At 37.3% G+C, this 141,935-nt stretch overlaps 3 protein-coding genes and 3 long non-coding RNA genes across 14 annotated transcripts in view; 4 read left to right on the top strand and 2 right to left on the bottom strand.

The window, feature by feature from the left end:
• The window catches only part of LOC106093883 (G1/S-specific cyclin-E), a 46,133-nt gene extending 22,559 nt beyond the window's left edge, over positions 1–23,574 (top strand). For 3 of the 5 annotated variants that reach the window (XM_013261048.2, XM_013261049.2, XM_059364611.1), the window contains exons 3-6: positions 6,095–6,473; positions 16,931–18,330; positions 20,843–21,068; positions 21,158–23,574. In XM_013261048.2, coding sequence (XP_013116502.2) covers positions 6,095–6,473; positions 16,931–18,330; positions 20,843–21,068; positions 21,158–21,361 — 2,209 coding nt within the window. In that variant the 3' untranslated portion in view covers positions 21,362–23,574. Of the gene's footprint in view, positions 1–5,907; positions 5,973–6,094; positions 6,474–14,278; positions 14,368–16,930; positions 18,331–20,842; positions 21,069–21,157 lie in introns of those variants that run through there. The other 2 variants (XM_013261051.2, XM_013261050.2) reach the window with 2 other exon arrangements.
• LOC106093884 (uncharacterized) lies at positions 4,308–4,982 on the top strand. The gene is made up of 2 exons (XR_001222417.2): positions 4,308–4,563; positions 4,645–4,982. It is a non-coding gene; the product is annotated as an uncharacterized LOC106093884 (long non-coding RNA).
• Positions 4,467–4,993, bottom strand: LOC131995706 (uncharacterized). Its single transcript, XR_009397562.1, has 2 exons — positions 4,731–4,993; positions 4,467–4,661 (listed from the first exon to the last, which is right to left on the bottom strand). It is a non-coding gene; the product is annotated as an uncharacterized LOC131995706 (long non-coding RNA).
• A 13,306-nt stretch (positions 23,575–36,880) lies between the features above and the next one.
• LOC106093887 (exosome RNA helicase MTR4) lies at positions 36,881–40,459 on the top strand. The gene is made up of 3 exons (XM_013261052.2): positions 36,881–37,175; positions 37,234–38,126; positions 38,190–40,459. Exons 1-3 carry the CDS (start codon positions 37,054–37,056, stop codon positions 40,259–40,261), a joined length of 3,087 nt encoding a protein of 1,028 aa, XP_013116506.2. The 5' UTR covers positions 36,881–37,053; the 3' UTR covers positions 40,262–40,459.
• Positions 40,460–65,295: 24,836 nt separating this feature from the next.
• LOC106090684 (neuroligin-like protein glit-1) lies at positions 65,296–113,654 on the bottom strand. Of its 5 annotated transcripts, none has more exons than XM_059364607.1 (7): positions 113,580–113,654; positions 83,846–84,230; positions 83,541–83,673; positions 74,324–74,755; positions 73,045–74,264; positions 72,661–72,972; positions 65,296–66,356 (listed from the first exon to the last, which is right to left on the bottom strand). In XM_059364607.1, the coding sequence occupies exons 2-7, from the start codon at positions 84,190–84,192 to the stop codon at positions 65,687–65,689; spliced, it is 3,114 nt and encodes a 1,037-aa protein (XP_059220590.1). In that variant the 5' UTR covers positions 84,193–84,230; positions 113,580–113,654; the 3' UTR covers positions 65,296–65,686. The 5 variants fall into 5 exon arrangements, with proteins under 5 accessions (XP_059220590.1, XP_059220587.1, XP_059220588.1 ...); XM_059364604.1 differs by having other exon boundaries at positions 113,256–113,624; XM_059364605.1 differs by having other exon boundaries at positions 113,502–113,624.
• On the top strand, positions 104,407–122,335 carry LOC106090685 (uncharacterized). Its single transcript, XR_001221874.2, has 3 exons — positions 104,407–104,517; positions 122,008–122,107; positions 122,180–122,335. It is a non-coding gene; the product is annotated as an uncharacterized LOC106090685 (long non-coding RNA).
• The last annotated feature ends 19,600 nt before the right edge of the window (positions 122,336–141,935 follow it).

Genomic DNA, 141,935 nt, shown 5'->3' with positions numbered 1-141,935 from the left:
TCAAAGGTAAAAAAACATCTTAAATGATTGTTATCTTATAGTTGGTAGGTTCTTTTAATTGTAATTGACGTTATGCTTGGCCAACATTTTCCTGGCAGCCACTTCTGTTTCCTAGTTCGCTAGTAGTCAACAGATAATCTATATATTGTTTCCTTTTCATTTTAAACGCCCATTGCCATTGTGGTTGACGAAATCTATATTGAAAAAACGTCCTTTTTATGTCCCTGTAAGTGCGTGTGGTGTATTATGTATGTTGACTGCATAGAAACTATCCCTTAGAGTCAACGAATTTTTCGTTGGTTCCCATAACGTAGCCAACATATGTTTGTTTTTCCAAATATTATTATTTTGCAAATGTAATTTGGTATTAAATTTTGAAAAGAACAACAAAACATCGTTATTTCTCTATATGAATTTTCGAATTAGAGTCATGTAATTTTGGAGAAATTCTTTTATGGTTTGTACAAAGGAAATAATTACTCTAAGCCGAGAATGAAAAATGACAAATTCCTATGTATGTATACTTTGATGGTAATCACTTTGTGTGTAACCAAACATGCCTTTACACACATTTGTCTTAACACTATCCGAAATGCCAGGAATAGCTAACGTATTTGGTTCTGCTGTACTGTCCTCACACTATGTGTAATGCACCCCCTCCTTTTGGCATTTGTTTTAGCGTAAATTCGTCCAAAGTGACAGTCATTTGTCCTCACTTGTGGGTATGTCCTTTTGATTATTTCATCAGAAGGACAATATGTCATATGTGACAACTAACTTTGCTTTTGTGCCGCGTGCAATCCTTCCGAGATGTAGCTATTCACATTATTAACCAACTGCTGACCAATTTTGGTTGTTATGTGCATGTTTTCGCCAATGTCATCAGAATATACCTTTGATACTGCATTTATGCATTATCATCGTAATTATGGTTATCAAACTAATTGAAGGTAATATTGTGGCTAAACTCCCCCTCTCACCATTCCATTGTTTAAGTATATGACACATTGTAGTACCAAACGAATGGGGTAATGAGGCATTTCCATCTCTGGTGGAATGAAAATTTCACATGCCACAATGTACAAAATTGGTAAGGAATAAATATAAGTGGCGGATCATTTATATATGTGACCATCGAGCCAAAATCAAATAAAAAATCGGTTACACTTTAGTTTTCTAGTTTTTAGTTTTCTATTGAACACATCGAAATTCCAATATTTCTTTTTGGTTGCCTATTATTTCTTATGACATTCCCAAGATTGTTCTTTTCTTTTGTTTGGTCATTCACAGTTCAATGATCAAACTGCCTATATTTAATTTTCTTATTTTCACTTTCATTGTTGGAACATCCATTTCTTAATTCAAGAAATTTAGTTGGAAAGGTTTTTCTCTTCCTGTTGCATCAACATCATGACGGCCATATATCCTAATAATAAATGAGTTAAAATGATGACTTTGCAATTCGGAAAAAAAGATTACTCAAATCCTACACGAAGATTGATGTCAAATGTTGAAAAGTGCATCCCTCCTTCAAATGAAAATATCTTTATGTAGTTTTTTACCTCAAATACACGCACACACACACACACATGGGTATCGTCAATGAGAAAGCATGGATTTTGTTTTATTTCGGAGGGACTAAAAAGGGACTAAACTTTGGATGCATGCAATGCTTTAAATATTTTTATGCAGTAAAATATGCATATATTGAGAAATTAATATACTAATTCATTACGAATCATAATAATTTCCATTTTGAATGTAGCATATGTTGGCATATCATTTCCTTTTCATCCTTTTCTCTTACTCTCTTTGCCTTGGTCAAAAAAATGCACATTTGTCTATGAATATACCATTAGCGGGGAACAGCGGGGATACTTCTCTCACGTCAATGAGTCCTGACCAAGTTTTAAGCTCAATGAACCCCCTTTTTATTGCACCGTTCGCACGGTCTGTCGTAAAGCTCCACTTCACTCCACTGAGAAGGGAAGTTTTACATTGGTAAATACCATACAAATGGCGCCAGCCTTAGTGAGGCAATAACCACCGCTGAAAAAACTTTTTTTAGCTCTCGCCAGAATTTTTTCCCGGCGTTCAAGGCAGGAGTCTGAGACGAGCAAGGTATATATCCCAATGAAACACAAAACACGAATTATCGATAAATAATTTAAATAAAGAACAAAAAATACTCGAGCTTGAATTTAAAAACTATAAAAATAAAAATTCTATAGAAATAACATTTTATTTTTTTATGTAAAAAATGTTCTCCACAAAAATATCAATAAAATCTTTGTGTTTAGAAAATTTTTATTAAAATTTGGTTTTTAAAAAGGCATTTCTTTTTTAAATTGCGTTAAAATTTTGTTAATAAAAAGTTCATTGAAATTTTGTTTAAAAAAAACGTTGAAATTTTGCGTGTGGAAAAAATTTAATTAAAATTTTATGTTTGGAAAAATTTTCATTGACATTTTATGCTTTCGAAATTTTGTTTTTGGAATAATTTTATTAAAATCTTGTATCAGTGTAGAATTTCGACCAAAATCCGTTCATATTTTAGGAGTCATAGAGAAAATAGTTGTGGACAATTTTGAGAAGATCGGTTGATAAATGCGCTTGCAAAGGCTCTAGATGTGAAAATCGGGCGACACATATACATGGGAGCTATATCTAAATCTGAACCGATTTCTTTGAAATTCACTAATGACCAGAGGAGTCATAAGAGAAACCTTCGTGCCTGATTTCGTGAGGTTGACAACTGACGATACTATTGCAGCATTAGTCCAAATCGAACGAACATAAATGTTTATGGGAGCTATATCCAAATCTGAACAGACGCATATAGCTAACTGGAATCAGAAACTGATTCTGAGTCGATCGAGTTAAGTTAAGGGTCGAGTTAAGGGTCTATCCCTCCTCATTGTACGACAGTAGTGGTGTAGGGTATAGAAATATTAACAACATGCACCTGTTTTCTAAAAAAGCTCAGTTTTCGAACAGTTAAGAAGTCCGTACTCAGAAACGTAGTACAAAACATTTTTCAAGTATTTTAAAATTTAATTAAATACCCATTTGCAACGGCAAACGACCTACATCAATAAGAAGTATCTATGAAAAGCTTCATGCGGATAGCCTCAATCTGTTGAACATTCACGAATGGGAAGAAAAATACCCAAGAATAGAACTGTCTTAGAAAAATTCTGGCTCATGTTAAGAAAGAGGTAATCTAATAAAAATTGGATTAGCGTAAAGTGGATAAATACAACTATTAAAAAAAATGTTTCCCATCATATTAGGTCATGTTTTGGGAGAAAATTAGCTTGTCGAAAGTCGGCAACTTTGTATATCCAAAAAAAATCTAATATGAAATGTTCTCAAAATTCTCAGGAGATATCTAAAACCGTTTCACAGCATTGTTGCATTTGATGGTTTCTATATAAAAAAAAAGAAAAAAAAAGGCGATAGACCTACTACTTTTGAAAGCAGATGCGGTTTTATGTCAGTCATTAAAATTCACCTTTTTTCGCTAAAAGGTCATAAAACATTAGGAAAATGATTGTTTTGTTGGAAAAACATAGTGGCTTGGGAAATGCAATTATTTTTTTAATTTTTCTTAAAAATGTTGCTCGACTCGGCAGCCCTGGTTCTGGTTCATAGATTAGTTGGTATGCCAACAGAGCATGTATGGGTCCAAATCCCATTGCTGCAAAAGTTTTTAATCATATCCATGTTCTTTTGCGATGGAGAGCATGTTAACCAGTGTTGCTACTACAGAAAAAAATTTCCGTTTAGTCGGAAAAACTCAAAAACTCGACCACATCCGAACCTAGCCCACACAAAATTTGTAACATTCATGATTTCTAAATTATTATGGATTTTCATTTATGAGATATATATTATGAAATATTTTGAATTTTGAGATATTTATGTTCCAGATTTTGCAAATATCGAATAAGGGTACTATGGCGATAAGCCCTAGTCGTGGTCATAAATGAATACATGCATGTGCGATTCAAGTTTAAGCGCAATGACAAGGGGTCTCCTTTTTATAACCGATTCCGAGCGGCATGCCTCAATGCTATATCTTTTTGGGGAGACATTTTTACATGGGATGGTGCTTCACAAATGTAGCCAGCAAGTTTTCGCCAGGATACATGCTAGTCTATGGGCTACGGTAGCCTCCATTGTTTTCATATGTACTAAAATTTCGAGAATTCAAAGCGAGAAAACAAACATACTGTTGTTTTACATTTATAGGTCGATAATGGACGGCAACCCAACTTCAGTTGTAGTCGAGTTGCAATCTATAATCGAACCATACCACATGTATCGGCTAAACAAACGATTGTGTAAAAAGTGCCAAAAATGATATTAGTTAATAATTTTTTGGTATAAATACATTCATACCGACGAAAGTTAGAAGATACCTATTACACCTGATAGATATTTAAAAAATTCCATTCCAACTCTAAAATACATACAATTTTAATATGTGTTACACAAAAATATATCAAACAAAAGTTAAAGAGGTTTGCCGACAATTCTAGTCATTCAATTTGTAGAGGGGTAAGCATTTGAAGTTATTAATTTCAAAAATTTTCCTATAAACCGTAATATTAAATAACGCCTTTTGTTTTCAATTTCCAGGAATTTCCTAACACATCCTTGGGGAAAAAGAAAAAATTATGAGAAATAAAATAGAAGAAATTTCACTTTCTTGACTCGTCACACACCATCGAGTGATTGGGATCATGAAATAACAAGGCGCCTTTACATAGCTATCAATGGATTGTTACAAATTCTTTATTTATGATACAGATCCTTCGAGAAGCGTCTTTGTGTGTGAAACCGAAATACAGGATTTCAAAAATTGTTTGTGTTTCTTTGGGTTTTTGCTTTTCATTGATAAGGAATTGTTTAAATTTCTCTTGTGAAAATCCCCGACCACAGTTGTCATTTATCTATACTAAAGGCAAAGGCAATGATTCGATGTGTTTTTTTTCGGAGATTTCCACAGAAATTCCAATTTCATACACTAGGTTATCAGACAAAAAACAAATATTGTATGTATGTACACTACAAGGGTTGCAATTTTGGGAACAAATTCAAGAATTACTAAACTTCTTGTTATCAAATTAGTACCTGATTTAACATATTTGGTTTCTTTACCATCTTTGATTATATGATTTAGAAGGCATTTTTTACCCTTCATTTTGGGTATATAGTTCAATGATTTTTGGTATAGCTTTTCGCTCAAAATTCGAGTAAAAATCTTTAAACTCAATTTGGAAATGCATGTCGTATGGTTTGTTTTTTTTTTTTTTTTTTTTTTTTTGGCAATATCCTTCCCCTTAAAGGATATTCAATGTAAGTGAAATGAAAATAACAAAATCAGTTTGCTGGCGTATACAACCGTTCTTCCGCCTTCTTTCTAATATAAATGAACAGAAAAACGTTATGCCCTTTGCTTTTTTAGTTTTTTTAATTCTTAGTGCTAAGGGTTACATGCGGTAGGTATGAGATTATGGGTTTGTCTTTAAATCTGTACCCTTTTTTATTTTTTGTGCAATCTTGTAAGAAGCCTTTTGTTTTCTCTTTTCGCAGTTATCGAATGCACAACTAAAGGAAATTCGTTACACCTTTCTCTTTTTGCTAAACCTAAATTCAAGTGTTGCTTCTATGAAAATAAAGAAATGCAAATTTCAGTGCAATTTATTCAGACATTGAATTACTTCATTTGTAAAAAAATGTGCGTTTCGCTCTTGAGAAATCACAATTGATTTTCATATGCATCATTACCGGAATAGGGAAATAATAAGAGACAAGGGGTTTGCAATAAAAGCAACATAATATTCGTGTGTGTTGTCTTGGCGTACGCCTCTTCCTACTCATTAGGAAGGACTACAAGCAGAGAATTTTCTTATTAACACTCATGCGTGCGTACATCTATCGACCTGCCCCTATGAAATATGCGTGTAATGTATCAATTTTCCTTTCACATCAACCTTTTTGTTTTGGCAATTGGATCTTGTTCTTTTACTTTGGTTTTTAAATTCAATATCAATTCATATTTTGTTTTTGCTTTCTTTTATTTCAGTCGCAGCAACAGCAGTACCAGCAGCCAACATAGTAACAGCAGTCACAAATCACATGCCTCGTCGAGTAATAACGGTGCCTCCTACAATTTAGAATACTGTACATCGTCCTCATCGCTATCACCTTTTGCCACAAATACATCATCGATTGGTGCTGCCTCATGTCCATCATCATCTGCAAAGACCATTGTGAATGTGGCTATGGAGGATTTATTCCTTTCCATCACCAACAGTAATAGCTCGGCCTCGCACATCTCAGCCTCATCGTCCTGTTCGCCCAGGACATTGATAACGGTTTCTAAACTCTCGTCATCTAGTCATAATAATAATAGTAACAATGCAAAACGTAAACGTCGCTCGTCCGCAAGTCTAGATGATCGGGTAAGTAAAGAACCTTACTTTATATTATTCGGTAACATGCCCTCGACCCGTGAACCAAGTATGGCAACATTATTTAGAATTGCTGCCCCTTAAGAAAAGTTGTTTTGATTTTTAGTAACGGACTTCCACAAAATGAAATTTTTCATTACATTTTTCAAGTAACGGTTTTAAAGCAGTACAGTCAAGTTTTTTTTCGTGTGCTCCCCATTAGAGGATGTGCTTGCATTTTGTTTTTAAAAATATGCAAAAAGAAGAACAGGCGAACCTCAATTTCAACATTAGCATAAATTTATAACCATCCCATAACGCGTTCCTGTAGCTTAAACAACCAAGGACATATGCTTCCTTCAGGACACAAATGTGCGTTACTATTTCTCAAATACTCAAAACAATGTCTTCGTCCCCTTTCTGTATCTTTGCCGTACAACAACAATAGCTTTAGCAGTAATGGAAGAAGAAGACATGCAATTTCTCAAACTAGAAACTAAACAAATGTCGTTACCATGAATATATAATTAGATAGTGGTCCCAAAACTTTCTTGCGCCGTGTAAGGAAGCACTCGCGGAGACTACCATCATCAGATCCTCACATTCTTTGTGTCGTATTCCAATGAGGGACATTCATTTTTCTATTTCGTTTATTGGAGGCCGGGGTTTTTTGCTTAGACCAAGATCTTAACACGCGAGATAACACCATATTATTAAAATAATCGTCTTCCTTTTCAACCTTATATTCTCTCAGAGACAAAATGTGTCATTTTATCCTCATTTTATGACCACCTTAGTTATCTACAGCCAATAACCATTTGTTCTGACTGACGACTAACTTCCCTATTGTGTTGTTGTCGTTGGTGGCACGTTCGTTAAATTTACATAAACCTGTTAGTGATCGCCAGTTGTACGACTTTGTTGTCATCGTCCTCCTTCTTTCCCATCTTACAAGAAAGTCAACTAAATGTAGTTTAGTATTTCACATATAAAATAACCTAATTGTTTTCTATTTTTCCCTAAAAAAACCCATCCCCTTTTCTCGTAGACTATCCTTGTGCTGAACTTTTTATAACGACTGTTATTTCTTTTTTATGTTGGCTTTCTTATTATTTGCCAAGGGACGGCATGTGTAACGTCTGTTAAGGAGGCTAGTAAAAATAAAATAAAAAGAAACCAACCCTCTCTTGGATATAAGCGCTCTAGTACTCATTGCGGCTGCTTGTATTTTTCGTACATCAAGGTGTGCAGGCATGCGTAACTATTCCTTGTTGTAGCTGCTGCTGCTGTTTACATTCGAATGTCCTTCTCGGCGAAATTGCATCACATAAACCAAATACAAACTCCATACAGATGTACAAACACATGGGCAAACATTTTGCCCAATAGTCCTTTCACATATGCGGTGGCACCCCATTGCTCGTACGAATCGTTTATGCGAAGGTATCTCATAAAAAGAGTGACGATATGCCCAAAATTCATGCATGGGCATGCAAGAGCAATTGGAGAAATACGCTTACATGTAATGTGTTGTGGTATGTCTATTTTGAAAAGGTTTTTGGTTTTTCCCCAAGGATAAAAATATTTGCTTAATAAAAGGTTTCGGTTTGCTCAATCATAACTAAGAGCTAAACACGTTTCACATATGCTGTTTGCCAAATCTGATTTTCATTTTAAACGAAGTATAGGATACAAATTACAAGGAAATTACTTCGTATGGGACACACCATTGCCACCCATTATTACCTTTTATATTATTATTTGTTTAACAAAATTCGAAATATTCATATTCTCGGTTCGTGCAGCTAGCTTATCCCACCATTATAATACACATATTGAAAACAATGTCTTAAAGATCCTAAGCCCTGAGAATATTTATGTACACTGTTTTCAATTTCATATCACATTGATATTAATCTTATGATTTAAGTTTACAATTCAGTTAATATAAGATATTTTATTTAAAAAAAAAAAAGAAAACTATTCATGACCAAACTAAAATTTGATACGATAGCAGGAGTATCAAGCAGAAAGTCATAAATAACCATACAAATCGGGTATTCCCCTAATTCGGCCTTTTGCTGTTTGGCTGCCACATATGCAGTTTATGCTTGATGTTGTCAAAGATATACACACATGGAGAATTCCGTGGCAACTCTCTCTTTTTTCTTTGATTTTATTTAACTTACTGACCTTCGAATTTTTGAGCTAATCAAACTTAAAGAATTTTTTTTCAAAAACGCCAGATCTCTGAGATGGGTGCACCGATTTAAGTGATATTTTGTATGCCACCTTATGGTACCCCAAAAACACGAAATTGGTATACAATTTTGTATAGGAGCTAAATATATGACAACGTTAGTACAGTTTAACGTATCAATATACAACGGTTGCGTTGGCTAGGCCATGTTGTCAGAATGAAGGAAGAAGCTCCAGCGAAGAAGTCTTTTGAAGGCAATCACGATGGTACACGCAAATCGGGTCGATCAGCTCTCTAGAGTCTCAAGAAGTGAAATCTGGACATCGATATATATGGGAGCTATATCAGGGTGTGGGCTAATTTGAACCATAACTGGCATAGTTCGTAAAAGTCATAACAAAACGCCATGTTCAAAATTTGTGCCTAATCGGTTAGTAAAAGAATATGTGCTTTCGACAGACGCACGGACTTTTCTGGGGGTGCTTAGCCTAGCCTCCAGAGGTGCTAAACTAATCGAACAACAATTGCGGTTTCCAGGGGCTCAAGATGTCAAATCTGGAGGTTGGTGTATATGGGAGCTATATCAGGTTATAGCCCGACTTATACTGTACTTAGCACAGTCGAATCTTTGTCGCCAATCGGAAGGTCCGCCGATTTGGACCGTATTTGGCATAGTTATTGGAAGTGGTAACATACAAGTGCGTGCCAAATTTCAGCCGAATTGGACAACAATTGCGGTTTCCAGAGCTCAAGTTGTCAAATTATATGTTTGCTATTGGGTTGCCCAAAAAGTAATTGCAGATTTTTCATATAGTCGGCGTTGACAAATTTTTTCACAGCTTGTGACTCTGTAATTGCATTCTTTCTTCTGTCAGTTATCAGCTGTTACTTTTAGCTTGCTTTAGAAAAAAAGTATATTTGATTAAAGTTCATTCTAAGTTTTATTAAAAATGCATTTACTTTCTTTTAAAAAATCCGCAATTACTTTTTGGGCAACCCAATATATAAGGTTATAAATCGATTTGGCACGATTGTTGGAATTCACTTAATTTCTCAAAAAATTAATTTCTCGAAGGAGCCCCTTATCCAAATCTGAACCGATGTGGCCTATTTGCAATTCCCAAGGACTTACATCAATAAGAAGAACATTTCAAGATTTTATCTTAATTGGTTCGATTGCTATCATGTAGTAGAATATTATTGATATTCTGCTAAATGATATTCTAAATAGATTTTCTATCTCCGTTTCCAAATATATATGTATATATATATATATATATATATATATATATATATATATATATATATATATATATATATATATATATATATATATATATATATATATATATATATATATATATATATATATTACAACTTTTATCTTTTAAAGTCTTTAGAATTTGACAAAATGTAGCAAGAACAACAACATTGGCAGCACGATAAAACGGCAGTTGCAATAAATTTGAACAAACATTTAAAAGAAAATGTAAAGAAGAGTCAGTGGTTATTAAAGGGAACACGCCGTTCATCGGTAATCATTTATTTACACCTGGAGTCTTCAAAGAAATTTTCAAACAAAAGAATTCAGTAATGCTTGCCGCCGCTGTCGCTATTATTATGCTCAGAGTATCTTGAAATACTGGCGACAAAATTCAATTCAAGCCAACCCACCACCACAAATGGATTTGTGTTTTGTTGTTCATAGCAATCAAAATTGAAAGGTGTCCTGACTTGCGACGCTTATGCAACATCACATATACACACACTCGCACACAAAACCTTATCACTTCAAGAAATTGCATTGTGCTACCAGAAAGGACTCAAACAATAATCCCTAAAAGTCTAAGCAATACTTTCTTTGATTTGGTCCTTCTTAGAGACAGGCGCTTTCTCAGGACATAAGAAGAAAGCAACAAAAATGTGAGGATTCACAGCATTAGTCGGTCGTATAGCTAGCTGTACTATTATTTGTTTACAATGTACAAGGGAATATCGATCATCTGCTGCGCCCGTTTTTCTTTCTTGCGAAGGCATTTCGAAAAAATTGTATTGACCAAATGATAAGGATAATAATAAAGTCAATGAATGTCTAGCAAGATATTGCTCAATGTCTTCCTTAAAATGCTATAAAATGATGCACATATCAATTTAGTATGTTCTCAAAGTAAACGTTAGTTAAATTAGTTCGGCCCTTTTAAAACATTCTTAGTCGTTATTTTAAACATATGTTCGAATGATCATAGATTGCTCTATTTGCTCTTAATAGAGCGTCAAATGTATGTAGATCTAAAATTTCAAAAGAAACAGCCGTCCAATTTTAAGTCGATCACCAAAAGGCTTTATTAAATATGCTCTGAAGGATAATTGCAAAATCTTTTCAAATATGCCGGCAGGCATAATATGTCTTATATTTGTATGTATCCATCTTGCTAGCTGTAGTTGTAGTTTTAAGGAAGAGAAAAGACGATGAAAAGTAATGGCCTTCACCGCCATTGTGAAACTGGGTATGATAATTTTTTGGAAGGAAGGAGAAGGAGGAGTTGTGGCCTTTTTTTGTAAATTGCGATCGGCTTGATTCTCTTTCGATTAGTTAAGTTTGCCTGTTTGTCCATATTTTGCTGCAATCAAGAGACAAGTTGCATTTGTTGAACCCATATGGACTCCCAGGGCTATTGCAGCATATTTTACGTCTAAACATATGTGCAAAAATTTCATATGTGACCCAGGCACATTTCATTACACAGTGACCGTCGAACCATTGACCCCCGCATTACGATATCAACAACTGGGGCTCTTCGAGATTTATACATAACTCGCATATAGTTCTTCTACGCTACAGTTGGAACCCTGACGAAAACATCAACAGTAATTCAAAACAGTACACAAATGGGCTTCTTTATTGATCTGAAACTTAAAACGAACCACATACATTGATGTTCCTTAAAGAGATGTTCTTGAGAAATATTGCATTTTTTATACCCTACACACCTTCTGTGGTACAGGGTATTATAACTTAGTGCATTTGTTTGTAACGCCCAAAAGGAAGAGAGATAGACCCATTGATAAGTATACCGATCGACTCTGAATCACTTTCTGATTCGATTTAGCTATGACTATGGTCATTTGTTAACCGACTCTCTTGAAATTTGGTAGGAAAGATTTTCTCTTGACTCTCAAATTTGCTGGTGAATTTCATAGAAATCGGTTTAGATTTAGATATAGCTCTAACATATATTTATCGCTCGATTTTCACTCCTAAGTCCACTGCAAGCGCATTTATTGACCAATCTTCCCAAAGTTTTGTACAACGTTTTCCTTGACGACTTCCACAATATACATAAAGTTTGGTCGAACTCGATTCAGATTTAGATATAGCTCCCATGTATATGTTCGCCCGATTTTGAGAAATATTGCAATAGAGTGCTCATTGCAATAAAGTGCTCACCTGAAAACATCCGCCGAGGTCCCTCAAAATTGGTTAGATATAGCTTCCACTTTGTAGCTATAGCGTAGGTGTAGGATATTATAAAGCCGGCACCTTCCGACTTTTTGCCTTTCCTTACTGGTTTTCTAAAATAAACGTTTTTGTAACTCTCAATATAAAGTTGCGATCTTTGCGATCTACCGCTTGCAAGTTTCCATACATTACAACCTCTGTTCATACATTGAGGTATGTGACTGTCAAAAAGTCTCAGATATGAGAAACCATAAAATGTAAACTTTTTGATTTACAACTTTCTCCAAATGTCCCTACTTGTAGTACATGTGACCATTGGTCAAAAAGTTCAGCTGCTGTTTGGTATTTACCTTACGACAATATTTTCTACTTGAACTTTTTCACTTTTACTATAGCCAATGTCGTGAAGGGCTTATAATGATTTATGCGCCTTAATTGTTCTATCAATTCTTGCTACACATTTTATTTGGTCCAGCAGGACATCTGTTTCATTACTAGATTGTAAAATTGAACAATTTACTATGAAAATCAAATGGATACTTTATCATGTTTACGACTTTTTAATTTTAATGAACTGTGACATTTCCCAGAAAAAGGCGGTAAGCTGCTGTTCGAGAAAAAAAAATCACACAGCCAATGTCATGCATGCATGGTACGATCGAAAAGACAAGACGATGCACATATTCTTTCTCCGTTTTGTGCTGTTAATTTTCTATGCTTTCTTTAAAAGTCTATCAAGGAAGCCAGCAATGCAAACACAAGATTAGGCTTTTGCACAGCTTCGACTCCCTTTAATTGTTTTATTTGTTAGAAGAGGGGTGTGTGTCTTTGTGGCAGATAATTTTTTGGACAATTTGTTGAGCAGTCTTGCTTGCATTGAAAAATCCTCAAGTTTTTAGGGTGTTTTCATAAGAAATTGCAAACTAAAGAGTGAGAAGAATTTTTAATAAAGATTTATGTGACTCGTATATTATGATTTTCCTACGGCGGTGATGATTTTTTCATAGTTGACCTTGCATTAGCCACTATCTCTTTTCAATGCTGCTTGGCCATCGAACGAAGCCTTCATAAAATGTATTTTAAAAGATACATGTCAAACCATGCCTCTCATGTCTGCTAGGTAACAGGACTTGCAGTGATTGCAGTGGTTTTCTTAGTTTTCAAAGTCCTTTGCTTCCTATACCTGGGTGGTTGTGACACACCAAAAAGACAGACAGACATCTTTTAAGTTGTTTGCTGAGTTGCCCTAAGGATAATTGATCTTTTCTCTTCTATTCTTCTATAACATTTAAAAGACCCTTTTTGTGTGAAAAGAACTGCATATGTATATGTATGTATTTTTGCATTTTGTCTCAAATTATAATAGAAACGGATCTTGAGGATTGTTGGTTTCTTCCTTACGATTCCTTTTTGCCTGAACCTTCGTTCACAGTTCACACTGTCTGTCGTCCGCGCTTAAGGGTGGATTTGTATATTTTTCTTTTACTTCTTCTGTGTAAGAACAAACATACACATACACACACAGTCACAAGGAATTTGGATCCTTTTAACCACTTATGTATGAACGACCATAGTCGGCAGTAGTGTCTGCGACAGCCGAATTAAGTCTGCTTTAAAACTACCCTCATATATTCGTTACTTTTTGAGGATGCGCCGCAGTTGCACAGCCGTTTGAGCTCAGTTTCACAAGGAAAGTCAATGCGTCAACACGCACGCTCAAACGCATTAGATAAAGATAAAACATTACAAATAGATCTCAAGAAGCAAACATTCCTCTACAAAGTGATGTGAAGAAACATATGATGAAATTTAAGTCACAAGGATCGAAGGCCATTTATGCATAACATACCTAAATACAAATACCAAAGATAATCTTATGTAAAACCAAAGAGAACTATATGTTATTTAAAAAAGTGCAATATTTATTAAAACAAATTTAAAATATCACAAAAACAAAACCCCACGTGAAATAAAAATTAATTTTTGAGATTTCAACGAAGAACTGCAGTGTTGAATTGTAAGTGGAGTGATCTAAAGCAAGATAAGCAAAAACCGGATATTTTTGTTTTACAATTAAAATTGGAAAAACTCCCAAGTTTTAACATTCGTTAAGTGATTCTTCTGTTATTGTTGTTACTGTTATTGTTGCTGCCGCTGTTGTTGTTGTTTTTTAACCCCCTATTTGGAAGCAATCCAAAATATATGTTATTATGAAGTGCGAGCGCAAGAGAAAAGTCATTGAAATGGTAAAGAAAAACTTCGCCCTTTTTTGTTTCTATACACCAAAATGTTTTTTTCTTTCATTAAGAAAGTCTGTTTCTAACCTCCATTTATAGTGCATTTGTATTTGTATTCCTTTGAATGTTTTCATTTCTTTTCTTTGATGCACAAGTATTCTAGTAATTTGTAGAGTATCTTGCATATTTTTTTACTTATTTAAATCAAATTAGGTATTAGCTAATGTATCATTTTTGACAAAGAATATGTATGTTCTTAAATTCCGATACATAAGACTTCGTCGAGGAAAAAAAATCCGCCGAAGCCGACTGTGTATAGTGGACTACATCAATTGATGTAACTACGACTTCGTTGCGATTGGCTAGGAATCAAAGCTACATCTGTATATAGATTTCATAAATATCAAATGATTGTTTTTATTTCTTCGACCTTTTTATTATATCAAAAATTTGTGTACTTGTACAGTTTTACAATATAACTATTTTAGCTGTGATATTTGCATGTTTTTTATATAAAAATGTATGTCTATTTGTAGAAAATATACCCCAAGAGTATGTAGTTGCTATGTATCGGGAAATAAAGGATGATTAATTACACATAAAGATCTCGAGCCTAAATGAATTTTTAATGAATTTGTTACTAATTGTGAGATACCGAGTCATATTTTTTGACTATTGGTCAAAATTATACCTACAAAAGCAAAATTAGGTTTCCGATCCTATATAATTGTAGGGTGATCCGCGAGAAAGAAGACACAACCACTTCCTCTGAGTAATGAAGTTCGGCGTCTCAAGTCTTAATAAAATGGAAAACTGGTTACTTGAGATGTGCACGAGAATTCACTCGATATTCACGAACGCTTACACTTGCCCTTTTTCTCGTGAGCCCGTTATTCCCTCTTAAGTCGTGGTTTTCTATGTAGTTTTCTCGTGAGTCGTGATTTGTACGTAAGAGGTGAATCGTGTTTTTCTACGTAAAAGGTGAATCGTGATTTTTTCGTCTTTTTCTTTAAATATGTAATGGGGGAAAATATCGCGAAAAGCGAATATAGTACTAGCCTTTAATCAATCGTGATTTTCTTGTTCTTGTTGTTAATCGTAGTTTTCTCGTGATTTTCTAGTGAGTCAGAGATTTTCTCGTGAGCCGTTATTTCCTTGTTAGTCATAATTTTTCGCTTGAGTCTTGATTTTCCCGTGAGTCATAATTTTTTTCGTGAGTCATAATTTTTCTCGTGAGTGTCGAAAAAATTGTATTCGTCACGCACGATCATCTTATTGTATTTGGCTATCGCTTACAAATCACGTTACAAACGCGTGACACGACAACTTACATGACCATTCGCATACAACTGTGGCAACTAAAAACGAATAGCAGACGAACATATACTTTATAAGAGTTTTATTATGCAAATCTGAACCGGTTTTGATTAAATCTGTCACATTAAGTGCGAAATGTTATTAAAATAGGGCTATTATTGTGGCTGCAAATGCAACGACCACATCCATACAAGAACGGGGAGGACACGATTTGCTATTACAGTCATAATAATTTGATTATTTGTTTCACATACAGCAAGATTACAGTAATCTTATAATTGTAGTGTGCGAAGTACAATCAATGTTCACATAAAATTAAAAAAATAATTAAAAATTGTCAAAAATTCATTAAAAAAGGGCAAACACACAGGGTATATATGTAGGAGTTATATGAAGAAATTCTTGGTTTTCTCGTGAGTCGTGATTTTCTAGTTAGCCTTGATTTCTACGTGTCAGGTGATTCTTAATTTTCTCGTAAGTCGTGATCTTCCCGTTAATCGTGATTTTCTTTTTAGTCTTAGTTTTCTCTTAGGTGTTGATTTTCTAGAGATTCCTAATTTTCCCGTGAGTCGTGAATCTTGATTAGTGTTGTGGGCACTCACACACGTAGAAATTGTATTTGTCACACACGACAACTAACAATGACCATTCGCATTCAATTGTGACAGCTGCAACCGAATAACAGACGATACATATGCTATATAAGAGGTTTATTATCTAAATCTGAACCGGTTTTGATGAAATCTGGCACATTAAGTGCTAAATGTCTTTAAAATAGGGCTATAATTGTGACTGCAAATGCAAATTTGCCCACGAACATTCCATTAAAGGACAGGGGACACACGAATGAAATCGAGGCTACTACAGTCATAATGCTACACACAGAGTATATATGTAGGAGCTTTATGAAGAAATTTTCCAAATATTTTGAAACATTGCAACTACCCACAATTTCTAGTAGTTGCACCTGTATTCTACCTATCAATAGAATAGCTCTCCCTGGGGATCAATGCACAATATCCTGCGTCACATTAGTGGTGTAGGCTATTGACATCTATGAAGAAATTAATAATGCCAAATTAAAGTTTATCATTGCAAAGAAACGACTTGATTTCGATTTATTGTAATAAAGTATTAGTTTGGCTAAAGTATTTTTATTATTTTTTTTTTCTTTCTAAACTATTTTCGTATTCCGTATAGTTTATAGTTTTAATTTAATTCTAATATTTTTTTATTTGTCCTCTCTTTGCATTAGGATCCAGAATTGGGTTTTGAACCTTCAGCCAAGCGTCAACAACGATTACCTTCATTGTATCAAAGCGATGCTGGGTCAGTTGTTTCCTCAGTATATCCTTCACCTGTTGACGAGACTTTAGTAAATGAAATCGATACACGCAGTTCTTCTGAATGTTTATCAACGGCCACAGACTATGAAGTAACACATGATGATATACCCGATAGTCCCAGCAGCTTAAGACCTGATATAGATGAAACACATGAGGATCTACACAACCGGAGCCATAGCGAAGAGCATGATGGTGATGGACATGAAGATGAAGGCGATGATGAGGAGGACGACGATGAAGAGGATCATATCACCGATGATGATGATGTGCACGATATTATTTCAAATTGTTCCACAGCCTCAAGAAAGACGACCCAAATCTACAATCCAGTTGGATCCGGCGTAACTGTTTGTGTGGAAGAAAGCGTCCATCATGGTGAACGAACCCCCGGGCATCGGTTATCTACCTCAAAGTCTCAGTCATCCTCCTCATCTGCAGCAGGGGAAACATCATCCCATCAGCAGCCTAAGGTCAAATCTTTCGATGACTATCTCTCCACCAACTATGATTGTATGACACCTGCCGCCGATCCCGAACCACAAAGACTTTGCCCCTTGCCAGCTTTGTCCTGGGCAAATGCACAAGATGTGTGGCAGTTAATGTGCAAGAAAGACGAACAAGCCTCATGTCTGAGAAATCCTTCCATGTTGGATTATCATCCCGGCTTACAGCCACGAATGCGGGCCATTCTTCTTGACTGGCTGATTGAGGTGTGCGAAGTGTATAAACTACATAGGGAGACTTACTATTTAGCTGTTGATTATTTAGATCGTTACTTGAGCGCCCAGAAAAATGTGCAAAAAACTCACCTGCAATTGATAGGCATTACTTGCCTTTTTGTTGCTGCAAAAGTAGAGGAAATATACCCCCCGAAAATCGGTGAATTCGCTTATGTTACCGATGGTGCCTGCCAGGAATCGGATATATTGCAACATGAAATTTTATTGTTGCAAGCTTTAGAATGGAATATTAGTCCTGTTACAGCTATTGGCTGGCTGGGCGTCTATATGCAATTGAATGTCAATAATCGTACACCCGCCTCGTTCCAAACTTCACAAAGAAGAAACAAACGGCAGCCAAGTACAACAGCACCTACATCATCTTCCTCCACGTCCTGCTATTCAATTGATATTCTCAATAGATTCGTGCGATCACCAGAAGTTGACGATGCATTTATTTATCCACAATTCTCGGGATTGGAATTTGTACAAACGGCCCAATTGTTGGATTTGTGTTCACTAGACGTGGGTGTTGGAAATTTTCCCTATTCGGTGATTGCAGCATCAGCAATTTCGCATACGTTCAATAGGTAAGTTAGAAGGGGCTACACATTAACTTAACCATTTAGCCAGAGGTCTTTGCCCCAGAAAAGTCATTCAAATTCGTATTCTTAAGCTCAAAACTAGGTGGGTGCGCCCTATAAGATAAATTTCCCATCAAATTTCGTCATTTCGTTTGTAGCACCTCCAAATATTTATCTTCGACTCTACAAAGAATACATATTTTCAATCGTCTGAATGTTCTAAGTCAATAGGTAGTCGAAATCACGAAACCGTCGCATATTGTACAACTTTTTACCTGATGATCTGAGCTGTAAAAAATATTCTAGATATTTGAAGAGGAGGACATGGGCTATATCTTTAATGCAGGGTGTTAAAGTGGACCACTTTTCACTTCTCCAACCTTCGATGGGCTATAACTTTTATTATACTGAACCGGTTTTCATGATTTCGAACTCTGAAGAAAGAGTTTGACGAGATCTAAAAATACTTGCATAGAGCGTGTGTCGAATGGTGAGAAAAAAATTTCATTTTGCTGTGCCAATCGACCATTTTTTCTAACACTGACAAATTTTGACGTTTGTAAAAAATCAAAAATAAAAAAAATATGCGCCACATAATAATACAGGAAAAAGCCAGAAAATAATAATTATTTGCGTAATGAATATTTTTCAAAAATATTTTCCATTACTGCTGACAGTTGTATTGCAAATGCAAACGTTGCAATATGGAGATATTTACATGAAAATGATGAACGAAACTCATGCCAGGCAAACAAACTATTAATGCCGACATAGAAAAATCATTAAACAGCGGCGCCATCTACAAAACAAACACAAAACGGTACTTTTGTCCATTATTCTTAAAAACAACCTTTTAGAATTCCGTTTCCAATGACAATAAACAATGATTTTACTTATTTTATGCCAAATAAGTCGTTTAAATTTAGTGAAGTCTGCGCACAATGTAGGCGGCTAAGCTATGCCGCACGCAAGTTGGTGACCAAAATTTGGATACCGATGGCAGTTAACCCGATGGATTCCTTCATTGGCAAGGGCTGCCGCCTCAGTGTACAACACACAACAGCAACAACCAAAACGCAAATGACTTTACAATTACTGACATAGGACCTTGCTTGTTGAAACGTCAAAATTTGCTGTGCTGTCAAAAATCTTACTAGCCCCTGGGCTACTCAAAAATTATTCACCACACTTAACGTCATATTTTTGCTATCCCTACAACTTTGCTACCATTCGACACACAGCCATAATGCACCATGCCTTGGTTCTTTCAGCGTTTTCCTAATAACTCCGTCAATTTTTAAGCTATTACTAAATTGTGAAGTTGCGCCAGTATATATATGGACAAAATAAGAAAAGAATCATGGCGAAATCTAGCGTTTTAAATATAGCATCGCTGTCAATTTGAAAATTGTCAAAAATTTGGAAAATTTTTCAAAAAAAAAAAGAACTCCTATTTGCATTAAGTTATCTTCGGCGATCAAAGCGTTATCCTTGCTTTCCATTTTCATAAGGCGGAGGTATTAAGACAAGTTTTAAATGCCAATTTGACTTGTTTCGGCATCAAACCACCTCATTATCTCAAGAACAGTATGGCCAATTTTTTTTACTAAATTTCAAAAGTTTCTCATTTGGAAAAAAAGTTCCATGGGCATTTTTTACTCTCAGTTTAGGCTTGAAATAAAATTAAAGGTGTTTCCTGCCATATCTTAGCCATAAATGAGGCTGTGGCAGCCAAAATACTGAAAAAAGTAAATTTTCAAGTAGTGCTATTTTCACTGTTAAATACTAAACTGTTTTGCATTACTTTTTCTACAAAACAATCAAAGAAACAAAAAATTAACTCTTTTTCTATCCGATTTGAAGTAACCGGCAACATAAACGTCTTTTTTCCTTTTCTGAAGACATAATTTCAAAGAAACTTTTCCCTAAGACAAAATGTTGATCAATTTTTCTGTAAAGACAGAATTTCAATAACAATTTTTTCTAAAGTCAAAGCTTCAATCAAATTCTTTCTGAACAAATGCAATAAAATTTTTTTAAAGACAATATTTCAATGAATTTTTTTCATAAGACAATATTTCAATGAAATTTTTTCTAGAGACGAGATTTTAATGAAAATTTTCTTAAGACAAAATTTCAATGACAATTTGCTTTGCATATAGATTGGGCACATTCAGAAGACCTGGGGCGGCATAGACAGGTGAAGGGGTTAGCACGAGATAGGACAATGTTCAAATGATTTGTTTAGGGCATATGCTCGTTTAGGATCGAACAGCCAAAAACTACTACAATATAATTCTGTTTTACTGTTTTGTTACAATTTGTTCTTTTATTTTTTAACTATACATTTTACATTTTGTTGTTCTTTCGCATTTTTTTTTTTTTTTTTTTTTGAACTTATCCCAATTGTTTATGTGTTTTTTACCTTCATTTTATTATTTTATGTGTAATTTGTTTTAATAAATAAACATTTTTATTTTCGCTTTGCTTCGTTTATTAATAATTATTTTCTTTACAGGGAAACTGCGCTACGTTGTTCAGGTCTCGAATGGAATACCATTCAGCCTTGTGCAAGATGGATGCAACCTTTCTTTGAGGTGATTTCCGAAGAATCACATAATTTACATTTATTGGAACAAAATGAGCAAATCAGTACCAAATTTGGTTTGGGTCATATATGCCCGAATATTGTAACGGATGAATCACACATTATACAAACACATACCACAACAATGACAATGTTTGTAAGTATTTCATTGCATACAATACAATTAGATTTTTTTCCATAGAGAAAGCCTGGTATTAATTTGTTAAATGTCTCATGGGGTTGTAGGATCGTGCCTGCCTTTTACAGGAACAACTATTGGCTATGGCTAGTAAAATCAAACAGGAAGCCTCTCCTGCCACTGGCTTGATGTGTCCCGATGGCTTGCTAACACCACCAGCATCTAGTCGCAAATCTTTGGATTGCATTGTTGAAGAGCTACACCACTTACACAGCGTAATCGTAAATGAGAACCGAGACGGCAGTAAATGAGCTTTGCTAAAGGGAATAATGAAGACAAGCCTCAAAACACAAAGCGGAAGAAAGGTATAAGACTTCATTGAAGATGGTTTTTAAAAGACCTTAATTTCACTTGAAATACACTACTTCCATTTATGTGGCGATAGGGGGCTAAAGCCCTGTAGTAGTCGGTACATGAAAAACAAAAAATAAACGCCCAACATCATATGTTAAGTAAATCTAATTTATTATTAACTTATTTTTTAATATGCGCAAAAATCCAAGTCCCACAAAAAGTAATTAATTGTTTTCTATTAGCTAAGTTTAGTCAAATAATCACTTAATTTAAATTTATTTTTAATGTAAAAAATTCAAAAAATAGAAAACTCTCATATACAACAACTAATCCCCTTGTCTCAAACGCATACACCATACCTCTATTCCATATGCATTATTTCATAAGGTTGTAGATAAAAATCCATAAAATAATCCACCATTACCGTTAATTAGCATTTACATTGAACTTACATTTATGTTGTTACATAGGTGCTTGATACAATAACAAACTCTTCTAGTGGAGAAGACCTATGGTACCTATGGAGGTGCAGGGAAAATGTAGAAAACTTCGTTTATGACTTACCATTGCCACATATGAATCTATTTAACATTTTCAATTTGGAAGTTAAGACTTCTTCATTTGAAATAAACAAAACAAAACAAAAAAGTTTCGATGCCAATGCAATTTCGGTTTACTATTCGGGTTACAGCGTCAATATTCAAAATCTTTTTGAGTCTGATATCGAATCAAGATATTATTTTTTTAAAGTCTTTTTAGTGGCTCAGTTCATCATGGCAAGCGAGTAGCAAATGGCTGTCGTTTCTACATTTTTCTTGTGCTGAATCCGATTTCATCATATTCTCCACAAACTTCTAGCAGGCTTTTAAGAAATTTAGTTAAGAAAACAGTAGCCATTATAAACGATTGATTACAATAACAAAAACGTTCTTTTTTCCAACTTTTAATAAAATTTTTCATTTTAATCACTGTAATTAGACAAAATTTCATTCAAAATGTATTTACATTCACTAGACCTAAGAAAAACAAAACAACAAATTTTTGTGCTCTTAAACACTTTTGGAGGTTCTTTGAAATTTTTCACGTCTTGTGCCAAACAAATTTTCATTTAATATTATGATTGTTTTGAAATTTGAATTTTTTAGTTGAATTTTATAAGCAAATATTTTTTAACCATTATGATCTTAACTCGACTAACAACTACATTTGTCATATTTCATCGGTTAGGTTCTTAAAAACTAAAACACTAACTTAAATTTATAAGTTGAGGGCAAAAGAGATCACCCAGGACTAATACCACTAACTTTTGTCATTCATACCATGCTCTTTTTTGTTTTATTTCTATTTTTTTATGTATTTACACATTTTCCATTACTAACAACTACTAATTGCATAGAAGCTCCAATTGTAATTGGAATCATTTTGCAGATGAATGGAAAGTTATGAAAATCCTAACGATTTGGAGAAACGCCGAACTTTTAAACCAAATGACATTCCTTTGATTATTTCTCCAATGATCTCAAACGCTTTCCATTCCCAAAAATGATTCTTATCAAGTTGGTGCTTCTATGTCATATTTACCATTTGCATTTTTTAGTTCTTATTTTCGTATACAAATCGAGCAGCAAGACACAAGAATTAATTAAGTGTACAAAATTACATGTAATAGCCTGTTTCAGGGAAAAAATGTATATACAGTTTTTTTTTTTTTTCAAATGACTATAATAAAAAGAATACAACAACAACAAAGCGGCATTCATATTTCTCTACACAATAATTTTATACTACTTGGCCATAATTTGCACAGCAAATTCTAAGTCTTAATCTTTTACTAAATGACCGCGAAACCGACCCACGAAAAATTCAAAATTATAATTAATTATACAAAAAAAGTATGCAAAACTGAACGCAAAATGTCTTAAAACGTCCACCTTTTTCTTTTGTAACATAGCATTAACCTGTTTTAAGGTTAAAAAAAATAATAATAATAAAATTAAGAAAATCAAACAAAAAAAAACTTAACGCTTGAATTTTTTATTTAAAAATACGCCTGGTTAATGCATGTCTTATATTCACTCTACTTAAAAAGGAACAGAAAGGTCACGCTTCCTATTGTCAGGTTTATTAAATCCTAATGTATGTACATATATATATATATAGAGTACTAATTATTCTATCATTGGTTCTAGTTCTACGTTAAAAAGCATGTAAATTTTCTCTTACGTTTAATTAATTTTAAGTTAAAACATAAACAAAATCTTAGAATTAAGCGAAAAAATCCATTTAACAGTAGGTTTGCACAATTTTGTTCAATTTTACTCTGAAAAGTTGCGGAAGTGATTGATGAATTTAATATATATTTTTTTTAAGTTTTACGTTCCTGAACTATATTTGACTTTAGGTTATTCCAATTTCTTCTGAGTTTAGTTATAATTTTTTAGTGTGAATGCAAGGAAATCATAATATTTTACAATATTTAATTTAGATTTACATTATTTTTAAGTTTAAAATTAATGAAAACCCATATTTAAAAAGAACTCAAATTACGCTTTTGCATTAAAATGTATAATAAAAAAAAATGTATGTATAAAACATATTTTAATAACAAATCATCAAAAATCCTTTCTATTATTTCGATATCATCTAAAAGGCCTCGAAACGCAGTCTGTTGGATATCAGTTCGTTAGGATATTCCTTCAGGTTAATTTGTGCATGTTTATTTTATTATCATCCTGAAGTTGGTCTGTCTCTATGTTATGGCTGGGCTCAAATTCCGAAGAGAACATCAGAAATAAATTTTCAGCAGCGGTTATCTCCTCCTAGTGTTTCTCTACTCTCTACTAAACTGATGTCCTCAATGCAAACGCAGTTGTGCATTTGAATTTGGAAGGAGATTTGCTGCAAATCTCTTCAAATAAGTAGATTTGCTCACATTGAAAATGTATGGGAAACCTCGTTGCAAAACACGAGATTTCCGAAATCTCGCCGCAAATCTAGATTTGGTCCAAGTGAAAACATGGCATAAACTTGTATCGCACAGCACTCATTGATATGATATGCATTTGTGCTAATGTTTGGTATTTTCATTTTGAATTTTTATGTTACTAGAGGTGTGCTCGTGAGTGATGCGTGGTGTCATGCGTGAGTCACGTGATTCGTAAGTGAGTTCTAAATCCAAAAAGGAGATAGTGCGGGACTCAAGGTGGGTTAATGACGGTGGTCTCACGCGAACCGCTGAAAACAGCCGTCCAGTTTGACGGAAGACGTCAGATCTGCCTTTACACAAATTATATGGTGCAATCCGCCAGTTATTTATTTGTTTGTATCTCCAGCACATCAAGACAATAGTCTAATTCTCGCATCCGCTATCGAGCGAGTTTTTGTTCGAAGATTAATTAATAACGGATTCAAATTGGATCATGGCTTACGATCGTGATTTGTCAAAAAGATATCGATTTCAGGGAAGAAAAATCGAAACGCCGATTTGCCATCTCAAAGGTAAACAAAGCGAATGCTGGTTGTATTTTATTCGCGTTTTTACGGACGGCTCTAAAACAAGCTGCGCATTTTGGATACCTAATCTGGATATTGAAGCCAGCTTCTCACTCCATCCGGAGAGCCCGATATTTTCGGCAGAAGCTGTGACTGTCATAGAGGCTTTACTTTTCATTGGTGTAAATGATGTGGGCAAATACCTTATAATATCTGACAGTAAAGGCCGGTACTGTATTCGGGTTTCGCGTTGAAAATCTATATAAAAAAAAAACAAACGGAAAAATTTGCCGAAATGTGTTCGTTTCGTCATAACTCGTTTTTTCATCTAGGGAAAATTAACAACTCAACCAATCTGTACGAAATAATAAGGTTTGTGAAAGAATGTGTTGCACTTTTGGTTTTGCAATTACAACAACAATATTTGGATAAAAGTGGAAGATGTTGGCTGACAAAGGTTTTTGGAAAGTTGTGCTTATTAAACGACTTTCGGAAAATTTTCCGTAAAAAAAAACGTAGTACCAGCCTTAAGTCGGTAATATAAGCAATCGAGAAATATAGCCACAATAAAACACACCCACACATTATAAGGATCAAATATGAAGTGACCAAACTCAAAGAGAGCTAATACACAATTCAGTTTTTATCGGTATCCGGACATTCGGATATTGATGGCAATACGCACGCTGACCTCATAGCCGTAAATCACAACGATGTCGGAATTTACCCCCCAAAGCCCCACAATGTCCCATAATAAAAGGAGGGCAATAGAGACTTGGCAGGCAAAATGGGATTCAAGCATAAACGAACGCCATCTCTATTCTCGATCACCTATTGTAAATACAACGCCTTGGTTTCACAACAGACGTTTAACCCGCAATATTATCATGATGGTCTGTAGACTTCGTTTTAGCCACATAATGACGAGACAGCACTTACACAAAGTAAGCAGACCCTGATAAGCCATGGTATTGGAGGACGAACCATCATTGACATTCTCAGGAGAGACAACGACAAGGTCTATGTTCGCCTATACAAATTTTATATCGATAACAACATTTTGATATGAACATATAAGTTCACACAACTAGCATACCCCATAAGAGTGACAGTATAGACTTAGTGTCACATGTCACTTTTTATACACCCCACCGCCAGCAGACATATGGTGGTGGTTTTGACACATACGTCAACATGAAGAAGAAGAATGCTGGTTATTAAAATAGTTATTACTACTAAACAATTAAGAGCGTGCTAAGTTCGGCCGGGCCGAATATTATATACCCTCCACCATTGATCGCATTTGTCGAGTTCTATGCGCGGTATCTCTTTTTAGACAAACAGAATATTGAATAAGAACTGTTATGCTATTGGAGCTATATTAAGTTATAGTCCGATTCGGACCATAAATGAATGCTGAACATTGTAGAAATCTTTGTGTAATATTTCAGTTCATTTGGATAAGAATATCGATTTGTAGGGGCTCAAGAAGCAACATCGGGAGATAGGTTTATATGGGAGATGTATCAAGCCATTGATCGATTCAGACCATATTAGACACGCATGTTGAAGGTCATGTGAGAAGCCGTTGCATAAAATTTCAAAATCGGACGAGAATTGCGCCCTCTAGAGGCTCAAGAAGTCAAGACCCAAGATCGGTTTATATGGCAGTTATATCAAAACATGGACCGATGTAAACCATACTTAGCGTAGTTGTTGGAAGTGATACCAAAACACTACGTGCAAAATTTCAATAAAATCGGATAAGATCGATTTAAAATGACATGACGATCAAGAATATATAAACTTTATGGGGTCTTAGACGCATATTTCGAGGTGTTACAAACAGAATGACGAAATTAGTATACCCTCATCCTATGGTAGAGGGTAAAAAAATAAATAAAGCACGTTCTAAACAATATGCAATTGTTTTTTAACGATATGTTACTGTTTTTACACTATAAATTGCTGTGTTATGTGAAAGAGAAAGTCAACGATGCTTGTTTGGTGTTTGTTTTTCCGGTCAGGCACAAGGAGAACAACAGCCAAAATACAATTGGATAAAGTCAGAACCTTTTCAATTTGGTGAAAATAGGGTTCTAAATTTTTTATATCTGAAGGGGGAGTGGGCCCTCCCCCTTATCACAATTTTCAGAAACGCCAGATCTCAGAGATGGGTGGTGCGATAATAAAAATTTGGTATCCAAATTTCGGATGGGGTACCTAGGGGGGGGGCACCCCCAAAACCTACCAAATATATTTATACACCAATCACGACAATATGGGACTCAAATGAAAGGTATTTAAGATTAGAAAACGTATCTGGTATCCAATTGTCGGACCAAGTGTTTGGGGTCCACCCCTTCCCCAAAACAACCCCCAAACAGGACTTATTTACTGATATGGGACATAAAAAAAGTGTTTGAGTGTACAATACGAATCTGATATCCAGATGTGGGACCAAGTGTTTGGGGGGCCGCTCATCCCCGGGAACGTCCCCCAAAGAAGACAAATTTACGGTCATAGCAATATGGAGCTCAAATGAAAGGTCTTTGGAAGTAAAGCGCGAATCTGTATCTATAGGGCCACCCCACCCCCATAACACCTCCCAAATAGGAAGTTTTTGATGACCATTGCAATATGAGGCTCAAATAAGAGGTATTTTAGAGTAGAACACGAATCTGATATATATTTTTCCAAAGCCAAGTCAATGAGTGGCCGCCCCATCCCCCAAAACACTCCCCAAACCGGACATGTTTGCCAACTGTGGAAAAATGGAGCTCAAATGACCCTTCATTTGGGAGTAGACCATGATGTGATTTCAACATTCGGGACCAACTGTCTAGGGCATGTGCCACCACCATAAGAACCCCCAAGACAGCAGTGGAGCTCGATATTCATAGTTTTTAGGACCCATACCCCAAACCGAACATATTTGCAGGCTTTTTAAATAAGGGGTTTAAGTGAATGGTATTTGGGTTAGAAAACGAAGTTGATATCCAATGTTGAGGCCAATGGCAATATGGGGTTCAAATATATATAAAAAAGAATAGAGCACGTTGCTAATATATTTTCAGGGCCCCTGAATCGGGCATAATTACCGACCACGTCAATGTGGGGCTTAAATGAGAGGAATTGGGGGGTAGAGCAAGAATTGATACCCACTTTCGGGACCAATTTTCTGGGGGTCTACCCCTTTCCCAAATACACCACAAACAGCAATTTTTTGGGAGTATTTACGAATTTGGTATCCAAATGTAGGACCATGTATTTAAGGCATCACTCCTTCTCTAAAACACCCCACAAAGGGTAAAAATGACCATGCAAATATGTGGCTCAAATGAAAGATATTTGAGATCAGAAAACGAATATGATAGCCATGTGTTTGGGGGACGCCTCATCCTGTAAACTCTTCTCAATAATATGGCACGATGCTGTTATTATTTCAGGGCCAAGGGTCTAGGGGACCACCTCACCCCCGGAAAACACACCTAAATCAGACACCATGAGAATATCGGTCTGAAATAAAGTATTTTAAGAAAAGTGTACCCCATACATCCAAATTTAAATTCGTAGACCAATAAAGATCATAAGGGATTCAGATAAAGGCACTTATATTGTTAAACTGTTTGTCAAGCGATATACTATTTTCGTAGCATGGTATTTCACTAAAAGATTTTTAATTATCGAAAAAAATATTCCAAGGAAAATTTTGTTCCATGTAAAGTAAAAGAAGGCGCAGCTGAGCTGGCCCCGTCCAGCTAGTATATTATAATTATTGTTTTATTTTATGAAATAAATACTTTGATGTCTTAGTTTTAGAACAATTTCTTGAAAATAGATAAAAATTTGTTATTTACAATAGGTTAAGTGCTGCGGGTAAAAACTCGCACATTTCAGTTCGAAGTTTCGAGTAGAATTAATTGATAACGGATGCCATAATCCAAAAAATGAGAAACTCGATCGTAATAAGTCGATTAAAATGCGAGAATTAGGCCCCAGGATTAAAACTACAATTACATATCCGGTTGAATATAGGGAGCAAAAAGTGTGATTAACGTACAAATATAGGATCGCTCCAATGACATATAGTGCCAATAAAAAATTGTCTTTTAGAAACCAGACACTTCCTCCTAAAATGTATAATACTCCTTCCCCTATTGGATCTCGTGAACCAAAGTCTGCCAAAAAGATATTTCGGATTGCCTTTGATAATAGTCATGTGAAGAAATTGTAAGGCTCTAATCTTACGAAGAGAGTCAAAAAAGTAACCATAAAGGGATCTGGAGAACTGTTTAATATTCCGTCTCCTCCTTAAACCATTTAAAAACGTGTTATGTTGTCAACACTACGTTCAATTTACGGCGACTCAACGAATGGCAATTAGCAAACAGTTCGCAACCGTACCATAAACCTGGCACCAAGTAAGGGGTTGATTATGGATAGCAACCCAACTTCAGTTACGTTGACAACGGTAAAATTTGTAATAAAAATTTCCATTTCTTTTTTGAATTGCATACTTTTTTTAGAATTTACTAAGTAGCTGACTGTTCAAAACACTGATATTAACTGTACTTGACAAAAATTTTCAACTTTATACTAATTTTTATATCAGGGTTTTATCTCTTGGCAACGCAACTGCAGTTGAGTTGCAATCCACCTTGCCAACAGACAACAAATGTCCAGTGGAGTATTATGGAGGTTATGGCTAAGGCATGAAATTTCGAATAGGTTTATCCAACGACTGCGTTTATATGATTTGACCAGCTAAGAGACTTGTCGAAAATTACACCCAGATTCTTGAGTCGAGCTCTACTTTCTGGTTGTCGACAAGTATATCGATGTCTCGCAGTGAATAATTTCTATTTCTACGTATAATCAAACGCTTTGATTTAAGTGGATCCAGAAGTAGGCCATTTTCCCTATCCCATTCGCATACGCAAGTGAAGCCACTATTTAGTTCCTGTACACGTTGAATTACGCTGTCAAATGGGCAGCTCAAATAGACCTGCACGTCATCTTCATACATGTGTACTTGGCTGTTGCGGAATTGATCAGGAAGGTCATTCGCGTATAGAGAAAAAATGAGTGGGCCTATAGTAGACCCCTGGGGGACCTCTTTTTCAACCGCCATCGGTTCAGATATAGCACTTCCTAGGTATACGGACTGTGATCTGTTTGGGAGGTAGGACAATATAGGTTTCCTTGTAGTTGTGGTAAAATTGAAGAAACGACGAAGTTTGAAACATAGATTCCCGTGGTCGACCGTGTCAAAGGCCTTGGAATTATCGAGTAGAACAAGGAATCATACCTTGTTCTCATCAATCTCACACCATATAGACACAGAGACCTCAATAAGAGCCGTATTACAACTAGAGCCAGCACGGAAACATGATTGCATGTCATAAAGTAGGGATTCTCTGTGAAGGTACTCAATCATTTGTCTGTGCACGATTTTCTCAATACCTTGGAAAGAAAACACAAAATTCCAAATTCGATTTCGGTACCGGTACAATTTTAGCGTGCTTCTAGGAAGTGGGATACGTACTAGAAGTAATGATCGTATTAAAGAGATAGGTAATAGACGAGGTTGGTTCAGGACCAATAGCATTAGACGTGACTCTAGTAAAACAATTCAAAACTTCCTCATTAGCTAGGCAACGGAATTCAAAAACACCATCACCAACTAAATCCTTTAATGTCTCTGCAGTATATCCATAAAAGGAAAGGTCAGTATCTAGAGAAGGTATATTGATAAACGTTCTATTTAGATCATCAGCATCACCATGCCAATTTCCGGAAGCCTTACATTTACCTAAACCAATATCACTTATTACCTTCCACCAAACAGACCTAAATTCAGCATGAAAGTAATTTGATTTCGCAGAGGTAATTCGGGTATTCACCGTTCTTCTAGCAGAACGAAACTCCTCGTACAGCTCTGGTGACTTAAATCTCTTCCATCTGGAGTAAGTGATATCTCATACCTTAATTGACGAGTCAAACCACGATAGGTACCATTTCATTATATGATAATAGTAAATTTCCTGAGAGAAATTCAACTTGTTGATCAACAGAAGTAAGACCATGAATTTGATCCCAGTAAATTTCGAGAAAACTGTTCTCCAAAACAGTGTAATTTAAATTTTGTAGTCGCGAAACGAAAGTTCTTGTTACTCATCATGTACCTTGAATTTATAGGCAAGAAAAATTAAGGCATGCTTTGAAAAACAGGAGCAGGCCGTTATTTATATTGTTGACAAAAAAGAGATCGAAAAGAGTGTTTACAGTGGAAGAGAAGTGAGTAGGATTAGTATTATTAGTAACATTTAAGCCAAGTGATAACATGTTATTCATTAACGTTTGATCAACGAGGATATTAGAGTTAAAATCCCCTGTAATGGTTATCTCATGATAACCCAAAGTCACAGTCTCCAAAATGTCATATAAACCAATAAGATCTATAGGGTTGTTGGGTCTGTAAACACAACCAATAAGCACCTTCACATTACGAATGTTAAACTCAATGAACATCCCCAGTGCCTGAATCCAATCGTATCTTTGCATTAAGATTAGTTCTAGCGAAAATTGCTCCGCCTCCTCCACGACGTTCCCGATTCGATCTGAAAAGCGAGTATCCCCGTAGGCAGACTAAGCTATCAGGAATGGAAGATTTGGGTCGAATTACGGCATACGTGAACGAGTAAAATGTTCGAAATCTCTCTAATGTGAATTATATTTTTCTTTATTGAACGAGAATTTTTGAAATTTAGGAACGCGAATGTTTTAATTGGTCATGATTCATAAAAAATGTAAAAATAGAATGTGTATAAAAATTGTATAACATCCACTAAATACGAGATGTAATTGCATTCGATACGAAAGCGCACTCGATCACGTATGCGAAATTTCGCCTCCAGGCGTCTGAAATGCACATAATTTTAAACTCATCAATTTTGTTCACCAAACTTTGCGAATTAATGTTACAAATACTCACGCCTTTACGTTGCTTGGCCAAAATACGGACTAAGGTCATTGGAGCCTCTATTTCTACTATCATTGGCAATGTTTAAATAAAGTATAGAAGCATAAACAATGTACTCAGTTTGAAATATTGTACTAAAGCCGTTTAAAGTTAAGACCTTAAGTAATGATCATAGATGTAGAGTTATATACATAACTCTACATGCTGATTTTTAATCGTATATACATAGATTAAAAATCAGAAAGAGATAAATATCATATTTTGTTTAAGAAACAGGAAAAAGTGGAGTGATATTCTCGTCATATGGAGGTTGCATCTAGTTCTGGGGTTCCAGCGGTGACTCTTCTCTTGCATTTCGAAATATATCAAGAATATTAAGATGGTACACACAAATAGGTTTATTGCAATTAGCAGATTTAATGTACACGAGGCCACGAAATGTGTAATCCGCTTATATGTTTGATTGTATATTTATATTTAATTTAAATGAAAATTAATTGAACATTTTGGGAAAAACCCCCGGAGGTGTTTTTTGTTTCTAAGGAGTGATCTTGGACCCAAACATAAACTTCTAATCCGTGTTCCAGGAGTTTCGCACATGTAAACCATGTTGCATCGAAATCAGAAGTTTTAATATAACGTTTGAATATTTTCAATTGATCAAATTAAAAAATTATTTGGATATTTCGAAAATTTCAATAATTTTTTTAATTGGATCAATTAAAGAATTAATAGAAAATGTCAAAAAACTCAACAATTTTTTAATTGGATTAATTTAAAAATTAATTGGAAATTTCAAAAAACGTCAATAATTTTTTAAGCTTTTAATTGAAACTTTTTTCTATCACCTTTTTCAAAAACTATGATTGATCAATTAATGTCGTGATTGAAAACGATTTTTATTTTTTCTGTGTATTGAACTGTTCTGTTTGTAATGGTATTAACAAACGAGTGGTAAGGAATATTACGGTTTGCTCGTATCTTTGCATAGCCTGTAGTTTTTGCAAGTTGGTTGATAATTCAATAAAAATATATTCCGTTTTTTCTGCCTCGATCGATTTGAAGATAACTTTGTATGGGAAGTTTTTCTTAACATATGGTGCTACTCCACATCTTAGTGAGCAACGATCATTCCTAAACACCTTGTATCCCAAGGCGGATTTATAAAGGTGGTCTCACACGAACAGCTGTTAACAGCCGCCCAGGTTTGACGGTATTAAAATGACAGATTTTTGTTTGCATTCTCTGTGTTTTTATCTTCTTTCTCGCATATTCTCTGCTCACGTAAGCACACGTATATACACACGATCACAAATTTCTTTGTGTATGTTGTCAAAAAAAAACCCCCCGGCGACACGGGATAACTATGAGCACCACACAGCCTTGAACTGTGAACTCCGAATTGTGTGGTGTGCATCGTTATCACGGGAAGCTTTGCTGAAAGCTACCGGGCGCGTCCACAGGTTGCGGATGGTGGAAAGCTCCGGAAACTATGAGAACTACAAAGGAATAGTAAAAACGTTGACGACCCACGCAAACGAAAAGAGGATCATGATTTACGGATCTGCAAAGGGGATGTCTGCACTCTTTATAGAGAAGGTGCAGCATACGCGTTGGCGGATGTATTAGAGAAGTACAAGGCAGGTATAACCGCCTTAAAGCTGGTACTACGTTCTTTTTTACGGAAAAAATTCCGAAAATCGCTCTTTCCGTGGTTTGACAAGATTGATTTTTTGGCCAAAATGTTGTCATTTACATATAAAAAAATAATATGGAATCAAACAATTTATCAGGTGCTTACGAACATGTGTACACACAAATGTGAGTGTATGGGTCGTACTGAAATTCTTTTATGTTTTTGTAATTTCAACCAAAACTCACCCCTTCGTAATAAATATATATTAAAACACAAAACGATTTAAAAAGAGACAAATTCAGTATTTATTTGTAAAAATAATTACATTTTGTAGTATTTACACCGTTTAAGTTAAATAAGCACAACTTTCCACAAGCCTTTGTCAGCATCTTCCACTTTTATCCTAATATTGTTGTTGTAATTGCAAACAATTATTTCGTACAGATTGATTGAGTTGCATGTTGTAAAAGAAATATTTATTTTTCTTTCGAGTATATTTACTTATATTAAAAAAAAATACTTTCTTATTTATGCATCCACAAACACTTTATTTTTTCCCAACCAGAGTAAATACATGTGAGCAACATCACTAACAAACACCCAGTTACAATTAGAAGTTTGACGATCGCGTTTATTTTACGTAAGAAAATGACTTGTTGCACGACGACTGTGGTTGTGCTCTCAATGGGCGTCCCGAAATGTAAATTTTCCTTAGATGAAAAAACAAGTTATGACGAAACGAACACATTTCGGCACATTTTTCCGTTAATTTTTTTTATATGGAGTTTCTACGCGAGAATCGAAGATAGTACTGGCCTTTACAGAAAGTGCGATGGACTGGGAATGGCGTCAATACAACACCAAACGGTGACGAATATATACTATATACTATACTACAGCTGCCATAACACGAGGCATGAATTTGGCTGTGGATTTGTGGTTAGTCGGAGACTGAAACACCTTGTGTCCAGCTTTACTCCGGTGGATGAGAGGCTAGCTACAATCCGCATAAAAGCCAAATTCATCAACATCAGCCTTATTTGTGCCCATGCCCCGATGGAAGACAAAGACGAGCAGACAAAGGATATTTTCTACGAGCGCCTAGAGAGAGAATATGATCGCTGCCCTGCCCATGATATTAAAATCGTTCTGGGAGATTTTAATGCGAAGATGAGGAAGGAAAACATTTTTGGTCCAACAGTCCGAAACTTTAGCCTCCACGAGATAACGTATAGTAATGTGTTGAGGTTGATTGATTTCGCCGCGGCAAACAACATGGTAGTTAGTAGCACCAAATTTCAACATAAACACAACACATGGCTGTCACCCTATCAAAATACGAGGAACCAAATTGATCAGATTGTGATAGATGGAAGGCATTCATCCAGCGTGTTATATGTACGATCGATGCGTGGAGCGAATATAGATTCGGATCATTACCTTGTTGCAGCAAAGGTTCGCACCCGTTTGAACATGGCGAGGAAAGTACGATCTGACACTGCACAGAAGCTGGACATTGAAAAGCTGCAAACACAACAAATGGCAGCGGCATACTCCACTCGACTGACCCAACTGCTTGATGAAAGCACTCCTTGTTCCGATGATATAATGGCGCAGTGGCAAACTATTGCCCACTCCATGGAAAATGCCGCGAAATCCGTACTTGGGTACCGGAAGCCACCGCCAAAAAAACCCATGGTACGACCAAGAGTGTCGAGATGCTACTGAAGCCAAAAATGCGGCATATAGAGCAACCCTGCAATCTGTAGCAACGCGCCAGATGAAGGAGAGGTATCGGGAGAAAAGGAGAGAGGAGAAACGTCTTTTCCGCAGAAAGAAAAAGGAAATGGAAAGACGTGAGTATGAGCGAATTGAGATGTACAGGAGTCAGAATGAAGTCCAGAAATTCTACCAAAGAATAAAACATCAAACCGATGGCTTCGGTGCAGGCGGATGTGCTTCTGCAGAGACAAAGAAGGAAATCTGGAAACTGACACAGATAGTGTGCTGAGGATATGGGAATAACGTTTTACCCAACTGCTAGTGTCCAACGTTGGCGGCGAAGAGGATACCGCAGAACCAATCCCTGATGATGGTATAGAATGTTTACCTCCTAGTCAGAATGAGGTCCAAGTAGCAGTGAGCCGAATAAAGAACAACAAGACAGCAGGAGCTGACAGGTTACCCTCTGAACTATTTAAGACCGGAGGCGACACGCTGATAAGACGTATGCATCAGCCTCCCCATCGCATACAAGATAATCTCTAGCGTACTGTGTGAAAGATTAAAACCTAAAGTCAATGAGATAATTGGGCCCTATCAATGAGGCTTTAGATCTGGTAAATCCACCCTGGACCAGATATTCACACTGCGCCAAATCCTGGAAAAGACCCGAGAAGGGCAAAACGTCTACCATCTTGATGGCAAGATGGTGGATTGCACCATTGTGGTTGTTGTACAAATGAGACCACCTTTCATTGTTTCCCCATACTTGTATCCTAGAATCTGGTAGGGATTTATTAAACCTGGTTTTGCAAACTCCAGACATTTCGAAACTATTCCTGAGCTTTGGGCATTTATATGACAAATATTTAGCCACTTTCTCTGCTTAGAAAGAATCCGAATCGTGTTGTCCGCACCGTTAATGCTAACTAAATCACAGCAAGCATATATACCCAAATTTGACCTGTTAAGCATGGTATTGACTTACAAAAATCTTTTCAAATAAGGTCTTAATTGCTTTAATTATTTTTCATATAGAAATTCGATATTTTTTATGATTGGTAAATAAGGCATACATTGATCATATTTTTTAATTGTACAAATGGCGCCATTCAATTTATCAGCTGCTTACGTACATTTTTACACACAAATATGTTGTGCAATTTCAACCCCTTCAAAATTTATAAATAATGAAACACAAAACTATTTAAAAAGAAAAGAATTAAGCTTTTATCTGTAAAAATAATAAGATTTATTAGTATTTTCGTTGGTATTAGTTAAATAAGCACAAATTTCCAAAAACCTTTGCAAATAGTTTTGTGTTTCATTATTTGTTAATTTCGAAGGGGTGGGGTTTGGTTGAAATTGCAACAACATATATGAATTGAGTGCGGCCCACACACTTACATTTGGTTGTAAACATGTACGTAAGCAGCTGATAAATTGGTTGGTGCCATATGAATTTTTATATGTAAATGGCAACATTTTTGCCAACAAAAATCAAATGTGGTAACCTTGTCAAACCACCGAAAGAACGATTTAGGGAAATGTTGCTCCAAAAACAAAACGTAGTACCAGCCTTTACTCTTCGACTTTTTTGACTTTTATTTTTTTCGACTTCAAAGTCGATTATTCGACCTTTTTAATCAGTGAAAGTCGACTTCGACTTTTTTACACAAAAGTCGATTAATCGATTAGTCGAAAGACGACTTTTAGAACCCTAGCGTGGTTTGGATTTTGTTAAATTCTTGCGAATAGAAATAATTTAGTAATTTTCACGAATAAGAAACAGAATATTTAAGCTGTCGACAGCTATGGCCGATGTGGACGATTTGTTTAATTGTTTTAATGACGAAGACGGAGGTGAATCTTTGGAGCCACCGGTAGCTATACCGGATAAACCCATAGTTGATCAGGATGATGAGAATATGGAGACGTAAGTTTCGAATAATGCTTTAATAAGGTTCGCCGAAGTAAAATGTGTTTTTTTGCAGACATAAAACTGCCGAAAAGCGTCCTCTGGCCCCAATAGATGTCGAAGGAGAGGCTGAAAGCAGCAAGCGGTCTAAAACGACCGAATCAATTTTGGATGACATTTGTGTAGATGCCTTACGATCACGGATTGCTGTACATGTGATTAAATCTCCAGAATCATGTACCCATGAAGTGGCTGTTTATCCAGGCCAAGATTATGTACCCTTGCAGCCATTTAGTGGAACTCCGGCGAAGGAGTATCCTTTTGTTTTGGATCCCTTTCAAAAAGAAGCAATTCTCTGTATAGACAATCAACAGAGCGTATTAGTATCAGCCCATACATCGGCTGGTAAGACTGTAGTTGCCGAATACGCGATTGCCAAGTCACTGAACTGCAAACAACGTGTTATTTACACCACCCCCATTAAGGCTTTATCCAACCAAAAATATCGAGAATTTAGTGAGGAATTCAAAGATGTAGGATTGGTCACGGGTGATGTTACTATCAATCCCTCAGCTTCTTGTCTCATCATGACTACGGAAATTTTACGTAATATGCTATATCGCGGCAGTGAGATTATGCGTGAAGTCGGTTGGGTGGTGTTTGATGAGATTCATTACATGCGCGATAAGGAACGTGGTGTTGTATGGGAAGAAACCTTAATACTGCTGCCGGATAATGTACGTTATGTCTTTCTTTCGGCTACTATACCTAACGCCAGGCAATTTGCTGAGTGGGTATGTCACTTGCATAAACAACCGTGCCATGTTGTTTACACTGACTACCGCCCTACACCCCTGCAACATTATATTTTTCCAGCTGGCGGTGATGGAATACATTTAATTGTAGATGAGAAGGGACAGTTTAAAGAAGATAATTTTAATACTGCCATGGCAGTATTGCAAAATGCCGGTAAGGTGTTGTGAATTATATCTTCAAAAGAGAATTTATTTCTTAATAATTGACGTATTTTAGGTGAAGCTGCAAAGGGTGACCAAAAGGGAAGAAAGGGAGGCATAAAAGGTGTCAATTCCGGACAATCAAACATATTCAAAATAGTAAAAATGATAATGGAACGAAATTTTGCTCCCGTCATCATCTTCTCGTTCAGTAAAAAGGATTGCGAGGTGTATGCTTTGCAAATGGCCAAATTGGATTTTAATACGGCCGAGGAGAAAAAACTCGTCGATGAAGTGTTCAACAATGCTCTAGATGTCTTGTCCGAGGAAGATCGTCAACTGCCGCAAGTTGAAAATGTTCTGCCACTGTTAAGACGTGGTATTGGCATACATCATGGCGGTCTGTTGCCTATTCTTAAGGAAATTATAGAAATTCTCTTTGGTGAAGGTCTACTTAAAGCCTTATTTGCAACGGAAACCTTTGCCATGGGCCTCAATATGCCGGCCAGGACGGTACTCTTCACTGCCCCGAGAAAATTCGATGGCAAAGATTTTCGGTGGATTTCCTCCGGAGAATACATTCAAATGGCTGGACGCGCCGGTCGCCGAGGTCTGGACGACAAAGGTATTGTTATATTGATGATTGACGAAAAGGTGTCACCAGCTGTAGGTCGGGGGATTGTCCAAGGAAAAGCGGATCCCATCAATTCTGCTTTTCATTTAACCTATAATATGGTTTTAAATTTGCTGCGAGTTGATGAAATTAATCCGGAGTATATGTTAGAGCGGTCATTCTTCCAGTTCCAAAACCAATCATCTATTCCCGAGCTTTATAAGGAGGTACAAGATAAGCAGCTGGAGTTGGAAAAATTCAAAATAAATGAAGAGCATAGTGTGGCCTCCTATCATCACATTCGCGATCAGCTTGACTCTTTGGGCAGGCAGTTTCGCATATGGATTACAAAACCTGAATATTTAGTGCCGTACCTTCAGCCCGGACGACTTGTCAAAGTGAAAAATGATACCGAGGAATACGATTGGGGGATTGTAGTGAACTTTAAGAAGCAAACAAGCAAAACAAAAAATCCGTTGCAAGCAGAAACTTTAGTAATTGTTGATGTTCTACTGCATGTATCTGAAGAGTCCTCCAAATCCGACGAACCGAAGCCTTGCAAATCCGGTCAAAAGGGAAACATGGAAGTAGTGCCAGTTGTCCATAAACTTCTGTCACAAATTTCTTCCTTGAGGGTATATTATCCCAATGACTTAAGACCTGCCGATAACCGACGAAGTGTTTTGAAAACAATCAAAGAGGTGAAAAAACGTTTCCCCAAAGGACCACCGCTCTTAAATCCTATTACAGAAATGCACATTACAGATCCAGAATTTAAAAACATTGTTGATTCCATAGCCAAATTTGAAGAGCGTTTATTTGCTCATCCATTGCACAGTTCCCCAGAATTGGAACGCATCTATGCACGCTATATGGAAAAACTGAAGGTAATGGAACAACTGAAAATCGCTAAAAATAAACTGAAGGAAGCCCGTAGTCTGCTGCAGATGGACGAATTGAAGCATCGAAAACGTATACTTCGAAGAATGGAATATTGTACGGCTCAAGATGTAATCGAATTCAAAGGACGTGTTGCTTGCGAACTAAGTTCGGCAGATGAGCTGTTGATGACAGAAATGATTTTCAATGGCGTCTTTAATGATTTGACAACAGCTCAATCTGTATCTTTGCTGTCATGTTTTGTTTGTGACGAAAAATCGTCGGAAAATCCCACATCTGCAGAAGAACTATCGGGACCTTTGCGTTCCATGCAGGAGTTGGCTCGGCGCATAGCAAAAATTTCCAATGAGTGTAAATTAGAATTGGACGAAGAGTCATATGTTGATAAATTTAAGCCCTTTCTAATGGATGTTGTACTTGCCTGGTGTAAAGGTACCTCATTTCTTAACGTTTGCAAAATGACTGATATTTTCGAAGGCTCCATTATACGTTGCATGCGACGCCTTGAAGAACTTTTACGTCAAATGTGTCAAGCAGCCAAAACAATTGGTAATACTGATTTGGAAAATAAGTTTTCAGAAGGAATACGTTTGCTTAAGAGGGATATTGTTTTCGCTGCATCCTTGTATCTATAGGACAAAACACTTTTTAAATGAAACGTAATAAACCTTGAAAAGGAATTATAATTTTATATACTTTTAATATTAAAGCAAACTTCTGTTTATGTCATTATACAATAAGTAATTGTACGTTTTATATGAAAATACATTTTATTTCAAATCAAATGAAATATCATTAGTTTTCAAAAATATAACATGTGAGTTAATCTAAAACATTTGTTTCTTTACAAGCGACAACTTCAAGTCTCAAACGGGTCTTCCATTCAAAATTAACATTATGAATGCCAACTATTAAAGTTATCAATTGGAATGAAACAGGGACACAGTGGTGGAAAAACCAATAGGGACAACAGTTACTAAGAATAATATTGCACAAAAAGTGTAAGGGTACGTTCAGATTAATCAAATATTTGATGCATATTGTTTTGCTATTTTTGCCCAAAATATGTCAAATTCGTATATTCTTGATTGGTATTCACATTATGCTGTGTCTATATTGACTCGTTTTGCTTATGTCGTTTTGAAAAACATCTCAACCGTTCCCATCAGTTGAGATGTTTTGGAAATTTCACTTTTTCACAATCCGACATAAATGTTATGATGCACTATTGTTAAAATTTATTTCTTACTGCATCTGTAAAATTTTGTTTATATATATATATATATATATATATATATATATATATATATATATATACTTTATTTTTTTTTGGAAAAAATTCGATTTTGACATTATTTAGGCCTGTGTTTATTTAGCGCAATTTATCCATTTATTTGGGCTCACATGGTTTGAATGACTCGTTTTTGTGGCATTTTAAATTTTAAAGGAAAAACGGGTCGTTTTCAGAGCATTATAAAGGATCGTTTGCTTGGGGTCTGAACATAGTATTAGACACATTTTGTTTGTCGAAAAACAAATCAAAGAGAGTTAACCATTAGATCAAAAGCCTTTTTATTTGCCCTATATTCGATTGGATGTGAAATTTGTTTCCTTGTTTGATGTCACAAAAACTTTGTAAGATAAAACATGGAAACACAAATTCTACATGCAATCGAATGTAGGGCAAATAAAAAGACTTTTTGGGTCTAATGGCTAACGCTATTTAATTTGTTTTTGGACCAACAAAATGTGTCAAATGAATGTGTTTATTAAACAAGAATGTACAAATTTGACATATTTTGGGCAAATATAACAAGATGGATCAAATATTTGATTAATCTGAACGTACCTTATGAAAACTTGTTCACTTCTGTATAAGGCTGAACCTGAATATTAGCTCACATGTTGAGATTTGAACGGTGTACTTAATTTTGATATTATTGTATATCTCATATAATTCATGGAAACAAATGGTGCCTCTTATTCACCTGCTTTAATGCAGTATTCATTTCGTAAATTAAAGTATTAGCACCTCAAAATGGTTCGCGGAGTTCACAAAATAAAGAAAAAAACATATAAAATTCATTAGGAAAGTTTCAAATCTTTGTGTTTTTATGCCCCTGAGGTTTTTAATAAGTTTTAGGTTACATGATTGCGATATGCTGTCTAAACTCTGTACAGAAAGCTCTTGAACTAGAATTAAGCTTGCCTGGAAGAGTGCTTTAACTCATTAACTTACATGAAATGTCACTTAGGAGGCACCTTTTCCTCGCCAAATGGAAGCATTTCATTCCCTAAGATATCGTTGTTACCCACAACACACATTTTGTCCCTAATCTAGAATATGGACTGCTGACCAGTTACAGAAAACACCCTCCAATTGTCAATGAGATGCCACCATGTTTCACAGCCTACTAAGCCCGGCACCGGATAGCTGTAAGCACCACACAGGATGGAACATTGAGGTCCGATCTATGTGGTGTTCATTGCTGTCACGAGAAGCTTAGCTGTGAGCTACCGGGTGCCTCCATAGGTTGCGGATAGTGGAATGCACCATACGGAGTAGTTGCAACGGCAATTGCGGACAATCAGCGGTATCCAGTGGAGAGTCTCAATGAGAGCCTGGGTTGCACCGGCTCTTGCCAAATACTGAGTGCCTATGATGCTCAATATGACAAGGCAAGTTATTGGCGCCTTTAAAAAACCAATGGCCGCCATGTTCAGAAAAAAGGGCAGACAGTGTGGATACACATTAAACCAAAATTCTAAGAGAAAAAGGAAATGTGAAGCAAAGCAATAGGGAGAACAACACATAGCATGAAGTGTCTATATCCCATGGCGGCCGGTTGTACGTTCCGGATTGATATTTCATATCATATCCTTATGTGCGATCGTCATATGTGAAGTGAAAAGTGTTCAATATACTCTGTTATTTCTTCAAGGAAAACTGAATACGAGCAACGGCTGCAAATCGTTGACATTTTTATCCATTTTAGTTCCTGCTCTTTGGCCAATGCCGTCATACAATGAGGCTCATTTCTGGCTAAATTGATAAGAAAACGAGCAACGCTGTCGCATGTAGGGTGTAAAACAGCCACATGGCGTACAAGGGTAACTGACTGAGCCAGAAAAAAAGGCAGTTTGGAGTGGTTTTTGGGCTGGTGCAATCATCGGTCAATATTTCTTCAAAGACGGCCAGGAAGAAAGGTTATCTTCAACGGCGAACGAAATCGAGCCATGACACGCGAATTTTTTCCTCCTTTGGTTGAGCTTGATTTAGTTGACATGTGATTCCAACAATATGGTGCCACATGCCCCACAGCTCATAAAACAATATGGAAGGAAGGATTTGGTGATAAGTTTATGTCTTGAGTTGTTTTCAAAAAGTAAATGGCAATTTTCAATTTATCAATTCCAGTAAAAATTTTGAATACATGATTTAAGATTGAGTGTTTTACTAGATTAAAAAAAAAACTACGTTTGAACAATCACCCTATATTATATTAGTACCATTCCAAAATAGCCTATAGGAACCATATAAGAAATCTTTCTGAGCAGACTACAAACCGAGGCCATTATGAAGTTTGGCCCCATGAAAAAACAAAATAAAAATATGTCGCAAATAGGAATGGCAGTCTGCCATCAGACTCACTTAGACGTTTTCGTCCATTGTGATACCATTGGAACAGAAGAATGAAGATGTCTTCTGGTTTCTACCGTTGAGCCATCCAGATCGCTTTAAAAAGCCAAATAACTTGTGAATGTTCACATTTGCTAAATCAGACAGGTTCTCAAAGAAATGAGAACCTAAAGTGGAACTCCTTCTGACCGCTAGTGCGGGACACACACACATTAGGCGTTCTATAGTCTCGTCTTCTTCGATGTCCTCGAAGCTTCTGCAAAAGTCGTTGCTGACAACCTTAAGTTTGTTAGCATGTTTTCCGATTAGACAGTGACCTGTCATGACGGACACATAGACTGTAGACCTCTTCAAGTCTAGATTAGGCTACATATTTTTGACATGCTCACAGCTACCTCTTTGTGACCATCTATCATTCGTTGTCCATCGGGCTTGGTCCAGAAAAACTTAGCTTACATGTCGCTAGAAGCATACCCACAGATTCCAATTTCCTTGGAATGTGTAGGGTAGTTCCTAGTCTCACAAGCTCGCCCGCATTACAATTCACTGGGATATCTCTGTGGCCCGGCACTCAGAACAGGTGAATTTTGAACTGTTAAGCCATCTCGTTGAGAGATCTGCGACAGTCGAGGGCTGTTTACGTGTGTAGAAATCTTTTCGGTATGACCAGTTCTAGAATTTTAGAGTACACCCTAAGCCCATCTGGTCGTTTAGTTTGGAACCATCCGTATAGAAGTCAATGCAACTTCTGTTAACAGGGATATCGTGGTTCCAATCGGTTCTATCAGGAACAGTCAAAAAGCGGCTCAGGTCGGTTGTAATCCACATTGCCTGGAACTTCGGAATTACTTGTGTCTTGCATCTTTTAGTAAGTAAGTTATTAATAAACTTTCTTACGGTAGAGTTGATGCCTGGAAATTCCAACTCCTTCAAAATTGAGGTCGGTTTTACATTATTGAAAGCATATTCAATGTCAAGAAATGCTGCAATTGTATATTCCTTGGCCTCTACTCTATGCACGCTGCTGACGCGATCGACAGGCGATCTCCAGGGATCTTTGCCCTAAGATTTGTTTCTATTAACCTCTCAAGATTCTTCAGCATAAAGGATGACAGACTAATAGGACGAAAAACTTTCGTCTTCGTGTGGTAGGGTTTTCCTGCTTTCGGAATAAAAATGACCTTCATGTCCCTCCATCCCACAGGTATATATGACATTCTGATACAAGCAGAGTATATATCCTTGAGCCAGGGAACCAGTCTATCAGACACAACTTGTAATTCAACCTGTGATATATCATCAGCGATATATCATTATTATCATATTATATATCAACGAGTAGTTATATTGTTTCCTCACTAGGCATTGTCCATACATTCTCTGACTTCTGAATATACCGCAATAGGTCTGGATGACAGAATCTTCCTTAGTCTAGAGGCCTCAGATGTATCCTCCACGGAGCTACAGAATTCTATCCAGGATTTGTTCTTAACCTTTATCAGCTCACCCTTTTATTTTCTTAGATCATCCTTATAGATGTCCCAATCGCAGTTTCCACTTAATTTTCTGGTCTACAAGGGATAGACGTGCAGAATTTGTGCCGAAATTTATGCCAATGCTTCTTCCTTCTGTTTAGCCGAGGGACCACTTCTACAGTATTTTCTCCAAGGCTGAAACTAAAAAAACGATAATCAGAGAAACTGTGGTCATCCAACACATCCCAGTCACATATTCTTCCAATTATATCTTCCGATACAAAGGTAATATCTAGTACCTCCTGCCTGTTCATGGTAATAACAGTCGGTTTATCCCCTTTATTACAAATCGCCAGATTTCAACTTAAGCAGCTCACCCCTTTCATTGATATCCGAACTTCCCCATATCTGGTGATGTGAACTAGCATCACTACAATGAGGCTCTTTTTCCCAACAGAAGCGGCTTCAACTAGCGACTTAAGGTTTGAAAGCGGCATCTCTGAATCGTGTGCCATATATTGGGAAGCCAGCTAGTAACGAGACTTGTTTATTTTAAGGCTGGCTACAACTAAATCTTCAGTGCTTATCGACGTAAGAAGAAAAACATTTAGACTACCCTTTGCAAGAATACAGGCTCTATGTCTCTCATTCCCCGTACCCTTGGGTAGTAGAAATCCCGGAATTCTTTGTCCGCGAACCATTCCTCCACACTCCCATGGTTCCTGGATAAGAACCACGTCAAATCCCCCTGCCATCAGGAGGACCTTTAGTGCCGCCGAAGCGGCCTTACAATGGTGGAGATTTATCTTAGAAACCGGACCATAGTCAGGATTCAGCACTTCCGCCACTGTTGCATTAGGCTCGTCTCCTGATTCCGCGAAGAGTTCATCCTCACAAGATTCGTTAGATCTTGTCATGATGAGCTTCCGTACGCATCCAGGGGCAGGAGGGAAAGCAGTAAAACCACTCCTCCTCAGGAGACACTTAGGTGCTTCACTAGCTGTTGGTATGGAAGTACTTTTTGAGTTCCGTCCTTCCCCGCTGCCGCTCACTTTGAGCCCAATCCAACCGGATGACCTACTCACATAGGGCTTGTCGGGTCCCATTTCGATTCTTTCCCCTCCTGTCTCATTTGTGGCTGGGGGATTTTCAGTCTTCTGCAATCCGCCAAACTTTAGCGATGTGTCGATAGTTCCTCAGGCAAGTGTTCAGCAACGACTGCTGAGTCATCTCCTGATTCCCCTTGTTGAATCCGTAGTATACAACTCCCTAGACTTTTTGAGGACAGCCGGAGGTCAGCCTAATCCAATTTACCAATCTTTCAGTTGGTGGTTGAAAGATTGGGATTACATTCCCTTTCAAGTATCGATTCAGGATCTGAGGGAATCCTTGTTATCCAAGCATGCGCCATTGGACGAGGAGGAAATCTTCCTTCTTGACTAAATCTTGTGCTGCACCTCCCCAGATCTCACCAAACTTTTTTAGCGCACAACGATACATTTCAATTGCGGCAGTTAGTCTGTATCGGCCCCAATACCAGCCTGCATCGTCACAAACTGGTGAAAGGTTCTTGGACCCATCTTACTATTGTTTGCTCTAGTTCTTTTAGGTATGGGATGCCCTCAAGGTGACCGCAGCCTTTCGGCTGACTGCGGTGCAGTTTCCGAATCTAGACGTGCAGTGTAGCCTGTGCAGCGAATCCCGGAGTCCAATTTAGGGAGTCTCTCTCCCTATTAGTGAGAGTCTTAAAATCATTCGCACCAAGCCTCTCAATAAACCTGAGAGCGATGCGTCTTCTATTATTCGAACTTCTTAAAGAGCGTGTTGGTTTGCCGGGGAAGGCCGATGGCCTAGGCAAATTGTAGGCATGCGAGGAAAGAATAGCTTCGACCTTGTCGTTAAGTCTCGAACAATGTGTCTTCGTCAAAAGCCCCTGTCGGCAAGTGGAGCCTGGAGCATCCGCTCCACCAGTCGATGTTTCAGTAGCAGACAACATGCTACGGCCTGATACCACCACCGCAGCTGTTGGGTCTTTGGAGTCCATTCTAAGCCTACTCCCGGGTTCTAGATCTGCCGCTTCACTGGAAATAGACGCAGATCATCAACCTCCTAATGGATACCTGTATCGTAGCTATGCTTGAGTGACTTCTTCCAAAAATAATAATCTATTACGAGTTACAGAAAAATTCTTGCGGTGCGAAATAACAAAACGCCCACTCCATGGTTCAAACAACAACAACAACAAAAACAAGAAAACTATTGGGGAAAATTGTTGCGTCTTTGAGGCCTTTTTTATGCCTCGCATCGAAGGATGGGGTATATTCATTTTGTCATTCCGTTTGCAACACATCGAAATATCCATTTCCGACCCTATAAAGTATATATTCTTGATCAGCGTAAACATCTAAGACGATCTAGCCATGTCCGTCCGTCTGTCTGTTGAAATCACGCTAGTCTCTAAAAATAGATACATTGAGCTGAAACTTTGCACAGATTCTTTTTTTGTCCATAAGCAGGTTAGGTTCGAAGATGGGCTTTATCGGACCATATCTTCATAAAGCCCCCATATAGACCCATCCGCCGATTTAGGGTCTTAGGCCCATAAAAGTCACATATATTATCCAATTTGGTTGAAATTTGGGACAGCTCTTCGACATTCTTCTTCAATTTGGCTCAGATCGGGCCAAATTTGGATATAGCTGCCATATAGATCGATCTCTCTTTTTAAGGTTTTTGGGCCATAAAAGGCACATTTATCGTTCAATTTCGCCGAACTTTGGGACAGTGAGTTGTGTTAGGCTCTTCGATATTTTTTCGAAACTTGGCCCAAATCGGTCCAGATTTGGATATAGCTGCCATATAGGCCGATATCTCGATTTAAAGTTTTGGCCCCATAAAAGACGCATTTATAATCCGATTTCATTGAAATTTGGGACAGTGATTTGTGGTTGGCTTTTCGACATCCGTGTCGTATATGGTTCAGATCGGTTTAATTTTAGCGAATACAAGGCAAAATTAACGGAGAAGCCACAAAATTACACCCATACTTGGGCCGACATAACAGCAGCATGTACGGAGGCGGCCACCTCTATTATAGACATTGCTCTCAAAAACCATAGACAATTAGAGCGATGTCGCGGTTTCTTCAATTCCGAAGGATCAGCTACCGAGGACGTAAGCTCCGACCTTCTTTATCCCCCTATGCACTGAAACCCACGAAGGGATATTTCTACGGCCCCACCCAACTGCGGAGAAAAAGAGGCCGTTCTGGTCTCACTCAAGAACGGCGTATTAGCTGGGCCTGATAATATACCTCCTGAACTGTTGCGGCATGGGGCATACCCCATATCTCAAGCGATCACATCAGGAAAGCCTGGGATACAAACGCTGTCCCCACGGAATTGAAGAAAGCGATCATGTTGTAGCCACATTGCATGTGGAGGTGGTGATCCTCGTCAAGCTCCTGTAGATGAGCAAGCTCGTTGCGGTTCAAAGGACCCCTCGCCACGCTATGGTGGCGATTGGTTATTTAAAGACGCCAATAACTCGCCTTGTCATTTCGAGCATCATAGGCACTCAGTATTTGTGGAAGGGACGGTGCCGCCCGACCACTAAGACTCTCTGCTCGATACGATATGATTGTCCGCAACTGCCGTTGTAGCTACTCCGAGCATTCCACTTCTTCTGCATTGTATTTCGCCTCCACTTAACAGCATTTTGAGGAAGGAACAGCCAGGTTTTCGGCCAGGACGTTCTTGTGCCGAATAAATACGCATTTTTTGCGCATAATCATTGAACAGTCTGCAGAACATAATACACACCTATACCTTTTATTTATCGACTTCGAGCGTGCTATTGACACAGCGAAGGACATCCCTGAAAAATTGCGACTCTAATTAGGGAGTTGTATAGGAATGGTGAACTTTTTATCCGTTTCATAGGAAAAGAGAGCGGACATTTCGGGATCGACAAAGTAGTGAAGAAGGGTTGCATCCTATCACCGACTATATTTTAATTTTATTAGATTCCGTATTAGAAACATCTAATGCTGAAGCACTCTATGGCTTACTCTATGGTATTAATGACTTCCTCGCAGACATCGATTACGCGGATGATATATGCCTGACTGAATGAAAATGCTGCCAAAGTAGGCCTGAGGATAAACATAGCAAAGACCAAATTGATGAGAATAGGCACATCAATGGTGCCACCACTCACTATAAACGACCATATCATTGAAGACGTTGACAACTTCTCCTTTCTAGGCAGCAAAATAACAAAGAAGCGAGGATCAGAGGCAGACATACGCGTACGTATCAACAAGGCTAGAAGCGCCTTTTTAAAACTCCACAAAGTTTGGAGATGCAGTGACATCCCACATAATACAAAAGCCAGAATTTTCCACAGTAGTGTGAAATCTATTCTATTATAGGGTTGCACAACTTTGAACTTGACACAAACTACTACCCGTAAAGTCCAAGTTTTCATAAAGCGCTGTCTACGACAAATACTTAGACTTTTCTTGGCAAACCGTATTTCAAATAAGAACAAACACTTCCCCTGTCGATGTAGAAATCCGGAAGAGAAAGTGGACTCGGTTGGGTCATATCCTACACCGACCACGCGATGATATAGCGAGAAATGTCCTAGACTGGAACCCGCAAGGAGAGTGAGGGAGGGGACGCCCGAATTCTTAAATCTTTCCTCCAAATCGCTTATACTTTTTTCTTTGAAATTGTATTTGTTTTGACGCGACTAAGCAAGAAAGAAGACAACACTTTGTGAAGTTAGGCAGTGTGGTGTATAGCCTCAGCTAAACGTGTATAGGCAAATGATCATACCAGGGTATATCTTGCACGAGAAGGCTTGCTACATAATCTAAGAAATTGCTAGAGACTGCACAATGTGCAGAGCCCATAGGTTAATAACAGATTGGCCTATAGTATTCATAAAGGTGAAATTACCTTCTTTATCGCCCTTTGTCTGCCCATTTAGAATAAATAGACAAGAGTCACTACGGCTCGTGACATCGAGGAATACATGTGCGATCTCACGTACCCTATGCAGTTGGGGCACTAAGCCAGTAACGCGTACCCGGAACACTGTAAGGATTACTCTGCGAAACAAAAGAATAGTAAAAACGGACTCCCCTAGCGTTAAAGAACCACGATCTGCGTATCGGTACCTAGAATGCCCGGACTTTTTATAATGAAGGCACAATACATGCGGACGTATTGGAAAAGTTCAAGGCAGATATTACTGCCTTACAGGAAGTGCGATGGTCCCGGAATGGCTATAGCTGCAATGACGCGATGCATGTATTAGGCTGTGGATTTGTGGTTAGTCGGAGACTGAAACACCTTGTCTCCAGCTTTACTCCGGTGGATGAGAGGCTAGCCATAATCCGCATAAAAGCCAAATTTTTCAACATCAGCCTTATTTGTGCCCATGCCCCGACGGAAGATAAAGACGAGCAGACCTAGGATATTTTCTACGAGCGCCTAGAGAGAGAATATGAGCACTGCCTCGCCCATGATATTAAAATTGATCTAGTAGATTTTAGAGAAGATAGGAAAATATTTGTTGTGCAACAGTAGGAAAAGCCTCCACGAAAAAACGTTCGATTATGGTTTGAGGCAGAGGTTAGCATGTCCACTTTTGACGCTGAACGCCTGGGTTCGAATCCTGGCGAGAACATCAGAAACATTTTCAGCGGTGGTTATCCACTCCTAATGCTGGCAACATTTGGGAGGAACTATGCCATTTGAAAAAACATGGTATGGTAGCCAAACATCGCCCTAAGGAGGTGTCGCACTGCGTCACGTCGTTCGGACTCGGCTATTAAAAGGAGGCCCCTAATCATTGAATTTAAACTTGAATCGGACAGCATTCATTGATATGTGAGATGTTTGCCCCTGGTTCTTAATGGAATGTTAATGGGAAATTTGCATTGTACGTGGTTGTCTCCAGATTAAGAGGTAGGGAACCAAATTGATCACGTTGTGATAGATGAAAGGCATTCATCCGACGTGTTAGATGTACGATCGATCCGAGGAGTGAACATAGATTTGGATCATTACATTGTTGCAACAAACGTTTGCACTCGTTTATGAATGGGAGAAAAGTATGATCTGAAACTGCACGGAAGCTGGACATTGAAAAGCTGCAACCACCACAGGTGCCAACGGCATACTCTACTTTACCTATCCAACTGTTTGATGAAAGCACTCCTTGTCCCAATAATATAACGACGCAGTGGCAATCAATTGGAAATCCATGGAAAATGTCCCGAAATCCATACTTTGGTTCCAGAAGCTTCCCCCAAGAAACCCATTTTACGATTAAGAGTGTCGAAATGCTACAGAAGTCAAGAATGCGGCATATAGAGCAACCCTGCAATCAGTAACAAAGCGCCATATAAAGGATTATCCCTGATGATGGTTTAGTATGTTTACCTCCTAGTCAGAATGAGGTCCAAGTAGCAGTGACTCGACTGAAGAACAACAAGCCAGCAGGAACCGATGGATTGCCCGCAGAACTATTTAAAACCGCTTCCAACACGCTGATAACGCCTATGCATCCGCTCGTCTGCCCGATGTGGCTAGAAAAAAACGCATACCCGATGATTGCAATCTCAGCATATTATGTCCCATACCCTAGAAAGCAGACAAGTCGGAATGTGCCAACTACAGAGGAATAAGTCTCCATTACCATCTTTTCGTTGTCTACGTGTTCAAGAGCCCTATACGTTAAAAGAAATTTCAAGCCTTGTCTGAGTTTGGTATCCCTGGAAAATTAATAAGACTGCAGGATGACACTTGCTGATATACATTTCCAATTAAGAACAGGAAAGAAGATTATACGAGATGCAGAAGTGAATAAATAGATATCATGGGTCGGTCATCGGATGTTGTAACTGCAGCCTTTGAATCGAAAGAGAATCAGTGCAAATGGATCTGGCAGTAAATGGAGGTAAGACAAAATGGATGATATCAACTCCCACAAAGCCTTGTACACTCGAGCAGATAAAGAAAATGGAGAAAGTTGGCAACCACCGCCGTAACTGTAATCAAATAAAGCGAAGAATACTTCTGACAAACAGATGCTACTTTGGATAAAACAAGCACACTGAAAAAAAGTTTGTCCTAATTCTAAAGATTCGAGTCAAAGGTTAGCAAACTTAATTTGAAGATGATCAAATTCCAAATTTTTGTAGAAACATTCACTTTAGTAAAATATATTTTCCTTCTATTTCTGATCAAAATTTCAAATGGATGGTCATGTCCGTTAGTAATTGAGAAATTTAATGTAAAAATAACATCTTTATTTAAAAGTTTTGGTTCTTTGGCTCGTTTTCATTGCTAAAATCCTACGAATTAGGAAAAATTTTAAATTTTGGGCCAATTTTTTTTTTCAGTGCAGTTAAGAAACTAAGTCACCTCTCGACAGACGAAGATTGCACTATTCAAGACACTGATGTTACTCAGAGAACTGCATGAGACCCAAAATTTGGGACTTCATAGCCACTTTGGCCAAAGCAATTGTCTGTATCGTATGCCACATAAAAACAAAGTTAGCTAGAAACACACCCACAAATACGATAGAGTGAGAGATGCGCGAAGGTTTTAGTAATCGGTAAGTGGATGTGATTTCTAATTTGGTCGACGTACATCGTGAGTTGTTTGCAAATGAACACCATTCAGATGAGTGCCATATGAAGCTAAAACAAGAAGAGCAATAAGACACCGAATTTTTGTTGAGCGGCATAGATATACACCGTTGTTTTTTTGCACTTGATTTTTTATTTTTGGACCAGAATTACTTTCATTAGTGACGTACGTGCAGCCTGTATCCGTCTTTCCAATTATTGCTCAAAATGTTGACCGATTAAATATGGTATTGACTTATACACATTTTTCAAACAAGGTGTTTATTGCTTTAATAATTTTGACATAGAAATTTGATTTTCTTTTATATCGCGGCAAGTGATTGTTAAACAAGGCATACGTTGAACATTTTTTTCAAATGTACGAGTTAAATTGTTATTTGATAGTATAAATTGTGCACTGAACAAGGTTATATTGTATACCCTTTCACTCATATCCATAGCGAAAAGAAGTGAGAATGACAAAAAGAAGTGAAATAGACAAAAAAAAAAAAAAAAAAATCAAGAAAAAAGTGTAGCTTTTTTATCTCTCCATAAAGTATAATTTATTTAATTATTATTGCAAAATAAAGTAAACATTTATTGTGAAAAACGTTACGCTGAAATAGTGAAAAATGGAAAACATTTGGATGTGATCAAAGAGAACACGGAAAAAAGGGTATCGTATTATGTAGTAAAAAATTTACCCAACAGTGGGATCAAAATTGTATTACGCTCTATGAAAATTTTCTCTCTTGTAATGAAATTTTGCTAAACTACGTTAAAATATCCTATTTTTAAAGAAATTGCTAATAGTTCGTATACTAAAAATGAGTATGGAAATTTCCTAATCCAGTTCAAAAATCTTAAATTCTCGTTTAAAAATACTTGCGAAAGGGAAAATTACATCCTAAGTTGTAATCTGTGACATAGCAAAAAAAATTTGGTATAGAGAAAATTTTTATTGATTTCTTGTAGAAGATATACTCCCTTACAAAATAATCAGCATGTTTTGTTATGATTTTTATACCCACCACCGACGGATGGGGGTATATTCATTTTGTCATTCCGTTTGCAACACATCGAAATATCCATTTCCGACCCTATAAAGTATATATATTCTTGATCAGCGTAAAAATCTAAGACGATCTAGACATGTGTGTCCGTCTGTCTGTTGAAATCACGCTACAGTCTTAAAAAATAGAGATATCGAGCTGAAATTTTGCACAGAGTCTTTTTTTGTCCATAAGCAGGTTAAGTTCGAAGATGAGCTATATCGGACTATATCTTGATATAGCCCCCATATAGACCGATCCGCCGATTTAGGGTCTATGACACATAAAAGCCACATTTATTATCCGATTTTGCTGAAATTTGGGACAGTGAGTTGTGTTAGGCCCTTCGACATCCTTCGTCAATTTGGCCCAGATCGTTTCAGATTTGGATATAGCTGCCATATAGACCGATCCTCAGATTTAGGGTCTTAGGCCCATAAAAGCCACATTTGTTATCCGATTTTGTTCAAATTTGGGACAGTGAGTTGTGTTAGGCCCTTCGACATCCTTCTTAAATTTGGCTCAGATCGGTTCAGATTTGCATATAGCTGCCATATAGACCGATCCTCCGATTTAGGGTCTTACGCCCACAAAAGCCACATTTATTATCCGATTTTACTGAAATTTGAGACAGTGAGTTGTGTTAGGCCCCTCGACACCATTTATCAATTTGGACCAGATCGGTTTAGATTTGGATATAGCTGCCATATAGACCGATCCTCCGATTTAGGGTCTCAGGCCCATAAAAGCCACATTTATTATCCGATTTTGCTGAAATTTGGGACAGTGAGTTACGTTAGGCTCCTCGACATCCTTCGTCAATTTGGCCCAGATCGGTTCAGATTTGGATATAGCTGCAATATAGACCGATCTCTCGATTTAAGGTTTTTGCCCATAAAAGGCGCATTTAATATCCGATGTCGCCGAAATTTGGGACAGTGAATTATATTTGGCCCTTCGTCAATTTGGCTCAGATCGGTCCAGTTCGGGATATAGCTGTCATATAGACCGATCCTCCGATTTAGGGCCTTAGGCCCATAAAAGGCGCATTTATTGTCCGATGTCGCCGAAATTTGGAACATAGAGTTAGGTTAAACCCCTTGACATAGTTCTGCATTATGGCACAGATCGGTCAAGATTTGGATATAGCTGCCATATAAACCGATCTCTCGGTTTTAGGTTTTGGGGCCAGAAAAAGCGCATTTATTGTCCGATGTCGCCGCAATTTGGGAGAGTGAGTTGTGTTGGGCCCTTCGACATCCTTCTTCAATTTCACTTATATCGATCAAGATTTGGATATAGCTGCCATATAGACCGATATCTCGATTTAAAGTTTTGGCCTCAAAAAAGACGCATTTACAATCCGATTTAACTGAAATTTGACACATTGACTTATGTTAGGCTTTTCGACATCCATGTTGTATATGGTTCAGATCGGTTTATTTTTAGATATAGCTACTAAAAAGACCAATATTTTGTTATACATAGTTGAACAATGTCTTGAACTTATTAGTATTTGGTCCAAATCGGATCATATTTCGACATAACTGCAATATGACATAAGGTATGCAATTTGCACTGGATTTTGATGATAGGTATTTTACATATATACCCGAGGTGGTGGGTATGCAAAGTTCGGCCCGGCCGAACTTAACGCCTTTTTACTTGTTTTTTCATAAATTTTCATTCACGAAACTAATTAATTTTTTTTTAGAATTTTCTTACACACATTAAAAGCATAATTCATTTGTGTGTCAATTGTTTATGATTAAATTCGTATTTTTCATAAATGGTGTTGGCAAATAATGGTGATCACAATAATCCTAATCCAAATTTTTTAACAGAATTTCAGCTAAGTAGATGACAACTTCTTGTCAAAAAATTGTATATTTCTTTGAATGTGTATGTGTGGATATGTTTTGTCTGCCCTTGTATGTGTTGGTATATTTCGACAGCGGCCGCAGTTCATGTTTTTTCGTTAAAATTTTATTTCAGGCAAATGTGAGAGTTAATATGAGCGTGTGTGTGTGATCGTTCGGTTTTTTTTTTGTGTTTTTGTTGTTGGACAATCGTGTGTGTATAGTGGTGTGTCGATCAGCAGTCCAAACGTCTATCATGATATTGTCTTCAAACACATCTTTAAGACAATTTGATTTTTGTCACCGATATGGCATTTTTGCTGACATGTCTTGCATAACATCTGTTATAAAAAATTATAGTCGACAAATTCACTAACAGTGTCCACAAAAAAGAAAGCAAAGCTTTTTTTCATTCTCTCTCTCGTACAAAATTTAGCAGACCGTATCGCATAAACCGTGACCTGACAAAAAATTTTGTTTTTTATAGATCAAGAAGATATCTTTTTCATAACTGTCCAAATAACAAAACAAAGAAGAATGCAATGGAACGTGACCAATTCATTTGAGTATCAACGTGAAATAAACTTAAAAACCATATGGAATGAATATGAATTAATCAATAACAATTTTGTGGATCTTGTCCTCTTTTTTTAAATCAATGACAAACTTGCGGAAATTTAGGAATATTGGCTAGATGTTATAGATGGATGCAAAAAAAAAAAAAAAAAACAATAAATGGTTCTTTTGTGAAAAGTGTGACTATATAACCAATTAAAGATGTGGAAGGAAAATGAATATATTGTTGTAGCAGTCTGCTTTGGGTGAATAATTCGAAAAAAAAAATAATTATTTTACTAACAAGTAGCATTTAATTTTTAGACAAATTTACAGATCGGACTGGAGCATAAACATAGTTTTCATAACGCCTTTTATTAAAAAACTTCCAACTTTTTTAAAGATTTCTGTCATTTCTGGTAAATCCTACTAAACTATTTTTTTTTATTTATATATGTATTAAAATCACACAAATATAAGCCTAATAGTATAGAACATATAATCATCAGGCTATCATCTAATAATTTTTATTATTTTATAGGTACTTCAATAAGTTATTTTTATATCCTCCACTATAGGATAGGGGGTTTACTAGTTTCCATATTCCACTTGTAACATCTCGAAATATGCGTCTAAGACCTCACAAAATATATATATTCTTAATCGTCATGATAATTTAATTCGATCTAACCACGTCCGTCCGTCTGTCCGTCCTTCCGTCTTTTGGAAGCACTTTAACTTTCGAAGGAGTAAAGCTAGAAGTTTTGCACAAAAGTAATCGTAAAAATTTGTAATTTGCACTGTAAAACACGTACTTAATACCCACCTTGAGTAAGGAAATGTGTTAAAATAATACTAGTCGGCAGACTTTTGTCTAAGAAAGCAAGTTTTATATTACATCTATGTTTCATTGTAGGTCGGTTGGAATTATAAATGAGTCAAATCGGTCAATGTTTTGATATAGCTGCCATATAAACCGATCGTGGGTCTTGACTTCTTGAACATCTAGAGGGCGCAATTCTTATCCGATTTGGATGACATTTTCCACGTAGGGTTTTTTATCACTTCCAACAACTGTGCTAAGTATGGTTAGAATCGGTTCATAACCTGATATAGCTGACATCAGGGACGTAGACAAGATTTTTTTTTTTTTTTGGGGGGGGGGGTTTTCACCCCTCTTTTTTTCAAAATCGAAAATTCCCAAAATTCGTCTGTTACTGTGAAATTGATAAAGATACCTTTAATTTTTTTGAAAATTGTGGTCGCTATTTGGTGCAGCAACTGACCCATCCGCGGCAACAGTTGGTCATAAAGTCAGAGCTGAATTTTGCACTAATTGCCAACACACTATTAATCGGCCCATCCTTATCTTTCAAAGCCTTCAAAGTTTGGTTGTCTTGGCGAATATCTTAGTTTTAAAGTGAAAGTTTCGGCAAATCAGCTTAACTATTTTGATGAAATTTTTTTATTTGCGATAATAATTTTTGCTCTCAACTAGTCTTATGATTTCAAAGGGTTATTGTTTGGTATATTGGTTTTAAATGACGGCATATTGGTTTTAAATGACTTTTACTTCCATAAAATGTTATGCAAACCAATTGAAAACATTAAGCAACTATAATAGTTACATATTTCGAAAAATAAATTATAACGCATTTTTACGAAGTAATATTTACATTCTGCTTTAGTGATGTCGCTAATTTATTCATCGAACTTAATTAAAATCGATCGAAAGTCCGTTTTTGATGGAAAAGATGTCCGGGAAAAATTGCATCCAACCATTGTCGTATATGCTTATAATTTCCATCAAGTCCAAGTGTTGGAACGTAAAATTTATATGTTATTGCAGTTGTAAACTTTTTCTTTCTTTGCCCACTTATTGATGTCAAATGACCCAGCAGCGAACATAAATGTAATATAAAACTTGCTCTCTTAGACAAAAGTCTGCCGACTAGTATCATTTTAACACATTTCCTTACTCAAGGTGGGTATTAAGTTCGTGTTTTGCAGTGAAAATTACAAATTTTTACGATTACTTTTGGCAGATAATAGATTTTGAAGCAAAAATACGTTCTGATTTCAATCATTAGGGCATTCCCATTATTTATGATAAAATTCTAATAAAAGTGTTGGGTTATCAATGATATTTTCATAGTTTTTCAAAAAAGTATTTGTGAAGCACATGGGTATTTAACTGTGAAATTCGAACTTAATACTCACCTTTTTGTGAATACGCAATTTGACATGACACATAAGGAAATCATTATTCGCAAAATCTTTTCATCGTAAAAAATCTAGAATTCAAAAAGCAAATTTTAAATAATATTTCCCTGTGCTCAAAGCTACCCGTTAACGCCAACAGAAATTACGAATCTCTACTAGACTTTTCGTCCCTTAATCGCCATGAGCCCCGAATCAATTGTCTTAAATACTGTATTGTGAATTATGGAATTCCAAGAAAAAACGAAATGATTTTATCTGAAATAATTATTTTAAAAGTAAAGTAATCTGGGTGATTATTTCGGTGTTTTAAAATTGTGTTTCCGAGACCTTAAAATTTTTCATTTCATTGCCGATGAAATAAAAATAATTTATAGGTTAATATTGCTTATTATTCTTTGGTTTTGCAGACTAATAAACACAATATTTAATATTAAGATATTTTTTAAATATTTTTTTTTTTGCCGCACCGATTTTATATAAGTGAGCTCTAAGTCCTATGTGTGCCGTCCTTCTTGCTTCCTTTCAGTAATTGCCTTGTCTTTTCACGATCTGGATCCCTCCATAGGAGTTTCGCCGTCCTGACGACCGTTTCGCTGTTCCACAATGTTGAATGAGCATTCGTCGTCCACTCCCTTAACTCGGACTGCGTCGACCTTAAAAGGCTTCGGATTAACCAAGTTTATTGACGGCAGTCCTCTGGCCTTCACCGCCAAATCGTGTGCCTTTTTCATTTCCCCTTACTCCGTTATGGCCCGGTACCCAAACGATGGGGATTTTCCCATCCTCAGAGAAGACGTTAATTTCCTTCGTTCGTGAACTTACCGCCCTGGTTGTTATTGCCCTTATGGCAATTTTACTGTCGGTAAAGACGTTCACACTCGACGTCCTCGCTTTAGCACCACACCACTTCACGTCAATCCAAGGCTGTGCCGATGGCAGCAGTGCCTAGCACTCCACTTCAAGGTTCATCTCAGGTATTCGATTGGAAAATTTTTCCCTTCCTTCCAGGTTTCCTATCGTCGCCTCGATTATACCGCGTAGTATGAGCTGCTCCCATCCTCAATCCATTCTCCCATCGCCTTAAGTATCATAGCCGCAGTGGCTGCCTCACACTTAATCTGTATGTCAATGGGTCGCATATCTAGAATAGTCTCCAGTCCTCTAGTGGGGGTGGTCCTCATCGCTTCGCCTATGTCAAGACGGTCTAATCACGCTCCTGTAGAGCCAGTGTACTATCCTCGGATTCAGGCCCATTTCGAGCCTACGGCCCGTCTACATAGTGCCCAACATCTGTGAGCCTTCTCAGTATGCTCCTGAATGTGACACTTCCAATTCAGTTTCCTGTCCAAGATCACACCTAAGTATTTGACCTTGTATCTGACAAGGTCAAAATCGTCTTATTGAGGAAACGTGGTGCGCTAAATCGTGAACAGGCATATTTCAGTCTTCTCTGGGTTAACATTGAGACCTCTGGGTCTAGCCCAGTCAATGCCATATGAAAGACCCTTTCGGCCCTTCTGCATAGCTCGTTCGAATCCTTACCCCTTACAAGTATTATAACATCGTCTGCGTAGCAGACGGGTTTAAATCCCTCCTCAGTCAGCATCCGTAATAGGTCATTTATGGTGGTCACCCATAGGAGTGGCGATAAAATGCCCCTCTGTGGCGTGCCCTGTGCCACTTTCTCCCTTATATTTATGACATGGGACACGCGATTTATCCACCTGTTCCTTAGCATATGGTTTATCCAGTCTCTAAGGACCGGGTCCACCCGGTACTGGTCTAAGGATTGGATCAGTGTCGGTCCGCACATTGTTAAAAGCCCCCTCGATGTCAATGCATACCGCCAGTGCGTACGTTTTGGCATCGAAGTATTTTTCTATTTTATGCACAATGGCGTGCAGGGCAGTCTCCACCGACCTTCCCTTGACATAGACATGCAGTTTGTATTTGAGCAGTTCGCTGGATGTCATACCCTTTATCTTGGTGCCCACAATACGTTCCGTGGTTTTGAGTAGAAAGGACTTAAGGCTTATGGGTCTGTAGGCCTTTGGTGTCGCATAACTTGCCTTGCCGGGCTTGGCTATAAACACCACCCTTGCCTCCTGCCAGACTTTCGGAGTATATGCAAGTCCTAGGTACGCTGTGAAAATTTTGGCCAGATGAGGCGCCAGATAGTCTGCCTCTTTCTGTAGCAACGCCAGATATATTCCATCAGGTCCGGGTGACTTAAATGGTTTGAAGCTCCTCAAGGATTCCTTCACCATAAATTCCGTTATTCTAAACCTTCGATCAACGTCATTATTCCAAGATTCTGGTTTCTACGTGAGTCCCTTCATATCCCGTGGAAAATGGGGTTTCAACAAAAGCCTCAACATGTCCTCCGTTGTCTCTGCTCTCATTCCCATGTTGTCTATTAAAGTTTCAGTTTGGACATGGGTTTTTGAGAGAAACGTTTTTATCTTGGCGGCGTCATTAACGCTATCGACCTGTTCGCCGCTCTGGTAATCTTATTGTATTCCTTGAGCCGTGTGTAATACACATCCCAATAAACTTCCACTTTTTTACGACATGCTCTGTTCAAAAGTCGGCGGACCTCTTTCCCAATATTGGGAATCTCCCCTGTCATCCAGGGTCTTTCTTGGGCTGATTTCCTTTCCCGAAGAGGACAACTATCTTCGAAGGACCCCACTAGTGCAGTCATAATCCTGTTGATATTTTCGTCAATGTCTTCTATGCTTGGACAATCTAAATTATCTTGCCCAAGTCTTCTTCTGAGTAGTCTTCCGAATTTTGTCCAGTTGGTCTTCAACGTATTCCGGAAGCTTGTCGGATTCGGCGCTGGCCGTGCTATTCTAAACCTAATGTAGCAATGGTCAGAGAAACAGTGTTCCATGGAGACCGTCCAATTCTGAACCTCATCGATTAGATTTTTCGAACATATTGTCACATCTAATAACTCCTCCCTAATCCTATTAACAAAGGTAGCGGTGTTACCAGTATTAAGTGTTATTAGTTCGTTCGTATTCAAGAACTCTCTCTGCCAGGGCTTGGCCCCGCTTATTTGTTGGTACTACCCCACGAAATGTGGTGAGAGTTCGCATCGCACCCTATTAGTACCTCATTTCCTGTCTGTATTGCTTTCCTCACCAGCCGTTGCTGCTCCGACGTGGATGGCGGTGTCGGAGAAACGAAAGGCAGATAAAGTGATGCCAGGTATACTCCACAGTCTCCCTGTCTCACCACTGTTGCATCCAATCTGTCACCGCACTGCCTGATGTCATTGTTTTAGGTTCTTTGCCTAGTCTAGTCTTCCAACTTTTTATAAAGTCGGTAATGGTTCTATCGTCAGGTCCCTGTTTGTTAAGCTTTATTGGGTTTCCATTCCCTGTACTGCCTGATGTTTCAAAACTAGGGTCTTTGCCTATCATAGCCTCTGGCTACGTCCCTGGCTGCCTTATAAACCAATCTTAGGTCTTGATTTCTTGAGGTTCCAATAAATAGGCTGATTATGGTTAAAATCGGTTCATAGCTTGATATAGCTGCTATATAAATCGATCTTGGCTGAAATTTTGCATGAGGTGATCTGTTATCACTTCCAATAACTGTTCTTAGCATAGTTAAAATCGGTACATAAGCTGATATAGCTGCCATATAACTGACTATAACTTGATATATCTGCAATAGCATAACAATTCTTACAGACCAATTCTGAAAACTCCCTGGGAACAAACTCCCAGGGAATTAATTTCACAATTTTTTATCCTAACTCCCTTTCATTTGTTTGGGGTAATTTTTCCCAAGTTTTATCGCCTCATTCTCCCTTTTATATCGATTCAGAATGGCTACTTTTTTCCCTGGGAGAGATTTCCCTTTTTTGAAGTTTGTTTAGAATAAGGGAACTGGGAGTAGGGAATAAACTCCCAGGGAATTTTATTCAGCATAGGGCTGTTATTCATTGTTCTTTGTTTGCCAAAAAAGAGATACTGCGCAAAGAACTCGACAAATTCGGAAAATCGTAACTCCGGTTAATATATGGGTGATTTTTTAAGAGCTATAGAAAATTTTTTCAAAGGAAAAAAATACAAAAATTCTGCGCCTCAACTGGTCTATTCAATCAATTCTTCAATGTTGGCACTGGAAGTCAATTGAAGCGGGTTTGTCTGTATAGGCATGAGCTTTAACACAGCCCCACAAAATCTAAGATCTAGGCGGCTCTCAATAAGTCCATTGTTACGCGTGCTGTGTGGCTGCTTATTTTCGTACCCATTGAGGCAAAAAAGAGCCTCGTCGCTTCGTCGAAAAAACGTGCGATGTACTTTCTTAACAGAGCACGCATTTTGATAATAAAATTCAATAATTTGCAACAGTTGTTCGTTTGTGCCGACGATTCATGGTTAAATTATAGGCCAAACTGAAGATGTTTGACAGTGAAACAAAACACGAAACGTGTGTGAGCCTTTTAAACCAGTGATAATATATGTGGATCTAGATTTCGTGGACCTGTACTGTAGGCAAAATGATGTCATTGATATTTATTGCGACTCATTTTAAATATATATAAAAATTAATTTGTTTATAATAATCTCTACTGGAGAGGTTCATAATGAAAACGAAAATTTTTCTTCTTTTTTTTCCGAAGCCCGATCATTAAATAAAGCATAGATTTGTATTTTTAAGCAATATATTTCATGTTTTATATGCAATTTAATTCAATGAAATAAAAAGTTTTTTATTCGTGTAAAAAATATAAATTATTTATTTTTATTACAGCAGTAAAAAAGTTGGGCAAATTTCAAATAATTAGTTAAATTGTATTTTGAGCTTATCGAAAATTCAAATTGCAAAATTGTTAATCAATAACACAAATGTATAGGAGCGATTTCAGCAAATGTTGTAATTGAATGTTATATTTTCTTAATTGAACATAGTTTTTAATTTTTTCTGTGCACAACTTCGAGATAGTCAGCAACTTTATGTACCTCGACACTGCCGTAACAGAAACGATTGACACCAATTTTGAAATAAAGCGAATAATAATGCTAGCAAACAGATGCTACTTTGGATTAGTCTTCGCGCTAGACGAAGATTACACTATACAAGACACTGATACTAACAGTGTTGTTAGATGGTTCCGTGGCATGGGTACTTGTGAAAGTAGACGTGGCAGTGCTTCGGGTGTTTGAGAGAAAGACTCTTCGTAAAATGTATGGACCAGTTTGCATTGATAGAGAGTATTGGCGTCGTATGAACCACGATCTGCATGAGCTGTATGACGACGTTAGCATAGTTAAACGTATCAAAATACATGGCTTACGTAGTCTAGGTCAACTTGTCAGAATGAATGAAGATGCTCCAGCTAAGAAGTCTCTTGAAGGCGATCACTGTGGTAAACACAAACCAGGATAACCAAGCGCCCGATGGAAATATCAAGTGGTGAAAGACATCTTGAAACTTAGTGTCAGAGATTAGATAGAAGGAGCGCAGACGATCAAGGAACGCTGTTAAAAGTTCGGCTAATGGGACAAAGGTTTGGAGCCCGCTGAGAAGCCATATTCATAAATTTCCTGCTTATTTTGTTGCAAATCACCAATTCTTGCGTTTATATCTCCAATCAGGATGGGGGGTTTTACTCGAGTTCATTCATACACCTGTTTAGATTATTAATTCATTTTCTCAGTTTGCAGCTCTGAATATAGAGCGGCATTAGCGTTGTTCTTGGCTCCAATTTAATTTAATGCTTATTTGTTCACAATGGGATATATATGAATAGTTTAGACCGGTCTGCTCAAGAATTTTTACAAACAAATTTCTCAGGTTGCAAGCGTTGTTTGAAGAAGTTTATTCCAATATTTTTCTGTGCAAACTTAAAGCGTATTTAGATATTCCTAATTAACTTTGGCACATCGGCGACTTCTATTAAAGCCGTTTCAATAAAAAAGTTAATTGGACCGATTTTATTTTTCCATGTAGTCTTTTTACATTGACTATTTGCGTAATTTTCTAATTAAATTTTGCGGACGACTTCAAGCTGTTCTGCTCTATCCGGTAAAGTAATCGACAAAGCTGAAAAACAATGTAAAATTTTCGTAGAACTACGTGAACACTCCAGGTTAGGACAGAAAACAATGAGAGTTGATAGTACAAAATCAATGAATTTTTTACATCGCAGTTGTAAACATTGGATGATTTATTAAGCGGTCGATGAATGCTAATTTACGCAGGTTTGAGTTTAAATAAGGACAGTAAAAATGTTTTGCATGACGCTAACTTAATATAAGGTGCAAATGTATAAAACGATAGTTAAAAAACTTAATAATGCTTTCACGCATAAATTTACACGACATTTATATATACATTCAAGGATGATAGTTGACATACATATAAAGGACTCGTGGTCACACATGAACAGATGAAAAACATATATATTGGACGGATTTCACTGATACGATAGATAATGTATAAAATTATCTTTGACAAATATACAAAATATTAAGTAAAACTTAGTTTAATATATAAAAATGCGGGAAAGTTTATTATTGGCTTTATAAAATATAATTGAAAAAAAAAAAAAAAATATATATATATATATATGTATATATGGACAATAAAACTATACATATATACAATTAAAATTAAGCATACGGCTACAAGTAGTTTTGTAATATTAAAACTTATAACAATTACTTAAGTTAAATTGGAATGTGTTTTGATATGGATTTGTATTCGTGGGGTTGTTGCCATTTAACATATTTAAAAGTTCTCAATTTTTAAAAAGAACTAAAAAAAAATAAAACATTTTTGTATACATTTTTACAATAAACGATCGCAAAAAACTATTTACTACTCTTAATCGCTATATGTATATTGTCATTATATATTAATGTACATAAATGTCGGGCATGAATATTTTCTTTAAATTACATTAAATAAAAAACTATTCAATTCGGCACATAGCACAGTGGCTCAGAAACGATTTGGCCAGAAAATGGTTTCATTGGCTTATGATAAATAAATTATTTCACTTTAAAATATAATTTTTAGTTTTTACTTGTACTGATATCCAAATACAAAATTTATTGATAACTTTTTCTATCCCATCTCATGGCAATGATCGTTGTGAAAGTCGACTTAAATCTGTATCATTAAAATAGAATGTGATGAGAGTGATACAAATGCAACAGTCAAAGGTACGAAGTTTCCATCTCTCCAACATTTATTAATTTTCGTTTCAATTCTGAAATTAATTTTTTTTTCTTATATTTAAGGCACAAATGAATGGATTCGTTAAAAAATTAATTTAATTATACAAATTTTAAATTTTATCGAAATATTTGTTTGTTTTAATTTTTGCCGTAAATTTTTGAATATTTAGTTCTTATAAAGAAGTCGTTTTGAGCCAATGAGCCTGGCCAATCAAATCCTAATACTATTGATTATCGATGTTTAGTTTGATTAAAACAATGCCTTGATGATTAAGTAATTGTTTAAATAAACTATTTTCGATATTTGACATACAGGATAACTCTCTAAATGTAACAGTAACATAAGCAATATCTTAAATGGGGGATATTGCTTGTGCTATTGTAATATTTAGAGAGCAGTTTCTTATACTGATGTTTGCGGTATTCCCTCTATAACCTGGGTACGCGATTGGGATTTTGACAAGCCAATCAAGGGCTGAACACTGACTCCCGAGCTTAGGGTTGCTGTAGTTGTTGTTGTTCGAGCACTTGGGGTTGGTGTAGTACTGCGGCTTATGACGGCCGGTTTTGTGGAGGGCTTTGTTACATAATCTGTTGGCATGGGTGTTGATGACAATGGAACGGGTTCACGTTGTTGCAATAGACGTTTCTCCTCCATCGATTTGGGGTGATTCAAAGAGGCTACAGCTGCACCGTTTGCTATAACACGTGCAGATTGCGGCGCCGAAATTGTTTCGCTACGTGGTGGACGTGAGTATGTGGGCAGTGTTCCACCTCCGTTCGATTCCTTTAGAGATATGGCCGACTTTAAGGATGACTGACTACCGCCTGTTTTTTGAGTTGTAGCTAATGAGCTAGGCGATCTTATCGATGTGGTGTCAGTAAGAGCTTTGCTAGCTAACGTTTTTGAAGATGGAGAATCCCGATATTCGTAGAGATTATCACGGGACCTTATCACTTGATGATTTGCTGCTAAATTTGTGTTATCAACACCTGTTGTGCGGGATTCGTGATCGTATTCGGTACCATCGGGATTGATGAAAATATCTTCGTCATAATAACGATCGGATTGTCTAAACAATTAAAAAAAAATCAATGGAGTATCATTTACATTTCGTTTCTTTGTAATGTAATGTAATGTTAATGTTAGTTCATATGTAATAGTGCACTTTGTGTTGTTGTTTGCACAAACAAGATGGCACTGTAAAAATGTGTCCATCCATTTCGGTGGCAAAGCCTAATAACGGCTAGTTTAAATCAACTCTCTTGGTTTTTGTTCTTAAACTTTTTCTATCGTCAAAGTTGTTTACTACTGGACTACAAATTCTACTACAAGCAGAATTTCCCATCAGATTTTGTAGCAGAAACGGGGTGAATATCACTGCAAACATACTTGCATTTGCGGGGCACCGTTCAAATCTAATCAATGCAAACAACATGTAGAACAAGCAAAAGCGTGCTATGTTCGGTCGGCTTGAATCTTATATCTCTACAATACCCTCTACAATAAATCGCATTAATCAAGTTCCTTACCCGGTATCTCTTTATAGGAAAACAAAGGAAATGTATAAGAATTGCTATACTATTGGAGCTATATTAGCTTATGAACCGAATCAGACCATATTTGGCAAGTATGTTAGGTTTGAGTAAAGTAACAGTCTGCCATCAGACTCATTTAGACGTTTTCGTCCATTGTGATACCACAGGCACATGAGAAGGAAGATCCCTTCTAGTTCCTACCGTTGAACCTTCGGATCGCTTTAAAAAGTCCAAAAACTTGCGAATGTTCACATCCGCTAAATCAGACAAGTTCTCAAAGAAATGAGAACGCACACAATGACTGAGACGTCTGTTCTAGTGAGTGACAGCAAAGCGGTAGACCTCTTCTAGAGTCTAAATTTGGCCACACACTTTTGGAATGTTCACAGGAAGAAAGTCTCCTTGTCTCCATTGATCAAGTCTTCGTGGTAACTTTGGCTAAGACTAAAGGCATGTCGTACTACGGGGCCATGGCTGTCTTTTTCAAGATTGGGAAGACAAGCATAGGCAAATATCCCCATATTAAGCCATCAGGTGGCGCAGAGGCGGGACACTTGATAACGTCTAACGGACTGGGGGCCGACGACGAGGCAATCACCGACTCTCTCAATATTGGGAAGACTAGGATAACCAAAGATCCTAATACTAAAACATAGGACAGTGCAGGGGAGAGACACCCAACACAGCCTAAAGACCAGGGACACGACGAGGGAACCATCAACGACTTTCTCGAGATTAGAAAGACTAGGATGGATAAAAATCCTAATGCTGAAACATCAGGCATTGCAGTGACAGAGAACTCAATGCCGCCTAACGCACAGGGAGCAGACGATGAGACCATGACCTACTCCCCAAGAAGCCCATGTACTCAAGATTTGGAAGACTAGTGTAGGCAAAGATCCTAATATCAGAACATCAGGCAGTGCAGGGACGGTAGGCTTAATACATCCTAACGACCATTACCGAATTTCTCAAGATTCGGAAGACTAGGATAGGCAAAGGTCCTAATATTAAAATATCAGGCAGTGTAGTGACGGGAAACTCAATGCTGCTTAAAGAACGGGGAACAGACAATTAGACCATAACCACTCCAAACATGCCCAACTAATGGAGGGCCAATGATTGAAGTCATCCATATAAACCTCCACCGGGGCGAGGGAGCTACTCACACTCGGATGGAGAAAATCAGCAAGGGCGAGATTCATATTGCCTTAATTCAGGAGCTATGAACCAACCGGAACAAAGCTTCTGGACTGAACCATACAACTAACGATTATTCTATGCATACACTGGTACTCGACCGAGAACCTGCGTTATTTGACACAAAAATTTAAATTGTGTATTTTTTCCAGAGTTGTCAACGTCGGATGCAACAGTGATGAGACAGGGAGACGGTGGAGCATACCTGGCATCACTTTATCTGCCTTTCGCAGATCCGAGCGATCACGGAAAGCGTGAGGTGGAGTGGTACGATTGTGAACATCTTCACGGACAGTAAAGCGGCCATAAGGGCAATAATAATCAGGGCGGTAAAGTCACGAACAGTCTTGCAGTGTAGAGATTTAGCGCCTTCTCTGACGATGGCACAATCCGCATTGTTTGGTTGCCGGGCCATGAAGGGGTAAGGAGAAATGAAAGGGCAGACGATTTGGCCCTGAATGTCAGAGGACTGCCATCAATAAATTTGGGTAATCCGAAGCCTTTCGGGTTAATCCAGTCCGAGTTAAGTGCTTGGGCGTCGAACGACAAGCAGAGGACGAGGCTATTACTGAAAGGAAGTAAGAAGGAGGTCAGTATAGCTTTTGCTATCATAACGGGACATATAGGACTACGAGCTCACTTGTGCAAAATCGGTGTGGCAAGCAATAGCATGTGTAGGGCATGAGCGGAAGATGATGAGACGTTGAATCATTGCTCATGTCATTGCACGGCTTTCGCGGCTCAAAGACACCGATACCTACGTGGGGACACAAAACGTAAACAAACAAGGATTTTGTAAGAAGCACCGAACTTCTAACTAAGATTTTCATTTTTAAGCCGATTTTTGGCTTAGGTGTATGTCCATAGTGGCATGGGCGGATTAATATTCGAGCCCTCTTTTCAACCTAACCTTCTCGATATGACCAGTTGTTGTTCTTCAGAGTACATCCCAAAGTCCATCTGGTTGTCTAGTTTAGAACAATCCGTGTAGAAGTCTATGTAACTTCTATTAACAGGGTATCGTAGTTCCAATCGGTTCTTTTAGCAATAGTGGTACAGAATTTTTTATGCCTGGAACTTCGGATATTGTATCAAGGATAACATAGTATCCGTAGGCGCCACTTGACCAAAGAGAAAACTCCCTTAGCCTCGCAGCAGTCGTCGGATCAATTTTTCGCGCCACAATGTTTGGAGGCCTTAGGTGCAGCGTTAAATTCAGTGCATCAGATGGTGTCGTCCTCAGTGCGGTTGTGATGCACAAACAACCCATCCTTTGGATCCGGTTGAGTATTGAACAGTGGGTGGACTTTTTAAGCGCCGTCCACCAGACCACAACACCATATAGCATTATAGGTCTGACAACTGCAGTATATACCCATGACACGCGGTTGAAACCCTGAACTTTTGCCCTTTTTAAAATATTAGATTAGTTTAACTTCTCTAATAGGTAGTATTTGTGCCAAATTTCAAGAGCCTATCTTTACTTCATCGAAAGTTAGCGTGCTTTCCACAGACTGACGGACATGGCTAGATCGACTTAAAATGTTATGATGATCAAGAATATATATTCTTTGTGGGGACTTAGACGAATATTTCTATGTGTTACAAGCGGAAGGCGAAGTTAGTATAACCCCATCCTATGGTGGAGGGTATAAAAGCACAAATGATTTTGCGATGCATGAAGCAAACGAGCGACGCCCGAGTTTAAATTGCTATAAATATGATGAGTTATTGCAAAAACGAGGTAAACATCGTAGTTTACTTTTTATAATAAAAAAGGTTAAGAAAATATTTAAAACTGATACAAATTAGTTTTCAGGAACGAAATTAGATATTAGTAATATTAAAATATATTTTTGTTAAAGTAAATGAGCTTCCTCGTCGTTGTAAATATGTGTCGTTGATGCGGTGTTTTTATTCCCGTCTTACTTTAACTCATAACACCTCCATGGACAAAGACGATGTTAAAAGCGATGGTAAACGAAACATAACAATGAATGTATAAATATTTATAAGATCGCAACTCATATCGGTGGGCTGAGCATAACACCGTATCAATTGCGGTGGCAATACATACTAACAGCGCATTTATATGATTCAAAACATCCTCCACTCTAGTCACAGATACAGTGAATTTTTCAGAAAATAATTATATACGGCTTAGGGTGAAAATACTTGTAACAGTAATCTGGCTGGATAGAATATTTTTGAGGTAGAAGGAGCCAATGGACAGTCACAGACAATCAGCGGTATAGAGCGAAGAGTCTCAGTGAGAGGCCTATGATGCTCGATACGATAAGACGAAATATTGCCGCCCTTAAATAACCAATAGTCATGATGTTGCTTGCTCGCCTATAAGAGCTTAACGAGGATCACCATCTCCACATGTAAATGAGGTTACAACAACAACGAACTAGGAAGTAATTCTATTAACTATTCTAAGACGTAGAACCCTCAATGGATACACTTTTCCAATTTTGGACGCTGTGGTGGCACGTGTTATCGTTAACCATTCGTCATAATATTTCGTATTTCGCTTATTGGGATCAAAAGGGGGAAAATGGAGAGTATGAGTTTCAACAAAAAAAAACATTTTGTGTTTTGTGGCTATCTACTAGTTATAAGAATGAAAAGGATGCTCCAACCAAAAGGACTTATTAATCCGAGTCTAATGATGAATGACGCAGAGGGAAAACCGAAATATTGATGATACATGGCATTGAAATATAGAGAAAAAGGGCCTAAGACTGAACACTTGAAAAAATTTACAAATGCAAGGATATATACGAACACATTTCAACAATTTGTGCCTTTGTGATACCACAGTCAGCGACAGACTGAAGCCTCTACCGAAGGGTTACGAAATCTGAAAATGTTTGGATGCTCTTGCCATAATTCGAAATTAGGAGTGTTATTTTATCTTAAAGTTTAAATATTAAGCGTATGGTAACCGGTAAACCGAAAAACTCATTTGTTGCGATAGCATACAAATAATTCTTCTATTAGAACACGGGGGCTGCATCATCATCATCAAAAGTGGTTTTACAGTTTTTCAAAGTAGTCTCCATGTTGCATGCGTTCAAATCAATTCTCAAAGCACTTTTTCTACTTCGACTGAGATAGCCCCAAAAAATGCTCTGAACGCTTGAACAGCATTTTCTGGCGACAAAAATCATTGCCCACAGATTTTTTGTGGGAATAAAAAGAAGTCATTGGGGTCAAGTCAGGGCTGTACGAATGAATTCGACGTTTTAGCCATTCCAAAAAGCGTTGGTTTGAGCCGATGTGTGAGAGCTCGCATTGTCATGGTGAACAATGATTCGTCTTCTCTTGTTTATTTATCGAATTTTCCCCTGCCTTCAGGCAATCAAATTGTGGTGTACCACTCAGAATTGATCGTTGCTCAAGCGGAACAGTCGCCTCATGACCAGTTTTGCGGAAGGAGCAGTCAACCATTTGCTGCCAAGTGCTTCTTCCACGAACAAATTTCGGTGGATTTTGCTCGTCTCGAAGACCCACACAGTCGACTGCTATTCTCTTCTGGGCTCACACGCATAGATTTACGATTCGCCAACTGTGACGATCTTTGAAGCACCGTGAACGTATTTTATCAACATTTCTTCTCATAAATAGACACTAGTCTTTTTTTGAGAGATTTTTAAATTGTGGGGAATCCAACGAAAAATATCGAATGTATGCTGGCGGAAGAAATGCCCAAGGATGCCTCTATCTCACGGTATGTCACATGACAATCTTGCACGCACGGCATGAATGTTCTCTGGTACAACGGCCGTTTTTGGACGACGGAATACGACTTTAAGCGAGCGTCGGCACGACTGAATTCATTTAAACAGCTTGTTACAGTGCTGAAGGAAGGTGCTTTTCGCCATATCCGCCATATCATGATTAAATACGTCGAAAGTTGTGAAAAATGGTCATAGGAAAATATTCACGAATTAATTCCACTTTCCACAGTTTCTGTAAACAACACAAACGATTGTCGTACGTCAAAACGTTCTGAGTACGATTATGCTAGAAAATATCGAACTCTCCATTGGAAATGTCAGATTGCACCAATGAACCCTAGGCCAGAAACTTACATAGAAACCATCGTATGGAACAAATAAAATTTTAGCATTCAAAAATTGTAGTTAATTAATTATTTGTTTCAGTGATTAACAAATTCAACCATGGAAAAGTACAGCTAGAACTTTAGGCTACAATCTGTGTGGCGTTCTTTCTTATCACGAGAAGCTTAGCTGGGAGCTACCGGGCGCGTTCACAGGTTGCGGATAGTGGAATGCTTCATACGGAGTAGCTGCAACGGCAATCGCGGACAATCAGCGGTATCCAGTGGAGAGTCTCAATGAGAGCCTGGGTTGCACCGGCTCTGGCCAAATACTGAGTGCCTATGATGCTCAATATAACCAACGGCCATCGTGTTCCCGCGGCGATCGGTCGTATACCCCGGAACGAGCTAGCATTCCTATTAGAGCTTGATGAGGATCGCCACCACCACATGCAGGTGTGGCTTCAACAGCAACAATGTTAAATGCTTTTGACGTTTTTTTTTTTAATCAACAATATTAATTGACGTTGATATAATTTTCTCTTATTTTTTTAAATTTTCATATTTACCGTTTGGCATTCCTCCACATAATGCAACATATAACGACAAGAACAATGAGAAAGAGACAGGCCACAGACATGCTCCAGAAGGCAATTTGTAGGGGCTCCTTAGGTTCCCACCAATATTCCGTGGTAGGTGGATATGTCGGTACAAAAACTCCAATAACTGTAGGCAGATACTGGGTCCAAAAAGCACTCTCCGTTTGGCGATAATTTAGTAGAATCGAAGAATTATAGGTGGTATTGATATTTAAGTATCGAATTTCTCCTTGATAAGAACGTTCATAATGCATGCCCAAAACCTGCTGAGGTGTGGGATTTCTACAAAAAAAGAAAGACACATACAAACGTACACAGCCAAGTTTATATGAAGTTTCTATTGCAAAAACTTACCCATATCTGGCAAAATTTGAAAAGGTTTGCAAAAAGAAATGACTCATATTACGATCGTTGTCCGTCCACATATTTCTTTCCAAATGGGCATTTTTGGGAAAGAACTCCACATCCATAAATGGAGCTCCAGTTAGGAAGTAGTGTTCTATGTCATGTGGATATTTGCGCCACTGCGGTAACTTAAGAGCCTCAACTGTTGTGTTCAATACATACATATATACCGGAACTTTTTGTTCCAGCAAGAGTTTGACCATTTGATCAACTGGCGCTCGGTAGTAGAAATCTGATAACATATTGATATATTGATCTCGTATCAAGGAGCTATTGTTGGGATCCGGCCAATAGGTGTACATGTATTTAATGGCTTCGTATACGCCATTGGGATTCAAAGTGTAGTTGTAACGAAAAACATGCTCACGGATCTTTTGCTCAAAAAATTTACTGTCGATTTCATAAAGAGGGGCCAATGATTCATTTTGGGATATGAAGAAGGCAGCTTCTTGTGTAGTGACGCCGGTCATATATTGCAGATCTTTGTTGAATTTTCCCTGGCGAACTAAATTTAAGGGAGTTTCATGTAGAAAACGCCAATCCTTCTCACGCCATCCATCGTACCAATCATCACCGGGAACTGTGAAATTGTGATCCAATACAGGACCCCAAGGAAACGTGCCGACCTCTGGAGGAAACTCAGCATTACCCAGTTCGTAGAAGCTGCGTCCTGTTCTTAAACAATTTATCAATTTCCATGAAGACTCCAGGGAACAACCCAGAAGTTGACCTAAAACTCGACTGGTGTTTTGAGCTCTATACTTATCTTGTATTAAGGCCCAGTCAGCTAAGGCTGACCCAGATTGAGCTATAACTCTACGCACAATATGCCGGGTTTGCGGAGCTACCATTAACAGACCTGCTGAGGCTGCCCCTGCACCGGGTCCAAACAATGTAATCGAATCACGATCGCCATTGAAAAACTCAATGTTATCGTAAACCCACTTCAATGCCATAGCTTGATCAAGAATACCATAGTTTCCAGGAGAGTTTTCATCGCCCGTTGAAAGAAAGCCCAATGCTCCTAGGCGGTAATTCAACGTTACCACCACAACCCCATAGAATGAAGCCAAAATGTGACCTTGGAAAAGATTTGAGGCACCGCGAATAAATTCACCACCATGAATGTGAACCATGACCGGGTATTTTTGAGCCACTCCAGCGCCAGTCTGAAAAAAAGGTGAACTTATACACATACAAAATGTTTTTTAATTTTCGTTTAACTAACCTTGGGTGAGAATATATTCAAATACAAGCAATCCTCATCCATATCCATTATGCCTTTTGTAGCTCCTGTATAACGTACAGGCTGAGGACATGCTGGGCCGAAATCTACAGCTTGCAGTAACTGAAAACCTCTATGTAGGCGTGGTGGTTTAAAGCGGCCTTCAAATGTGGGTGGCATGGCATACGGAATGCCTAAGAATACGGAGCATTCTCCCATACTGCGGTCCACAGTCGAATGGTAGGGACGATAAAATGATTTTGGATCTGGATTATCATACATGTACACTTTGAAGCCCTGAACCTGGCCATAATTTGTAGTAACAAAAACATCACGCTCCAAAGTCAGAGAATCACGTCTCTGCTTACCCTGCAGATCTTCACGCCATCCCGCTAATATGCCTGGGAATGGTATTTGATCCTCTTTTGGATAGTTCTAAAAATTGAAAAATAAGAAAGAAATAATAAACTATAGTAGCATCTCCTTCCACAACACACATCTGGATTTAATTAGTGAAAAAAAGTGTGTTTCCTGACTGAAATTAATCGTTTTATCTGTAAAGTTGACTTGAAAACCCTATGATCATCGACCAAGCTCCACATGCACTACCATATGCGATCATTTAGCTTTCACAGCACTGTTGTTACATATTTCACCATGAGCGAATAGATGGAGTTCTTTGTGTTCCATTGGTGCAATGCAATGATGACATGTTTGATTAGCTAATGACGAATGGAAGTCATCTATGGTCATATGCGTTACAAATTCAATTATCGTTTTATACTTTAATAGCCTTAGCTGCTCATACATTTGGCTGATTCAAATAGAAATATAAAAAAAAACCTAATTGCTTGCATCTCCCAAAGCACTGGTGTTTATTGATCACAAATGTGTGCAACGAAATTGATGGTGGAAACATCTATGAAAACTAATTTTTAGATTTCAACAAGTGAAACATTAAAGTGGAGCCCTGGAAAGATATGCAACAATTTGTCCAAAACGACTTAGGATCAGCAGCAAATTGACCTATGGCCGTCTTTAGGATGGATGGATGGATGGATAAACGCACGAATTTTTACATTATTCCAAGCCCTAACGAGTATGTTATTGTATTTTTGTCCTTAAGCCCCTTCGGCTTTACTTTCATATTGTAAGTGGATTTTTGTGTGACTATTTCTCTCCCTTTCTATCCACACGCCGGGGGTGATCCCTAAATATGCAAATGCATTACATATGTTGGAGGGAAGAAAGTTAGGAATGGGAGGGGGAAAGAGGGAGTAGTAATTATCGTAGTCGATGGAAAAATATTTGCCGAAAGTCGATTCCACATACGAACAGTTCGGGCGAAAAAGGAGTTATCTCTGTTGGGCAATGTTCGGTCAACTAGTCAATTAATCACAAACGGTGTTAATTCTTGGAGAGTCTCGTATTTCTGACGAACATCCTGAAAGTAACGACAGAACAGTGCCACGCAACCCACGTTGTGACGGTGTTCAAGTGGAACAAAAGAGTTGGATATCGTACTGTCCCCTATCAATATTATCGCCCTCCTCTGGACACGGTCGAGTAGCTCCCAGGATACCTTCGTAGCTACGGGCCTTCGTAGCTACGGGCCATACGTGCGAGTTGAATTTCATCGTCGGCCTGATGTAGGTAGTGTAGATATTAGGAAGATCAGATGAAGTGAAGTAGTTCTTGCACCGCTTAAGAAATCCCAAGCCCTTGGATGCTTCTTACGATACTTCGAATACATGTTGTGCCCAAAGGGCATCACATTGTATTCTCATATTTTATAATATCCATACCGTCGATAGTTATTGGCGATTGTAAAGGAACAGCGAATCGTTTGTGAAACAACAAACAGCACTGCGTCTTGTGTGCATTAAAATCTAATCTGTTCAGTCACTAAACGGAGGCCACCGCAGCGCAAAGGTTAGCATGTCATCCTATGATGCTGAACGCCTGGGTTAGAATCCTGGTGAGACCATCAGAAAAAATTTTCACTGGTGGTTTTCCTCTCCTAATGCTGGCAACATTTGTGAGGTACTATGCTATGCAAAACTTCTCTCCAAAAAGGTGTCGCACTGCGGCACGCCGTTCGGACCCGGCTATAAAAAGGAGGCCCCTTATCATTGAGCTTAAACTTGAATCGGACTGCACTCGTTGATATGTGAGAAGTTTGCTCCTGTTCCTTAGTGGAAAGTTCATGGGCAAAAATTGCAATTTGTTCACTCAACCCCATTCAGAAATGGTCAGCAAGTCTAGACGGAGTGTATCATCCATAATACGCCTCCTGTCTCCAATCTCATGAAGAATCGGCCTATGTTCGAATGAATATGAATGACAGAGATTACTGTCATCCGCAAATAATTAGATTGGATTCGAAGTCTTACTCAGTAGATCGTCAATGAAAATAAGAAAAAGGGAGAGAGAAAGATCAGATTCTTGTGGTACACCTGCGATTAATTTGTATTCATCAGAAGAGAACCTTTCTACAATAACTAGAATAGTACGATTCTCTAGAAAGCTCGATATAAAGCAGGCGAAATCATTACCGACACCAAATCCGACAAGCTTTGATAGGAGTGCACCGTGCCAGACCCTATCAAATGCTTTGGATATATCAAGTAACACGACCTTACTCTCACCAAACTGGTGTATAGATCGACTCCATCGTTCCGACAGAAACACCATCAGGTCGCCCATGGAGCGATTTCTGCGGAACCCATATTGTCGGTCACTAAGATGGCCAGTGTACTCTAAATACATCACAATATGGTGGTTGACCATGCTCCCCATAATCCTGGAAAGCGCGGAGCAGCTCCTCACCCTTTTTAGGTATCGCCTGAACGTTCGCTAGGAAGACTCCCGCGTGATAAGCAAGTTTGAAAAGGTTGCATAGTGGAGGGGCAAGCGTCGTAGAACATTTGCACAAACCAAGTGTCGAAATACCATCGGGGATTTATTTACATCGAGATTCGCAAGAACCCTTTTGACTCCACGTGTTCGAAAAATATCTAAGGCATCGATACGCTCTCAATCGTTGGGAGTGGTGTATCGCTTTCCGGCAAGGAAGAATTCAGCAAACATCACAGCTTAGCCTTATCAATCGCGTCAGTTAATGGAGAAGTAATAACTCTGACACGTAGACGTTGCTCGTGTAGAGCTAAGCCCAACGCACCTTTTCGTGCGTATAAAAACTGAACGCTTCGGAACTGGAGAGGATGTATTTTAAAAAAAGGGTGATTTTTTAAGAGCGATAGGAAAGTTTTTCAAAAAAAAAAAAAAAAAAAAAAAATTCAGAAAAATACATAAAATCTTTATATGAATAGATAGAATGGTCCATATAATTTAATGTTTGAAGATTATATCATGCAAATATCTTTCCGAAATTTTGGGCGGTATCTCACGAGTTAATCCTTCAATGTTGCCTTCCAATGCGTCACTTGAACTTGAATCTGTATAGATATGAGCTTTAACATAGGCCCACAAAAAATAGTCTAAAGGCGTTAAATCGCCGTTATGTTACGATTCGCATCATCTTTGAAGAAGTACGGCTCAATGATGCCACCAGCCCATAAACCGCACCAAAATGTGACTTTTTCTGGATGCATTGGTAGCTCTTGCAATGCTTCTGGCTGATCTTGAGCCAAAAATGAGGCTCGTCGCTGAATGGAAGAAGCGCGCGATGACCTTTCTTAACAGAGCACGCATTTTGATAATAAAATTCAATAATTTGCAAGCGTTGTTCGTTTTTAAGACGATTCATGGTTAAATTATACGATTTCGACGTCAGGACAATGTTTCAATATATCTACGGCTATGTTTCAGTGAAAAGTCATAAAACCATAAAGTCCGTAGCAACCATGGTTTGGCGATTTGATTTAATTGATTTGCAAATAACTTTTGACAAGTATTTTTTTATAGCTAAATAAACCTCCACCGGAGCGAGAAAGCTACTTACGCTCTGATGGAGAAAATCAGCAAGGGCAACATTCAAATTGCCTTAATTCAGGAGCCATGGACGACCCAGAACAAAGTTTATGGACTGAACCATATCAACTATCAACTATTCTATGCTAACACTGGTACTCGGCCGAGGACCTGCGTTATTTGTCATAAAAATTTGATTTATGTATTTTCCAGATAGATGTCAACGTCGGATGCAACAGTGATGAGACAGGGTGGAGCATACCCTGGCATCACTTTATCTGCCTTTCGCCTCTTCGACACCGGTTTAGAAAAGCACAGCCAGCACCGAATATGATAAGCTTCCGGAATAAGTTGAATACAGCCCTAACATATAGACAATAAGTGGCCAATGTATGACATATATGGGCATAATTATCGAAATAATCATACACACCCTTTCCAAAAAATGGTTGGTGCTGTATTGAAAGTTTCCCCCTAATCACGAACCTAATGACGCCTTTTTTTCTACTGAACCATAACCGTAGACATACCACTCTTTTCTGACATATATTATAAGGAATCCAAAGCGTGTCCTAACGCCATAAAACTTTTTTAGGATACATAATGCTAATACGCAAATTTGACCAAGTCCAATAAATATCGCTATACATAAAAGAGTTGCGTGACTGACTAATAGACTGATCATCGCCTAGCCCAAACGGCTAAGGCTAGAATCATGAAATTTTGCACGAATGTTGGACTTGGGCCATGGGCACGGGATAAGGCCGGACTTGGTGATATTCGTACGTTTAGGTACTTAAAAGTACCAAAAAGGATGGATTGAGGTAGAATTTCAAAATTTTACTCAAAAGATATCTGGTGCACGTACGTACGTTAAGTACCGAAACCGGTACCATTTGGGACTTTCTTTACAGATGGAGCTAGAGGTCTGAAATTTGGCACGTAGGTACAATTAGGAAATATGTGATGGGTAACTAAATGATCTATTCACAATTCGAACATTTTGGTACCAAAATTGGTATTATTTGCTACTTTCCTTATAGTCGAAATAACTATGAAATAAATGATGGTTGATTAAATGATCTATTTAAATTTCGTACATTTTTGTACCATGTTGTACTTTCTTTTCTGATGGAGCTTGAGGTCTGAAATTTGACTAGTAGGTTCAACTAAGAAATTTATGATGGGTGACTAAATGTTCTTTTAAAAATTGGTACATTTTGGTACAATTTAGTACTTTCTGTTCAGATGAAGTTAGTGGTCTGATTCGGGCCGGGACGAATCTTATATACCCTCCACCATGGATCGCATTTGTCGAGTTCTTTTCTCGGCATCTCTTCTTAGGCAAAAAATAGCAGAGCGATATCAAGATATGGTCCGGCTTGGACCACAATTAAATTATATGTTGGAGACCTGTGTAAAATCTCAGCCAAGTAGTAAAATATAGAAACCGATTTAAATGAGAGCTGTATCAGGCTATAGACAGATTCAGACCATAATAAACACGTAAGTTGATGGTCATGAAGGGATCCGTCGTACAAAATTTCAGGCAAATCGGATAATAATTGCGACCTCTAGAGGCTCAAGAAGTCAAGATCCCAGATCGGTTTTTATGGCAGCTATATCAGGTATGAACGGATTTGAACCTTATATGGCACAGTTGTTGAAAGCCAAATCGGATAGGAATTGCGCCCTCTAGAAGCTCAAGAAGTCAAGTCCCCAGATCGGTTTATATGATAGCTATATCAGGTTATGGACCGATTTGAACCATACTTGGCACAGTTGTTGGATATCATAACAAAATATTTCGAGCAAAATTTTATTCAAATCGGATAAGAATTGCGCCCTCTAGTGGCTCAAGAAGACCCATAGATAAGTCGAGATAGACCCATTGATAAGTAAAGATTCAAGATCGGTTTATATGGCAGCTATATTAGGTTATTGACCGATTTGAGCCTAACTAAGCGCAGTTGTCAGAAGTCATAGCGAAACACGTCGGGCGAAATTGCATTCCAATCGGATAAGAATTGCGCCCTCTAGAAGGTCATGAAGTCAAGACCCAAGATCGGTTTATATGGCAGCTATATCAGGTTATGGACCGATTTGAACCATACTTGGCACAGTTGTTGGATATCATAACAAAACATGTCAAGCAAAATTTCATTCCAATAAGAATTGTGCCCTCTAGAAACTCAAGAAGTCAAGATCCATGATCGGTTTATATGGTAGGGTCCATTTTTATCTTTCTTCGTGTTTTTCCAGATATTTAGTTTCTTCCACAAGCTGAATTGCTGATCCGTGACTCAACCATGTTTTTATTGATCTAATGTGAAATTCATGACGTTGATTACCTAAAACGGGAGTTTAGTATAGCTATAGCATTGTCCATGGTTGATATAAAAGAGAAACCAAGATTGGGCTGACAAAGTTGAAGCCAATCAGAACCGTTACTTGATATCCAACATTCCCTACATCACCCTCTAGAATACATCGAATAGATCCAGCTCATCCTGAGAAAATTGTCAAGGATCTCTATGAAAACTCCAGTGCTGGCGCCTCAATGTTCGTCCATATTTATACCCTCCACCACTTTTGTGGTACAGGGTATTATAACTTAGTGAACAAAAGAAGGAAGAGAGATAGACCCATTGATAAGTATACCGGTCGACTCAGAATCACTTTCTGATTCGATTTAGCTATGTCCGCCTGTCTGTCCGTCTGTCCCCGTATATTTTTTGTACAAACTACAAGTCGCATTTTTCATCTGATCTTCTTCAAATTTGGTACAGCCATGGTTTTCGGCCTAGAGACGAAGTCTGTTGAAATTGGGAAAAATTCGTTTTAGATTGAGATATAGCTCCAATATATCTGTTGCAATAATGCAATTAAATGTTTATTTGCTAACCGATTGCCTCGAAATTTGACTGGAAGCATTTTCTTATGACTATCGAAATTACTGAAGAATTTCATAGAAATCGGTTCAGACTTAAATATAGCTCTCATATATATATATATAAATAGCAGACTTAAATATAGCTCTCATATATATATATATATATATATATATATATATATATATATATATATATATATATATATATATATATATATATATATATATATATCCCACGATTTTGACTCCTAGCGCCACTGCAAGCTCATTTATTGACCCGTCTTCCCAAACCTGTATAAAACGCTTTCATCGACGACTTTTATAATATCTACGAAGCTTGCTCGAAATCGGTCCAGATTTAGATTTAGCCCCTATGTATATGTTCGTACGATTTTGAGAAATATTGCAATAAAGTGTCATTTGTTAACCGATTCTCTCGAAATTCGGCAGGAAAGATTTTCTTATGGCTCTCGACATTACTGATGAATTTCATTGAAATCGGTCCAGATTTAGATAACTGTCATATATATATATATCGCCCGATTTTCACTTCTATGGCCACTGCAAGCGCATTTATTGACCAATCTTGCCAAAATTGTGCACAACTCTTTCCTCTTTGTCTACCACACTATCTAAGAGTTTGGTCAAAATCGGTTCAGATTTAGATGTAGCTCCCATTTATATATGCTCATCAGATTTTGACTAATTTGCTATAATTTTGTCTTTTGTCAACCGTATTTATAACAGTTTGAACATATGTGCTCCAAATTTCATACGGATTGTTTAATAACCCATCTGAAAGCATCCGCCGAGGTATATCCAAATTGGTTCAAATTAGATATAGCCTCCATTTTGTACCTGTAGTGAAGGATCCCCCTTTGTACCTGTAGTGTAGAATCCCCATGGATTTTTTGTATACCTTGATGAGAATTGTTGCCGCTAGGAATTCAAGAAGTATATTCGGGAGATCGGTTTATATGGGAGCTATATCCGGTTTTGGGCCGTTCGAACCACACTTTGCACATCTGTTGGAAGTGATCGTGCAAGTTTTCAGCTAAATCGGACATGAATTGCGCCCAAGTAGTATAATCTGGAGATCGGTTTTAATGGAAGCTATATCTAAACGTAAACCGATTTTGTCCATTTACAATCCCAACCAACCTAATTTATGAGAAGTAAAAATGCAACTTTTGCCCATGAACATTCCACAAAGAAACAAGGACAAACTTCTTACATATCAATGAGTGTAGACCGATTGAAGTTTTAGCTCAATGATAACGGGCCTCCTTTTTACAGCCGAGTCCTAACGGCGGCAGTGCGGACATGCTAACCTCTGCGCTAAGAAGTATTTGTGGAAAAATTCAGTTAGCGTGCTTTCGACAAACGGACGGACGGACATGGCCATATATTTTTTTTTTAATAATTATACTATACTATTGGGTTGCCCAAAAAGTAATTGCGGATTTTTTAAAAGAAAGTAAATGCATATTTAGTAAAACTTAGAATGAACTTTCATCAAATATACTTTTTTTGCACTTTTTTCTAAAGCAAGCTAAAAGTAACAGCTGATAACTGAAAGAAGAAAGAATGCAATTACAGAGTCACAAGCTGTGAAAAAATTTGTCAACGCCGACTATATGAAAAATCCGCAATTACTTTTTGAGCAACCCAATATATAATTATAATACTTTTAACGAAATTTTAAGTATAATGATTAAAGCCATGACTGCAGAGGTCCTAGGCTTCGCCAAGATAAAAAAGTATCTAAATAATTACAAACTTAACAAATTAAAATATAGAATTTTAAATGGAATGATATTTTTTTAAAAAAATTGTTTGTGGCAGATATTTGTTTTCCAGCGATTTTATGTTTGGACAGGAGACTTAATGTTGCATTTTAGAATTTGTCTGTTTGCACAGAGCACAACGTTTTTCCTTTTGGTTGTTTATTATGTGATCATGGGTGAGTTTGCAGTTACCCAGTCTTAAGCGGAGAGCTACAATTTCGTTTTCTCATTAAATGGGTGTATCTTTTCATGCGGTAAAAATTGCAGCCTTTTATAGTATTAACTGTTTTGAACCAGTCAGATGTCATGTCCCAGATGTCATTGCGCTTCTTTTGAAAGATGGATCTAAAAAAATTGATGATATCTGACACTGAAAGGTTATCCGTGAGAGACAGATGTCTGTTAACAGCCGATTTCGCGGCCCTATCGGCTATTTCATTGCCCTCTATGTACCGATGGCCTGCTATTCAAATTATTCTACATTTTGGACATGGCTATATACTTTATGGGTTTTGAGACGAATATTTCGAAGTGTTACAAATGGAATGACGAAATTAGTATTTATCATCCTTAGAGGAAGGTATAATAAAATAAGTGCATAACTTACAGGATCAAAACGAAACCGTTCTTCATTAGGCATGCCCTGTGGATACTGGCCAGGAGAATTTCTTCCAGGGTAATTGCTACCATAGCCATTGGGTTGATAATGCCCATAACGGCGGTCATTAAATGTATACGTTCTTGAAAAAGAGCAAAAGAAATTAGTAAAAGTTATTATTAAGTTTACTTTAAAAAAAAATATATATATATATAAATATATATATATATATATATATATATATATATATATATATATATATATATATATATATATATATATATATATATATATATATATATGTATATATTTACCTGTAATCCGGATCACCTGGATTAGGCCATTGGTAATCTTTCACTCCAACACGTGAATAAAATCTAGGGTCACGCGTCTGTGCTATGACTCCTACCCATTCCACGCTATTCACTAAAACTATTATTAAACCTAATAACATAGCATCGGTAATCAATTTCATTTTGTCACGATATTTAACTTTCTTTATTCTTTTCTCCAATCTCATGGGAATGCTTTTATTCTCTCTTGTCCTTGTTGCGATAGGATGACTGTGTAATATTCTAAGAGTTGGTAGCGGCATCTTGAATTCTTGCCAGAAATATGATGTGAAGGTAAAGCGATTGTTTAGAGTTTCCGTTCCTCTCATGTTGTGAAATGAAATTTTCTCAGACTCATTTTTGGGACCTAAGAAGAAAACCAAAAATATAATAAAAAAAGTTCAAATTAGTTCTCAGTTTCTAGAAAAAGTTACACAAAATAAGACTTTAGCATTAACGATTCTTTCAGTTATATTCTGTCCTTTCGCGCTTCCATTATTAGCTCGTTCAATGATAATGTTGAACGTTGGTAAAATTAAAACGACTTATTTTGTTGAGATGTGATTATTTCGGATCATAGATAAATAATATATAGCTAAGGAATTTGAACTTCGCACATAGACTTGTTGGTGGCGCTTGTGAATATAGATAATTGTCAAAGAACTTGCGGCAAGCAGAATTCTGCTTACTATGGCATGCAGTTTGTGTCGTTTGCATTTTCTTAATATACATTATTTCCTTTTCCTTGAAAGGAAACTATGGTGTAAGCACGTATACAGGGTTTCGGCAGTCGTAGCTTCCAATATGTGTATCATTCTTTCGTCCTAATTTGATAAAAAAAAAATTGGCCTATAGGGACAAAATAAGTTAGATGATAGAATGGGTTTAAATGGGAGTTAATGTAACCAAATATTACGTATATGATTCATAATATATGTTGAATGTAGTTTGCCCTTTTTTTATAATATATTAATTAGTCCTAAGTGTACATATGAATTTTAATTGAATTCAAATGAAACTATTGTGAATTGATAAAGCGAATTAATAATCGTTGATATGTAATAGATTAAAGTAAATTGTAATAGATTAAGGAAGGGAGGTAATAGGATGAAGAGAAAATCAGTATTGTTAGGTTACGGCAGCACCATTCTCTTTTGTTCTTCTTCTGCCCACTCTCATTTAACCTTACCCCACTGTGGTCCGGCACCCAATTGATGCATATTGTGCCATGTTTACCGTAAGCTTTAAGCTCTATTTTGCAAAACAGAATGGTCTTTGTTTTTTTTATACTTGTATGGATATATATTTGAAAAACATTGAAAACTTATGCATACCGTACTTTGTCAAAATTACACTTTACTTTAATTGGCTATGACAGAATATTTGTTCAACTAGCCGAACGTAGAATAGCGTCTCGATCCTCTGCGCTCATTCTAAAATCTCTGACATAAAGTTTCGAGGTGCCTCCCACCACTTGATCTTTCCATCGGACTTTTGGTCTTCCCGGTTTGCGTGTACCACAGTGTTTGTCTTCAAAAGACTTCTTTGCTGGAGCTTCTTCATCCATTCTGACAACATGACCTAGCCAACGCAGCCGTTGAATTTTGATGCGTGTAACTAGGCTATCGTCTTCATACAGCTCGTGGTTTATACGTCCCCTACATTTTCTATTATCGCAAACTGGTCCATATATTTTACGAAGAATCTTTCTCTCAAATACTCCAAGCACTGCCTCATCTGCTTTCACAAGTACCCATGCTTCAGAACCATATAACAGCACGGGTAGTATCAGTGTCTTGTAAAGTGTAGTCTTCGTCTGTCGAGAGGTGGCCTTGTTTCTAAACTGCTTACTTAGTCCAAAGTAGCATCTGTTTGCCAGTATTATTCTCAAACAAACATCAAACAATAATATATTGTTAATGGCTATATATCAATGTAGAGGAGACAGTACATCTTCTTGAGGCGTTCCTCTGCTGACCTATCTTTTTAGATCCACAGATCCCAAACCTGTCGTAATGCTTTTTTTAAGTAAGTTAGTTATTAATAAACTTCATTACAGTAGATTTGATGCCTTGAAACTTTAACTCCATCATGATTGAAGTCGGTTTTATATTATTGAAAGCACCTTCAATGTTAAGGATTCTACCATTGTACATTCCTTGACAGCGAGAGAACCCTCTATATGGGCGACTAGATCATGAAGGGTATCCGTGGATTTGCCTTTACTGTAGCCGAGACAGGCGATCCCCATGGATAAGAAATGGTTCTATCAACCCTTCTAGAATCATCAATAAAGGCTTGACGAATAGGAAGAAAATCTTTCGCCTTCGTGTGGTAAAGTTTTCCTGCTTTTGGAATGAAAACGACCTTCGTGTCCCTACCATACCACTGGTTTATACGACATGCTGATACAAGCAGCTCAAATCCATCTGCCTGCCGCCAAAGCGGTCAGAAACCGGCTATAGCCAGGATTTAGAATTTCCACCACAGTCCTCCACCTCGTGGAGGCCACCGTAGCGCAGAGGTTAGCATGTCCGCTTATGACGCTGAAAGCCTGGGTTCGAATCCTGGCGAGACCATCAGAAAAAAATTTTCAGCGGTGGTTTTCCCCTCCCAATGCTGGTAACATTTGTGAGGTACTATGCCATGTAAAACTTCTCTCCAAAGAGGTGTCGCACTGCGGCACGCCGTTCGGACTCGACTATAAAAAGGAGGCCCCTTATCATTGTGCTTAAACTTGACTCGGACTGTACTCAATGATATGTGAGAAGTTTGCCCCTGTTCCTTAGTGGAATGTTCATGGGCAAACTTTGCAATTTTGTCCTCCACCTCGTTTTTTTGTGTTCGCCAGGAGTTCATCCTCACAAGATTCATTCGATCTTGTCGTGACGAGTGTCCTCACGTATCCATGAGCAGTTGAGAAAGCACTTGACACTGAACACTTGCGATGTGGACTTTTCCTCCTTAGATGCTGCACTGGCTGCTGCTGTCAAAGTTCCTTTTGAGTTCCGTCCTACCTAGCTGGCACACACCTTGAGCCCAATTCTTTTTTTCATTTTTATTTAGTGCCTTTTACCCTTTTTTGTAAATTTGAGTTTTTTGCTTTCGGTTTTTGTCACAGGGAGCATTATACTAGCCTATATCATTTAACATTAATTTTAACACAAACATTCCATGATGGAATAGAAGGCGCTTCTCTCGTATCAGTGTTTGTAGTCCAATGATCAGGGACCACTATTTTAAGAGTCTTAAATGGCTAAGTAGATCATTAATGAGAGGAAAATTACTGAGGTTCTACCCGGGATTGAAACAACACGTTTTAGCGGGTCAACCAATTGGGTGATCAAAGCAAAAACATTCGATGGCGATGACCCATTACTATAGCCTCCACCATAGGATGGGGAGTATACTAATTTTGTCATTCCGTTTGTAACACCTCGAAATATGCGTCTAAGACCCCATAAAGTATCTATATTGTTGGTCGTCATGACATTTTAAGTCGATCTGGCCATGTCCGACCGTCCGTCCTTTTGTCGAAAGCACGCTAACTTTCGAAGGAGTAAAGCTAGGCGCTCGAAATTTTGCCTAAATATATAGCTGCCATATAGACCGATCTCTAGATAAAGGGTGTATAAAAACCAGCTCAATATCTCAATTTTTGAAAGCTCTAGAGTGATTGCAACAGACGGACGGACAGACGGATAGACGGACAGACACACGGTAATCGTTAAATCGTCTTAGAATTTTACGACAATCCGAAATATATATACTTTGTAGGGTCGGAAATTGATATTTCGTTGTGTTGCAAACGGAATGACTAAATGAATATACCCCTGTCCTACGGTGGTGAGTATAAAAAAAATTGTTGGCATCACAGATTCTGCTATGCTATAACTTCTCTACCAAGTAGTGTAGCTATGTGTCACGCCGTTCGGACTCGACATAAAAACTAGCTCAAACTTTAATCAGACTGAACTCATTAATGTGAAGGGAGTATTGCCTGTTCCTTAATGGAATGTTCATGGGAAATTTAGTATTTAGTAGATATTGCATTATAAGTTCACGCACGGCATCAATGTTTTCTGGTATATCGCCATACAAAGGCTTAAGTTCACCATTAACCTGATAATCCACTCGAAAGTTGTGAAAAATTATCGCACGAAAATGTTCACGAGTAACAAAATGTATGTAAACAACACAAATGATGGTGGAACGTCAAAACGTTCTTAGTACGATAATGCTAGAATATGTCAAACTTTCCAATGGAAATTGGAAAGTTACATACTATGCGCACGTATTAAAAAAATACTATGCGCACGTATTAAAAAAAATGCATCTCTACAAACAAATCCCACAAGTGACGTGCAAAAGTTAAAGAACTTTTAACTTCGACGAATAAACTCGAGCGTCATTCTGTGTTGCCATACGTGAACTAATGTTTTTTGGACGTCAAAGTTAAAAATTGTGTAACTTTTGCACTTTGCTCTTGCTGGAATTTGCAGAGTTGCATTTTTAATGCGTTTTCGACGCGCGCACGCATTGTGTGTAACTCCACCTTTAGCGTTGCCTAGGTCAGAATTATATACAGCTGCCCACGTGTCAGTGCGCTTTATAGTACTGAAATAAATCAGCAATTGTGGGTCTGAAATGTGTGGTATGCCTACGGGTATGATCCAGAGGAAAAAGGGATGCCATATAGTTCGTAACACCCATCAATAATAATTTGTTTATTAAATTTGTTGGCCTAGTGTGCGTATGATTACTATTCGATCATTGTGTCCAAATACACCATACGTCATACGCCTCTTAAGTACCATATTACAGTAATACCTCGATTTACGTCGTGATTGGTTCTAAAAATTTGCGACGTAAATCGAAATTCTAATCACTCATACGTTAAAATACCAATTTTATTGAACTATACGAGTATGTGTGACTAAAGTCCTCACAACGTTTTTTCTAAGAAAACCGTTCAGCCTAAGAGAGAACTATTTAGATCCTATTTGTTGTCTAACCACAGACTCAATGTGTTGGCAATATCCAATGCCTTCTCGTCACGGTTATATCGGCAAAGAATTTCCAACTTGGTTTTAACCAGGACTGCGGAGTCGAAATCGAGCAAGTTTGTCCCGATTCGGAGTCGGAGTCGAGATAATTTTCTGTTCAAAAAAAAAAAAAAAAAAATTAATTCAAAATTTTTTTTTAGAATAAAAAAATATAATGTTCCTATTTTTATAGTAGACCGTTGTATTCAATTTTGCTGTTTTTAAATGCAAGCTCAAGGCATTTTTGTTTTTTATTTAAATTAATTATCGATATTTCGTATATAAAAATCGGGGTTTGTTTTCTTTTGGATATATAATATCTTGAAAATGTATTCCATACATTATTGATAAATAAATTAAATAAGAAAACAAAAACACCCCGAGCTTGAAAAACAGCAAAACTCAAAAATAAAACAACCAACATTTCGGGGAACTTTTCTTAAAGAATCTTTTATCGAGATATTGTTTTTAGAGAAAATGTTATTGATGTGTTGTGTTTAAAGTGACTTTTAATAATTTTTTCACAAAAATGTCATTGAAACTAAAAAAATAAAAAGTTTTATTAACATTTTTTCTTAAGAAAAAATTCATTAAAATCTTTGCCTTAAGGAATAATTAAATTCAATTTTATTAGAATACTAGCCGACCCGGGTCGCTCCGCTGCGCCTTCTTTAACTCTCTAATATCTTTTTAGGATGGGGACACATCGCCCTGAATGCGGATATCGAATTCGTGCCATTGTAGCCTATGACGCTGAACGCATTCGAATCCTGGCGAGAACATCGGACAAAGCGATGTTTATTCCCTCTTAATGTTGGCGACATTTGCGAGGTACAATGCCATGCATGGTCATTTAAAAAATGTTCCCCAAAGAGGTGTCACCGAGGTTCTCCAAAGAGGAGACCGTTCGGACTCGGCTAAAAAAAAGGTCCCTTATCATTGAGTTCAAACTTGAATCGGACAGCACTCATTGATGTGTGAGAATTTGCCCCTTCTCGGTTCGTGGTGGAGGGTGTTTTGGGGCTGGGGCGTCTACCGGCCAACGGAAATACAGCTCAGTTTAGGAAGTGCTTTAGGGCGTACCCCAAAACATTTGGCTCCAAAATAGGATATCAGATTCGTTTTCTACTCTCAAATACCTTTCATTTGAGTCCCATTTTGTCATAATGGGTCAAATAACCCATTTGACGTATATTTAGCGCCACCTAGACTTAAAAGCCAATTTTAATGTCGTATTCGTAATCAACTCACTAATACCTTTAATTTGAGTCCCATATAGCCATGGTCGGCTTATATGCCCATTTGGGGTATTTGGGAGTGGGCAACTTCCCATTACTTGGACCTAATGTTTTGTTCCATATTTGTAATCTACTGCCTTAAATTTTTCATTTGAGTCCCATATTGACATGAACTTCGAATATATCTGTTTAGGGGAGTCTAATGGCGTTTTTGAGGGATGGAGTGACCCCCTATACTTCGATCTGATTTTGTATGCTAGATTCGAAATCTACTCCCGAATATCTTTGATTTGAGCCCCATTTTGAAATAAACGTCCAATATGTCTGTTTGAGGGAGTTTTGGGGTTGGGACGGCCGATGGGTACTTAGACTCATATTCCATATTCGTATTCTACTCTCCAATACCTTTCACTTGATACCTACATTGTCCCGATCGGTCCACTTTTGATTTTAGGTTGTGTTTTTGGCACAAGGGGGAGGGTCCGTCCCCCTTCCAATACCGAAGGTCCACTTTTATTTTTGGGAAGTACTTTTGGGGTAAGGGGGAGTGTCCGCCCCCTTCCGATATCAAAAAATTATAAAGCCTATGTTTCGTTCCAGACCAACCTAAACAATCTGTGAAAATTTCAAGGTAATCGGTTCAGCCGTTTTTGAGTCTATACGGAACAAACAAACAAAAATTTAATTTTTTATATAAGAAGATTAAAAAATTTTTTTTTTTAAATTTTGTCTTTAACACACTGACTTCGACTTTTCCCCTGAAAGACTGTAAAAACGCATTATAAAAAAAGGCGAGGAAAAAAATGCGAACACATTTCATAGAAGTGGTACTAAGTTCTTTTAGCAAAATAGTAGTGACATGAATCTTCGTCAATAGAAATTTCGCTTCAATGAATTGCCAATGAAATTAAATGCTGACGAAATGGGCATCAATCAACTCTGTCTCAATGATGTTGTCCTTGTAGTGTGTTGTTGGTTCACTTTTATTTCTGTTCTCGTAAAGAATAGTCCATCGGTTTTGGCAATAATTTAATAGGCATTTTGGCTATCTGTAGAAGAATGTTAGAAAAATATCAAAACAATTTTGTCTTAAACAATTTCTTTAAAATATTTTCTTAAAATAGTCTTTGAAATTTTGTGTTAAGAAAATTTTTTGTTAAATATTTGTTTTTAAAAAAGATTTAATTGAAAATTTCTTTGGAAAAAATTTGCATTAAAATTTTGTTTCAAAAAATGCATTAAAGTTTTGCAAAAAAAAAATCATTAAAAAGTTGTGCTTGCAAAAAATTTCATTAAAAGTTTATGTTTGGAAAAAATTTCATAAACATTTTATGATTTAAAAAAAATTTAATTAAAATTTCAAACTTCAAAAAAAAAAATTATTGAAATTTTGTCTTAAAAAATTCCATTGAAATTTTGTTGGTTTCGGAAAATTTTTTTTAAAATCTTGTGTTTGTGTAGAATTTTGACCAAAATCCGAACAAATTTTAAGAGTCATATGGGGAATACTTGAGCAAATACTTGGGGAAAACCAGTTGTCAAATACGCTTGCCAGGGCTCTAGAAGTGTAAATCGGGCTACACACATACATGGGAGCTATATCTAAATACAAACCGATTTCTATGAAATACACAAGTGATCAGAAGAGTCATAAGAGAACATTTGTGCCTTATTCTACGAGGATCGGTTGACAAATGGCGATACTATTGCAGTATAAGTACGGACGAGCATACATACGGGAGCTATATCCAAATCTGAACCGATTTCTTTCAATTTCAATAGGCTTCGTCTCTAGGCTAAAAAAGATGTCTGTAATCAATTTGCAAACAAATTAAAATGGACAGGAAAACTGACAGACAGACACACAGACGGACATAGCTCAATCGAATCAGAAAGTGATTCTGAGTTGATCGGTATGCTTTTTAATGGGTCTATCTCTCATCCTTGTACGACAGTAGTGGTGTAGAGTATAAAAATATTAAAAACTTGCACCCGTTTTCTGAATAAGCTCAGTTTTTGAACAGTTTGAAATTCGGTACTCGGAAATGATCCATTGACAACGGCAAACGACTTACATCACTATCGTCGCAACGCTATCGTCGACTGGCCTAACCCATTAACGATGGATAGAAAATACCTAAGAATAGAACTTTCTTAGGAAAATTCTAGCACAAGTTAGGAAAGAGGTAACCTAATGAAATTTGGATTGGGGAAAAGTCGACAGATTGGGGAGTAGTAGTAAAAAAAAATTCCCGTCATAAAAGGTAATTTTTTTTGGGGGAAATTGGCTTGTCTAAGGTCGACAATTTTTATAGCCCAAAAAATCATTTCTTTGCATCCTATCCTATTTTATAGATTAGTTTAGGTTAGGTTGAAAAGAGGGTGCGGATGTTAATTCGTCTCACGCCACTGTGAACATACAACTAAGCCTAAGTCAGGAATTCCGTGCTACTTACAAAATCCCTAATTGTTTTCCTATGCAAGACCCTAAGACGATTCATGTCTGGCATTGTATCCTTACCTGAGTGCCGGTGTTTGTTCGCCGCGAAAGCAGGACAATGATGTAGGAAAAGCTCGAACGTCTTACATACCACATCACTTACCGTACCTATTTTGCATAAATGAGCTTGTAGTACCATTATGATACCGAAAGCTATTCTGACCTGCTTCGTTTCAGCAAAAGTCTAGTGTTCTCACGATATTCCCATAGGATTATTGTCGTTCTACCGACCGTTTTAATGTTCCATGCACGTTCGTCGCCAATGCCCTTAACTCGGAGTGCGTCGGCCAGAAAGGCTTCGAGTGCAACAAGTTTATTGATGGCCATTATCTGGCCTTCAATGCCAAATTGTCTGCACTCTCATTCCCTCTCACTCTGCTATGGATCCGATCGGAAACCTCTTCGATTCCTTCCAGGTTTTTTTTATCGTGTCCTCGATTATACTACGATGGTATGACCTCTATCCATTCTCCCATCGCCTTAAGTCTCATAGCCGCAGTGGCTGCCTCACAATTAATCTGTATGTCAATGGGCCGGATATCTAGCTCCACCTATGCCAAGACAACATGTTCTTTGAACCTGTTTTATAATCCTTACGTTGCACTTTTTCTCCATCGCAGTCCATCAAACTACGGAGGGGTATGTAAGTATTGGTCTAATCACGCTCCTGTGGAGTCAGTGAGCTATCCTCGGATTCCAGCCCAATTTCCAGTCTACGGCCCATCTACATAGTGCTAACATCTTCTCGATACGCTCTTGAATGTGACACTTCCAATTCAGTTTCCTGTCCAGATCACTCCTTAATATTTTATATTGTGAGATATTGAAATCGTTCTATTGCGGTAACATGATGCATCCCTTCATATTCCTGGTGAACAGGCTTCTTCTCTGGGTTAATATTGGTCCATCCCAGTCGCATGCCATCTCCAAGACCTTTTCGGCCCATCTGAATAGCTAATCTGGATTCTTACTCCATAATATATAAGGAAATATTTATTTTTTAAGCCAATTGAAGGTGCATAGACCCAGCAAAAACTTAGTTTTACTATACAACATAAACGGGAGACCAAGAGAATATATTAGAACGAAGCAATTTTGTAACATTTGATCCACTCCGGCTATCAACCAGCAAAGAGAATTGACATAACAGAGAAATTTTTGTGCTCTCAACATTTTACAGCAAATGTCAATCTCATAGGTGTCGGCAAAGAGAATAGAAATAACAGAGAAATTTTTGTGCTCTCAAAATTTCACAACAAATGTCAAGCTTATAGGTGTCGGAAATTATTTTATTTTTCTTCAAAGCAAGCAGCCGTTTTGTTTTGTTTAGCTTTAATTGTCTATTGTGCCAAAAGGAAGAAAAAATCGTTTTCAATAGAACCCTTTTGTATTTAAAAACACCTACAATATTTTTGAAACTTTTGTCTTCAATATTTATTATTATTATTATTATTTATTATTTATTAATAGATTGAATTCAAATTACAATTCAAGAATAGTATTTCATAAAGTTCTTAAATACAATCTATGTTAGGCTTAGCAAAAATGCTGTTAGCCGTAATACAATGCTTATCACTAAATTGTTGTTTGTTTCTATATGTTTCTTGCTTTTTCTTTTTTCATTTTGGTTATTAAAAACTGAATTCATTAATAATTAATTTTCTATACTTAGTACAATTTTCTATGTATTTATATAGTGATGAGTTATTCGTGCCATTTAATATATTTAATACTTCGGACTCATTAAGGGAATATTTTCCGAAATAACTTTTTCTAAATTCTCTGTATAATGGGCAGGCGCCAATAAAGTGAAGTGTATTTTCATCTTGATCTGTATTACACATAGAACAAGTGCCATGGGTGTTACTTCTGAATGATCTCGAGTTAAGGTCGAGTAAACCACCTCTAGCTTTAATGATTAAGCTAGTAGCTCGTGAAGATAAGTCAGCAGTATGAAATGGAATTATATTATACTCAAGCACAGAATAAAGATCGTGGAACTGTGAATTTCTTGCATCTGATTCAAATTCACGTTGTTCTTGAATTCTCAGTAATTCTACTATTTTGTCTGAATACATGCATATCGGATTTGTAGCATTAGCAGGAATATATTGTAGGGTTTGGCAAATATTTGACCATTCTTTTGCCCATAATGCATTCAATTCTATGATTTTCTCCGCCAGCAAGCGGGGCAAGCGGTGAGAGCTAAGTCGCAATATTCTATTAATGTAGTTAAAATGGATTCTAAGAGTGTTACAAAACATAGAAGAAAATCCAGTTTCTAGATACAACATGTAATTTGGTGTATTATTAGGCAAATAAAGCATTTTCTTAGTAAAAAAGCGAAAGAGCTTCTCTACATCATCAAACCTTGTGTAACCCCAAACCTGTGCAGCGTAAAACATTATAGATCTGGAACATGCATCGAATATCTTCATCTTATTAGTTTTAGCAATACTAGGGTGACTTATATACTTCGACCATGTGCTATTTATGGCCAGTTTGGAATCCGCAAGCTTCTTCTGTAAGTGTTTTCTAAATGACAAATTGTAAGTTATTTCAACGCCCAGGTATGTGTAACTATTAACAATTTCAATATTCTGATTTCCAAAGCACCACCTTAAATTCGAAGAGATTCTAGAACCTCTACGAAAAACAAGAATTTTCGATTTAGAAAGGTTTACTTTCAAGCTCCACAACAAACAGTACCTCTCAAGTTCATAAATCATCTCTTGTAAGCCCAATGGAGAGTCAGATAATAGCACAATGTCATCGGCGTATAATAAGACTTTGACCGTAGTGTCCGCTACTCTTACACCACCAGGCAATATATAGGGAAGGTCATTCACGTATAACGAAAAGAGTACAGGACTGAGAATACAGCCCTGTTTCACACCAGATTCAACAGGAAAGTATTCAGAGAACGTACTTCCATCCCATACTCTACTTTCTGTGCCATCATACAGCATTCTTAATATAGTTACAAGTTTCGTAGATAGACCCTGACTAGATAGTTTATAAAAAAGGCTGTTTCTGGGAATCAAATCAAATGCAGAAGAGAAATCGACAAAAAACGCATATGTAATTTTGCCTTGTAGCTGGTTCAAAGAAACAATATTCACGAGGTTAAATATATTATCTATAGTAGAATACTCTCTTCTAAATCCAGCCTGAAATTCATTTAAAACATCGTGTCTCGTCAGCCAAAATGTTATACGGTTTAGCAGAACAGAGTTAAAAATTTTTCCGATAGTATCCAGAAGTGACAAACCTCTATAATTTGACGCCAAGTTTATATCACCTTTCTTAAATAGAGGTATCAATATTGACTTCTTGAAGGAAGTAGGAACATTTTCATGGAGGAATATCTTATTAAATACTACAAGTATTTCTTGCAGAAAACGGCGAGGAGCAAATTTATAAAATTCGTAAGGTATACCATTGTCTTCAATATCCCCGTTGTGTTTGTATTTTCAAACGTCCTAAGAAAAAATAAATAATATTTAATTGATGAAAAGTTAAAGTATATTTCTTGGCCCCTTATTAATGTAAGGGTTTCCAAAAGAAACTTTTGTACAAAATATTTATAACGGTGTTGGTAAAAAAGGTTCGTTGATGCGATACACGTTCCCACGCACGTAGTTTGTTTGTAATGCTCCCCCCATCTAGCTGTCTTTCGAAGAATGTGAATATCAAAAGGGAATCTGAACAAAAACAAGCCATGGACAATGGATATCGGCCTAAATAGGTATAGATAGAAAATACCAAAATGTACGTTAACTACTGCCGCATTGTTGTTTAAGCTGTATTGTCTCAAACTGGTTTTAGACCTATATAATGTTGTATGCGGCCAAGAAATATAAATGAAAAAAAAGACTGGACATACACATGGTTGTAAGCTCGTGTACTAGGGTGTACCTGAAAGTTTGAAGAATGTAAATAGAAATGTGTTCAGCAAAGGTACATAAAACTATAGACAAAATTCTAAATAATTAGCAAATGCATGCATTCAACCAGAGAAATCAGTCAACTCAGGACGCATTGGTGATCCGAGCTCGCTACCAACTTAACTACCGGGGCGTCCAAATAGACAAAATAATTAGATTTCATTCAGATTGGCTGAAAGTTAATATAAAAGTAAACGAAAGCCCTACAAAACCTGCACTAGATAATGTCCGGATAAGTTCAATACTAGACATAGCCACCATATAAACTGAGCACTTTTTTGACCCCCTTTTGATTGGGTTACAATGTTGTATATAATATGAACTTATGACCATCCGACCAGCCGCACCAAATTTCGCTCAGATAGTTCTACAAGTAGAATAAGCCCCCATAACCTGTTGACAAAATTGTTGTTTATCATTAATAATGGTTAAAATCATTTGGTTTTACAAGAGTTAATTTTTCCGGGAATTCCCGGGAAGGGATTTCTCCATGAAAATCCCTAATTTTAATATATATTATTAAACAGCCAAGAGTTTTATAAATGGGAGTTTGTGGTATGTATTACGGCAAAACGGCTGAATGGATTTGAATGAGATTAGCATTAATCGAAAGATATTTTTCCAGAGATGTGCAGAATTTATATGGAAATTAATTTTCCGAAAATAAAATCCATGGAAAAGAGGAAATCACTTCAATAAAACAAGAAGAACCAGAAACACAACAAATTGTTGTTGGTTTTTTTTTCTTAAGCATCCGTCATATGTGAACTATTGGCGAGCATTACAAATGCCATTCTGCAAAAAAAATCCCACAAAAGCAAAGCGCAAAAGATAAACAATTTTTAACTTTGACGCCTAAAAATACTACTTCACGCATGGCAACACAGAAAGATGCTCAAGTTCGATCGTTGTTTCTAAACATGGTCTAAATCAGACCATTTTTGGCTCTTTTTATTGGCCTATAAAAGGCGTGTCTATGACTTGATTTTGCTAAAAGAATAATGAGAATTACAGCGGCAGTCAATCCACTCCACAATACAGTAGCTTTTTGTTAACACTCTACCAACTATAGCAGCGTTGAGAGGAGTGGATGTTCACAAACCACAGACAAAAGTACATATTCGACAACTAACAGCTAACGCAAACATAAATTGGAAACGAATATAATATAAACTGGATTTATTTGTTTCCAGATAACATATCCATCAACATTGAAGCAATATGTTGGTCTTTTATAGCAATGCAAAACTTGCATAACTCAGCGCTATAAAGACACAGAAATTTTGATTGCGGAAAAATACAATTTTTGGGGGGAATAATTCGATTTGTGTAATTTGTGACGAAATAAACATCAATATTGATGGATCCGATGGTCATCATAATTATTGAAGGGGATTCTCGGTACCCTTGACTAGAGTGCCAACCCAAAACCATGGCCACGAATTTCTCATGGAATTTAGTGCATGTGGACACTCAAAAAATGTTGAACCTCAACACCAGTTAAAATGAATTAACAGTGAGAAATATTGAACTTCTTATGGCGCTAAAGTATTATGTGCTCGCTATGAGTTCAATAATTTCATAACAGTTACGAAATTATTTTTACATCCTTTTAGTTCATCTTTTACTTCCCACTGGTAATATATGAACTAACGGCCATTGAAACTGAAAGGTAAAATTCTTGAAAAAAATCGCTATTTCCGAACTCTTCGAAGCATCTAATTGGAGTTTGGCGGACACATCTTAATTACATAGCCCAGTTCCGTCTGTCTCCCACCCTCAAACTATCAATAGCTCAGCTGTTTTGAACAAGATGTATATATGTATATATGTTATATATAATTATATATAACTATATCTTGCCTTAGGTAAATTATATCTTGGGCTATATATGTAAACATTGCACTACAAGTAAATGAAATTGGTTCTTTCGGTGCTATTGCCCACAAAATCATTTCTTTAATCCCATTCTACACCTCAAAATATAAAAGCGGAATTTAAAGTAGAAATACAAATGCTTTATTTTTTCATACCCTCCGCAGTAGAATGGGGGTATACTAACAACGTTATTCCGTTTGTAACATATCGAAAAATTCGTGTAAGACCGCATAAAGTATATATATTTTCTAGATCGCCATGACATTTTCAGTCGATCTATTAATGTCCGTCCGTCTATCCGTCTGTCTATCTGTGGAAAGCACGGTAACTTTCGAAGGAGAGAAGCTTATTCGATTAGGCTGAAATTTGCTAAATGCTAAATATGGTTCGAATTGGTTCAAAACCTGATATAGCTCCCAGATAAACCGATCTCCCGATCTTACTTCTAAACACTCTAGAGGGCGTAATCCTATCTGATTAGGCTGAACTTTTGCACAGTGACTTTTTCTATGACCTTGATATGGTCTGAATCGGTCCATAACCTGATATAGCGACCATATAAACTGATCTTCCGATTTTACTTCTTAAGCCTCTGTAGGGCGTAATTATTATCCGATGTAGCTGCAATATCGCACATTTCTCCTATCCAACATACGTGAATTTCTCCTATAACCTCTAACATACATGCCACATATGGTCTGAATAGCTCCAATAGCATCCATTATCCTTTGTTTGCCTATAACGAGATACCGGGCAAAGGGCTTGACAAATGTGATTCATGGTCGAGGGTGTATAAGATTCGACTCGGACGAACTTGGCACGCTTTTACTTGTTTTTAAATTATATAGCAAATAATATACAGTGGCCCAATAAATTTTACCAATATTTAAATAGATTTTAGTTTTTTACCTTTTGCAATGAACTTCAATGGAATTAAGATTTTACATATGTAACCGGTTTTCACGCCGTCAAATTCATAATAAAGTGCAAATATTGCGAAGAAAAATTTACGCATATGTATTAAAAAGCACATAATTATTTTTAAATGAAAAAAAATTTACATGACTTTTGTATTTCGTGGGTCCAAATTCCTCCATTTGATGCAGTAATTTGGTTGTCGATATCCCCTGTATAGGTTCACTGTTTTCGTAAACTAGATTTTAGGCCCTCTTTAGTTGAGATCTTCAGTTTTTGGATACTTTTTTCTTCCATTTGTTCTATTAGATTAATGTCAGATGCTTTTACGGATATAAAGATCTAAACAATCACTTCCGAAATCTATAACCCGTACGTTTATGTCAATGGTTGGTTGAAAATAAAATTTGATTAAAATAAGCCACGTTTTTCCACACATGATCCGAATTTATTACTGAATGTGATAGATAAGGTTTAAATAAATATGTTTATTCATTTGTTCACAATAAAAACTGGTTTTCAAAGTCGGGGCACACCCAACTTTGTCATATTTCCGACCCTATGTTCGTGTGTCCGGCAGTTGTAATCACACCTCTACAGTCTTTAAAAATTGAGTTCATATTTTGCACAGAATCGTATTTCTTCTATACGCAGGTTAAGTTCTTGAATGGGTTAAACGGGACTATATATTGATATAGCTGTCATATAGACCGATCTGGCGATTTAGGGTCTTAAGCCCGTAAGAGCCGCATTTTTTTCCGACTTCGCTGATATTTGAAATATGAAGTTGTACTAGGGGTTCCGACATTCAAAACGAATATGGCTCATATCGGACCATATTTTCATGTAGCTGCCGGTTTAGGGTCTTAAGCCTGTAACAGGCACATTTATTATCCGATTTCGATGAAATTGGAAACGGTGAGTTGTTTTAGGCCTCCGGCAGGCGACTCAAATATGGCTCAGATCGGACCATATTTATATATAGCTGTCATATAGACCGATCTGCTGATTAGGGTCTTCAACCCATAAGAGCAGGGATTATTACTCTATTTCGCTGAAATTGGAAACAATGAGATGTTTTAAGTCTCCCGACATTCTACTCTAATATGGTTCAGATCGGACCATACTTAGATATAGCTGTCATATAGACCGATCTGCTCGATTTCGCTAAAATTTAAATCAGTGAGTTGTTTTAAGCCTCCCGATATCCGACTCAAATATGGTTCAGATCGGTCTATATTCAGATATAGAGCGATCTGCCAATTAAGGGTCTTGAGCCCATAAAAGCTGCATTTATAACCCGATTTCTCCGAAACTTGAAACAGTGAATCGTCACACCTAAATATGGTTCAGATCAGACAATATATTTAGATGTCGCTGCCATATAGACCGATCTGCCGATTTAGGGTCTTTAGCCCATAAAAGCCACAATTATTATCCGGTTTCGGGTGGCCACAGTAGCGCAGAGGTTAGCATGTCCGGCTATGACGCTGAACGCCTGGGTTCGAATCCTGGCGAGGCCATCAGAAAAAATTTTCACTGGTGGTTTTCCCCTCCTAATGCTGGCAACATTTGTGAGGTACTATGCCAAAAAGATGTCGCACTGCGGCACGCCGTTCGGACTCGGCTATAAAACAAAAGGCCAATTATCATTGAACTTAAACTTGAATCGGACTGCATTCATTGATATGTGAGAAGTTTGCCCCTGTTCCTTAGTGGAACGTTCATGGGCAAAATTTGCATTTGCATTACCCAATTTCGCCGAAATGTGAAAAGGTGAGTTAATTAATGCCTCATGATATCCGACTTAAATATGGAACAGATCAGACTATTTTGGGATATTGCTGCCATATTGACCGATCTGCCGATTAAGGGTCTTAAGCCCATAAAGCTGCATTTATAACCCGATTTCGCTGGAATTACACATAGTGACTTGTATTAAGCCTCCCGTCATCCGACCAGAATATGGTTCAGATCCAACTACATTTAGATATATCTGTCATATAAACTGATCCTTCAATTTAGAGTCTTAATCCCAAAAAAGCGGATTTACCGTCCGACTTCGCTGTAACTGTGACTTGTATAAGAGTTGTCGGGACCTGAATGAAATTTGATCCATACCAGCCCCCATTTGCATATTATTATTCATATGGCAGTGGAGTTGTTATAAATGAGGATTGTTAATTTATCCAATTTATCCATCGGTAATCCAAAATTCGGCACGGCCGAACTTAACGCGTTTTTACTTGTTTTTTCCAAAGCCTCATTAGTTTTCCTTCACATTTTACTGGACCATCTTAAACAAAAATGTTGAGTTTTGCATAGACCATTTCATTCAATGCTTTCTATTCAAAGAAAAGCACAGCAAAGAACTTTCAAAAGTAAGGCAAAATGTGTGATGTTGCTTAAAAGCATATGACCGTCTTTCTGTATCGCGATTTCTGATTCGCCAGAAACTTCGTCAGCAGAAATTTGTCAAATGTATCATCGCTAAATGCAACATGTTTCCAAGAGGATGTTAATACCTCCATTCTTTGTGCTGCTTTTGAAAGAAGATGGTTTTGTCGTGGTACACCGCCGGCCCTACATAGAATATTTTGAACAGAATTGGGATTTAAATCGAGCGTCCTTCTCTGGATGTTAACATTTAAGGTCTTCCTGATCCCGGTTTTACGACTAAAGTGTTACTGTTTATATAATTATTTATGACTCTTTGTACACATGGCTTTTCAACATTTTTTTTTCAATTTCACGCGAGGATATATTTTACAAATATAAATAGTATAATAAAGAATTTTTGCATTTACAATGACATTTTTGCAACTGGACCTTTATTGAGCTATACCTTTATACTATAAATTGTGAAGAAAACATTTGAAATTATCCCAACATCTACTCTACTTTTACGGAAAGTGTCAAGTGCCATGTAATTCCTCAAAAGTCCCGTAAAACAGCGAAGAGTATTAGGATGTGGGTTGTATACGTAATTTTTTGATTTATTTTTCTAGCTTTTATCTTTTTTATAGATATTAGGACGCAAGTAAGAGTGACATCTTAACTACATATCTTAATGTGATTCAACAATTACTGCAAAGAGTCATATTAAGGAATTTTACATTATGAGCATTTTTATATGTTCAAACCAAAGCTTTTTTAAGCAAACGACACATTTTCCCTTTATAATACTCTGAAAACGACTCGTTTTTCCGTTATACAATGTTCAGGCCAAAGCCTCTCTGAGCGAACGACTCGTTTTCTCTTTATTATGCATCAAAAACGACTCGTTTTTCCTTTGCGATTTATAAGGGAAACACGATTCGTTGGCCACAAAAACGAGAGTTCGGCCAGGCCGAATCTTGAGTACCCATCACCATGGATTCCGGTAAAAATTTTAGTTTATTAACGCAATTCGTATTTAAATTATTTTAAAACAACCAAATCGGGAACTGATTGAAGTCATAGCAGAGAAATTCGGATCATATGTGGCATGGACGCTGGAAGTCAAAGCAGATGTCTTTGTGTAAAATTTCAGCAAAATTCGGGTCATACTCGGCAATGATATTGAAAGTCAGAACACAAGTCTTTGTGCCAAGTTTCAGTCAATTCGGAAGAAAGCCAAGGCTTTTAGGGGCTCAAGAAGTCAAATTGGGGGTGGGGGGTCGGTTTGTCGGTATATAAGTTTATAGACCGATTCCGATCATATCGGCACTGATGTTGGAAGTGAGAACAGAAGTCTTTGTGCCAAATTTCAGTCAGAGAGGATGAAAACTGAGGCTTTTAGGGACTCAAAAAGTCAATTCCAGGGATTGGTTTGTATGGGGGCTATATCAGTTTATAAACCAATTCGGATCATACTTGGCACTGATGTTGGAAGTGACAACAGAAGTCTTTGTGCCAAATTTCAATCAAAGCGGATGAAAACTGAGGTTTCTAGGGACTCAAAAAATCAATTCCAGGGATCGGTTTGTACGGGGGCCATATCAGTTTATAGACCAATTCGCATCATACTCGGCACTAATACTGGAAGACAGAACCTAAATCCTTTCACAAGATTTCAACCAAATCGGATGAAAATTGAGGACGCTAGGGGTTCAAGAAGTCAAAACTGGGGATCGTTTTGTATGAAGGCTATATTCAAATCTGAACCGATATGGCCCATTTGCAATCCACCAACCTACATCGAAAAGAAGTTTCTATTTGTTCGAGCGTTATCGTGATTTCGACAGACAAACAGACGGACGGACATGGCTAGATCGACTCAAAATGTCAAGACGATTAAAAATATATATACTTAATGGGATATCAGATCAATATTTCGATGTGATACAAACGGAATGTCTAGATTAGTATACCCACATCCTATGATTGTGAGTATTAAAAAGTCTTGTTACTCCCTATTGTTTTTTAACAGTCAATATTATAACGTTGAAATATGTGCATTTATGTCCGGTATCTATACAAACCATCGGTATTGGTAAAATGATAAGCAGCAAATATAGCTCAATATGTACTTCATACTCGTATCGTTTTTTATTTTTTGTGAAAGTAGAACAAGGACTTGCGAATTTGCCGTTATGTCCCCTCTTGTTGGTGTCTATTGGGAACAATGAACTTGAATCACCTTTAACAGCGCTGCTACCTCCTAACATAACGGGAGTAATGAACTTGCAACACACAAGTCAATTGGCTGAATAAAATGCAATGTCGGCAAGAATAACAAGACAACAGCCAGAGAGATACCAAAACGAATGAAATTACGGTGCAACTTAAATTGATTTAGCTATATTACTGAAATTCAAGTGAAGAATTGAAACAAATCACACATGTATTGTTTTAAATAAGGTAATGTATTGATCAAAATGGTATCGCCCATAAACGAAGGAAATTTATATACTGTTGTTGAAACCCTGTCTGGAAAACGTTACATTCGTGAGCAAACGTAGTGGAAGGCAAGAATTTAAGATACATAATTAATTTTTGAAAGTAATAATTCTTTATTCAAAAATTTTAGACAAAAAAGTCTCACCGTCAATGTTATTATTTTTTTAATTATTGTATATCAACGCACACGGACACAATACCAGACATGAACCAACTTAGGGGAGTGGTATGGAAAACAATTAAGGATTTTGTAAGTAGCACGGAAAACTCAACATTTTCTTTTTCGAGGTTACTTTTCAGTTTTTAGAGCGCACAACCAACCGATTACCGGCTTAGGTGTATGTCCCTTGTGGCATGGGACGGATTAATATCTGCATCCTCTTTTCAACCTAACCTATCAACGCATTGTAATTTCGTGGTTGCGAGAGACAAATTGTGATTAAGATCAGCGGTCCATGATCTATCATTAGAACCCGAGTATCAAGCAGACTAGATTTGATTTCTATTCAAGACTTTCTTCTCCTTAAGACAGATTCCGAACAATGCCAGACAGAAACTCCTATTTAAAAAGTTTCATTGAATCCAAATTAAAAATTTTAAGCTTATGTAGCTCAAACTCACAAAACTCAAATTAGCACAAAACAAAAACTCTTAGTTTAATCAAAGTTGTGAACTTTAGGCCGACTACAGCTAAGGTTAATCTAAATGAGTATTTTATGTTGTTTAGTTCAAACATTTTCTAACTCAAAATGTTTGACGAGAATGCAATGCTGCAGTAGCTCATTTCATTGTGGTTGTCGTCATGGCCATCCATGACAAAACGTTTCATTTGGACAGCAAGGCATGCTGTAGCCATAATGACTTCAATAAACAAAGCATGGGGCATATCCAGGCCTTCGTTTAATATCCAAAAGCGATCTTATGGTACTAGGACCATATTATACAGGGATGAAGGCACCAATATAAATCGCACTTGCGAATTACGCAATTGAGGACTTCATCAAAAAGTAATCAAATGAAAACCAGGCATCTTTAGCTCATGACATTAGAACAGGAAATCACTTTATATGTAATCTATTCAAAGCTATAGTTTGTTATAGCTCATCATTGACAGAGCTAGATCGGTTCAGAATGTAACAAAATCGTTTACGAAATATTTATTTCCAAATATATTTAGTAAAATATGGCTGTAAATAAATATTTCGACGAAAAACAAAATTTGTTTCCTATATTTGGAAAGTACTTTCTAAAACTTACTGAAATGTGCTATCATTTACATAAAGGGTCCGATTGTCTGTCTTTAGGACTTAGCTGATAAGTTAGCAATAACTTAACAATAAATAAAATTAAAATTTCTATGATATGCATTTAAAATTAAACAAGCAGGAGCGTGCTAATTCCGGGCCGAATCTTATATGCCCTCCACCATGGATCGCATTTGTCAAGTGCTGTTCCCGGTATCTCTTTACAGGCAAACAGAGGATAATTAATATAAATTGCTATACTATTGAAGCTATATCAGGTTATGGGCCGATTCGGGCCATGCTTGACTTAGATGTGGGATCGGATATAACTACTAGGTTGTGGACCGATTCAGACAATATTTGGCTTAGATGTTGAAAGTAATTGTGCAAAATGTCAGCCAAATCAGACAAGAACTGTGCCCTCTAGGGGATAATGAAGTGCTATCGGGAGATCGATTTATATGAGAGATAATTCAGCTTTAGGGTCGATTCAGGCCAAACTTGGAACGTAGGGTAAGTTAGGTTAGGTTTAAGTGGCAGTCTGCCATCACACTCACTTAGACGTTTTCGTCCATTGTGATACCACAGGAATAGAAGAAGGAAAATGTCTTCTAGTTTCTACCGTTGAACCATCTAGATCGCTTTAAAAAGACTAATAACTTGCGAACGTTTACATCCGCTAAATCAGACAGGTTCTCAAAGAAACGAGAACCTAAAGTGGAACTTCTTCTGACTGCTAGTGCGGGACACACACACAGCTTCTGCGAAAGTCTTTGATGGCAACCTTCAGTCTGTCAGCATGTTTTCTGATTAGATAGTGACATGTCATGACGGTCACAATGACTGAGACCTCTGTTCTAGCCAGTGACAGCAAAGTGGTAGACCTCTTCAAGTCTAGATTAGGCCACATAATTTTGGAATGTTCAGAACCCTCCTTTGTGACCATCTAATATTCGTTGACCTTTGGACCAGATACTGAAGTCTTAGCTTGCATATCGCTAGAGGCATACCTACAGATTCTAGTTCCCCTGAGAACTGTTAGGTAGTTCCTAGTCTCGCAAGCTCGTGCGCTTTACAATTCACAGGGATATCTCTGTGGCCGGGCACCCAGAACATGTGAATTTTGAACTGTTCAGCCATCTCGATAAGAGATCTGCGACAGTCGAGGGCGGTTTTTGTGTTCAGAAATACGTTAAATCCAGGGATTTAATGGCTGCCTAGCTGTCTGAGAAGATATTTATGCCAATCATCGTAATGATATTATGTCTTAGCCATTCCACCACTTCCTTAATTGCAAGAATCTTCGCTTGATACACGGTGCAGTGGTCGGGTAACCATTTCGATATTACTAATTTCTAGATCGTTAGAAATTAGTAATAATTTCAAACTTGGCACATAGGTTGGATGTCGTAGAAGAAGCCATTGCGCAAGATGTCAGCCCAATTGCATAAAAAGTGCGCCCTCTAGAGGCTTAAGAATTATAATTGGGGGATCGGTTTATATGGGAGCTATATCAGGTTTTCAACCAAATTGGACCTTACTTGACAAATTTGTTTAATGTCATAGAAAACATTATAGTACAGAATTTCAGCCAAATCGGATAAGAAGAAAATGGGAGCTAGCTAAATCGAAACATGGACCTACATGGCCGATTTACAATCTCAACCGACCTGCACTAATAGGAAGTATTTGTGCAAAATTGCGAGCGCCTGGTTTTACTCCTTCGAAAGTTAGCGTGCGTTTCACAGACTGACAGACTGTCGGACTTACAATGTCATGGCGATCAATAATATATATATATATATTTTATGGGATCTTGAGACCAATATTTCGATGTGTCACAAACGGAATAACGAAGTAAGTATACCCCTATCCTATGGTGGAGGGTAGAAAAAGATAACCATTCGCTTAATATACAACACATAGTAAATTGGTGTATATAATTCAATCAAAAAATGACTTTTCAATGGATTGATTGCATTACCATAATTGCTTAAAGAGAAGCCTTCTTAAGACCCATTTTTTAGTGGAGCATCTCATCGTTCACGCTTCTGGTAAATTGGCTCGAGATTTTCATTTTTCACCTTGCATGCAATTTTAGATTAAAGTAATGATAGGCGAAACTTTTCGTTCTGCTTCCACCATTACTCTTTGCATTGAATTCACTTTCTGTTAGATTTTTGTTGTTTCAACTATTCATGCTGACTGCATTTCGTTGGATGTGGTTTTCTTATCGCGTTCATTTTGAATTGTTAACACACACGCACAGACAACATTCATGGACGAACCATTTTCACGTGGTGTACCCCTTCCGCTGCTTATCACATTTTATCACGACACCAAAAAATGTTTATTGCGAAAGTGATTCATTCATGAGTACCAAGCTGGCATTGTTTATTTTGTGTGTGAAAATGTCTGTGTTTGGTGACAAATCGTATACTACCTTTCCACTTTATTCAGACAGTTCACTTTACTCAAGCTGTGGAAATGAGCTTTTATTACGAAAAACAAATTTTCGAGTGAATTCTTGCAAATTAATTTACAGATGCTCGTACTTGCTCTTTAGGATCAGAAATAGTTTTCCCCTGTAGAAAATAGATGTTCATGCGAAAGAGGCGTTCACTCTAAACGGAAAACATCGACTTCAGTTTGATCAACTAAACTTAGTATTGATTACTCGACCGAGTGTTCACTCTACACAGAAAAATATAGACTTCAATTTGACCATTTAAACTAAGTATTGATTAATTAAACCATGTTTAACAAAGCTATAAATTTAAATTGCTTTGATAATATTTGGCATTGATATTCTATTTCCATGAAATCATCACTGGTGATTGGTAGAAACGGTGGATTTTTAACAAATTTTGACTTGACGAAAATAAATTTGCCAAAAAAACCTCTATAAAGCGGAGAATATATATTTATAATTGCATAAAATTCAATAATATTTAAATAAAATGAATTTATAGTGCGAATTGGAGGTGTGAGAACAGAAAAATCAAGGATGTGAAAATAAAAATGGAATAATTGAATTGCGAAACGCAGCCGAAAATGGAGAGCATTGTAGAAATTGAATGGGTTATTAATGCATATTAATGTGATCCTATTGCAATCAAAATTAAGTTATCCATCTATAATTTAAGCGTCTTTATATTGGCTCACATAAGCATCTCTTCATTTGGATCCATGCTCAATATGCGAAATGCTGAGATTGGTACCCATTAGAATTTATTTCGTATAAAAATAATTTCTTCATTATACACTTTACAGACACGGGAATTGTATGAGGCGTAAAGGAAGGAAATACCTGAACATAGTGTTCTTTTATTGCCTTTGGTTGAAGCCACATTTTCAAAAAAGTTCTTATTGAAAATGTTTACCTCAACCATCTTGCCGCTTATTTCGCTACAAGAGATTTCACTACAGATATATGTTAGATGAATGTGATAGTCGATGATGAAGCGATTCCTCATGTTCCACAGCAATTTGCGATAAGGTCAGCAGCAATGGGAGTGCTGAAAAAAACCTTGTTAACCACGTGCAAAGCAAATGGCCAATCTATGGCAAGTTATTCAGTGCCAGTTTGGTCTCGTCGGCTATGTGACGCTGTGGAATAATATAGAGTTCTGTCAGAAGGCCGCTCTTCAAACTGCTTCGGGCTATCTCCTAAGTTCACACGTGCACACCTAAATCAAGAGTCAAAGATCCTACTCGTGCGAAGTTATAACTACATGCTGTTCAAGCAGGGACCATCCTAATCTAATCTTCTGTATAGGTATCCACCGCCCAGAAGCCTAAAGGTGGATCTACATGATCTAGAGCGTGAGGGTCAGCGCTACAAGAACCTCTAGACCAAGCGGCATATCAAGCGGGTCTAGACAACATTCATGCGGACGCGGTGAATAGTTACCGGGTGAATGTGGTCTTTGGGGAACAACCGCCTCCCATCGCACCTCAAGAAATTTGGCTTCCCCGGCAAACCAGAGTTGTGCTGGCTCATTTTCGATCTGCCAGATGCAGCCGCCTCGACTCCTACAGAGCAAGTATTGAAGCAACCTGCTGGATATGTGTCCCGATTGTGACCTAGGATTATACTACATCTGTTTAACAGATATCCACTCGACCGAGATCCAGTTTCCTCTGGACGCACCCAAACTCAGTCGTAGTTTCTGGATCTGAATATTCAACAGAACCAAGCAGACGATAGACAACAAACACACTGCAACAAAGCAACAACGGTTGAAAAATACTGACAAGGATTTTTGTCATCCTGACAGTGCCCACGTAACAACATATATAAGCTCAAAGACGATGCTGAGTGTAGTGATCCATTGTAGTTTTACAAAACCCTCCTTTTGTAAAAATCATTAGTTTTTTATTTTAATAAAAAAAACCCAAGTCTTGTAATGCAACACATTCACACCGATATTCACAAAACTTAATGTATATCTGATATAGGTTTATTTGATAGATTTCCTTTATAAAATTGTCAAATAAACCTATTTTAAAGCTTAATTAAGTTTTGTGCAAAACGGACATGTATGTCGATGGGACATAATGGGTCTCCAATGAAATGTGTTTTGGAATACATCACGAATCCGATAGAAAAATTTATTTATTTTAATTTATTTAATGCGTCTCCCAATTCCCAAAAAAACCCAAAAGAACAAGACCACTTTTATGCCCTCCACCATAGGATGGGGGGTATACTAATTTCGTCATTCCTTTGTAGGTTAGGTTAGGTTTAAATGGCAGTCTGCCATAAGACTCACTTAGACGTTTTCGCCCATTGTGATACCATAGGAACAGAAGAAGGAAGATGCCTTCTAGTTCCTACCTGTGTATCATTCAGATCGTTTTAAAGAGCCTAGTAACTTGCGAATGTTCACATCCGCTAAATCAGACAGGTTCTGGAAGAAATGAGAACCTAAAGTGGAACTCCTTCTAACTGCTAGTGCGGGACACACACACACAGAAGGTGTTCTATTGTCTCTTATTCCTCGATGTCCCTACAGCTTCTACAAAACTCGTTGCTGGCAACCTTCAGTCTGTCAGCATGTTTTCCGATTAGACAGTGACCTGTCATGACGGACACAATGATTGAGACGTCTGTTCTAGCCAATGACAGCAAAGCAGTAGAGCTCTTCAAGTCTAGATGAGGCCACATAGTTTTGGAATGCTCAGAGCCCCCTCTTTGTGACCATCTATCGTTCGTTGCCTTTCGGGCCTGGCCCTGAAAACTTAGCTTACATGTCGCTAGAGGCATACCCACAGATTTCAGTGTCCCTGGAGTGTGTAAGGTAGTTCCTAGGCTCGCAAGCTCGTCTGCTTTAGAATTCCCTGGGATATCCCTGTGGCCCGGCACTTAGAACACATGAATTTGAACTGTTCAGCCTTCTTGTTTTGTGTTTAGAAATACTGTCTCCAGGCATTTAATGGCTGCCTGGTTGTCTGAGAAGATATTTATGCCAATCGTCGTAATGACATTACATCTTAACCATTCCACCACTTTCTTAATATATTCTTCATTGTCTTGACATTCTGAGACGATTTGGCCCAGTCCGTCAATCTGTCGAAGGAATAAAGCTAGGCGCTTGAAATGTTGCACAAATACTTAATATAAGTGTAGGTCGGTTGGGATTGTAAATGGGCTATAGCGGTTCATGTTTTGTTATATCTGTCATAAAGCCGATCTAGGATCTTGAATTCTTGAGCCTCTACAGGGCGCAGTTCTTATTCGATTTGCATGCATGGTAAAAATCGGTTCATAACCTGATATAGCTCCAATACAAACCGATCTGGAATTTTGCTTTTTGAGCCTCTAGAGGGTCCAATTCTTATACGATTTGTCCAAAATATTGCATGAAGTGTTTCGTTATGACTTCGAATAACTTTGATACGTATGGTCAAAATCAGTTCATAACATGATATACATATGTAGTTCCCATACAAACTTGGTCTTGATCTTGGATCTTGACTTCACTCCGTGGGACGCAATTATTACTGGATTTGGCTGAAGTTTTGAGAGAAGTGTTTTGTTTTGACTTTTAACAACGATGCCAAGTATGGCTATTATCAGTTCAAAACCTGATATAGCTCTCAATTATATTTCTTGAGCCCCTAGGGTGCGCAATTCTTATCCGACTTGTCTGCAATTTTGCATGAAGTGTTTTGTTATGACTTCCAATAACTATGCTAAGTATGGTCCATCGGTGATTTACTTGAAATAGCTGCCACATAAACCGATCACGAATCTTGACTTCCTGAGCCTCTAGAGTGCGCATTTATTATCCGATTTGGCTGAAATTCTGCACTTTGTTTTATTTATAACAGTTATGCCAAATGTGGTCTCAATCGGTTTATAACCTGATATAACTGCCATACAAATCAATCTTCCGATTTTACTTCTTAATATAGGGCACAATTCTTATCCGATTTGGCAGAAATTTAGCATTCTGACTTCTACTATGATCTCCAACATGCAAACCAAGTATGGCCCGTATTGGTCCATAACCTGATATAGTTCCATAGAAAAGCCATTCATATCTATTATCATTTGTTTGCCTATGAAGGAATATCGGGCAAAGAACTTGATAAATTTGGTCCATGCTAGAGGGTATATAAGATTCGGCCCGGCCGAACTTAACACGCTTTTACATTTTTAACATTCATGTGTCTAGGGCGGCCTCTTATATTCGAAATTCCCAAGAGAACATGTTCACGAGAGGTCGATCAACGATATCCTTTAATATAGCGGTATTTGAGAGAAGATTACGAATAAACGGAACGGATTTCTCAAAATAAGGACCCGGTCAAAACCAATTCGTTGGAGTAGCACTTTCATAATTTATTACATATTGCACTTTAGCAATTATGCAAAGTACATTTTTGTTCAGAGTAAAATAAGGCGTAGCGGAGCGCGGCCCGTTCAAAAGTTTTGGATATTTTAAAAATTAGCTGATATCTCCATAACATTTCCATAGCTTTTCAAATGGAACTTCGACTTGATTGTCTTTGTTCAACGTTAAATACCGCATTGTATTCTGTGTTTTAGCATAGGCAACTGAACGAATATTTTGCCAACTTTGTATCGGTTATAATATCGCTACGGCGTACGCAGCGGGAGCGATTAATCAGCTTTAGTTCAGTTATACACATTTTATGCAAACAAACAATGAAAACGTTTAAACAGACCACCAACCCGTTTGTGAGGTGTCTCACCTTTTTATCTTATCAGAATATTTATTCGTTGGACGGTAGGTGTTTTGTATTACTGTAATTATTTTGGTTTTAGTTGCCAATAATATTTTAGCAATTTTTTTTTTTTACATTACATTTTCTCGAAAAATACAAATTTTTTCCGTTTCATTTTGATATTTAGGCAATTTTTAGTCATTTGTTATTCACTTTTAGATGATCAAATACACGTTCGACAACGCCCCAAAAAGTACGAATGCGCTAAAGGTAAAAATGTTGTTATTGATTGTTACAACTGTTCTGTCGTTTATCGGTTTTCAATTCAAGACTCTCATTTATTTGAGAAAAAAGAATAGCACCACCAACAGGTTTGAATCTCAAATCGGTTGCGTCGTCATTTTGTTCTCCCCGCGCGATCTTTGGTGTTTGGTTTGTTTCAGTAGCGAGAATCAATGCTGTGTCACTGTTGTTACGTTGTTACGTTATTCCGGTGTTACCGTTTAAGCCACATTTTAAACGTCAACTTAAATATTGGTACACTTACACACTCTCGCCAAAGACTGACAGTTGGCTCATTGGTTTAGTAATCGGGAAACACATTTAACAACATTCAAACAGCAGTAATGAATAGAAACAACTTTTCCAGTTTACTATTTTCTGAATTTCGTAATATCAAGCGAGACATTCACTCACGCACACACATCTATGCTTGCTTGACAGCTTACATTTGGTAACAAACACTTGTTCACGTTAGGTTATTCTCACCACCAAACAAAAACTCTGCCCGTACCTGTACTCTTACTCACACTCTTTTGCCGCAACACATGTAAATGTATGGCAGCACACTAATACACTTTTCACAACATACCGTATCTTTCCGACCGTTTCCAAATTCAGACCTCAACTGTCGACGTTAATAGCAAGACTGACTGCGTGTAGCTTGATTTCATTGTGGCCATCCTATTGTTTGGCTGTGGAGTAGGCACGCTGCATGGGCCGACACTCAGTTGCCAGAATAATTGTTATTCTTTCATATTATTTATGGGAATCTCTCTTATACTGCCGTTTCTGTTGCCACATAATGGAGCATGGCTCTCTCATTTGCGATATGGACTTATGGAAAACTCGGCTTACTCATCAGTACTCGCATACGTATATGGACGATTAAATATTCTTATACAAATGGCTAATGTACTTGAAGAGCGACATAACTCAAAATTATCGATATTGCAGTTTAGTGATTTACTTTTCAATCTATCGTCCGAGTACAAATTTGCAATTTAATTGAATTTTGGGATTTAGAATTCGAATTTTATTATTGTTTCAAAGTTGGTACTATGTTGGCTTTTCGCTGGCTAAATGCTATTTTCAAAAAGGATAGTTGTGAAATTTCTTAGAAGGAGAAGTGTTAACAAATACCCTTAGTTACAACTTTAATGCAGAACCGCTACAATAATAAGTAGCGAAAATTTGATGAGACAAATGAATTTAAATCTGCTTTTGTTTAATTTATGAAATTGATAAATTTTCAAAAAATCTTTTTTTGCCAGGGTCGGCACCTCTTTTAGTCATGACATGTTCCTTTTTTCGACATATCACATTTTGTAAATAAAATACTTAACCATTAATGCCTGACGTCTGAAATTTTTATGCAATTAAAATTGTTCATTATTTGGAGCATTTATATTTTGATATAAAATAAAATAAGACATTTTTGAAAAAAAAGTAAACAAAATCCTAATAATTTCCTAAGCTACTAGTTTTTAATACTTCATGACCATTTAGTAAAGAAAAGTAAATTTTAATTTTTTTGACATAAATTCGTACCGGTAGCCAAAAGTAGTAGGTCTATCGCCACGAATGTATTTTTATACCCACCACCGAAATATGGGGTATATTAATTTTGTCATTCCGTTTGCAACACATCGAAATATACATTTCCGACTCTACGAAGTATATATATTCTTGATCTACGTAAAATTCTAAGACGATCTAGCCATGTCCGTCCGTCTGTCTGTTGAAATCACGCTACAGTCTTTAAAAATTGAGATATTGCGCCGAATCTTTGCACATATCTTTTTTTTGTCCATAGGCAGGTTATGTTTGAAGATGGGCTGTGTCGGACCATATCTTGATGTAGCCCCCATATGGATATAACCCCCATTTTGACCGATGTGCCGATTTAAGGCAGATCGGCACATTTTTTTGCCGAAATTTGGAACAGTGAGTTGTGTTAGGCTCTTTGACATCATTCTTCAATTTGGCCCAGATCGGTCCAGGTTTGAGTATAGCTGCCATATAGACCGACCTTAGGTCTTGGGCCCATTAAAGGCGAAAGTATTGTCCGATTTCGCTAAAATTTGGGACAGTTAGTTGTGTTTAGCCCTTCGACATCCTTCTTTAAATTGATTCAGATCGGTCCAGATTTGGATATAGCTGCGATATATACCAATCTGCATGTCCTATGACGCTGAACGCCTGGGTTCGAATCCTGGCGAGACCATCATAAAAATTTTTCAGCGGTTGTTTTCCCCTCCTAATGCTGGCAACATTTGTGAGGTACTTTGCAATGTAAAACTCCCCTCCAAAGAGATGCCGCACTGCGGCACGCCGTTCGGACTCGGCTATAAAAAAGGAGGCCCCTTATTGTTGAGCTTAAAAACATGAATCGGGCTGCACTCATTGATATGTGAGAAGTTTGCCCCTGTTCCTTAGTGGAAAGTGCATGGGCAAAATTTGCAATTTTGCCATATAGAACGATCTCCCGATTTAAAGTCTTGACCCTATAAAAAGCACATTTATTATCCGATTTCGTTGAAATTTGACACAGTGACTAATGTTAGGTTTTTCGACATCCGTGTCCTATATGGTTCAGATCGGTTTATATTTGGACATACTTGGCACAATTGTTGGATATCATAACAAAATACGTCGTGCAAAATTCCATTACAATCGGATAAGAATTGCGCACTCTAGAGGCTCAAGAAGTCAAGACCCAAGATCGGTTTATATGGCAGCTATATCAGGTTATGGACCGATTTAAACCATACTTGGCACAATTGTTGGATATCATAACAAAATACGTCGTGAAAAATTTCATTCCAATCGCATGAGATTTGCGCCTTCCAGAGGTTCAAGAAGTCAAGACCCAAGATCGGTTTATATGGCAGCTATATCAAAACATGGACCGATATGGCCCATTTACAATACCAACCGACCTACACTAATAAGAAGTATTTGTGCAAAATTTCAAGCGGCTAGCTCTACTCCTTCGGAAGTTAGCGTGCTTTCGACAGACAGACGGACGGACGGACAGACGGACGGACATGGCTAGATCGACACTTTATGGGGTCTCAGACGAATATTTCGAGTAGTTACAAACAGAATGACGAAATTAGTATACCCCCCATCCTATGGTGGAGGCTTCCTTATTATTACCCTGATGGCCAGTTTATTGTCCGTAAAGATGTTCACACCCGACATGCTCGCGTGAAAAACACACCTCCTCACGCATTCCACGATCGTCCGGATCTCTGCCAGCAGGACCGTATTATGGTCAGGAAGTCCCCCAAGCCCACTCTGTTCTTTAGCTTTGATCCATGTAGCATAAACTTCCTGATGGCAATACAAGAGTTCCGCCAATACAAAACTGTGCAGCTGTGCAGCAGTACCTCGATCTCGACCTCAAGTGTCGTCTCAGGTCTCCTATCGGAAACCTCTTCCATTCCTTCCAGGTTTCCTATCGCCGCACTATGAAAAAAAGGCTAGTATTAGAAATTTTTGAAGTTTCACATATTAAAATTATGCTTATGAATTTGCATTAAGAGCTCTCTTATTCCAAAATTCAACATTTAATTTACCTTTACACGAATTCGTAGAATTTTACGTCTCTATACACCAATTTAAATAAATCAAAAATTTACTATTTTTTGTTCTCGACTTAATATAAAATTTTTAAAAAAATTTTGCTTTTGAAATAGAAATTCTCTCTTTGTTTTTGTTGCGATATCCCAAAAGAATTTCATATACTTCCCCTGCAATCTCGTCACCGGCCGTTAACAAACATTTAAGTTGAATGCCTTCAGCAACGTCCCCCTTACTATATAACAAAAGGAATTTGTGGACATTTTTCCGTTTTGACTGATGTAGCCACTTTTGTGATTTATTGGCTTTGTCCGTTCGTCTTTAAATAAAATCTCTATAGCACGAAAAAGGAGAGTGGTATCCTCTTGAAATTGTACCCAAATCCTTTTTCATAGAGCAGTTCATTGAAAATTGGGAATAAGTCGTATCCGTTTATATTTAAGTATAGTTTCTACATAAGCCTATGTTGTGATTTTACTACTTAGCGCATAGGTTAGGTTAGGTAAGAGTGACAGTACATTACAGACTCACTTAGACAATTTGAAGTCCATTGTGATACCACAGTAGCGACAGACCAAGGCTTCTGGCGGGAATCGAACCCACGACCCCTCCACTGGTAATCCAAGCACGCTACCAACTCGGCTACCGGGGCGCCCTAATAAAACTTCACAAAATTTAATGAAGCCTTAAAATACGTTTATATGACAGTCCGCACTCAAAAAAAAAAGACCCCTAAATTAAAGAAAAATAAACTAAATCATGGTAAAATTGGACATGTTTTGGCGCCAAAGATTTTTTCCTGCCGTTAATTTACTCAAATCATATTTTAATCAACATTAGGGAATTTTGAAGTACATAAAAATTCAATAGGTTTTTTTTTAACTAAAATTGAATAGTATAGCTTTTGGTATAATAATGGGACACATAAGACTTCGAGCTCACTTATGTAAAATCGGTGTGGCAAGTGATAGCATGTGTTGGGCACATAGGGGAGTGGTATTGAAAACAATTAAGGATTTTGTAAGTAGCACGGAATTCCTAACTTAAAATTTTCTTTTTAGAGGTTACATTGTAGTTTTTAGAGCGCACCACAAGCTGATTACTGGCTTTGGTGTATGTCCATAGTGGCATGGGCGGATTAATATCTGCACCCTCTTTCAACCTAACCTAATTAAAATTTATGAAAGTATTTCATTTTCTTTATAAAAAAAACTTCTCCAATTGAATTCTAATGACAACCCTTCAATTAATACATAATTTATTTGAATATAGTGGAATATTTCTCCAATATCATTCGTTTTTCCTTTGATGTGTAAATGGTTTCCAGAACAGAAACACAAACCGTTGAAATGAATGCTTGATCTGTATAAAAAGTATCGCGAATTTTGTACTTGTGGCTGGTACTATGTTCGTTTTTCGCGAAATTTTTTCGTGATTACTTTTTTTAGATAACAAATCTTGAAAAAAACTTGTTAATTTCATTCGGTAGGATATTCCCCCATTAATTATGAAAAATCTTCATAAAAGTATTATGTTTTCATTGAGATCATTGTAGTGTTTCAAAAAAGTAAACGTGAAAAAGTTGTATTTTCAACTGTGAAAAACGAATATAGTACCAGCCTTTACGCATGAATATCCATTTTGTATCACCTACCTACGTTGCTTTTGTTCAAGATAACTTCACATATGCTACAGTCAATATTCAGAATGCGTCTGCGCAGCTATGTTTTATACCCGTCACCATAAGATGGGGGTATACTAATCTAGTCATTCCGTTTGTAACACCTCCAAATATTCGGCTAAGACCCCATAAAGTATATATATATATATTCTTGATCGTCTCGACGTTCTGAGTCGATCTGGCAATGTGCATCCGTCCGTCTGTCGAAATCACGATTCCCTAATTTCGCACAGAAACTTTATATTGATGTAGGTCGTTGAGGATTGCAAATGGGCCATATCGATTCAGATTTAGATATAGCTTCCATATAAACCGATCTCCGGATTTGACTTCTTGAGGCCCTGGAAGCCGTCATTATTATCCGATTTGGCTGAAATTTTGCACGTAGTATTCTTTTATGACTAACAACAACTGTGTCTTGTACGGTTTAAATGGGTCCATATCCTGATATAGCTCCCATATAAACAGGTCTCCTGATTTAACGTCTTGAGCCCTTACAAGCCGCAATTTTAGTCCGATTTGATTGAAATTTTTCATGTGTTCCGGGTGTACATTTTAAATTATTTCTATGTTTATGTGCAAATGTTTGTTGCATATTAGCCCCAAATTATCGAAGAGGTCTCTGGAACTGAAATGTGCACGGTCCAAATCAGTCTATAACCTGATATAGCTCCCATTTGAACCGGTCTCTCGATCATCCTTGTACGGTTCCTAGAAGCTTTAATTTTTGCTGGTTTGCCAGAAGTTTGGTATGTAGAATAAAATATATCAACTAAGTTTAGTTTGTATACATTTTAAGCAGAGTCCATGATGGTGGGCACGGCCGAACTCAGCGCGCTTTTTCCAGTTTTTGACTTCATTTTCTTCATCTCGATGATTTATTTCTATACAAGAAAAAAATCATACGATTTGGTCTTGTATGTCAAAAGTTTATAAAGGTGTATATAAAGGGTGATTTTTTTGTGGTTAGGATTTTCATGCATTAGTATTTGACAGATCACGTGGGATTTCAGACATGGTGTCAAAGAGAAAGATGCTCAGTATGCTTTGATATTTCATCATAAATAGACTTACTAACGAGCAACGCTTGCAAATCATTGAATCACCCTTTACTTTGCGCAACACAAAACGACGCTCAAGTTCAATCGTCAAAGTTAAAAACTGTTTAACTTACAACGGGCAAAAGTTAAACAATATTTAACTTTGACGATTGAACTAATGCGAGCGCATAGTATGTAACTCCACCCTAAGTCATTTAATAAAAACAATTTTAAAACTGTTTTTTGGCACACTGTATTACACCCTGTGCCACTACCGAGTGTTTTAATCTCTTAATATGAAAAAACAATATATCTTCTGCAATTGTTTGAAATTTCATCAAAATAGGAACACTTTTGAGGGTTTTAACGAATTTTAGCCACATTTCCGCCCATATTACGGCACTTCGATTATTCTGCGACGGTTTGACCTGCCCCTATCCATTGTCCCGTCGCCATAAGTCGCAGTGGCTGCACCACACTTAATCCGTGTGTCTGTGCGTCGGATTGTCCCGTCGCCATAAGTCTCATAGTCGCAGTGGCTGCCCCACACTTAATCCGTGTGTCTGTGTGTCGGAGAATAATTTCCAGTGCACTATTGGGCGTAGCCCAACTCGCTCCGTGTATACCAAGACAACATGTTCTCTGAAACTGTTGTATTATCCTTACGTTGCACTTTTATTCCATCGCAGTCCACCAGATATTAGTACAAAGAAAATATAATGAGTTAAATTTTTTTAATTAAGCTTGGTATTGATTAATAAAAATATTTTTAACAAAGTGATTAATTGCATTGATAATTTTTGACATTGAAATTCTTTTTTCCTTTGAATTATGACAAGTGATTGGTAAAAAGACTAATGTTTAACCAATTAGTATGTATCTGTCTCTACAAAAAGCAAGATGGTATTGTGTTCTATTGCAGTTAGAAGTGAGAAAAAATATATGTACGCAAGAGTGTTGCCACTTGCCACAGAAAATACTTTCCTACCAAAATTTAAGAAAAATTATACCAAACCAGACCGAAAACTACCAAATGGTCTACACGCCAAAATTACGGTATATGTTTTTATAACCACCACCGAAGAATAATCAAATTATTTATTTTAAACCCACAATGTATCTAAATATTCGTTATATTCATAGACGATCTAATCATGTCCGTCCGTCGGTCTGTTGAAATCATTCTACAGCCTAGGGCGTTTGAGTTTGAACTTAAAGCTAAAATAATAAAACAAATAACTATTTAAAAAAAATAAAAAAAGTAGGTTAAGATGTAGCTAACCACGGCGGGTGCCGGCTAGTGCCTTCTCGTAAAAAGCGATTATACCCGACCCAGGCTCGGGAAACAAATACTGAGTATTAGACCAACCAATGTTCGCCTGACTGTTCACAGCTTCAATCATATGAGAATTCTCATGAAGCCTTAATCTTAAATTGAATTTTTCCCAAAATTTAACACACACATGAAGAAGAAAGCCGCTTCAACTTGCAATTCAAATAAATAAAATCATTTGAATATTCGCTGTTTATGCGTTTAAAATTCTTTTCTATGCAAAGTCGCAAAATTTTCCGCTCAAAAATCTCAAGTTCCTTCATGACAGTCGGGGATATACTGAACCAAACTGGAAAACCATATAAGATAACAAGCCTAATACAAGTCCTGTACAGTAATAATTCTGCATTTACTGGCAATGATTAGATTTGTTATAAAGAATTTTTGAAATGATGCAAAAATTCCCTGGGCCTTATTTCGGACCTTTCTTGCGTGTACATTGAATTTTAAAAGTTTGTTAAAAATATTTAACTTTATCTTTAAATGGAATTTCAATGCTATTTAAAACTAACTTCAAGGATTTACTCTCGGGTACAACAATGCGCTTGCATTTTCCCAAGGCATTTCTAACGCAAATGGCTTCGCATTTTGAAGTATTTATTCTTATACCACATTTATCATAAAATAGTTTAACCTCATGGAGGTATTGCGAGACTTGGACCAAAGCACATGCTGGCAATTTGTTGTGACAGTATAAAATACCCGTTGAATGTTCCGAGTCGTGGGGGAAATCACACATAAAAATGTTATACAAATGTGGTGCTAAAACAGATCGCTGTGGAACACTACAATTTACATTTGGAAAAACCGACAGCTAATTTTTGAACAGCACGCTAAATGTCTTTTTGTAAAAAAGCTTCCCCAATCCTTATCATTTTAATCACTATACCACAATGAGAAGCATTATCAAAAGCCTTTTCAACGTCTAGAAAAACAGCAACAGTAAGTTTTTTTGCTCTCAAATTCAACACAATATCATTAGTGAATAATGTCATAGCATAAACTATGGAATGCCCTTTTTGGAAATCGAATTGTGAGTTTGGAATATAAGGTAATTGTCCAAATTAGTACGGACAACCTTTTCAAAAAGTTTACCAAGGTTTGACAACAAAGATTTAAGTCTCAGGTTAGAAATCTCGTCACCATTGGTTTTTTTCTTCATTAGAATTATCTTAGAATTCGCTAGGAATCTGGAAAATACCCGTTGGAAATGCAGTTTTTAAATGTGATTGCTAAATACTCAAATGCTTTATTTGGAAGGTTACAAATAAAAAAATTATAAATGGTATCAATACCAGACGATTTCTTATTCTTTATATACAATATATGGAAATATTAAGAATTTCATCCAAAGTTGTACTTCTGTTTTGATTTTTAGCATTTGAATCAATCGAAAATGAATAACAGTATTGCGGAACGTTTTCAATGAAGTCATTCACAAATTCTCCCCTTACAAACGAGAGATGAACGGAATTATTGTAAGTATTAGAAAATACGATTTCACATGAAAAAGACATTCAGTTTAATTGTTGTTATCGCACTATCAACAGATAATTTATCCAAAGGTAGAGATTTTTGATGACCAATAATCCCGATGTGCCCTTGGCCCCGGCTTAATTTATCGAAGTTTATCTTTAAAAATGGAAATCTGCTCTAGTTCAACCTGCCTCTGTTACTGGACACGCTATAAAGCCTTTTAAGTTGTTTTTGCCAATTATATTTAATTCTGTATAAATTTTTAATTCTATCAGATATCAAAAATTTTCTTCTACCCAATTCAATTTTCTTAGAATGAAGTTCTGAGACAGATCAGACAGACAGAACAGAAGTTAACTCTTCAATGTACTGTTCAATTTCAATGTTGCTCAACATTTCTACTTGAAGTGGGATAATGATTTAAAATTCCTTGTGTTCCATCTTGCTTAAAATCATTCCAATTTGTGCTCTCGTAGCTTATAAAAGTAGGAGGACACAATATCGAAGCTTGAAAGAGAGACGTTAAGTTTGAGAGGGTAGTGATCTGAAAAACTGGGAAAACATGAGGTCGAACGAACAGGATTTGGCAGGTCGGGGGTATTAGAAAAAAAAGAGAAAATGATCCAAGTAAGATGAACCATTTGGAAACGTAGGACAGTATTAAGATATTCTAGTAAAAAAGTGAGGATGTACTTGAAGTCATAAAAACAGTTTTTATTTAAGTTATTCATAGAATCACCCCATGAAATATGTCTAGCATTCTGTCCTACAAAATTACCTAAACAGGACAGAGAACTTAAAATTTACTATTGGCTTGAATTGCCAGGAATATAAGCTGAGCCTAACAAAATTTTCCTAGGGACGCCATTTATAGAAACATCAATAGAAATAAAAACAAGTAAAAGCGTGCTAAGTTCGGCCGGGCCTTCGAAAGTTAGCGGGCATTCGACAGACAGACGGACGGACATGGCTAGTTCGACTTAAAATTTTATGACGATCAAGAATATATATACTTTATGGGGCTTAGACGAATATTTCGAGGAGTTACAAACAGAATGACGAAATTAGTATACCCCATCCTATGGTGCAGGGTATAAAAACTCGATAAACGGAACCCTGAGATTACTTATTTTTTGAATTTGATACGTTGCCTAAGTAATATGGCCACACCTTGTGCGCTGTTATCCCGTTGATAACTGGCAGTCTTCAAAACTTGTATTACCTCCTGATCTCAAATGAGTTTCCTGTAGGCAAGCAATGTGAACATCATACGTTTTAATTAAATTGCATAATTGAAATCTACGGTCATATTCAATAAGTGACCTGACATTAAAGGTAATAAGTTCGGAACATTACGGACCATAAACTTGATTAACGTAACGCTTAAGAGGCCTGCACATCGATGTATAGCCTCTTCCTTTGAAATGGTTTGAAACTCCCTTATAAAATTGGAAAATTTATCTTCACGAAATCACAGCTCAAGGTTCGTTAGCAATTTTCAAAAATTCTTCAATGGTTTTCTTTTTAAGTGTGACTAGAAGTACCTTTACGAGACAGGTCGGAAAAAGATTTGGTTGAGTAAAAGAGTTTATAGATAGTTTCCGTTTCCTTTGCACCTTTTGAAAACCTTCTTCGTCAGTAGAGTTAAAATCATCTTGATCCATATTGCTCTCAACGCTGGATGACAAAGGTCTTGATGTATTGACTTGCGTTGAGTTCGTATTTAACAATTTCTTAATGTCAATTAAAGAAATTTTTTCATCATTCGTTACCAGATTAGAAGGATATCCATTATTGCTTTTGGAGGATGACTTTGCAAATGTCGAAGCTGTAATCTTTTTTTTTTTTAATTTTGAGAGTCGTATCCGTGTCCATGTCCACCAAAGCCGGCTTCATGCAAAAGCTTTCCAATGACTGATTTATAATTGCTTTTATGGCTATTTTTATCAGGGGGTATATTCTCGGCAGGATCGCAAGCTTCCGTGCCTAGTAGGCTCAAATTAATTTCCAAAATTCAAAAGAAAATTTAGTTTTTTTTTTAATATTTTTCATTTATTATTTGTGTCAAGGAAACACGTCAGCTCTGTTTGAATATTTCAAACGGAATCGAATGGAACAAGTAAAAGCGTGCAAAGTTCGGTGCAACGTGCTGACGATATTTTTTTCTCCAATAGATCCCAAAGATGCTCAATGGGGTTGAGATCTGGTGATTGTGTGGTGTTTTAAGCTGCTTTGGAGTGTTATATAGAAGCCAAAGCCAAACAACCTCCGATGTATGCTTTGGATCATTATCTTGTTGGAACCAAAATGTTCTTGCTAACCCAAATTTATCGGCACTTTGTTTCATTTTTTTTTTCAAAATATTGAGATGACCCCATTTATCCATTTTGGACTCAATAAATTCTAGTTGGCCCACTCCACTAACAGCCATACACCCCCACATAACTCCACCACCACCGTGCTTCACAGTTCCAACTAAATTTTGTTTTTCCAGCTCAGTTCCGGACTTGCGCCACACCATTTGCCGACCTTTAATGCTAAAAATACAGAATTTGCTCCCGTCGGAGAAAATAATTTGTTTCCAGAATTCAGGAGGCTTATTGATGAAAGTATTAGCGAATGCAATCCGCTTTTGTCTGTTTATGACTGAAATATACGGCTTTCTTCGAGCAACTCTTCCATGAAATCCAGCTCTATGTAATATTTTTCTGGCAGTTTCGGCACAGATGCTTTTTTTAAATATTGTTTTAATATTTTCAACAATTTTGGTTAATGTTATACGAGGGTTGTTGCTTTCCATATTAATCACTTTGCGCTCTTCTCTAACGGATAATTTTTTTGGACGCCCAGGCCGAGGCTTTGAAGTTATAATGCCGGTTTCTTTCTAATTATTAATTACGCGCTGGACAGAAGAATACGTTCTTCCAACTGTTCCACCAATATAAGCTTTGTCCTTCTTTCCACAATTTTATAATTATTTTTCTTTCAGATATGCATATTTCCTTTCCTTTAGTTTCCATGTTTTCAAATTTATTAATTAAAAAAAAACACGTGTAACAATCACTTGTTATGATAATGAAATGAAACTGATCAAAAATAAGAACAAGCTTTATAAAAAGTAACGGTACTTTCGAAGTAAACAAAGTGAACGCAGACTTTTTGGTTGTCATAATTTCTTCTTATGAGACAAAAGTACCGTTAGAACAAAAAAGGAAACTTGTATTTTTGTTTTCTAATTTAAGAAATATAAAGAAACAACATATACAACAAAACTTAACTTTATTTATTTTTTTATGTTGTTTTTTAATCATTAAAAAAGAAATTGTCACATGAACGCAGGCTTTATGGGCTATGTGTACATGTTCCTTAAAACATAAAAATGCACTTTTAAGACATTTTTAATAACATCTTGTAATATATATAAAGGGTGATTTTTTTGAGGTTAGGATTTTCATGCATTAGTATTTGACAGATCACGTGGGATTTCAGACATGGTGTCAAAGAGAAAGATGCTCAGTATGCTTTGACATTTCATCATGAATAGACTTACTAACGAGCAACGCTTGCAAATCATTGAATTTTATTACCAAAATCAGTGTTCGGTTCGAAATGTGTTCATTCACCGTTCAGCGATGAGGCTAATTTCTGGTTGAATGGCTACGTAAATAAGCAAAATTGCCGCATTTGGAGTGAAGAGCAACCAGAAGCCGTTCAAGAACTGCCCATGCATCCCGAAAAATGCACTGTTTGGTGTGGTTTGTACGCTGGTGGAATCATTGGACCGTATTTTTTCAAAGATGCTGTTGGACGCAACGTTACGGTGAATGAACACATTTCGAACCGAACACTGATTTTGGTAATAAAATTCAATGATTTGCAAGCGTTGCTCGTTAGTAAGTCTATTCATGATGAAATGTCAAAGCATACTGAGCATCTTTCTCTTTGACACCATGTCTGAAATCCCACGTGATCTGTCAAATACTAATGCATGAAAATCCTAACCTCAAAAAAATCACCCTTTACTACTTTACACAACTTTCAGCATGGTTTGTTATGACTTTTTTCATAAATTTTCATTAACGTATTTTGTAGAAGATGATTGTGTCTTCTCTGTCATTGTATGTGCGTGGGTTTTTATTTGTGGCAAGTTGTGTATCTGTCAGAAAAGTGAAGGCTTTTTTATGTTTTTGTTGTTGGACACGCGTGTATGTATTATGGCGTGTAGATCCTTGGCGATTGGCTTTGTTATTTGGATAGAATACGGTTCGTTAGAGAGCAACGAAAAAATGTTGCAAAAAAATTAATAAATTGTTGTAGCAGTATGCTTTGATTTTTAAAGGTGAATAATTCAGAAAAAATTTTAATTATTTTACTAACAAAAATATCAAATAATTTTCTCGCTAAATGTGGAGATCATTAATATTTTTTTCATTTCTGGTGCATCTAATATAACTAATAGCTGAAAGCTTCTTCTAAGGTAAACGTCGGTAAACGTCTAAACGTCAATAAGTTGCTTTTTTATGGTTTTAATTTTAGACATTCTAAAACAAAAATTTTAACACTCTAAAAAAAAACAAAATATTTAAATTATGTTATAGTTACATCAAATAATTGTAATTCTTCTTTTGTTTTCCTTTTAGGCATTCTATGGGGCAAATTAAATCTACAACTAACCATGGCTTTTTGCAGGAAATACATATGTTTCCAAATTGGCTAGAAGAATGGTAAAAAAACGAGTCAAAGGGTACGGATAATAACTTATCTTAAAAATAAATAAATGCTTTTGATAATTTATTTATAAATCTGAATGAAAAGTGAACTGAACGTCTGGGTTCGAATCCTGGCGAGAACGTTATGCAAGTTTTCAGCGGTGGTTATCCCCTCTTAATGCTGGCGGCCATCGGGAGGTACTGTACCATTTGGTATGGCAGCCATGTAAAAACTGCTCCACAAATAGGTGTCGCACTGCGGCTCACCGTTCGAACTCAGCTATAAAGATGAGGCCCCTTATCATTGAGCTTAAACTTTAATCGGATAGCACTCATTGATATGTGAGAAGTTTGCCACTGTTTCTTAATGGAATGTTCATGGGCAAATTTGCATTCATGGGAACTAGTTATTTTTGCTACTTAAAAAACATTCCTAGTTCCAGGTTTGATATATGGTTGTGAACTTTTTTCGAATTGTGATTCTTCGAGCCTCCGAAAATTGAATGTAGCTTTTAACAGCATAGTCCGTTATGTGTATGGTTTAAAAAAGAATTAGCATGTTTCACAATATGTAGATTCTCTATTTGGACTTAGTTTTAACAATCTTTTAAATACCAGATTATTAATATTTTTACATAAGATTATTGTGGAAAAGAAACCCAGATATTTGTTTGAGAGACTGAGGTTTGCCCAATCTGATAGAGGAAGGAAGTTAATACCTTTTAGAAGACGGAGTCTTATGTCTGAACGACAATTTTATATTAGCAACATACATACGTCTTTGGAATAATCTACCACACGATATTCAATGCATCAGCAACACGATTCCATTTAAAAAACGGCTTATTTAATTTTTCTCATAGTTAAATGATATTTAATTTCTTTAAATTTTGCTTTGAAATTTTTTTAAATTATTATGTTTTGAAATTATTTTTTATTTGTGATTTTTGTTAAATTCCCAATTACATACGGCTGTTTTTTTAATTTTTTTTTTTTGTAAAAACTGTTTTGTTCCACTTTTTATTTATTGTAACCTAGTTTATTTATTAAAAACCTACTTTAGTCGGATGAATTATATAACAATAAATCTACACTAAAATTATAAGATTATTATCTTGTTGTGTAGACAATAAATCCATAAATAAATATAAATAAAATAAAACCTTACTTTTATTTATTCTCCTTGTACCTGATACGTTGGTATTACGAAAAAGAGAATAGTTTTTTCAGAAATAATGACTATTACCAAATTTATATGTAATAAATTAAGGGTTATCGTAGGACAAATTTTTATGAAATTGCTATTAGGACGCATATGAATTTTTCTAATAATTATGTTCAAAAAATGCTGAGATTGAGTTCAGACATCCCAATTTTTGGAAAATGTAAACAAGATTACAGGTCACTCGCATATACCTAAAATTAGGAATTGTGTATACCAAACGGGACAAAAAAAATCTTAAGCGCCAAATCATGGCAAATTTTACTATCATATCAGTTCAATTTTCATTCACTTGGGGTTCACTTTTTTTGAGTGTTGCTACGCAATGTGCCCAGACTCGTTCCTGTCCGTAATTCGATTGTGTGTCCCTATTCCCAGAAATGGATTTCAATGGACCATCTGAACTACGGAAAATATCGAAAGAGTGAAGCAGTAAGTTATGCATTCTCCCCGGCCTTCGGCTCGCAAACACAACAACAGCTGGCACCACCATTCGAAGAATTTTCCATCAAGAATACTCCTCAATGTGACACTTCCAATTAAGTTTCTTGTCCAAGATCACTCCTAAGTATTTGACCTTGTCAGATATCGCAATCGTTTTATTGATGCGTCAAACTGGCCCACCTTCGTCTTCCTTGTGAACATGCAGATTTTTGTCATGACTTGGAAAAATCTATTATTTGTATATGCGGGCATATTCATTTTCGAGAAGCGCGGATTAGGATTTTATTTTAGGTACATGGTTTCTTCAGATAATACTCTTAGATTTTTATGTAATTTACATTTTTCATACACGATTAAAACAAAATCAACCTGCCATGAGTCGTTTTACAAGCGAACAACGCTTGCAAATTATTGAATTTTATTATCAAAATGCGTGCTCTTTTAAGAAAGTTTATGGCGCGCTTCTTCCATTCCATCGACGAAGCTAATTTTTGGCTCAATGGGTACGTAAATAAGCAGAATTGTCGATTTTGGATTAAAGATCAGTCAGAAGCAATGCAAGAGCTACCAATGCATCCAGAAAAAGTCACAGTTTGGTGCGGTTTATAGGCTGGTGGCATCATTGGACCGTTTGAAGAATCAAAGATGATGCGAATCGTAACGTAACTGTGAATGATGTGCGCTACCGTAAGATGATATCCAACTTTTTTTTTACCCAAAATGTAGGAGCTTGACTTGCATGACATGTGGTTTCAATAAGACGGCGCCACATGCTACACAGCACGCGTAACAATGGACTTATTGAGAGGCGAGATCGTTGAACATTCTATTTCAGGTGCGGGACCGGCCAATTGGCAGCATTTATTCGTGAGATACCGGCCGAAATGTTAGAAAGAGTATGCCAAAATTGGATTAAGCGGATGGGCCATTTGAGGCGCAGTCACGGTCAACATTTGCATGAAATAATCTTCAAACATTCAATTATATGGACCGTACTATCGATTCAAATAAAGACTTCAAGCATTTTTCTGAATTTTATGTGTTTTCTTTAAACTTTCCTATAGCTCTTAAAAAATCACACTTTAGTCACAATTTATTTTTAAGGGAAAGTGGATTCCAGGAACAAAATACTTACTTATGTTCTTAGCGGGATCCATCTTCCCAAAGTCATAGGAGGATATTCTAGTACATGCGCCAACGAAGCCTCTGGGTATTCATAACAAAATATAAGAAAATACATGAGTATGGCTACTGTAATACGAAAATGGGATGCATTCTTTTCAACTCCAAGGAACCATTGTTTTAGCGACAGCATACTTTGATTGCCACGATTCAGTTGATTTAGCATATTATTAACAATGAAATGTCTGTAGAGCCGACGCAGATTACACCATATGAATCTATAATCAATTTACTATAATGCAATTGTCGAGCACACCCTCATCATTGGATTCATAATCAAATAAGCCATAAGATGTCCATTCATCCATTCAAGTACTTTGTTGTACAGATGACGCTTTCTATCATCATATTTCACTTTTAAAGGGGTCAACGCGTGAACCGGTTCAATTAAATCTTAATTGCCATACCATGGTATAGTGTCTCCCTCCCTAAACAGCGGAACAATAATTGTTTTTTTCTGGGGGAAAAGACAACGTCCGCATTGGCGTCCGTTGCCTGAATAATACACTTCAATAGCTGATGCGATGAATCATTTTTGCTTAAATGTCAACCAACGTTTGCTGCATGATTTTATAGTCTATGTTATTGTTCACGACTCCAGGCATCATTTGAATAATTGTTAATTAAATTATCAAGACCCTTTAAGGCTCTAAGACCTAAGCGGTCGGTCACTACTTGGACATACAGATAAACTAATTTGCATTAAGTAGAAGTAAATGTAGATTTTATCCCGACTATAGAAAGAAAGTGAAAGGGCAACCTGCAAGTGAATGGAAATATGAATATGGGTAAACGTAGCTCCGTTTTTCGGACTACATTCTATGATATTTAGATACATAACATTGCTCCCTTTAACATCTCAGATTTTTAAACATTAATAACAAAACGCTTTTTTTCGTTTTTTACCTAATCAAAAATCACTTTGGACTCAGTGGTTAATTTTGTTTTCAAACGAAACACCAAATTTGATTTCTCCTGACTTACTTTAATTGACAATGACAGAGCAATTGTTCCATTAGTCGAACTTATAACAACGTTCCAAGCGTCTCGATTTTCTGCGCTCCTTCTAAAATCTGTGACACCAAGTTTCGAGATGTTTTTCACCACTAGATCCTTCCATTGGGCATTTGGTTGCCTTGGTTTGCGTTTACCACAGTGATCGCCTTCAAAAGACTTCTTCGGAACGATATTTCTCTCTTACACCCGAAAAACTGCCTCGTCTACTTTAACAAGTACCCATGCCACGGAACCATCTAACAACACCCCATTTTTTTATCTGCCCGTGTGTACAAGGCGTTGTGGAAGTTGATGCCTTTCATTTTGTCATATCTCAATTTACTGCCACTGATTCTCTTTCGATTCCTTCAAAGGCTGCAGTTATAGCTTCCGATGGCCGCCCCATGATATCGATGTCGTCAGCATAGGCGAGTAGCATTTGTTTTCTTGTGCGTAGTGTGCCATATCCATTCATATCTGCATCTCGCATAATCTTCTCCAGCAGCATATTAAAGATATCACACGATAAGCTGTCCCTTTGTCGGAAACCTCGTTTGGCATTGAATGGTTCTGAGAATTTCTTTCCTATTCCTTTCCTTTCCTGCAAATTATTATTAATTTTGAAGGGATACCAAACTCAGGCATGGCTTGAAATACCCTTGAACGTATAGAGCTGTCGAAAGCGGCTTTGTAGTCAAGGAGAGATGGTAAGAGTAGACCTGTTATCGGGTCTTTTCCATGATTAAGAGAAGTGTTAGTATCTGGTGAATGGTGGATTTTCCCGGTGTAAAGCCGCATGATAGGGCCCAATCATCAAATTGATTTTAGGTTTTAATCTTTCGCACAGTTCGTTCGAAAGCATCTTATATGCTTTGACATATCTGTAGTTGGCACATTCCGTCTCCTTTCTTGCGTACGATACATGGTATGCTGAGGTTCCAATCATCGGCTATGCATTATTCTAGAGATAACTACGCCTTATCAGCGTGTCACCTCCAGTCTTAATTAGTTCAGTGGGCAACCCATCGGCTCCTACTGCCTTGTTGTTTTTTAGACGGGTCACTGCTACTTGGACCTCATACCATCGTTTTTGGTTCTGCAGTATATTCTCCAATGCCGGACGCTAGCAGCTGGGAAAAATGTTTTTTCCATATCCCATGCACACATCAGTTACCAGATTTCATTTTTTGTCTCTGCAGGAGAATTTGCCTGCACCAAATGCATCGGTTTGATGTTGGAATCTTTATGCTGAAGGTTGATAGAAACATATCTTAGAGCAAAGATCCCTGGATATAGCCTGTCGCGGCAGCAGCATACATATAGTAAAGGCAAATCCATTGAAACAGCCCTTAACGACCTAGTCGGCTACATAGAGGGTTATAAAGAGGTGTACTGTCTCCTCTATTTTGGAATATAGCCATTAACAATATATTATAAATATTATTTTTTTTGGAAGAAAAAGCTGTAAAAGTGGTCGCGAATGCTGTTGACGTGGCAATTGCGGTTAGGGGAAAGATTCCCAGGATTCTAAGAGATATACTTCAGGAAGCTCTACGTGCAACAGCTAATTGGGCTACCGAAAGTAGTCTAGGTGTAAATCCATGTAAGACAGAATTAGTTCGGCAGGAGATTCAAGTTGCCTACAGTGGAACCTGTGTTCTTGGGTGAAGAGAATGTTCCATTTACAGATAGCACAAGATACCTGCGTGTTTTGTTGGACAGTAAACTGAACTTCAAATCCAATATTTTCGAAAGGGCGAGAAAGACAACTCTTGCCCTATACACCTGTAAGACAGCCATTGGCAAAAATTGGGGGTTTATACCGCGCGTCATGCATTGGGTATATATTGCAGTTGTCAGACCTATAATGCTATATGGTGTTGTGGTCTGGTGGACGGCGCTTCCAAAGTCCACCTACTATTCAATAGTCAACCGGATCCAAAGGATTGCTTGTTTGTGCACCACAGCTACACTGAGGACGCCACGATCTGATGCACTGAATATAATGCTACATCTTATGCCTCTGGACATTGTACCTAGACGAATTTTTGCAACCACTGCTGTTAGGCTAAAGGAGTTTTCTCATTGGTCATGTGGCGGCTACGAACACTGTGCCATCCTTGATACAATGCCACTTTTTGATAAAAAGTACTGTACCACTATTCCTGATAGAACCGATTAGAACTACGATATTCCTGGTAATAGAAGCTACATAGACTTCTATGCGGAAGGTTCCAAACTAGACGACCTGTTGGGCTTTGGGGTGTACTCTAAAGATCTAGAACTAGTCATATCGAAAAGGTTACCCAACCACTGCAGTGAGTATCAAGCGGAGATCTTTGCAATTAGGGAGGTGGTGGAATGGCTAATGTCATAACGACGATTGGCATAAATATCTTCTCAGACAGCCAGGTAGCCAAAACCGTCCTCGACTGTCGCAGATCTCTCAACGAAATGGCTGAACAGTTCAAAATTCATCTGTTCTGGTTGCCGGGCCACAGAGATATCTCAGGGAATTCTAAAGCAGACGAGCTTGCGAGAATTGGAACTACCTTACACACTCTGGGGACACTGGAATCTGTGGGTATGTCTCTAGCGCCATTTAAGCTAAGTTTTCAGCACCAGGCCCGAAGGACAACGAATAATACATGGTCACAAAGAGAGGGCCGTGAGCATTCCAAAACTATGTGGCCTAATCTAGACTTGAAAAAGGTCTACTGCTTTGCTGTCATTGGCTAGATCAGATGTTTCAATCATTGTGTCCGTCATTACAGGTCACTGTCTACTCGGAAAACATGCTGACAGACTGAAGGTTGTGTGTGTTTCCCGCACTAGCAGTCAGAAGAAGTTCCACTTTAGGTTCTCGATTCTTTGAGAACCTGTCTGATTTAGCGGATGTGAACATTCGCAAGTTGTTGGGCTTTTTTTTTTTTGATTTTTTTTTATTGAAGTTTTGTCTTTAGTTTAGTTAAAATTTTGTCTTTGGAAACATTTTATTGAAATTCTGTCTTTAGAAAAAGTTTTCTCTTTAGCGAAATCTCATAGAAATTGTGTCTTTAATAAATTTCATCGAATTTTGTCTATAGAAATAGTCTAATTAAACGTTTTCCTAGAGAAATTTTTTGGTCATATATCAATAAAAATTTGTCTTTAATAACTTTAACAAACTTTTTTTGAAATATTGCATTTAAAAATGTCCTTGAAATATTGTGTTTAGAAAATTTTGTCTTTAAAAAACATTTGATTGAAAAAATACATAAAATTGCATAAAATTTGTGGCTTAAGAAAACACTTAATTGATATTGTGTATGTATTTGGAAAGAAATTCATTGAATTTTGTATCACAGAACAAAAATTGTTTAATATTTTATAGAAAATTTCACTTTTTATACCCTCCACCATAGGATGGGGAGTATACTAATTTCGTCATTCTGTTTGTAACTATTCGAAATATTCGTCTGAGACCCCATAAAGTATATATATTCTTGATCGTCGCGACATTTTATGTCGAGCTAGCCACTTGAAATTTTGCACAAATACTTTTAATTAGTGTAGGTCGATTGGTATTGTAAATGGGCCAAATCGGTCCATGTTTTGATAAGCTGCCATATAAACCGATCTTGGGTCTTATTATGATTTCCAATAACTTTGCCAAGTATGGTTCAAATCGGTCCATAACCTGATATGGCTGTCATATAAACCGATCTTGGGACTTGACTTCCTGAGCCTTTAAAGTGCGCAATTCTTATCCGATTGGAATACTATTTTGCACGAAGTATTTTGTTATGATATCCAACAACAGTGCCAAGTATGGTTCAAATCTTTTATATTTTATTCTTACTTTCAACAACTGTGTCAATAAGGTTCAAATCGGTGCATAACCTGATATAGCTGCCATATAAACCGATCTGGGATCTTGACTTCCTGAGCCTCTAGAGGTCGCAATTATTTTCCGATTTGCCTGAAATTTTGTACGACGGATCCTCTCATGACCATCAACATACGTGTTTATTATGGTCTGAATCGGTCTATAGCCTGATACAGCTCCCATATAAATCGATCATTCTATTTTACTCCTTGAGCCCCCAAAGGACGCAATTCTTATTCGAATTGGCAGACATTTTACACAGGTCTCCAAAATATAACTTAATTGTGGTCCGAACCGGACCATATCTTGATATCGCTCTAATAGCAGAACAAATCTTTTCTTATATCCTTTTTTGCCTAAGAAGAGATACCGGGAAAAGAACTCGACAAATGCAATCCATGGTGGAGGGTATATAAGATTCGGCCTGGCCGAACTGAGCACGCTTTTACTTGTTTTTAGTACCACGTTTGCGTTCTACAATGACTTGCAATTTGTTGCGTTTGGAATTTACCCATTCTTTTAATTCACATCTTATTTTAGTTGTTGGACAATTTAAAGAAGTAAGGGAAGGAAAGCAGTAGTTTTATTTACATCTTATTATGGCCCCATATCTTTTTTTTGTTTGTGTGTTTGCCAGAATGAAATCAACAACAGCAGAACCGATTTCTTTGAATTGTTCGCAGTATACAAGAATTCCGTATTGAAAATAGGGATAACGTGGGAAACCGGGCTTACCTTATAAACCGAAGGCGGAATTGTAGCGCGATTATGGCAATGTGGGGTCTTAAATGGAAGGTAGAACGATCCTGACATAGAAATATGGTCCGGGTTATCCCAACCCCTAAAACGCCCAATAATCACAATGTGGTACCCAAGTTTTAGAAAATATGGATTTAAAGGGCTTTACTCCAAAACGCCCCAACAGGCATGTAGCCTAATTATGGCAATATGGGACACAAGTTCAAAGTAATTGAATTTGAGCCCGATCAAACCCCTTCCAGGGGACATACGAGTAGAGTACGAACGTGATATTGGAACGTGGAACTAAATCCTGATAGTCCTGATAGTAAAAGAGCCAAACAGTTTGTACAGTACAGGCGATGACTTTTACAAACTCGTATCCCAGTATCATATTTTGACAATTTTTTATTTTAGATTAGATAAAATCTGGCATATAAGGTGATTCGTAAAATAAAAAAAATTTCACAAAAATTTAATTTCAAAATGGTTTGTGTGTGGCTTTTTTAATATTTTAATGAAATAAGTGTTATTTTAGTGTTTAATAGAGAAAAGTTCATTCAATCGTGCAACAGAAATTAATTTTTGAGAAAAACATCGAAAAGTCATCATCCTAATCTATAAGGCCAAAAAATGACTTGTCGGTTAGAAACGTAGTGCAGGCAAAGAATCCTTGTTGAAATACTTATTAGGGTAATGACATTTATATTACAGCTTAGTTTCTCTGTATCATATTTTGATGCGTTTTTATTTAAGATTAGAGAAAATATAAAATATAAGGCGATTCGATAAATAAAACCTCACGCACAGAACGAATTAAAAAATTTCACAAAAGTTCGGCGCAGCCGAACCGAGCCCGCTCCGCTGCCCCTTCTTTAACTCTCTAATATCTTTTTAGTGTGATGCACTGTGCCCTGAATGCGGATATCGAATTCGTGCCATTGTAGCCTATGGCGCTGAATGCGTTCGAATACTGGCGAGAACATCGGACAAAGCGGTGGTTATCCCCTCTCAATGTTGGCGACATATGCAAGGTACAATGCCATGCATGGTCATTTAAAAATTTTTCCCCAAAGACCGGCTGTAAAAGAGGTCCCTTATCATTGAGTTTAAAACTTAAAACGGAAACGCTCATAGATGTGTGAGAAGTTTGGCCCTGCTACGTTCATGGTGGTAATATTCTCATTAGGCCCGATGAGTACTTAGACTCAAATTTTAATACAATATTCGTATTCCCATGTTGTCCCGATTGGTCCGCTTTTGGTTTTGGGTTGTGTTTTTGGCAAAAGAGGAAGGTCCGTCCCGCTTCCGATACCGAAAAATTATATAGCCTATGTTTCCTTCCAGACCAACCTACACAATATGCGAAAATTTCGAGAAAATCGTTTCTGCCGTTTTTGATTCTATATGGAACAAACAAACCGATTCCCATATATCCGTGATTGCTTAATTCGCCCATTTTGGGCATTTGTGTGGGGGTGGGGTGACACCCTATACTTCGAATGAAATTATACGCCAGATTCGTTATCTACTCCCGAATACTTTTCATTTGATACCCATACTGTACTTATCGGTCCACTTTTGATTTTGGGAGGTGTTTTTGGGGTAACGGTGGAGGGTCCGCCCCTTCCGATATCAATAAATTTTAAAGCCTATTCCTACTTCCAGACCATATTCGTAATCTACTCCCGAATACCTTTCATTTGAGTCCCATATTGTCATGATCATCAAATAAACCTATTTTAAGGGGTTTTGGGGCTGGTGCGGCCCCCGGTACTTGGACCCAATTTTTATTATGAAATTCGTACACTACCCTTGAATAACCTTCATTTGAATCCCATATTATCCCGATCGGTTAAAAGGGTCCGCCCCTCTCCCGATACCAAAAAATTATGTAGCCTATGTTTCCTTCCAGACCAACCTACACAATCTGTGAAAATTTCAAGGTAATTGGTTCAGCCGTTTTTGAGTCTATAACAAACCGACAAACAAACAATCAAGCACAAATTGAATTTTATATATAAGACTAGCTGACCCGGGCCCGCTCCGCTGCGCCTTCTTTGCCTTTATATGGAACAAAAGTTTCCTTGGAATATTTATTTTCGACAATTAAAGAGCTTTTAGAGAAATACCATTCTACGAAAATAGTAGATCGCTTGACTAACAGTTTAGCAATATAAGTGCCTTTATCTGACTCCCATATGATCTTTATTGGTCTACGAATTTAAGTTTGGATGTAAGGTGTACTCCATTCTTAAACTACTTTATGGGGGGTGAGGTGGTCCCCCAGACACTCGACCCTGAAAAAACATCAGCATCGCGCTCTTCTTTCAAATACCATTTATTTAAATACCATATTGCCATTGGTTTAAGGGAAATTACACGATGAGGCATCCTTCAAACACCAAAATAAGTTATGAAATTCGTTTTCTAATCTCAAATATCTTTCATTTGAGCCACATATTGGCTTGTTGGAAAATTGTAACCCTTTGGGGTGTGTTTTGAGGAAGGGGTGATACCCTAAATATATGACCCTTCATTTGGATATCAAATTCGTATTCTACTCCCAAATGCCTTTATTTGAGCCCCATATTGCGATGGTCAGTAAAAAATTGATCTTTGTGGGGTATTTTGGGAAAGGGGTAGATTCCCAGAAAATTGGTCCGGAAACCCCAAAACCTTTCATTTAAGCTCCTCATTGACAGGGTCGGTAAATATGCCCGATTTAGGGATGTTTTGGGGATTGGGGTGGTCCCCCAAACACTAAGCTCGGAAAATATATCAGCAACGTGCTCTATTCTCATATTTCTATAAATCATTTATTTGAACCCCATATTGCCTTTGGCCCCAAAATTGGTTATCAAATTCGTTTTCTAATCTCATTTAAACTCCTTATTGCAAAAGTTAGCAAATAAGTCCGGTTTGGGGTATTGGCCTTAAAAACTACAAATATTTAGTTCTACTCTCTTTAAGACCCAAATTGACTTGGTGAGCAAATACGTCCTATTTAGGGGTTGTTATGGAGGTTGGACGTCCCCTAGACAGTTGGTCCCTAATGTTGATATAAGATACGTTGTCTACTCCCAACTACCTTTAATTTGAGCCCCATATTTCCATAGTCGGCAAACGTGACCGGCTTGGGGGGTGTTTTGGGGAATGGGCGGCCACTCAGTGAGTTGGCCTTGAAAGTATATATCGGATTCGTGTTCTACTGTGAAAACACTCTTATTAGAACCTGATATTGCAATACTCAGCAAATATTTCCTATTTGGGTGGTGTTGTGGGGGTGGGGTGGCCCCATAGACACTTTTCCCGAATATTGATATAAGATTCGTGCTTTACTTCCAAAAACCTTTCATTTGAGTCCCATATTGGTATGGTCGTAAATTTGTCCCCTTTGGAAGATGTTTTTGGGGAGAGGCGGCCCCCCAAACACTTGGTCCTATATTTGGATATCAAATTCGAATTCTACACTCAAATACCTTTTATTTAAGCCCCATATTCCCATGGTCAGCAAATAAGCCCTGTTTGGGGGGTGTTTTGGGGAAGGGGTGGACCCCCAAGAACGTGGTCCCATATTTGGATACTAGATTCGTATTATACTCGCAAATACCTTTATTTGAATCCCATATTGCCATGGTCGGTAAATATTTCCGATTTAGCGGTATTTTGGGGGTTGGGGTGGTCCCCCAAACACTTGGCCCGACAATTAGATATCAGATTCGTTTTCTTATCCTAAATACCTTTCATTTTTTCACCACGGGATCATTATGCACCATCTGTGAAAATTTCAAGAAATTCGGTTCAGCCGTTTCTGAGTCTATAAGGAACACACAAACAAACAAACACAATTGATTTTTATATATAAGAAGAGAGATGCGTGTGTAATACACATTCTAATAAACTTCGGTAAAAAAGCGGAAGTTTATTGGGATGTATATTACACACGGCTCAAGGAATACAATAAGATTACCAGAGCGGCAAAACGTGACTCCTGGAAGCTTTTCTGCGAACAGTTCGATAGCGTTAATGACGCCGCCAAGATAAAAACGTTTCTCTCAAAAATACATGTCCAAACTGAATCTTTAGTAGACGACATGGGAGTGAGAGCAGAGACAACGGAAGACATGTTGAGGCTTTTGATGAAAACCCATTTTCCACAGGATACAAATGGGCTCACGGAGACACCGGAATCTTGGAATAATGACGTTGATCGAAAGTTTATAATTACGGAATTTTTGGTGAAGGAATCCTTGAGGAGCTTCAATCCATTTAAGTACAGAAAGAGGCAGACTATCTGGCGTCTCATCTGGCCAAAATTTTCACAGCGTGCCTAGGACTTGCATATACTCGGAAAGTTCGGCAGGAGGCAAGGGTGGTGTTTATACCCAAGCCCGGCAAGGCAAGTTATGCGACACCAAAGGCCTACAGACCCATAAGCCTTACGTCCTTTCTACTTAAAATCAAGGAACGTATTGTGGACACCATGATAAAGAGTAAGACATCCAGCGAACTGCTCAAGTACCAGCAGCATGCCTATGTCAAGGGAAGGTCAGTGGAGACTGCCCTGCACGAAGTTGTGCATAAAATAGAAGAATCGTTTGATGCCAAAACATACACACTGGCGGTATGCATTGTCATCGAGGGGGCTTTTAACAATGTGCGGAGCTACACACTGGTCCAATCCTTAGACCAGTACCGGGTGGACCCCTCCTCCTTCCTTAGAGACTTCATAAACCATATGCTAAGGAACAGATGGATCTTGGACAGGAAACTGAATTGACTGAATTGGAAGTGTCACATTCAGGAGCGTACTGAGAACGCTCACAGATGTTGGGCACTATGTAGACGGGCAGTAGGCTTGAAATGGGACTTGAATCAGAGGATAGTCCACTGGCTCTACAGGAGCGTGATTATACCAATACTTTCTTACGCCTCAGTAGTTTGGTGGACTGCTATGGAGGAAAAGTGCAACATACGGAACATACAACAGGTTCAGAGAACATGCTGTCTTGGCATAGGCGAAGCGAAGAGGACCACGCCCATTAGAGCACTGGAGGCTATTCTAGATATCCGACCCATTGATATATAGATTAAGCGTGAGGCAGCCATAGTGGCTATGAGACTTAAGGCGATGCGAGAGTGTATTGGGGATAGGAGCAGCTCATACCATCGCGGTATAATCGAGGCGACGATAGGAAACCTGAAAGGAATGGAAAAAGTTTTCGATCGGATACCTGAGATGAACCTTGTGGTCGAGTGCGAGACACTGATGCCAGCGGCACAGTATTGGACTGACGGAACCCTGGTATTGCCATCTGGAAGATCATGTTACACGGATCAAACCCAAGGACTGAGATCTGTTTTAGACTGCCTGACCATAATACAGGCTTGCAGGCAGATATCCGGGCGATCACGGAATGCGTGAGGTGACGTGGTGCTAACGCGAGGACGTCGAGTGTGAACATCTTACGGACAGGATCGTTAGAGAACGAGGCTATTACTGAGAGAGAGAAGTAAGAAGGAGATCAGTATAGCTTTTGGAATCATAACTGGATACATAGGACTACGAGCTCACTTATGCAAAATCAGAGCGCCAAGTGATAGCATGTGTAGTGCATGTGGGGAAGATGATGAGACGTTGGTGTATTTACTATGTCATTGCCCGGCTTTCGCGGCTAAAAGACACCGGGACTTAGGTGGGGACACAATACCAGACATGAACCAACTTAGGGGAGTGGCATGGAGAAAAATTATGGATTTTGTTAGTAGCACCAAATTCCTAAGTAAGATTTTCTTTTTCGATATTACTTTATTAGTATTTAGAGCGCACAAGAAGCCGATTACTGGTTTAGGTGTATGTCCATAGTGGCATAGAGCGGATTAATATCCGCAAATGAAAGAAGAAAAAATAGCATTTCCTTTATGAGTTTTTTTTTATGAATTTTTTTTATGAATTTTTGTCAGTTGGAACGCTTTTTATAACATATTGGCACATTTATTAAAGCACTATTTTATCTATAAACTGTGAACAAATCGTGATAATATCTCTATGCGTTGCGATTTCATAGCAACACAAAGTAACACTTCATTTTTCAAAAAAAAATAATTTGAATTTTTTTTGTTTTTGGTTTTATTGCAAATATTTAATTTATGTTCGGTAGGAACAGGGGTATACTAATTTCGTCATTCTGTTTGTAACACCTCGAAATATGCATCTAAAGTATATATATTCTTGATCGTCGTGACATGTTATGTCGATCTAGCCATGTCCGTCCGTCTGGCCGTCCGTCCGTCTGTCTGTCGAAAGCACGCTAACTTTTGAAGAACTAGAGCTAGCCACTTGAAATTTTGCACAAATACTTCTTATTAGTGTAGGTCGGTTGGAACTGTAAATGGGCCAAATCGATCCATGTTTTGATATAGCTGCCATATAAACCGATCTTAGGTCTTGACTTCTTCAGCCTCTAGAGGGCGCAATTCTCGTCCGATTTGACTGAAATTTTGCAAATAATGTTTTTATATCCACTTCCAACAACTGCGCTAAGTATGGTCCAAATCGGTCCACAACCTGATATAGCTTCCATATAAACCGATCTTGAGTCTTGGCTTCTTGAGCCTGTAGAGAACGCAATTCTCATCCGATTTGGCACAAATTTTGTACAACGGCT

Source organism: Stomoxys calcitrans, chromosome 3, assembly GCF_963082655.1.
Source record: "Stomoxys calcitrans chromosome 3, idStoCalc2.1, whole genome shotgun sequence".
NCBI classification, from domain to species: Eukaryota; Metazoa; Arthropoda; class Insecta; order Diptera; family Muscidae; genus Stomoxys; species Stomoxys calcitrans.
Note: the sequence above shows the minus strand (reverse complement) of the source record. Positions and strands in the feature narration are given on the sequence as shown.

Excerpts from the sequence above, each read along its gene's own strand:
- LOC106090684 (XM_059364607.1), bottom strand. The coding sequence starts at position 84,192 with ATGAGAGGAACGGAAACTCTAAACAATCGCTTTACCTTCACATCATAT. Across the intron at positions 74,756-83,540 it reads AACGGTTTCGTTTTGATCCT|AACTATCCAAAAGAGGATCA; the intron begins GTAAGTTATGCA and ends TTCAATTTTTAG. Across the intron at positions 66,357-72,660 it reads ATGTGGAGGAATGCCAAACG|ACAATCCGATCGTTATTATG; the intron begins GTAAATATGAAA and ends TTAATTGTTTAG.
- LOC106093887 (XM_013261052.2), top strand. The coding sequence starts at position 37,054 with ATGGCCGATGTGGACGATTTGTTTAATTGTTTTAATGACGAAGACGGA. Across the intron at positions 37,176-37,233 it reads GATGATGAGAATATGGAGAC|ACATAAAACTGCCGAAAAGC; the intron begins GTAAGTTTCGAA and ends GTTTTTTTGCAG. Across the intron at positions 38,127-38,189 it reads GGCAGTATTGCAAAATGCCG|GTGAAGCTGCAAAGGGTGAC; the intron begins GTAAGGTGTTGT and ends GACGTATTTTAG.